This window comes from Eulemur rufifrons, chromosome 2 (assembly GCF_041146395.1).
Source record: "Eulemur rufifrons isolate Redbay chromosome 2, OSU_ERuf_1, whole genome shotgun sequence".
Lineage (NCBI taxonomy): Eukaryota > Metazoa > Chordata > Mammalia > Primates > Lemuridae > Eulemur > Eulemur rufifrons.
In genome coordinates this window covers 47,465,366-47,575,558 of record NC_090984.1, presented here as the reverse complement: position 1 = coordinate 47,575,558, position 110,193 = coordinate 47,465,366, and the positions used below count along the sequence as shown (strand labels likewise).

Here is a 110,193-nt window from a genome sequence, read left to right as displayed (position 1 = left end):
TAGGCAAGTAACTATTTTTGAACTGGACAGGAAGCATACAATAATTATTCAAAGATGCTAAGTCTTCCTGCCTCAAAATCATACTACTCTGATTTGAATACAAATACCGAAGTTTTTCCATTCTTGAGGTTTTATGCTCATTTCCATGAGCCTGAGGTCTGCAAAATAAAACTCCATCCTTTCCTTAACCAGGATAGAGCCAGCAACTTTTTATTTTTCTATGCATGAAAAAAAGAACCATGCAAAGAAAAACAAAAGAGGCGAGGCTTTCTTTGCATCGCTGAAATTAGCACTGAACATATAGCAACAGTTAGCCTGCTATATAATGCAAAGAGCAATGGGTGTTTAGAGTCCAGTGATCTGGATTCAAGCCTAACTCTATTTCAAACAAGATATGGGACTTTGAGAAAGTTTCTGAACACCTTTGTGTCTTGGATTCCTCATCTGTAAAACTGTGCTGTTGAGAGAATGAAACGAGGCGCGCAAAAACAATTTGTAAGGGAGCTATTATTTCTAACCTAGATGTATTCGTAGTCAGTAACAGTGCATTAGTTACCATTCATTGAGGACAGCTTCTGGACTTTCTCTTTAGAAGCCCAGTTGAGGCAAAAGAAACGGTGCGTTTAAAGATAGGAGCCCACTACATTCTAAATTCTTTCGATTGTGAAAGCAGTAACCTTGGAAACCAAGCTGGTATCACCCCTCTCAGTCCTATAGCTTGGTTCCTCCAGCTTTTCTCCGTAATGTTTGGGACATTGATATTTTATAGTCTGTTGTTTTCTTTCCACATCGTTAGCACAAACGAGAAAATCCCCTTCCAATGAAGCAGGTTTCTGGCTGCAGCTCATCTACTGTTTTCCCTATTGCGCCGTCGCAGCCCCAGACGTCCCTCTTAGAGTCCAGCAGGTAATAGTAAATGGGACTGCCAACCCAGGTACAGGAGAAATCCCAAACCGCCAAAATTAACTGCACCCTACTCCACAGAGAAAACCCTCGCGAGATAAGACCGTAAGGGGGCGAGAGGAAGCCCACTTTCTCGCGAGAAGAGGGGGTGTGGGCAGAAACTAGGAAATGGCCCCCTAGGCGACCCGGCCCCAGCCAGTGGGCGGGGCTAGAGTAAATCCGCCCTCTTCCGGCTCCTTTCCCCGCCTCTCAAGCCTGAGGTGTGGGCTCCGGGTGCGGGCAGTTGGGTTTTCCAGGTTCCCTTGGGCCGGCGCAGGGTCAGGTTCAAAGCCTTCGGAACGCGCTTTGGCCTGATTTGAGGAGGGGGGGCGGGGAGGGACCTGCGGCTTGCGGCCCCGCCCCCTTCTCCGGCTCGCCTGCGAGCGGATAAGCCCGCCTCCTTCAGCCAGCCCTAGGGCCGTGTACCCCGGGCAACTCCAGCTGAGGCCTGAGCTTCTGCCTGCAGGTGTCGGCGGCGAGGCCCTAGGGTACAGCTGGTTCGGCCCCATGGTGGGTTTCGGGGCCAACCGGCGGGCTGGCCGCTTGCCCTCCCTTGTGCTGGTGGTCCTGCTGGTGGTGATCGTCATCCTCGCCTTCAACTACTGGAGCATCTCCTCCCGCCACGTCCTGCTTCAGGAGGAGGTGGCCGAGCTACAGGGCCAGGTCCAGCGCACTGAGGTGGCCCGCGGGCGTCTGGAGAAGCGCAATTCGGACCTCTTGCTCTTGGTGGACACGCACAAGAAACAGATCGACCAGAAGGAGGCTGACTACGGCCGTCTGAGCAGCCGGCTGCAGGCCAGGGAGGGCCTGGGGAAGAGATGCGAGGATGACAAGGTAAGAACGAGCTCTTTCTCCTTAACCCCCATATTTTCTTTCATCTCCGGGGTGGGGGTTGTTTGTCCGCCAGCGGTTGCCTTATCCCTTCCAGGATTGCTGCCCCGGAGGCTCCCCTCATCCCCAACAACCCTGTTTCTGTCAGACTTTTCCCGGTTTATCAGTGCCACGTTCTCCGGTCTCTGCCAGACAAAATTGACTGTAAGTTCTTGGTTCTCAAGAGTGGCCTGTGTGTGGATGCCGCCTTTTCTCCAGATCCAGCTGCTGAGCTGGCAGTAGTAGTCGTCTGGCCTATGTGGCCGCCTTACGTTCACAGACACACAAATCTGGAGACTGCCAGGTTTGGTGTGGGTATCGTTGTCTCATCCTTATTCCGTGCACCCTGGTTAATATTAATGTCTTTACTTAAAGAATGGGGCCTCTTCTAGTCACCATATATTTTTTAAGCAGTATGACTTTTAAAATCTCTATAAGACGATGTATTAATTAAAGAATGAGATATTACTGCCTATTTGTGATCAAAATGCTAAGATAGATGGGCTCTGGAACCATACATGAGCCACACTTGTGACTTGGACATAGTTGATCCATAATCATCTACTCAATTTGAATTGTTAATGAAATTAGCCAAAAGGGTAGAATCTAAAAATAAGTTCTAAGCAACAGAGTCTCATGTCAGTGACCTCATTGAAAGAAAATAAAATGAATTTCTGTATGATTAAGTAGCTATTAGGATTGGTGTGGTTTTTTTGTTTTTGTATTTAAAATTTTTTTTTTTTTTTTTTTGAGACAGGGTCTCACTGTGTCCCCCAGGCTAGAGTATAGTGGCGCGATCATAGCTCACTGCAACCTCCAACTCCTGGGCTCAAGCTATCCTCCTGTCTCAGCCTCCTGAGTAGCTAGGACTACAGGCACGTGTCACCATGCCTGGCTAAGAGCTGGTGTTTTATGCAGATAGAAAGCCATACAAAGTTTTGAATCTAAAAAGTTTAATACTGAATTATAACTATACATGCGACTAAATTGTCCTTGTTTTCACCATCTTATTGGTGGCTATATTAATAACTTTATGACTTGTGCAACTTTTGTTGGTATAGTAGAGTTGTAAAATTTCTGGGTGGGACAGTAGATGCCTTTCTTTCTTGACCCTTCTTCGGTAATCTTCATATTTTTGTGTGCAAATTCCCATTATAATGACAGGTTTTTACTTTGCACATCACAATCACTTATAGTGAATCATTATAAATCAAAATCTCTATGAATTCCCAACTTCTCTATTATCATCAGCCTCTACCTTGCTTCTTATTTTGTGAAAACTGAGGCCCTCAGTTAAGTGTTTCTCTGTAACCTATCTTCTTCACTATCATAGCCATTCTCTGAGAGGGGCAAGGGCACCATAAATTTATGCAAATACTACACACTGTACTCTGAAGACTAAAAAACTCTTGGGTGGAGTAGGTAGAAATCCATGAAATTTTGCAATATTACAATGATGTCTTCTTATATAAGCATTACTATTCAAATCCTTCTCTCCAATCTCAAAGGAAAGGTAAGTCTTTTCTAGTAATTAATACTCTGGATTCCATTTCTTCCATCTATTGGACTATCTGTTATTTGTTTTTTCTTTTTGTTTTTGTTTTTTTGAAGAGACAGAGTCTCACTATGTCGTCCAGGTTGGCTGCAAACTCTCGGGCTCAATCAATCCTCCGCCTCAGGCTTCTTAGTAGATGGGACTACAGGGTGCATCCTACCCATGCCTGGGTCCACTGGAGAGTTATTATCAACCTCTTTCAGTTCATTTTCATTTTTTACCTTCAACCAGATGTAGGTGTCCCCTGTTCTAATTTTTTTTTATTCTTCTACATATTCCCTTCACCCAGTCAACCAATTTCTCTTTTTACTTTCACTGCTAAACTTAAATTATTAGTGGTCTGTAAATGTTCTATCTACTTCCTCTTTTTTCATCCCTATCCTTATCTTTTAAAATTCTGTCTGCTGTCCTTCCTTCTTCTTTTCTGAAGCTATTCTCTTGAAGGTCACAAGTGGCAGTCTTCCTAGCCAAATCCAAAGAATATTTTTATTCTCATTGTATTTATGTTGATTGTCTCTAGCTTTTTGGAAACTATCTCCTTTCTTGCTTCTGTAATATTGGATTCTCCAGATTCTCTTCCTACCTACTTTGTATTCTTTGCTTGGATTTTTTTTTTTCTTTCCAACCTCCTAATAATGGACTCTATTCTTGGGCCTTTGCTCTCCCCTTAGAGCAGTATTCCCCAAAGTGGTGTTAAACAGAATACTCTTCTTGACATTGTTCATAGGTGGTCAGGAGTAAAAAGGAAAACATTTTTGGAGGGAAATGTTAAGTGGTATATCTTCCTCTTGGAGTTTATCATGCCTGCTAGCACATAAAGGCTCTGAGAAATCCATTAGTAAAGAAGCGGGTTTAGTTTTGTTTTGTTTAGTTTTGTTTAACTCAGTCTTTTTCAGTTTATTTGATCATAGGTTACTATTTTCATGGCCTACCTGTTATCTATCATAGTTCAGAATAATGTAGCAAAGCACACTAGTTTGGGAAATATTCCTCTAGGTATTGTAACTACTTTTAAGTGTTTGGTCAAGGTTCTATGCAGCTGGCTTACAAATCTCTCTCTTGTACACCAGTTCCATATTTTGAGCTAGCTGTAACATCTTTGTTGGGGTGCTTGTGAAGGTTCTTGGCGTTAATGAGGAGACTCTGAGCTGTTTAATGGAAAGGTAGTCTTGGTCTCTGTCTTTTCTTTATCCCCCACATCCAGTTTCCTCTAACATCTTATATTAGCATGGTGCATTTGTCACATTAATGAACCAGTATTGATATATTATTATTAAAGTCCATATTTTATTCAGATTTTTTCAGTTTTTTCTTAATGTCCCTTTCCCTGTTGTAGGAGCTCATCCAGGGTACCACATTACATTTAGTTATCATGTCTCCTTAAGTTTCTTTTTAGGCTTTCCTTGTTTTCCAGACTTTCCTTGTTTTTCATGACCTTGACAGTTTTGAAGATTACTGAAAAGGTGTTTTGTAGAGTGTGCCTCAGTTGGAATTTGTATGATTCTTTCCTTAGGATTAGATTGAGGTTATGGTTTTTGGGAGAAAGACGACGGAGATAAAGTGCCAATTTCATCACATCATACCAAGGGTACATGTTTCGAAATGACTTATCACTATTGATGTTAACCTTGATCCCTGGCTTGAGGTAGTGCTTGTCAGATTTCTCCGCTGTAAAGTTACCCCCTTTTAAAAAAACCTCCTTCCATACTGTATGCTTTGGAAGAAAGTCATGTACAGCCCCACTTAATGAGTGAGTAGTTATGCTCTTTCTCCTTAAAAGAAGAGTATCTACATAAACTATTTGGAATTCTTCTGCACAGGAAATTTGTCTCTTCTCCCTTGTTTATTAGTTTATTCAAACATTTATTTATTTATTTATTTATTTTTTGAGGCAGTGTCTCACTCTGTTGCCTGGGCTAGAGTGCCGTGGTGTCAGCCTAGCTCACAGCAACCTCAAACGCCTGGGCTCAAGCAATCCTACTGCCTCAGCCTCCCAAGTAGCTGGGACTACAGGCATGCGCCACGATGCCCGGCTAATTATTTCTATATATTTTTAGTTGTCCAGTTAATTTCTTTCTATTTTTAGTAGAAACGGGGTCTCGCTCTTGCTCAGGCTGGTCTTGAACTCCTAACCTCGAGCGATCCTCCCGCCTAGGCCTCCCAGAGTGCTTGGATTACAGGCGTGAGCCACCGCGCCTGGCCTCAATCATTTATTTATATCAGTGTGGACTCATGGATATTTATTTTATATTTTGGATTATAATTCAATGTTGTTTTTTTTATTTTGTTTTGTTTTGTTTTGAGACAGAGTCTCACTCTGTTGCCTGGGCTAGAGTGCCATGGCGTCAGCCTAGCTCACAGCAACCTCAAACTCCTGGGCTCAGGCAATCCTCCTGCCTCAGCCTCCCGAGTAGCTGGGACTACAGGCATGTGCCACCATGCCCGGCTAATTTTTCTATATATGTTTTTAGCTGTCCATATAATTTCTTTCCATTTTTAGTAGAGACGGAGTCTTGCTCTTACTCAGGCTGGTCTCAAACTCCTGAACTCAAACAATCTGCCCGCTTTGTCTTCCCAGAGTGCTAGGATTACAGGCGTGAGCCACCGTGCCCAGCCTCCAATGTTTTATATATATTACTGTTCAAATTGTTCCAGCTCTGGCCAATGGGGAGCTCCCTCAGTTGACTTCTGTATCCCTTACTTACTTTCTTTTTTTTTTTTTTTTGAGACAGAGTCTCACTCTGTTGCCCAGGCTAGAGTGAGTGCCGTGGCGTCAGCCTAGCTCACAGCAACCTCAAACTCCTGAGCTCAAGCGATCCTCCTGTCTCAGCCTCCCGAGTAGCTGGGACTACAGGCATGCGCCACCATGCCCGGCTAATTTTTTCCATATATATTTTTAGCTGTCCATATAATTTCTTTCTATTTTTAGTAGAGATGGGGTCTCGCTCTTGCTCAGGCTGGTCTCGAACTCCTGAGCTCAAACGATCCACCCACCTCGGCCTCCCAGAGTGCTAGGATTACAGGCGTGAGCCACCGCGCCCAGCCCCTTACTTACTTTTATAGTTCCAAAAAGTACAGAGGATTTCCACGTACCTCATACACAGTTTTATTGTGACATGCCCCTTCCTTACTTTTTGGTACTATAAGATGCTCCAGGCTCATCTTGTATATGTTCTGCTCTAGTCCTAGAGTCAGCCATTTCTCCAAGGAGCCCTGGGGTTCCTTTTATTGGAGAATGATATTAGAAACCACGTCTGGATGCTAGAAATGCTGGTTGCTACTGTCAGGCTATCTTTGGAAATTCAGGAATCCCTTTTCCAAAGAAATCAGAAAGGTGATATTTGACATCTTCCAATTTATTATGATATTCTTCCATTTTCAATCTGTTACCTGAAATTCTTTAAGGGAGCTTGAAATTGCCCCTGTCAGTGTCCAGAGAAGTGAGAAACAAGCCTCATTTCTCAGGAATTCCCCCAAATTTATCTTATTTTTTGTCTTCCTTCTAAAGAGTTTTAGCGTGGAGGGGTATATTAGTTTGCTAGGGCTGCCATAACACACTACCACAGACTGGGTGGCTTAAACAACAGAAATTTATTTTCTCACAGTTCTGAAGGTGGAAGTCCAAAATCGATGTGCCAGCAGGATTGGTTTCCCTAGCCTTGGCTTGCAGATAGAAGGCTGCCTTCTTGCTGCTTTATCTTCATCCATCTGTGCATATGCATCCCTAGTATCTTGCCCTCTTATAAGGAGAGCAGTCATGTTGGATTAGGGCCCCACACTAATGGCCTCATTGTAACTTAATCACCTCTTTGAAGAACTCATATCCAATTATGATTGCATTCTGAGGTCCTGGGGGTTAGAACTGCAACATATGAATTGGGGGGAACACAATTCAGCCTATAACAGGGGAGATCTATGACATACACACACACACACACCCCCACCCCCCACATACTGCCTTTTCCTTCCCTCTTTCTATGTGAAAAGTCATTCCTTTTATTTTTGGGGTATAGAGCATTTCTCTTATCCTAACTTGGATTCTTTTTTATTTTAATTTTTTTTAGAGATGAGGTCTTGCTATGTTGCCCGGACTGGAGTGCAATGGCTATTCACAGGTGTGATCATAGTGTACTGCAGCCTGGAACTCCTGGGCTCCAGTGATCTTCTTGGTTCAGCCTCCTGAGTAGCTGGGACTACAGGTGTGAGCTACAGGCACCAGGCTCCTCCTAACTTGGATTCTTGCTACCTGTGGCTTATGCTAAAGCTATGTGGTCCAGGTGGGCCCAGTTAAGCTTGTGATTCATAAAAGGAGCTGTTAGAATGTAGAAAAAGTCCTCCTCAGGCCTGGCATGTTGCGTTGGCCTATGCCTGTAATCCCAGCACTTTGGGAGGCTGAGGAGGGAGGATTGCTTGAGGCCGCTCAAGACCAGCCTGGGCATCATATGGAGACTTTGTTTCTACACAAAAAAATTTAAAAACTGGCTAGGTGTGGTGGTATGTACCTGTAGTCCCAACTACTCAGGGGGCTGAGGCAGGAGGATTGTTTGAGCCCAGGAGTTTGAGGTTGCAGTTAGCTATGATGACGCTACTGCACTCTAGCTCAGGCACAACCCTGTCTCAAAAAAAAGAAAAAGTTCTCTTCAAAATTGTCATACGACCAGCATGCACACACATAATGAGTCAGTTTTGAGTTTTGAAGCTGAACAGTAAATGACCTTTTTTCCCTTTAACAACCCTAATCCTCCCTGAGGCAGTGTATACTTTCATTGAATAGCGAAAAGGTCATGTGCCAGAAAGGAGGATGGGAAAGCATGTTACATATTTTTTTCCCCAAAAAATATCTGTGTGTGTGTATACAACACTCATATACATACCAAATATGTATTTGTAAAAACCCTGGCACATAGTATATGTTCACAGTGGATTCAATTTCTGACTCTGCTATTTAGCATGTATATAACCTTGGGCAAATTACTTCTCCATGCCTCAGTTTCCTCATTTGTAAATCAAGGAGCATTGTAATAATCTCTCTCATTTTTGTGAAGTTTATTCTTTTTTTTTTTTATTTAAAATTTTAATATTAAAGATGGGGGTCTCACTCTTGCTCAGGCTGGTCTGGAACTCCTGAGCTCAAACGATCCGCCCGCCTCGGTCTCCCAGAGTGCTAGGATTACAGGCATGAGCCACTGCACCCGGCCTCATTTTTGTGAAGTTTAAATGAGTAAATTCATTAAAATTCTTAAAACAGCACCTACTATATAGTAAAAAAATTTTGATAAATGTTGTATTAGCTATTATTATTCTACAGCTACTTCCTTATTTCTGTCCTACCTTTTATCCAGGATGGGGCTCTGGTAGTGTTCCTGCCCAAGATCCGGTTCCAGTTCCAGCCTACCTACCTCACCCTTTGCAACTGGATATCTGACTTTTTTTTTTTTTTAATTTCCTGGTCCATTTCCAATTAGGCTTAGTTGACTCCTCCCGTAGTTGTTTTAGCTGACTCTCTAGAGCCTGCCTGTTTCTCTGTAATTTGAGGACGAGCCTTCTACAGTTCTAATATGCAGGACATGATAATTCCTGACTTTGCCTCTGCCTCACCAGCCATAATCTGTCTATTCTATCTGTAATTTAATTGTTACCTCAAATTATTCATATATAATAAAACTGACAACTTCTCTCCAAACTTAATATATCCCTTTCTTATCTTCTTGGTCCCTATAAATCATGCCCATACAACCATTATTAAGACTGAATTTAGAAATTTTGGTGTTATCTTTGGCTCTTTTAGCATCTTATATTGAGTGATTCAACATCCAGAAGAGTTACTTGATCAAATTGAGTTAAAAAAATTACTCTGGCTGCAGAATAGAGAATTTAGTAGCTTCCTAACTAGTCTCCTTGCCATGGTCTCCATTTCTTTTAGTTCTTCCCTTAAGCAAACCTTATCTTCTTCAAACCTTATTTTCAGAGTGGTGGTACCACTTACTCATTCAAGTCAGAATTCTGCTGTCTAATTTTTCAGGTCTTCCTTTGTCTCCTACTATCTCCTAACCCAAATTGTGTTCCAGACTAGTTGTTTTGCTTATGTCTCCCCACTTGCTTTTCTGTGTTAATTCCTGTTTCTATGCCTTTGTTCCTGATGTTTGACTCTTAGCCTCTTGCCTCTTTTTTGTGTCTTTATTCTGTTAATCTTTTATCCAACTTCTGATCAATGTCTACCCTGAAGCCCCGTGGGACTTTTGATCTGGAGACTGCTTTTCCTACCTTATACATAATTTACATTTATTGTTTGAAGCTCACTAACTTATTTTGTTCAGTTTTTACTAATAGCTTCTTATGTGTTAACTTTGTCTTCTCAACAAAATTTTAAGTTCCTTGAGGAAGGAGTATGTTTTACATTTTTTCCTGTGGGTTCATGGTAGTTCTTAGTGCTGATACAAAACATTGTGGGTTGATGTGTATTCCTCGATAAGAAATGTTGAAGTTCTAACCCCCTGTGAATGTTACCTTATTTGGGAATAGGTTCTTAGCAGATGTAATCAAGTTACAATGAAGTCATATTGAATTAGAATAAGGCCTTATAAATGTACTTGTAAGTCCTTATAAGAAGAGAAAACAACCTTCCTTTTGGCTGTAACCAACATCTTCCAGTAATTCGCAAAAATGATGAACACAAAAGGAAAGAGGAGAAGCACCCGATACATTAATGTGTTCCCTAGGTGTTTTAGAAAACATAGAGTTGTTCCTTTGACCACATACATGGAAATCTACAAGAAAGGTGATATTGTAGACATCAAGGGAATGGGTACTGTTCAAAAAGGAATGCCCCACAAGTTACCATGGCAAAACTTGAAGAGTCTATAGTGTTACCTAGCATGTTGGCATTGTTGTAAACAAACAAGGGCAAGATTCTTGCCAAGAGAATTAATGTGGGTATTGAGCATATTAAGCACTTTAAGAGCCAAGATAGGCCGGGCGCGGTGGCTCACGCCTGTAATCCTAGCACTCTGGGAGGCCGAGGCGGGTGGATTGCTCAAGGTCAGGAGTTCGAGACCAGCCTGAGCGAGACCCCGTCTCTACTAAAAATAGAAAGACATTATATGGACACCTAAAAATCTATATAGAAAAAATTAGCCGGGCATAGTGGCGCATGCCTGTAGTCCCAGCTACTCGGGAGGCTGAGGCAGTAGGATCGCTTAAGCCCAGGAGTTTGAGGTTGCTGTGAGCTAAGCTGACGCCACGGCACTCACTCTAGCCTGGGCAATAAAGTGAGACTCTGTCTCAACAAAAAAAAAAAAAAAAAAAAAAAAAGAAGTAAAAGAGCCAAGATAGCTTCCTGAAAGTGTGAAGGAAAATGATCAGAAAAAGAAGGAAGCCAAAGAGAAAGGCCCCTGGGTTCAACTGAAGCACCAGCCTACTCAACCCAGAGCAGCACACTTTGTGAGAACCAATGAAAAGGAGCCTGAGCTGCTAGAATCTATTCCCTATGAATTCATGGCATAACAAGTGTGAAAAAATAAAACATCTCTGGACTGTTAAAAAAAAAAGAGAGAGGAAACAGAGTGGAGAATGCCAGGTGAAGATACAAAGACACGTTGGGAAGACGGAGTGAAAGATGGAGGCAGAAATAGGTTTGTTTTCATAAGCCAAGGAATGCTTGAGGCTGTCAGAAGCTAGAAGGATCCTACCCCTAGAACCTCCAATGGGAGCAAAGCTTTGCTAACACTTTGATTTTGGACTCCTAGCCTATAGAATTGTGAGATAATAAATTTCTGTCATTTTAAGCCTTTCTGTTTGTGGTACTTTGTTACAGCATCCCTAAGTAATGAATATACCTAATGAATACTCGAAAGTTATTTGATATGTTGGTTAGAGAACTTCTTTTATATAATATATACTGTTTGGCAATATAGTTTACTGGAAAGAGCAAGGGCTTTTGGAGTCAAACAGACCTCAGTTTATAATTCTGCCAGTGTCTTACCTCTCTTAAGCCTGTTTCTTTACCCATAAAATGAGTAGGATTAATGATATAAAACATGTAGAGGCCTGTCCAGTACAGAGCTTGACATTTAATAATGCTAGTTTCTTTCTTTCCTGGGTGCATCAGTAGAGAAATCTTGAAGAAATTTGGTCCTGGGCTGGGTGCAATGGCTTATACCTATAATCCTTGCACTTTGGGAGGCTAAGGCGGGGGGATCACTTGAGGCCAGGAGTTTGAGAACAGCCTAGGCAACATAGTGAGACCCTGTCTCTACAAAAAATAAAAATAAAAAACTAGCCAGGTGTGCTGGCACGTGCCTATAGTCCCAGTTACTCAGGAGGCTGAGGCAGGAAGATCGCTTGAGCCCAGGAGTATAATCACAATTTTGCAGTGCGCTATGATGATGCCACTGTACTCTAGCCTGGGCAACAGAACAAGATCATGTCTCTAAAAAAAAAAAAAAAAAAAAAAATTGGTCTTATATTGTTCTCTTGAAACCCAAATATATTAATTCAGTTGACAAAAATATGTTGAGCACATGCTGCATTCTGTACTAAAATGATATTTAAAACTTGTTATCAATTTTCTTTTATTTATTTATTTATTTTTATTTTTTTGAGACAGAGTCTCACTCTGTTGCCCGGGCTAGAATGAGTGCCGTGGTGTCAGCCTAGCTCACAGCAACCTCAAACTCCTGGGCTCAAGTGATCCTCCTGCCTCAGCCTCCCGAATAGCTGGGACTACAGGCATGCGCCACCATGCCCAGCTAATTTTTTTTATATATATTTTTAGGTGACCAGATAATTTCTTTCTATTTTTAGTAGAGACGGGGTCTCGCTCTTGATCAGACTGGTCTTGAACTCCTGACCTCAAGCGATCCTCCGGCCTTGGCCTCCCAGAGTGCTAGGATTGCAGGCGTGAGCCACCGCGCCCAGCCATCTATTTTCTTTTTTATCTCCCTTTCTTATTCTCGTATTTCTCTATTTCCTCATGCTCCCATGATAAGGGACTGACTAATCTCAAGAGGTTCCATGGAGCTCATAAAATAGGCTGCTTCTTGAAAAATGATGACTAGAATTTAGTTATGCTGAGAAAAGGTAAAATGACATTTAAGTAATCCCTTTCATTCACTCTATAGAGGAAAAGAAATAATTCCTATAGTGCGGCATGTGACATCTGTCCCCTGAAGTGATAGGGAGTACCTTTTTTTTTTTTTTTTTTTTTTTTTTGAGATAGAGTATTGCTCTGTGCCCAGGCTAGAGTGCAGTGGTGTCATCATAGCTTACTGCAACCTCCAAAGCTCAGGTTCAAGCAACCCTTCTGCTTCAGCCACCGGAGTAACTGGGACTACAGGTGCATCACCAAACGCAGCTATTTTTAAAATTTTTTTTGTAGAGATGGGCTCTCACTGTTGCCCAGTGTGATCTTGAACTCCTGATCTCAAGCGATCTTTCCATTTCAGGTTCCCAAAGTGCTAGGACTATAGGCATGAGCCTCTGCTCCCAGCCACCGCTTTTTGAACTGTGACTTCATTAAGCAAGAGGAACTATTCCTTATAATTTTTGGTTGAAGACCTAAGATTTCCCCATTGTAGCTTCTTCCTCAATAGATAGCTAAAGTTTCCTTGGACTGAAAGTACAGTTTTCTCTCTAGCAACAGACTGAGCATGTAATAATTTCAGTTTCTCAGAGCGCTTCAAGCCTCTCTTTCTTACTTCTAATTAACTTTTTCTAGCATTCTTGTATTGTTTCTGGCTAGGTAGTTCCTCCTTTGAACAATATTGCCTCAGAGCTTTTGCTCAGGTGTGTTTCATGTCTGAGTCTTCCCTTTTGCTAAACTAGATTTTTCCTCTAAGGATGACTTCAAGACTTATCTCCAGGAAACTTTTTCTATTTGATAGAAATGATTTGTTTTCCCTTTACAATTTGGATTCTATATATCCAATTTAAATTCAACCTGGGGCAAATTTTTTTTCTCATTTGGTAATTAACAAAGGCCTAATAAACTAACATTTTCATTCTTAAACTTTATTCTCTAAAGCATTTTGTACTATTGATTTCTCCTGTCCCTCCTTTTTGAAACTCCTTTTCCGTTAGCTTCAGTAACACCCTTGTATCCTGGTTATCCTATTTTTTTCCCACTCACTTCCATCTTTAACCCCATTTTCATTTCTTTATTCATCAGGCATGTTTGGGTTTCTATTTTGGGTCAGTTTCTATGCTACATGCTGTGGATACACAGTGCACGAGCGAACAAGGTAGATGTGGTATGTGTGATTATGGAACTTATACTTGAGCAGAGGATATAAGAGGAGGACCTAACCTAGTTTAGAGGCTTGGGGAACATGTTCTTGAGAAAGAGAGTTTTAGTTGAGTTCTAAAAAAGATTAAGCTTTAATGAGGTAAAGATTGACTGAGAGGTTTGGGAAGAATAAGAGTCTTGGGAGAGATGAGAAAAGGGTTCCATTGTAGGATGTTGCATATTTCAAAGCCCAGGACAGGGGAAAGCATGAAGAGTTTGAAGATCTAAAAGTTTAGTATGTGGAGTGAGGGAGCTAGAATGAGAATGATAATATTTGATGCTGGACTTCAAAACTGGTCAGATTGTGAAAAGATTTGTGAGCTATGTTAAAGGAAATAGGAAGCCATTGATTGGCTCTCCCCCAACTTTTTTTGCATGTTTTAATTTTAATTTTTTAATATCTTCATTGAAGTATTATTTATATACAATAGACTGCATCTGTTTAAAGAGTGTAATTTGATGAGTTTTGATAGCTTTATACACCTGTATAACTAACATATAATCAAGATATAGCACACATTTTTACTGACCCCTCAAGTTCCCTCTTGTCCCATTGTCTTCCCTCCCTCTACCTCTGGCTTCAGTTGACAACTACTCTGCTTTCTATCATTACAGATCAGCTTGCTTTCTCTAGAATGTTATGTAAATGGAATCATACAGTATGTACTCTTTTGTGTTGGATTCTTTCACTAAGCATAATCATTTGGAGATTTAAATCTATGTTGTTGACTATATCAGTAACTCATTCCTTTTTATTGCTGAGTAGTATTCTATTATATGGATTTATCACATTATGTTTATCAATTCACCTACTGATGGACATTTGGGTTTTTGCAGTTTCTGGCTTCTATGAATATAGCTACTACTATGGATATATGTGTACAAGTTTTGTTGTGTGGTTATTATTATTATTTTTTATTTCTCTTAGGTAAATACCTAGGAGTGGAATGGATGTGTGATATGGTAGGTATGTATTTAACTTTATAAGAAACTGCCAAGCAGTTTTCCAACGTTATTGTATAATTTTATATTGCTGCCAGCAATACATGAGAGTTCTAGTTGCTCCACATCCACACTAACACTTGTTATTATCAATCTTTTTAAATTAATTAATTAATTTAATTTTTGAGACAGAGTGTTGCTCTGTTGCCCTGGCTAGAGTGCAGTGGTATCATCACAGCTCACTGCAACCTCAAACTCCTCGGCTCAGGCGATCCTCCAGCCTTAGCCTCCTGAGTAGCTGGTACTACAGTCCCTGCGACACCATGTCCAGCTAATTTTTTCTATTTTTAGTAGAGATGAGGGTCTCACTTTGCTCAGGCTGGTCTTAAACTCCTAACCTGAAGTGATCCTGCTGCCTCGGCCTTACCAGAGTGCTAGGATTATAGGCATGAGCCACCATGCCTGGCCTGTCAATCTTTTTAATGTTTGCCATTTTAATGGGTATGTAGTAGTGTCTTGTTGTGGTTTTAATTTGCATTTTTATGATGACTAGTGTTGTTGAGCATCTTTTCATGTGCTTATTTGCCATTCCTAAATCTTTGGTGAAATGTTTGTTTATATCTTTTGCTTATTTAAAAAATTGGGTTGTCTTATTATTGAGTTGAATTGAATCTTAATGATATTGAATCATTCAGTCCATGAACATGATATATCTCCATTTTTAGGTCTTTAATTTCTTGCAGTAACATTTTATAATTTTTAGTGCTCAGGACTTGCACATATTTTTTATTACACTTATCCCTAAGTATTTTATGTATCTGATGCCATCATAAATGGAACTATATTTTTTATTACATTGTCCACTAGCTCATTGTAGATATATAGGAATACTATTATTTATTACATATTGATTATTTCCCTGTACTAGAACTCATTAGTTCTAATGGAACTAGTTCTAAGAACTCATGTAGTTCTAATACAGGGTGTCCCCCAAAAATCACCATACAAAGGAAAAACATTTATAAAATTTTGTAATGAATATTTTGTAAATAAATGTACATTTAACTACAATTTCCCATTTTCCCTATGTATGGCAACTTTTGGGACACTCTTTAGAATCTAAGGAATCTAAGGAATTTTAAGGAATCTGTAAGAAAAGCTAGTAGTATTCATTAGTAGTAGCTTTTTTGTAGATTCCTCAGAATTCCCTATGTTACATGATCATGTCATCTATAAATAAAAACAGTTTAATCATTAAGATTCTATTTAGTAGCACCTCGAATGTTCTTAATGGCATCTGGAATGGTATATCCTTTCCAGAAAGTTTTCAGTTTACTTTACCCAGATCCATCAGAGGAATCACTGTCTATGGCAGCTATAGCTTTATGAAACATATTTCTTAAACAAGGAGACTTGAAAGTCAAAACGATTCCTGGATCCATGGGCTGCAGAATGGATGTTGTGTTAGTAGGCATGAAAACATTTATTTCCTTGTACATCCCCATCAGAGCTCCTGGGTCACTATATTTCGAAAGGAATCTTTTTTTTTTTTTGAGTAGTAGGTCTCAAGAGTGAACTTAAAATATTCAGTAAACCATGCTATAAACAGATATGCTGTCATGCCGGCTTTCTTGTTCCATTTATTGAGCACAAGCAGATTGAGCATTATTCTTAAAGGCCCTAGGATTATAGGAATGGTAAATGAGCATTGGCTTCAACTTAAAGTCAACAGCTACGTTAGCCCCTAACAAGAGAGCCAGGCATTGACTTCTCCTCTCTAGCTGTGAAAGCCCTACATGGCATCTTCCCATAGAAGGCTGTTTGGTGTACACTGAAAATCTGTTGTTTAGTGTAGCCACCTTCATCAGTGATCTTAGCTAGATCGTCTGGATAACTTGCTGCAGCTTCACCACCAGCACTTGCTGCTTCACATTACACTTTGAGTTTTTTTTTTAGAGACAGGGTCTTGCTCTTTTGCCCAGGCTAGAGTGCTGTGGCATGATCATAGCTTACTACAACCTTGAATTCCTGGGTTCAAGTGATCCTCCTGCCTCAGCCTCCTGAGTAGCTGAGACACCATGCCCAGCTAATTTTTAATTTTTTTTGTAGAGACAGAGTCTCACTACATTACCTAGGCTGGTCACAAATTCCTGGCCTCAAGTCATCCTCCCACCTCGGCCTCCCAAAGTGCTGGGATTACAGGCATAAGCCACTGCACCCAGCTACCTTGTACCTTTATGTAATGAAGATGGCTTCTTTTCTTAAACCTCACAAACCAACCTCTGCTAGCTTCAGACTTTTCTTGTGCAGCTTCTTCACCTCTCCCAGCTTTCACAGAATTGAACAGAGTTAGGGCTTTGTTCTGGATTAGCCTTTGACTTAAGGGAATATTGTGGCTGGTTTGATCTCTATCCAGACCACTAAAACTTTCTCCATATAAGCAAGATGGCTGTTTTGCTTTCTTATCATTCGTGTGTTCACTGGAGTTGCACTTTGAATTTTCTTCAAGAACTTTTCCTTTGCATTCACAACTTGGCTGTTTGGCGCGAGAGGCCTACCTCTTGGACTGTCTTGACTTTCGACTTGCCTTCTTCACTAAGCTTAATCATTTCTAGCTTTTGATTTGAAGTGAGAGATGTTTGATTCTTCCTTCTCCTCAACACTTAGAGGCTGCTGTAGGGTTATTAATTGGCCTAATTTCAATATTGTTATGTCTCAGGGAATAGGGAAACCTGAGCAGAGGGAGAAAAATTCTGGTCCATGGAGTAATCAGAACAAACATTTCTTGATTAAGTTGGCTGTCTTCTGTGGGTACTGTTTGTGCCATTCCAGAACACTTAAAATAGTAACATCAAAGGTCACCATCACAGATCACCCTAAGAGAGATAAAAATAATGAAAAAGTTTGAAATATTGTGAGAATTACCAAAATGTGACACAAAAACAGAGTAGCCCATACATGCTGTTGAAATAGACTTGCTCAATACAAGGTTACCACAAACCTTCAATTAAACAAAAATGCAGTATCTGTGAAGCACAATAAAGCCAAGTGTAATAAAACAAGATATGCCTGTATCTTGTATATTGCATATCATCAGGGAATTGTCTCATAAACTGGAAACTAACATGAAGTAAATTCGCAAAGTGTAGAATGAAATAAGACCATTACTGATGCAGTGCTTTATGATTTTTCAGAGCTATTTATATGCATAAGTCATTTACCTGGGAAAGTTGAGCACCCTGTGCGAGGTGCTAGGGGTAGAAAGATGGTAAGATTCAATACTTTTCTTTGAGCAACTCCATCTAATGAGGAAGGCGTATATAGAGAAATAATCCACAATGCATGATTAAATGCTACAGTAGAGCTATTTACAAAGGAATTTGAGAGTACAAAGGAACGATTGATTAACTTCTGCAGGAAGTCAAGAAAGGATTCACTAGGACAGGAGGAACATAAATGAAGCCAGGAAAGCTTTAAAGTACGTTGTGCCTTCATAGAAGGTCAAGCAGTAGAACAGGAGAGTGAAAGGTACATGGTGGTAAGAAGTAGGGGAAATTGTGGCTGATTTAAAACTATTTGGGGCCGGACTTTTTATTATTTCATTGTAGTAAAATATACATAATATAAAATTTACTGTTTTAACAATTTTTAAGTGTATAGTTCAGTAACATTAAGTACATTCAGAGTGTCGTATTGCCATCAATCACTACTATCTACTTCTAGAACTTTGTCACTATCCCAACAAAAACTCTACCCATTAAGCAATAACTCTCATTACCCCCTCCCTAGCCCCTGGTAACTTCTATTCAACTTTCTGTTTCTATGAATTTATTTATTCTAAATACCTCATATAATTGGAGTCATGTAATATTTATCCTTTTGGGTCCAGCTTATTTCACTTTAGCATAGTATGTTCAAGGTTCATCCATGTTGTAGCGTGTATCAGAACTTCATTCTTCTTTATGGCTGAATAATATTCCATTGTATACCATGTTTTGTTTGTCCGTTCATCTGTTGATAGACACTTGAGTTGTTTGCACCTGTAAGTTATTGCGAGTAATTTACCTGTGAGTGATGGTGTAAAAATATCTGTTTGAGTCCCTGATTTTAATTCTTTTGCGTCTATGGCTAGGAGGGGTGATGCTGGGTCATATTCTGTATGTATCTTTTTGAAGAATCACCAAACCGTTTCCACAGTGGCTGCACCATTTTACATTCCCACCAGCAATGCACAAAAGTTTCAGTTTTCCACATCCTTGCCAACATGTTAGTTTCCAATTTTTATTTGTTTTTAATATTGGCCATTCTCATGGGTATGAAGTGATATTTCATTTTGGTTTTAATTTGTGTAATAATGATGCTGAATAACTTTTCATCTGCTTCTTGACCATTTTTATCTTCTTTGGAAAAAGGTCTATTTGAGTCCTTTGGCCAATTTTAAATTGGATTATTTTTGAGTTTTTGTGTTGAGTTGTAGGAGTTCTTTATGTATTCTAGATATTAAACTTTTATCATATATATGATTTGCAAATGTTTTCTCTCATTTTGTGGGTTGTCTTTTTACTCTGTTGATAGTGTCCTTTAAATGCACAAAAATTTTAATTTTTAAAAATAGATTTAGGGGGTACAAGTTGGATTCTATTGCATGTACATATTGTAGGCTTTTAGTGTACCCATTATCTGAATAGTGTACACCGTACCCCATAGGTAATATTTTATCTTTTGCCCCCTTCCACCCTTCCTGCTTCTGGATCTCCAATGTCCATTATACCATTCTGTGTTCCACTGTGTAGCTAACTTATAAGTGAGAACATGTGGCATTTATTTTTCTGTTATGTTCCTGAGTTACTTCACATAATGGCCTCCAGTTCTATCCAAGTTGCTGCAAAAGACATTATTTCATTCTTTCTTTTTGCTCAGTAATACTCCATAGTATGTATATACCACATTTTCTTTATCCACTCATCAGTTGATAGGGACTTAGGTTGATTCCATGTCTTTGTGATTGTGAATTGTGCTGCAATAAACATAAAAGTGCTGGTATCTTTTTGATATAATGATCTCTTTTCCTCTGGGTAGATACTCAGTAGTGGGATTTTGTAGGATCTACTTTTGGTTCTTTGAGAAATCTCTATACTCACCTCCATAGAGGTTGTACTAATTTACATTCCCACCAACAGTGTATAGTGCTCCCTTTTCACAGCATCTATGCCACCACTGATTTTCTGATATTTTATTAACGGCCATTCTAATTAGAGTAAGATGGTATCTCATGGTTTTAATTTACACTTTCCTGATTAGGGATGCTGAGCATTTTTTCATATATTTCTTGGCCATTTGCATATCTTCTTTTGAGATATGCCTGTTCATGTCATTTGCCCATTTTTTAATGGGGTTGTTTGTTTTATTCTTGCTGAGTTTGAGTTCCTTGTAGATTCTGGGCATTAGTCCTTTGTGGGACACATAGTTTGCGAATATTTTCTTCCATTCTGTAGGTTGTCTATTCTTTTGATTATTTCTTTTGCTGTGCAGAAGCTTTTTAGTTTAATTAAGTCCCATTTGTCTATTTTTGTTTTTATTGCATTTACTTTTGGGGTCTTAGTCATAAATTTTTTGCCTAGGCCAATGTCTGTAAGAGTTTTTCCTAGATTTCCTTCTAGGATTTTTATGGTTTAGGGTCTCACATTTAAATTTTTAATCCATCTTGAGTTAATTTTTGTATGTGGTGAGAGATAGAGACCCAGTTTCATTCTTCTGCATATGGCTATCCCGTTTTCCTGGCAGCATTTATTGAATAGTGTGTCCTTTCCCATGCGTGTTTTTGTGTGCTTTGTCAAAGATTAGTTGGTTGTAGGTATATGGTTTTATTTCTAGGTTCTCTGTTATGTTCCATTGATCTATGTGTCTACTTTTATGCCAGTACCATGCTGTTTTGATTACTATAGCCTTATAATATAATTTGAAGTCCAGCAGTATTATGCCTCCAGTTTTTTTCATTTTGCTTAGGATTGCTTTGGCTATTTGGGCTCTCTTTTTTGGTTCTATGTGAAGTTTAGAATTTTTTTTTTCTAATTCTGTGAAAAATGATGTTGGTATTTTGATAAGAATCACATTAAATCCATAAATATCTTTGGGCAGTATAGTGATTTTAACAATATTGATTCTTCTGATCTATGAGCATAGGATGTTTTTCAATTTGTTTATGGGTTGTCTATTTCTTTCATCAGGGATTTGTAGTTTTTGTAGAGATCTTTCATCTCCTTCATTAAATTTATTCCTAGGTATTTTAATTTTTTGCAGCTATTATAAATGAGATTGAGTTCTTGATTTGGTTCTCAGCTTGGTTGTTGTTGGTGTATAGAAATGCTATTGATTTTTGTATGTTGATTTTATAACCTGAGACTTTGGTGAATTCATTTATTGAATCTAGGAGTCTTTTGGAGGAGTCCTTAAGGATTTCTAACCATAATAAGCAGGTTTGTATCCTTATAACCTTAAGGATTTCTAACCACAAGCAGACAGAGATAATTTGACTTCCTCTTTTCCAATTTGAATGTCCTTTATTACTTTCTCTTGCCTGATTGCTTTGGCTAGGACTTCCATTACTATGTTGAATAGAAGTAAAAGTGAGCATCCTTGTCTTTTTCCATTTCTCAGGGGGAATGCTTTCAACTTTTCCCCATTCAGTATGATGTTGGCTGTAGGGATATGGCTTTTTATTATTTGAGTATGTTCTTTCTATGCCTAGTTTGTTGAGGGTTTTTATCATGAAGGGATGCTAGATTTTATTGAATGCTTTTTCCTCATCTATTGAGATGATCATATGTTTTTTGTTTTTTTTTTTTGTTTGTTTTTTTTTTTTTGAGACAGAGTCTCACTCTGTTGCCCGGGCTAGAGTGAGTGCCGTGGCATCAGCCTAGCTCACAGCAACCTCAAACTCCTGGGCTTAAGCGATCCTACTGCCTCAGCCTCCCGAGTAGCTGGGACTACAGGCATGTGCCACCATGCCCGGCTAATTTTTTGTGTGTGCATATATATATATATATATATATATATTTTAGTTGTCCATATAATTTCTTTCTATTTTTAGTAGAGACGGGGTCTCTCTCTTGCTCAGGCTGGTCTTGAACTCCTGACCTCGAGCGATCCACCCGCCTCGGCCTCCCAGAGTGCTAGGATTACAGGCGTGAGCCACCGCGCCCGGCCGATCATATGGTTTTTGTTTTTAATTCTGTTCATGTGATAAATCGTGTTTATGAAACCCACTCAATTGTAGTGAATTATGCTTTTGATGTGCTGCTGGCTTCAGTTTGCTAGTATTTTTTTGAGGATTTTCATGTCTATGTTCATCAGAGATGTTGGTCTATAGTTTTCATTTTTTTCTGTTTGTTTGTTTGTTGAAACAGAGTCTTGCTCTGTTTCCTGAGTCTAGAGTGCAGTGGTGTCATCATAGCTCACTGAAACCTCAAAATCCTGGGCTTAAGCGATCTTCCTGCTTAAGCGATCTTCCTGCTTAAGCCTCCTAAGTACTGGGACTACAGGCACATGCCACCATGCCTAGATAATTTTTCTATTTTTTTTTTTGTAGAGACAGGGTCTCACTCTTACTCAGGCTGATCTCAAACTCCTGGCCTCAAGCGATCCTCCCGTGTCAGCCTCCCAAAGCGCTAGAATTACAGGTGTGAGCCATTGTGCCTGGCCAGTTGTTTTTTGTTGTTGTGTCCTTTCCTGGCATTGGTATTAGGATGAAACTGGCTTCGTAGAATGAGTTAGGGAGTATTCTGTTCTTCTTGATCTTTTGGAACAATTTCAGTAGGAGTGGCACCAGTTCTTCTTTGTATGTCTGGTAGAATTTGGCTGTGAATCCATTTGGTCCTGAGCTTTTTTTTTGTTGGGAGATTTTTTATTACTGATTCAGTCTTGCTACTCGTTATTGGTCTATTCTGGAGTTCTGTTTCTTCCTGTTTCAATTATGAGAGAGTGTATGTTTTCAGGAATACATCCATTTCCTCTAGGTTTTCTAGTTTGTGAGTGTAAGTTGCTTATAATAGTCGCTGATCTTTTATATTTCTGTGGTTATCAGTTGTAATGTCTCCTTTTTCATTTCTGATTGTGTTTATTTGGATATTTTCTTGATTAGTCTAGCTAGTGGTTTATCAATTTTGTTTACCTTTTAGAAAAATCAGCTTTTTGTTTTGTCAATCCTTTGTATTGTTTTTTTTTTTTTGGTCTGTATTTCATTTAGTTCCACTCTGATCTTTATTATTTCTTTTTTCTACTAACTTTAGATTTGTTTCTTGTTTTTCTTTTTTGAGACAGAGTCTCACTTTGTTGCCCGGGCTAGAGTGCCGTGGGGTCAGCCTAGCTCACAGCAACCTTAAACTCCCGGGCTCAAGCAATCCTCCTGCCTCAGCCTCCCAAGTAGCTGGGACTACAGGCATGCACCACCATGCCCGGCTAATTGTTTCTATATATATATTTTAGCTGTCCATATAATTTCTTTCTATTTTTAGTAGAGACGGGGTCTCGCTCTTGCTCAGGCTGGTCTCGAACTCCTGAGCTCAAACAACCCGCCCACCTCAGCCTCCCAGAGTGCTAGGATTACAGGCATGAGCCACCACACTGGCCTGTTTCTTGTTTTTCTGGTCCCTTGAGTTGGGATGTTAGGTTGTTAATTTGTGACTGGCTAACAGCTGGGAAAAGTTCCTGGACTTGGGGAAGCAGCAAGAGAGAAGCCCCCAGGGCTCTACTCACCAACATAAGCTTTTACAATTGTGGCCTCAAGAGAACTCCCTGGCCCATGCAGGTCTCAGGCCTAACATAGGGAGCTGCTTAGAGATTGCCCGGAGACATTGCTCCAGAAAGGGAACCCACGTGGAATCCCACAGGCATCCATACACAGAGCAGCTTGAGCAGGGTGTCATACTGACAGTCTCGATACCAGAGAATTGCAGGCATGCCTGTAGCCACAGCACAGCTCTGAGGAAGGATAGGGGAGCCCAGGTGCTCCGACACGACACACGCCTGGGAAGGTCCCTACCACCCTGCTGTGAGCTGCTGTTGAGACTGAGACGTAAGCAGATAGTATCTTCCACAATTTCTCACCCATACTGCTTGCCCTCTACTCCACCTACTATCTACTGAGCAAGCCACCATTCAATGGGACATTACGAAGAATTCTTTTTGATTGGGATCCATTGCTGGACAATTGTTGTGGTCCTTTCGTAGTGTTATAGTTCCTTGCTTTTTCGTATTTCCTGTGTGCTTTTATTGATATGTGCATATCTGACGTAGTAGTCCTTGTTCCTTGGTAGTCCTTGTTCCAATTTTTTGAAAGTGCTTTTGAAGGGGAGAATTTTTCCTGAATATGAATATATGAATATCATGTTGGTTAGTAGGACACTTTTGTTTGATTTTGGGTGCCTGCATTAGTATGATCCTTGTCTGATTTGTTAGGCAGTACACAGGGTCAGTGGTATCTGTGATTTCCTTGGTATCTTAGGAAACAATTATTAGTTGAGGCTGGGGTGAAGTTTTGCTGAGGACTTAAACATCAGCAAAGCCAGTCTTTGGCCCCCAGTGGTGGAAGCAGTGGGCTGAGTATGTCTGATTTTAGGCCCCAGAGCAGCTTATGTTGGCAGCAGTGTTAGTATGCCCTGGTAGGCCAATTCTTGAGTCTTCAGGTGGCCTGAATGGTTTCGGCATCCTTTCCAAAATCAGTTGGGTTTATTTCTTGGCTTTCTAGGGCCGGACTCTTAAAATCCTTAAATGCCACACTAGGAGTTTATTTCACTCTCTAGGTGATGAGGAACAATTTAATAAAATTTATTTTGAAAAGGTAATTATGTATGTTTGTGAATCAAGGATGATTATAAAGAAACAAAATTGTAGTCAACATCAGTTAGGAAATAAGTTACTGCAGTAGTTTAGGAAAGAACTATGGGCCTAAATTTAAAACAGTGGCAGCAAGAATAGAGAAGAATAGTTTTGAAAGACTGGTTAATTTGTATTTATAACTTAACTGTAAGGTATGTAGGACTTGCAATTCCCATTTTATAGATGAGAAAATTAATGCTTTTAAAATCGATTTGCCTCTGGTCTCATGACTAGTACCTGATTTTGGAACTTGAACCTAGGTCTTCTGATTTCTAATCTTATCATTTTCCATATACCATGATTATTTTTTCAGATGGAGAATTATAAACAGTGGGAAACATAGAGACCAATTTTGGGATTGGTCATATTTAATGTTTTTATGAGTGATTTGAAAAAAGTTCACAGTGTACAAATGAGACTCTTGAAGGGGATAAACCACAGGAAAATCATTAGCTGAGCATCGGGGGGAAAAATTGAAGCTTCAGTGAAAGCATTTAAAAGAAAATAATCTCGTATGTACTTACCATATAATAGCTCTGAGCTATCAGAAAAGGATTTGGGACTGAAGAACAGTAAAAAACAAACAAATCTGTTAGAAATAATGAACAAATTCAGTAAAGTTGCTGAATACAAAGAGCAGATACAAAAATCAGTTGTGTTTCTATTCACAAAAAAATGAGCTATTGGAAAAGCAAGTTAAGAAAACATTCCCATTACAATAAACAAAAAGAATAAAATACTTAGGAATAAATGTAACCAAAGAGATGAAAGACATACACTGAAAATTATAAAACATTGATGAATAAAATTAAAGAAGACATAGATAAATGGAAAGATATTAATGGATTGGAAGAATTAATATTGTTAAAATGTCCATACTGCTGATGTGATCTACAGATTCAGTGTATTTTCTTTCAAAATACCAATGCATTCTTTATAGAAATAGAAAAAAAAAAAAATTCTTAAAATTCATTTGGAACCACAAAAAGAACCCCAATAGCCAAAGCAGTCTTCAAAAAGAAGAACAAAGCTGGAGGATTCATATTTCCTGATTTTAAAATTTACTACAAAGCTACAGTAAATGGTACTGGCATAAAGAATATGGTACTGACATAAAAACAGACATATAGACCAATGGAACAGATTAGAGAGCCCAGAAATAAATCCACACATCTCAGCTAAGTGATCTTTGACAAAGGTGCCATAAACACAAAATAAGGAACGGGTAGTCTCTTCGGTAAGTGGTGTTAGGAAAACTGGATATCCATATGTAGAAGAATGATATTTGACCCTTATCTCATGCTATATACAAAAGTCAACTTAAAATACAGTAAAGTCTTAAATAAGACCTGAAATTGTAAAACTACTAGAAGAAAACATGGGGGGAAACTTTGTGATATTGGTCTGGGGCCTGGGCAATGATTTTTTTTTTTTTAGTTATGGCACCAAAAGCACAGGAAACAAAAACCAAAAATCGACAAATGGGATTATATCAAACTGAAAAGCTTCTGCATAGCAAAAAACAAGAAAAAAAAAAAAAACCCAAAACAATCAACAGAGTGAAAAGTCACCCCATAGAGTAGGAGAACATATTTGCAAACCATGTATCTGATAAGGGGTTAATATCCAAAATATGTAAGGAACTTATACAATTTATAGCAAAAAATAACTCATTTAAAAAATGGGCAAAGAACTGGAATAGACATTTCTCAAAAGAATGCATACAGATGGCCAACAGGTTACAGGTATATGAAAAGGTGCTCGGTGTCATTAATCACCAGAAAAATGCAAATCAAAAACCACAATTAGAAATTACCTCACACCTGTTAGAATGGTTACTGTCAGAAAGATGAAAGATAACAAATGTTGGCGAGAATGTGGAAAAAGGGGAAGGAACCCTGTACACTGTTGGCGGGAATGTAGATTGGTATAGCCACTATGGAAAACAGGATGGAGCTTCCTCAGAAAATTAAAAATAGAGCTATTTTATGATCTAGTAATCCTACTTCTGGATATATATCCAAAGGATGGTTACCAGGTGCTGGGGGCAGGGAGAAACAGAGAGATATTGGTCAAGGGGTACAAAGTTTCAGTTATGCAAGAGGAATAAGTTCTAGGGATCTAATATAATATACAATAATGTGGCTATAATTAACAATACTGTGTACTTAAAATTTGCTAAGAGGGTAGATCTCCAGTGTTTACACACACACACATACACATGCACACAAACTAGTTACTCTCTGAGGTGATGGGTATATTAATTAGTTACAGGTGATTATTTCACAATGTATATGTATATCAAATCATCAAATTGTATACCTTAAATATATATAGTCTTTAATTGTCAAGTATACTTCAATTAAAAAAGTAATTGGGAATAAACTAATACATTGGGGAATTCTGTGGTATTCCCAATGTATTATTTTAGCCAAAAAGGCTGAATTTTGGTGACTAGCGTGCTAGGTATTAGAAACAGTAAAGAAGACATTCTATTCTTTTACATAGTAATAGTTGCTAAATATTTATTAAGCCCTTACTGTGTGCCAGTCAGTGTTGTAGATACTTTGTTTATTCCAGGTGTGATCCTTTTGACAACCCTGTAATTAAAAAAATATTCTTGTTTTATAGATAAGGAAACTGAAGCACAGAAGTTAAGTATGTCCAAGGTAATAGAGCTAATAAGTGATAAATTCAGAATTGAGACCCAGACAGTCTGACCTTAGAGCCCCTTTTTTTTAGCACTATGTTATTGGGTCTGTACATGATCACTGTCTTTCCTTACCTGCAACACTTTGTGTGGTATATTATACAATGCAAGTTTAAGAAAGATCCAGAGAACAACTAAAATTATCAAGGGATGAAAAGGCAGTCATAAGAGAACCAACTAAAAAGACCTGGAAAAGTTCTTAAAAGGGCATATGACTAAAGGATATGGGTATAAACTTTCCATACCATATTCTGCAAGGTAGTTTTTATACTCACACATACACTATTTATAAATGACCTGTTCTTATTATAGTTTATGCTGCTGCCCTAATGCCACATGTGGTATCTCTTACCTTAATTGAAGGAAAGGAGAAAATTGTTTTACAGCTTAGTGAGGAAAGTTTCTTAACAGGTTTTACTTTCTTAAATGGTGCCTCCCACAAGAGGAAAAATATTTATACCTCACAAATGTTATGGTGCCTAGAATGCTTCCAATTAGAGATTTATATGAGTTAACAGCATAGTGTCCATATTTTTCCAAATTGAAAATCAGGACATGATGTCTGAAAAAGATTTTTTTAAAAAAATTATGGTAGGTGGGTTTGTGGTTAAAAAAAAAAAAACAAAACCCAAAAAAAACCACATAACTTCAAAGGAATGGGGAGGGGCAATCCTTCTAAGGGTCTGGGATGAGAACTAGAAATACTTCCTAACACTAATGACTATCAAAGGTCTTGATTATTAATTCATTTTGACATCTAATATACATTTTCAAATCCTTGAAATTTAACATTTGTGAACTTCAAGCTTCCATGTTATTGGGAGAATATATTTAAAAATAGATTAGAACTGTTGAAGAAATTATACTTGTTCTTCAACTTCATCTGTACTTCTAATCCATCACTTCTTCCTTTCTAGCAGCACTATTCTTTCTATACTTGACTCCCTATCTAGCTAAGATTCTGTGGTCCATTGTTTCATTTTAGTTTCTTGCCATTATCCTTTCTTTTACAGGCCTATTTCAAGCACAGCTGGAGAAAATCATATAACCAGGCTTGTGGAAATTTATGATCAGCAAACTCAACTGAGTTTTCAGCAGCAAATTACATTTCTCCTGGCAACATACCCTTTCCAACAACTTTCAAATCTCTGCCCTCCTCAGATTTCCCCTGCCCCCACTCATGTAAACTTCTATTCTCCTTCCTCAAGCTCAACAGGTGATCTTGTCTCCTGCTTGACCAAGCATTGGACGAATACAACTTTCACTACCAAATCTCTAGGCATACCTATGTCTGTACCCATCTGTCTTTCCTCTTTGTTAGGATAAAAGAAGGTTCATACTTTCTCCAGGGCCAGGGCCAGCCTCTCTACCTGTTCTCTGGATCCAGTGTTCTCCATCTTTTCAAAGGACCTCGTACTATTAGTAATCCTGTGCCCTTCCATATTCAATCTCTCTATCTATACTTGCTCCTCAGCATTTAAAAAAACAGTTGTCTTCCTTCTCCTTTCCAGTTACATTTTCTGCTATTTCATGTGCATTTTCTCTTCCTATTCTTATATCTCAGTATCTCTTCCCCAGCACTCTGTGTTCTTGGCTTCCATGACATCACACTCATGTTTTTCTCCTCTCAGTTTACTTCTTAGTCTCCTTTGCTGGCTTCACTTCTATTCATTATTAAGTGTTACAGTTTATAGTTTTCTGTGTGAGATCCTCTTCTCATTCTACTCTCTTCCTAAGTAATCATATTCACTCACAAAACTTGTTACATTCCATATGCTTATGACTTCAAAATGTGTATCCTTTAAGCAGACCCTTCTCTTATTTCTTGTATATTGCTGTATCTCTAGGCCTTACATAGTGTCTTTCACTTAGTAGATGTTCAATAAATGTTTCTTTTTGACTGACTGACTGACTGAATAAATAAACAAACTTTATAGTGATTCATTGTGATTCATTTTAACAGACCAAGACCAAATACTTTGTTTCTCCAGGCCTAGCACATAGTGGGTACTCAGTAAACGCTTTAGAAATGACTGATTTAATAAATAAGGAATGAGCACCACAATAAAATAAAATTTCTTAATGTGATGAATGAGTGAATGAAAAAACATTATAGCTAATCAAGACCAAAGACTTCTTTTTTCTCTTTAAAAATGTAACTGAGTATAATTTATACTAAAACTTACCTTAGGAGAGATAGTCATTCTTTAACAGATCAAGTAAAAGTGTGTTTGGAATGTTGCCTGCATACAATATGTGAAATGTAAGAACAGTGGGGAAAAAAAAGGATAATCACTTATCAGATCTAGTATATACACAGTAGTCCTGTGGGCACAGGCTATGGACTGGGACTACTTGGGAGGATATTCAAAATCTATAATAGGTATATGACCTAGGGCACAGTTTCCTCATCTGTGAAATGGAGATAATAGCTGTGACTATCTCATAGGGCTGTTGTGAAGATTAAATGAGATAATACTTGTAAAACACTTAGCACAGGACCCGGCACAAAATAATCATTTAATATCCATTAGTTATTATTAATGATGTTCTATTTTGATCCAGCTGGTATAGGTGCTAGCCAAAGATGTACTATAGATGAGTAATTGCTAAATCTGGCTGCTTATCAGAATCACTTGAGCTGTTTAAGACTACTGAATCACGCTGGGCAGTGGGGAGGGAAGACTACGTACTTTTAAAAGCTCCCCAGGTGATTCTGAGCATCAGCTACGTTGGGCAGTTATAGAAGATAGGATTGTCTCTGGAAATCATCTGACTATGAGATATAATTAAGAGCAATGTTTCTGGGTGTGGAGGGAAAGGCGATAGAAATGACATCTGTGAAAAGCCAATTGTATATAACCTTTGGAATAAATGGTCATACTTGTGCTGATTGGCCAAGATCAGGCCATAATGAAAGTGAAACAGGCACAGCTGAGCCATTTTCAAGATTTCCCCAAATGAAAAGAGAAGCAGAGCAACTGAGCTGGTAACAGCTGCCAAAATTAATTTGGAGAAGCCACGTGGGATGGGAAAAGCATTAAAAGAACTTCAGAAACAGCTGATAGAAAAATAAAGATGAAGTTTTAGGTATTGGAGAAAGAAAGATTAGAGGAAAATAAAGTAGCTGGGGATGAGCAAGAAGTGCTATAGGAAAATATCAGGAGAAGATAATTCTTGCTGAGAAAAAGACATAAAGAACATATACCTCAGAAGAGAAAAGAGAAGAGGTCTTAGAAAGGACAGTAAACACATTTTAAGAAATTAATAACAAAAGGGCCAAAGAAAGCAAAGATAATTGGCCTGTTATAGATGGACTCCAAATGCCAGAGAAACAAGCAGAAATGGAGTGGTAAAATAAAGCCTAAGACAATGAAGGTAATAGAGGAAACAAGGGGGAACAGATGAAGCAGTCCAAAAGAAATCTTGAAGGATAATTAAAAACAAATATGGGCAAAGTATAATGTAAGGTAGGAGAGTTTGTAGTACAGAGAGTGTGGGGCATAAAAGTCTAGATGGTCATTCAGCAAACATTTATTCCGTGTTTGTAGGTGTCAGGCAGTATGCTGGACGTGAGAGACACGGGGATGAACGACAGAGTTCCTGTTCTCATGGAATTCTCATTTCTGATAAATGTGGAGGACAGAAAAGAAATAAGGTTCTATCTCAGGAAGGAGGTGCAATTAAAAAAAAAAAAAGAAACAAGGTGACATTTTTATTGAAAATAGGACTACATGTGATTTTTAAAAAAGTTTTCTTTTTTAGAGGACTGAATATGAGGCTCTTCCTAGTAGACTCTAGAGCCAGGCATGGCGTTTTGAACATTGTGGATTTTTTAAGGATGTACTGAGATCTGGGTTGAAGTCTGACCATACGTGAAAATTAGGCAAGGGATGGGCTGTGTTTGTGATTGTGTTTGTCTGTCTACCTATGTGTCTGTCTATCTGTTAATATCTATACACAACTATCTCTCATCCCAAAAGAAATTTGAAAGAGAAAATAGTTATTTGGTATCTCTCTCTCTCTCTTTTTTTGTTTTTTTTTTTGAGACAGAGTCTCACTCTGTTGCCTGGGCTAGAGTACCCTGGCGTCAGCCTAGCTCACAGCAACCTCAGACTCCTGGGTTCAAGCAATCCTTCTGCCTCAGCCTCCCGAGTAGCTGGGACTACAGGCATGCACCACCATGCCCGGCTAATTTTTTCTATATATTTTTAGCTGTCCAAATCATTTCTTTCTATTTTTAGTAGAGACGGGGTCTCGCTGTTGCTCAGGCTGGTCTTGAACTCCTGACCTTGAGCGATCCTCCAGAGTGCTAGGATTACAGGTGTGAGCCACCGCGCCCGGCCAAGAATCCTTTTATAAAATAAGTTTTAAATAGTATTTCTTAATCATTTATGTGCTGTTACCTTCTGGAATATATTTAGAAAAAAAGTGAAGGTATTCTTATAGCATTGCCAGTTCAACAGAGTGTGTGTGGCAAAATGAAGGTAATCTGTTTTCCAATCATGCAGTAGTAAGAATTCAAATTAATTTCTCAACAGCAAGGAAGTTTTGGCACAGTCATTTGGAAGATAAGTAAATTCCTGTTGGAACACAAGGAAATTGAAACTAGGAAGAGGAATAATTAGAAGTTAAGCTTCCTTTTGAAGGCGACAGGAAGGTGGGCATACTAAAAGAAATGAAGGCTCTCAGAAGAAGGGTTAAATAAAGCCAAAAGAATTAAAGAACTAAAGAGACCTAGCTGTGTGCAGAAATGATTAATGAAAAGGAAATGATAAATAAAAGGAAACAAAAAAACCTCACAAGATTGAAGAAATTGGAACAAATATTAAAAATAAAAAAACAAATGGGAGAAGTCTTTATAAATAGACTCAACCTGGTAGAAAACATAAGATTAAGATTAGATTTTGCAGGGAGAATACAAAGGACTGTCATCATAGGTGAAAACACATTCAGATTTTCTTAAAAGGGCAACGCTGAATGTTGGTGGAATTCTTTGTCAAATTGTTTCAGGAACTATTAATAGATAAGAATTTTGGAAGTGGGCTATTTGTATGGAGGGAAGGGAGATCACGTGGCTCTATTATTGTAGTGTCAAAAAGATGAACAGGCTGGGTGTAGTGGCTCGTGCTTGTAATCTCAGCACTTTGGGAGGCCAAGGCGGGAGGATTGCTCAAGACCAGGAGTTCAAGACCAGCCTGGACAACATGATGAGATCCCGTCTCTACAAAAAAATCAAAAAATTAGCTGGGCATGGTGGTGTACGCCAGTAGTCCTAGTGAATTGGGAGGCTGAGGCAAAAGGATTGCTTGAACCCAGGAGTTCGAGGCTATAGTGAACTATGATCATGCCATTGCACTTGAACCCGGGCAACAACAGAGCAAGACCCTATCTCCAAAAAAAAAGAAAAAAAAAAAAAAGAAAGACAAGTAAATAATTTAGCAGCAGACATCTAGGTTCTAAAAGTGAGCAAAAGGATATTAGTAAAATTGCTGGGCTGGGCGTGGTGGCTCACGCCTGTAATCCTAGCACTCTGGGAGGATCACTCGAGGTTAGGAGTTCCAGACCAGCCTGAGCAAGAGTGAGACCCCATCTCTACTAAAAAAAAAAAAAAAAAAGAAAGAAATTAGCCAGACAACTAAAAATATATAGAAAAAATTAGCCGGGCATGGTGGCGCATGCCTGTAGTTCCAGCTACTCAGGAGGCTGAGGCAGGAGGATCGCTTGAACCCAGGAGTTTGAGGCTGCTGTGAGCTAGGCTGACGCCACGGCACTCTAGCCTGGGCAACAGAGTAAGACTCTGTCTCAAAAAACAAACAAACAAAAAAAATTGCTGAAGAGGAAATGGTTTAATGGCCTGGCAGCAGGGCTCTGTAAAATCATTGAGCAAATCCTTGGCACCTCTGTTCAAAGGCATATGGAAGGTGAGATGACTGGCACAGTGAAACTGGTGTTAATAGGAAGTGAAAGTAATTGGGAACTGGTGTCTACTGATAGTACTAAACACTGAATGTAAAATTTTTGTTGGAATCCTGCTGGAAAGATTGACAGGAGTAATAGAGAACATGAAAATAATAGAGGAACAGGAATAATAAAGAACATGCCAAATGAATGGGGAAGGAAATAAATTTATTATGCTTAGACTAAGAAAAGTCTTTTATTTAGAGAAGCTATGATTTTCTCTTTAGTACCATGTAAAATATATTGTTACAGAGCAGCTTTTGAAATGTGAGAACTTTATATATGAGCCATTGGCATCAACATCTTTATTCTTTATTAAGGAACATTGGAGAGAAAATTAAAGTGATAAGAAGAACAAAGCAATACTGCCCATATAATCCTTTACTATTTTTGTAGTCTGTGAATTGAATTTTTCTTCCTCCATTAAAAAATTTTTTTTAAATGTATAAAGGTATAAAAGAGACAGTCCAGGGAAGCTGAGGCTACTCATAGCCTAGTATTCAAGAATAGCATCCCTCTAGCAATTTCAGAAGTAGATTTAAAATAAAGAATACAGAGAAGATGGGATAGATCATAAAAATGGATAAAAACCTGAAGTAATGCAAACTTATTTAAAAAAAGAATAAAAAGAATGGATATGTTCTTTGGAAGAGCAGAAAATACAAAAAAAAAATTGTACCATGAAAATAAAGGAAGTGGGAAGTAAACATAGACTAATTGGAAGTTATTAGAGAACAGTTCTTAGTGACCAGCTGATCAAATACTGTAGTTGTGGGTATCAGTTTTTTCTGCTACCCCTGTAGCTTTCTGTCAGTGATCTCATTCCCATGGCTTTGATTACCATTTATATGTGAATGGCTCTCAAATCATTGCCTAAGCTCCAGACCCTTATGTCCAAGTGCCTATTTGAAGATCTCTTCTTGGGTATGTCACAAATGCCTCAAATTCAACAGGTCCAAATCTTAAAATATCATTTCTCTGCTTCTTTCCTCTACTCCAAGTCTGTTTTTCTTCCTGTGTTTCCCCGTTACGGAGAATTATATTCTTAATCACCCAGTCACCCTATTTAGAAATCTAAACATCCTCTTTGACGTTTCTTTTTTTTTTTTACCTCTGTATCTACTCAGTCAGCAAGACTATTCATTCTACCCCTTTAATATCTCTCATGTACTAATCATATATTAATATCTCTGTGTTCTTATTCTATTAACTTAGACCAGTAGTTGGCAGACTTTTAGACAATATGTAAATGAATCAGTGTGCCTGTTTTCTCATAAAACCTTATTTATAGATACCAAAATTTAAATTTTGTATAATCCATATGCCACCAAATCTCTTGATTTTTTTCATCCCAACAATTTTAAAAATGTTACAACCATCTGTAGCTTGCCATTTCCACAAAAGCAGGCTCACAAGTCATAGTTTGCCAACCCCTGGTTTAGACCAACATTTTTTCTCACCTATATGATAATATGACAACAGTCTCCTAGCTGGTTTCCCTCCCTCTAATATTTCCCTGTCTGGTCTCCTCTTCACGCTGTGGCCAGATTGACTTCAAAATTGCAAATTGGATTTCAGTACCTTGCTTTAAAGTCCTTTAAAGATTGACCATAGCCTGTGGGATGAATCCACATTCCTTGCTAAGACCCTTCATAATATGGACCTTGCTTACCTTTTTAGCTATACTTCTTACCATTTACCCTAATTCTCTGTTCCAGCTACTTGGAATTCCTAGGATGTTCAGCGTTTTTCACATCTAAGTTTTGAGACATGCCTTGAATGTCTTTCCTCCTTACCTTCTCCCTACTTCCACCTGGCTAAACATTACTTTTCCTGTAGGACTCATTCTAGCCATCACCATCATCTCTAGAAGCTTCCCCTCACTTCCCCAGGGCTGGATTTAAGTGCTTCTATTAAGTTCTTCCATCATTTCTGTAGAACCCAATGATAGCATTTATTTTACTATATTGTACTTGTCTGTTTACTTGACTCTGTCTCCTAAATAGTAAATTCCTTGAGTACAAAGTGTTTGTCCATTGTTTTATCCCCAGTTTCCTGTATGGCACCCCCTAGTACCCTTAGCATTAAAAAATTTTTTTCTTTTACATTTTAAAAATTGAGACAATTCATATGCCATAAAATTCACCCGTTTAAAGTGTAGAATTTTGGGGGTTTTGGTGTATTCACACTGTTGTGCAACCATCACCAGTCTCTAATTCCAGAACATTTTTATATCCCAAAAAGAAAAGGAAACACTATGCCCAGTAAGAATTCACTCCTCATTCCTTCCTCCCAGCTCCTAGAAACCACCAATCTTTATGGATTTGCCTATTCTGTACATTCAAATATTAACAAATGGAATCACATACTTTTTGGCCTTTTGAGACTGGTTTCTTTCATGTAGCATGTATAATATTTTCAAAGCTCTTCCATATTGTATTATGTAGTAGTATATCATTCCTTTTTTGTCACTGAATATCAGCATTATATTTTAAACTTTATTCTTCAAAGCTCCCAGACCTCTAGGGGAAAAGAAAGAGGGACCTCTAGACTCCTGTTCCTGCTTCAACTAGAACAGTTCTGCTTTCATCTGTTATTTGTTTATTGCTAGGCTTTCTTTTTAAATTTGAAAGTCACTGGCTGTCAGATTGAAAAATAGATCTACCTGGGGCTAAAGAATCCATCATAGTCTTTTTATTCCATCCTTTCCCATTCTTTCTCGTGTATCATGTGTTTTGGTCAAATATAATAGTGCCTTGGTGGAGTCTTGATGTATATCTCATGCATTCTTGCTACCGTACCTTTTCTTATGTCATCTCCTCTATCTGAAATGCCCTTTTCCCGCCTGTTTAAAGTTTTACTAGCCTTCAATGCCTAATTCAGATAATCCCTTCCATGAAGCTTTCCCTGATCTATGAATTATACTGCTTTAGGTGGTACCTTTAAATGTTTTCTTAATTGTTTTCAATTTATGCTCTCCCATCAGTCTCTTGGCACTAGGATGGTGAGGGGAGATGGATGGGTGTAACTATAAAGGATAGCACGAAGGAGATTTTTGTGATGATAGGATAGTTCTGTATCTTGATTGTGATGGGGTTATGGGAATCTATACATAATGATAAAAATGTCAGTTTTCTGGTTTTTTTTTTTTTTTTTTTTGAGACAGAGTCTCACTCTGTTGCCCAGGCTAGAGCGCCGTGGTGTCAGCCTAGCTTACAGCAACCTCAAACTCCTGGGCTCAAGCAATCCTCTGCCTCAGCCTCCCGAGTAGCTGGTACTACAGGCATGTGCCACCATGCCCGGCTAATTTTTTCTATATATTTTTAGCTGTCCAGATAATTTCTTTCTATTTTTAGTAGAGACGGGGTCTCACTCTTGCTCAGAGCTGGTCTTGAACTCCTGAGCTCAAACGATCCACCTGCCTCGGCCTCCCAGAGTGGTAGGATTACAGGCATGAGTCACTGTGCCCGGCCAGTTTTCTGGTTTTGATGTTGTACTACAGTTATGTAAGATATACCCATTGGGAGAAATTGTGTGAAGGGTGCATGGGACCACTCTGCAATTTTTGCAATTCCCTATGAATCTATAATTATTACAAAATAAAGTTTTAAAAATGTTCTTTAGAGTTTGAGGTGGTATTTATCATCATCATTTTGCCACTCATGGTGCTGCTTCTGATCAGTATGAATCTGTCTGTGCCTTTCAAAGTAAAATTACCTTGAGGTAAGCAAGAGAACCCATTTGTAGTAGTATTTTATTAATAGTTACATTGTACAATTAGGTGAAACTTGTCTAAACTAACAACTAAGATACAGTGGTTCTTTATGTTTGATGTTCTGGCTTATCCAAGGCCTTGTTTTAATTTTTAAATTGAGTGATGAGCTTTAATATCAGTTATGTTTTGGTACACTTTTGAGTTGTGTTCTTGTATACAGTCTCCTAGAGGACAGTGACCACAGCTTTGAGTTTTGGAAAAAAAATCATTATGTGATGTTCAAGTCATACTTTTGAAAGTTGTTACACTGTATATCAAGTAAAAGGAATATTCTTGTGCAAATTTAAAATAAACATTACAAAATCAGAATTTATCTCTGATTTTTTTTTTTGGGAAGAAGTGGGGTATAAATAATCAGAGTTTTTCATTTGCATTTATGATGAAGCTCAAAGTGAATGTGAGCAAAAAAAAGTAAATATGAGCAAAACTGCATTTTCTTTAGTAAAATGAAAACTTAATTTTTTTTTTCAGGTTAAACTACAGAACAACATATCATATCAGATGGCAGACATACATCATTTAAAGGGTAAGAAACTTAATTACAGATGAAAGATAAACCAGGGTCACTAAATTAGAATTAAGAAATAGTAAGTTAGCTTAATGAAATAAAATTTTCTGAACAAAGATCCTCTGATGCCAAAACATTTATCTTTTTGTCTTTAGTTATAAAATTATTTAGTATTGCTTTATATAAAATAAATACAAGTTAAAATTTGAGGTCTATATCTTAATCTTGTGCTATAGAAAGATTCCATGCAATAAAATTTTCTTCAAAGAATCCTCAAGGACAATTGAGCTGTAGCTTCAGAGGCCATCAAATTTCCAGGGAAAAGGTGAGAAGTGTTCCATCTATACTGTGTCGTCTGCTAAAATAATCCATTCAGGTCTAGGGATGCTTTGGACAGGTCTTCTAAACATAACGTTTTAGACACCTTGGGAACAGAAAGAAACCTGGAAGATAGATAAATATATAATAAATAAATAACAAATATACACACACAGTTTTATTTGGATGAAGTGTTAGGAGGTGTTACTACAGCTTTTATGGAAAAAAATAGTTTTACACTCTGCATTGCTGGCTTTTGGAATTTGGGGTCTGAGGATCAACCCTATTCTCCCTCATACCCTTTAGTTATAACACTCTATACTTTAAAACTTTGTGTGCATTGGCTATAAATTTATGTGGGTAATACATGCTCTCTAATTTCATAAATATCCCCTTATTCTGTTATCATTTTGAGCCTCTCTAGATAGAATTAGATAATCCTTTTTTGTCATTGACTTAAAATAGCCAACCTTAGCTGGCTTTTAATGTAGTGCAGTTTTACTCCTTACCTAGCTAAAACATTCAGAATTATTTGTGTGTTGTAACCCTAAAATAAAAGTTGTTAATTTTTTACTATCTATGATTTAGAACAACTTAGGCTTTCTTTTAGAAATGCCTTGTAGGTGGTGACACTGGTTTTTATTGCTTTTGTGTCCGTGTTTCACTCTTTTTGTCTCACAGGAATACATTAGGATGACACAGAAGATGCCACAGTCAATACTGCTTCCAGCTTGCAGTATTTACAAATGATTCCACTTGTCATCAAAGTATATTTATTATTAAATAATAATACATCAGTTGAATAAGCAGTGTGTGGCTTCTCTTACTATATGTCAATGAAAATGACAAAAAAATATTACTAAGAATCTTTATTGTACTGTGTATGTTGAATTGAAATTTTGTATGATACTCTTCAGCAGAGAAAAAGGCTTTGATTTGTATATATAGCTGTACAACTTTTAGTTTTAGCTCACTTACTGAAGCTTGGGCTCTTAAGATTGAATTTCTTTAATGTGACTTTTGCACCTTGGGAACAATTTCTACTGAAACAAACTTCTTGACAGGCCAGGCGTGGTGGCTCACGCCTGTAATCCCAGCACTTTGGGAGGCCAAGGCGGGTGGATCGTTTGAGCTTAGGAGTTTGAGACCAGCCTGAGCAAGAGCGAGACCCCATCTCTACTAAAAATAGAAAGAAATTATATGGACAGCTAAAAATATATAGAGAAAAAATCAGCCGGGCATGGTGGTGCATGCCTGTAGTCCCACGTACTCGGGAGGCTGAGGCAGGAGGATCGCTTGAGCCCAGGAGTTTGAGGTTGCTGTGAGCTAGGCTGATGCCACGGCACTCTAGCCCGGGCAACAGAGAGACTCTGTCTCAAAAAAAAACAAAAAACAAGCAAACAAACAAACGAAACAACTTCTTGACAATTCAACTGTAAAATCCGGATTTGACTGTTTTCTTTGAAATATATCTGATATGAAATTAATATTTATGGTGGTTAATATTTTCTTAGAAATAAAAGGAATGAGAGTTGTTTTTTTAGTCCCTGAGATAATAAATTAACATTCTACTATACATAGATTTATTTTGAAAAGCTCACGTTCTTTTTATGCCTGTCACTGAAAGAAGATTTGAAGTCAAAATTTCCTAGAAGTAAATCACTTTTGGCTTTAAAAGCTGGCCCTAAGCAATCCCTTTCTTACCTATTTCTAATCTTTTGACGTTAAATTGAGGGAGTACAGTCATACCTTTCTGTAACATACCCTGGTGTTACTTTCAGAGATGGAGCATCCTGCACAATCAACCTGACTCTGTTAAGTTACTGTGAGAATTCTGCTATGGTGACCTGGAGCAACCACTCTAGGCACAGAGTGTCTCTGGGTTCATATAAAGAAAGCACATGTCAATCAGTTGAAAGTAAAATTGCCATATAGGAAAATTTTGTCTTTATTTTGCTTTCTGGTCTACTTACTTTTCCCCTTGCAAGTGTTTGTTTTGACCCACTGAAAGCACCATTATTACTTCTCTGCTTTATAATCCTTTCCCTGTATTCCAACAGGAAAGAATCTGACATTTTACATGAACTAAAATCATTCATACTGATGTTTTATTTTTCTTTGGCAATTGTATTTTAAGTCTTTTATCTTCAATTATAAATGAAACATTTATTTCCCAATACAGGAATTTCAAATATTAGTGGGAAGCTTTGTGTGGAGGCAGAGAAGCCATCCTAAATCTTGAAATCATACTAGGCCTCAGGTTAATTCTGAAGCTACTTCACATATTTTACAGTGTAGGAAAAAGAAGCCTGTGTTAGAAGGGATTATAATCTTTCTCTTCCCTTCTTCCTGATAAGAATGAGCCCTAGAGATCACTGATTGGAGTCTATTCCAATTGCTGATTATTTGTTTATTTATTTATATCAGTATATATATTGCAGTAGCTTTCAGTTCTAGAACCTATCTAACCTGGGACCAGATTTAAGGAACTGGCTATTCCCACCCCTTAGCTTCAAGGCTTCTTGTCATTGCTTCTTGCTGGGCTCTCATTGTCTCTATAGAATCAACATTCATAGCTGGGGCCAGGGTTTCTACTACCCATAGCCTGTTATATCTTAGGAGATGGGGACAGGGATCAGTTAATAAGATAACTTTTATTACCTGAAAGGATTATAAACCAGGGAAGTGGTTATGGCTACATGGCCACAGATTCATCACTTTTATCTGAGGTCTGGGTGATTGATGGTAAATCAACCATGTTCACATATTGGAAAATTAATAGAATAAAAAGAGAAATTTAAAATGTGACTTGAATATGTAAACATAATTATTAACTACAAACATTTTACATGAATTACTGCATTTTCAAACCTGATTATTATATAATAGCCATTATTATGCATATTGTTAAACTTTATTTATATGCCTCAGCAGATGTTCATGTGATTTAAATTTTTGTGTGTTATAATTCCACAGTAAAATGTAGAAAGTAGAGAAAAAAAGAATATGCTCAAAATTCTACCATCAAACATAATCACTGATAGCGCTTTGATATATTTTTATTCTAGTTTTTTTACATGGATATAATTATATTATAAGTATATGTTTATATCTGCTTTTGAAAAATGTATATCCTCAGCCTGGCATGGTGGGTCATGCCTGTAATCCCAGTAGGAGGCCAAGGTGGGCCTCTAAAAAAAATAAAAATAAGAACATATATCCTAAGCATTTTTGGAGTACCTTTAGAATAAGACTAATTCTATAAGCCTTCCATGAAAAATAGATGTTATATTTTAATTATAGTATTGGTATATTATGGTTTGATATTATATTTTAATCTTAATAGCTGTTGCTTATACAGTACAGACCCCTGTTCCCATTTATAAAAATTAGAACTTTCTTAATATGACTTCTGCTTAACTACTAAGGTTGTCAGCTAATTTTTTTTTTCTTTTTTTTTGAGGCAGGATCTCGCTCTCTCACCCAGGCTGGATACAGTGGTACAATCTTAGCTCACTGCAACCTTGAACTCCTAGGCTCAAGTGATCCTCCTGCCTCAGCCTCCTGAGTATCTAGGGCTACAGCCCTGCATCACCACTCCTGGCTAGTTATTTTTTATTTGCAGAGATGGAGTCTTGCTATGTTGCCCAGGCTGGTCTCAAACTGTTAGTCTCAAGGGATCCTCCCACCTTGGCATCCCAAAGTGCTGGGATTATAAGCGTGAGCCACTGTACCAGGCCCCTGTTAGCTACTTTTTAAATCATCTATTTGAGAAATTGATGCTTACTCTTTTCTGCCTGCATTTCTTTCATCTGTAGTCTCAGATGATAAGAGAATAAAATCTAGAAAATGTGTGGCCAGTGATTAATGAATTAAATGTTTACAAAAGAACGTCTAGCCCAGGTTTTAATTTACTATCCAGCTTGGAATTTCACGTTATTCATTTCCACTAAAAACTTTCAACCCTAGTCTAGAAATGATGAAGTTTGAAAATGGAATTTTGGGATATGTGGAGCTAGCATCAGAAGCAGAACTAGAAGTGAGATCTAAATTGATTGGCACCTAACTCGGTAGCCAAACAGGATTTAAAATGAAAAAGAAACCTTGAATTTGGTACCTATAATGAGCATATCTAAAAAGTATGATTTTTTTCTATTGCTATAAAGTAGAAAGGTTAAAGAGATAGGTAGTTTTTTTGTACTGTCCCCAGAGCTTATGTATGTCTGCATAATGTGGAAAGATTTGTAATTTAAAAAATATTTCAGATTGATATGAAAGCCATGGAGGCTATATTATTTTAAAAATAAATTTTATTGACCATGAATGTGTTATAAAAGGCAATTAAACGTGATATTAATTATATAATTTAATTTACTTAGAGTATGAGAAGATAATTGGAAAGTGTGTATAATTAAAAAGACATCCCATAGCTTCTCGATAGGAAGCATTACAATGAGTAAACTTGATGCTTTGGTTCTTACCTTGTGTGGATAGAGCAACTTGCTGAGCTTCGTCAGGAGTTTCTTCGACAAGAAGACCAGCTTCAGGACTATAGGAAGAATAATACTTACCTTGTGAAGAGATTAGAATATGAAAGGTAAGATGCTACATGCAACAAATATTTATGAATCTAAAATATTTGTCCAACTTTTGGACCTAATTCATTTCTACCTTTCTGACTTTTGTTTTTCTTCTCTTCTTTCATTTTCTTAGGTCTTTTAAATTTCTTTTATCTTTCTATGGCTCTTTGAAAGCCACACTCTTATTTTGATATGTTAAACACCATGAAAATATCTCTTACAGGGCGTGTTGAGTTTGTCTTACGCTGTAGGGTTCATCGTAAGACAGAAAATCTTACAAGCTTTGAGTTTTATTGAATTAGATGTGGCAAAGACCAAAAGAAGATTCTGTGATTCTTTTTGAAGGGGCATCCAGAAGATGAAGCCAGCACTGGGAGACGTTCCCAGAATAGCTGAGGGACTGAGTGATAGCTGCTTCTCCTGCTCTGCACTTCACACATCTCTACCCTACCTCGTAGGGCCCTTTATAGCAATCACTCTTTAAAATTTTTTATTACATTTTTAATCAATTTTACTGTAAAAGGTGTTTTTTAGAACTGCACACCCAAAATTAGGATTTGCCATATTTTAAAGCATTGTTTATCCATTTCTTACTTCTTACTGGTATAGTTTATCATTATATGTATCTACTAACGTATATGTATTTTAACAATATTCAGTACTTTTCCATGTGTCTGTACAATTAAAGATTTAACATATTTAGAGGTAATATATTATTCTAGTATATTAATGTACCAAAACTTCTTTACTCTCCCCCGATTGTGGGACCACTGTAGGAGTTTTCCTTTTTTTTACTATTAAGACTATTACAGCTATAAAAATTTTTATGTAAAAAAGATTTCCCCCCTTATGTTATTTCATTAGTGTTTATTTTCTTTTTTTTTTTTTTTTTTGAGACAGAGTCTCACTCTGTTGCCCAGGCTAGAGTGAGTGCCGTGGCATCAGCCTAGCTCACAGCAACCTCAAACTCCTGAGCTCAAGCGATCCTTCTGTCTCAGCCTCCCGAGTAGCTGGGACTACAGGCATGCGCCACCATGCCCGGCTAATTTTTTCTATATATATTTTTAGCTGTCCATATAATTTCTTTCTATTTTTAGTAGAGGTGGGGTCTCGCTCTTGCTCAGGCTGGTCTCGAACTCCTGAGCTCAAACGATCCGCCCACCTCGGCCTCCCAGAGTGCTAGGATTACAGGCGTGAGCCACCGCGCCCGGCCAGTGTTTATTTTCAAATGTAGAATTCCTCAGAAAGAATGTTTTACCAATTTTGTTGCTCTTATAGCGTAGATAAAATATTGCTTTCTAAAATGATTGTACTAATTTGTTATATAGATGTTACCCCATAGCCATACCAACTTTGGTTATAATTCTAATTTAATTTTACTAATATGGGAATAAGGTACTACCATATATACATATAAGAAGTTTGACTTGCATTTTATAATGGTGAAATTTAACATTTTCTATGTATTTATCTACTGAATGTTTCTTCTTGTATGAATGATCTATTTGTATCCTTTGACTAGTTGCCCAGCAGAAAGTCACCATCTTTATGTGTTTTGCTCCTATTCATTTTCTCTTGATGGCACCACTCTATCTTCTGTATTAGTTTCTTCCATTCCTATTATTCTCTGGTTCAGCCTTTTATTATAGTGTTTAAAGTGCTAACTATTGAGTGAATCATCCTCTGTCACTCCTTATCAACTCTCATAATTCTAGCTTTTCTCATCTATTGCTATAAATTGGTCTCATGGTTTTCTATAGTATTTTTCTCTTCTGTAATTGAAGTTGGTTTTGACAATTGTTTCTTTATAAATGCAATTTGTAAAAATAATAAAAATGCAATTTATAAAAAGATTGTTTTCAGCTAATTTCTGTTTTCTCAATTAGCTTTATCAGTCATCAGTATTCTTTGTATCCTATTAGAGGTTCAAATATTTAAAAAATTTTGACTGAGAGCTATTTGTCTGCTCTTTGTTCTTCCTTGTCTACTCTCCTCTATTGACTGAATGTTTTATCTTTCTAAATGTATGTGTCAACTTCTAGACAGCTTTGAGAATCCAATCCAAGATAATATAATCTAAAAGAATGACTTTAATTTAGTTTTCAGTGTGGACAACAGATCAAGGAATTAAGAGCACAGCATGAAGAAAATATTAAGAAGTTAGCAGACCAGTTTTTACAGGAACAAAAGGTAAATTTTAAAAAATATACTGAAATCCAAATATATTTTTATTATAAATCATGGTAATTAGAAATTAAAATTTCACTTTTGTCATAAAGCATTATATTTTTAAGTTTTCTAGCCTGTGTAATTCCAAAAATGATTTGCAATAGCTTTATTGCTGAGTAAATTAGACATTTGCAAAAATATAATCTTAATTTGTTAAAATTAATTTTGAATTGAAATTTTTATAATAAAAATTATTTTTATTGTTAATATAGTTCTCAGGTTGTAAAGTAGATAACATTTTACAGAAAATCAATTACTTCCTATCTTATGCATTTGAGAAATAGAAAAAATTTGAGAAACTTTTTACTTTATTATTAATCTCTGTTATCTGACGCCCTTTCTTAAAACGTAGAAATGACACATTAGCCACCATAACTAATTTTGATTCATAATTAGTTATGAATGGCAAATTCTTTTATTCATGTAATTTGTCTCTTTTAAGTTAATATATATTTTGAAGGTTCTTTTAGAAATAGAAGGAATTTGTCTTGAGATTACTAGTTATTAAGTACACGATTCATTTTTTATACCCTGTAATCTTACCTGACTAGGCATGATTTGTATAGAGTCTTGTGATTTAATGTAAAGAGAGATTTAATAGACAAAAGTATTTAGTTTGCTCTCTGGTAGCATCTCACCTAAAGGACTAGAAGTTAAGGACATTGGGTTTTCATTCATAGCTTTTTTATGATTTTATAGTGGGCTATTCAGGGTTTCATTTTTTTCTATTTCATTTTTTGAATCTATAAAGTGGAATAGCTGCTGCCTATCTGCAGTCTACTTTGAAGGCGATATGAGAATAGATTGGTGGAAAATGGCAGGCCTGAGCGAGCTACCATAGTAGAGGCATTGAAGGCAACCAGAAGGTAGTATTGAGACACTGGAGGGTTAAATGAACATTGTAGGACACAAAAGGAAGGGGAAGAGAGGATTCCTGTTGCAGTTGTCTTTAAGCCTAGTATATAAATAATGGCGTAAATTTACTCTCTTCTCTTCTCTCAAGTAGGGCAGAGGAGTGCTTTCCTTTTTTTCTCAGCCAGTGTAGTTCTCTCTGCTCTTCTATACTGTTTTTATATTATTTTTATATTATATTTTATGTTATTCTAGGCTGTTTGTATATTATTAACTAATGCCTCTCCAGTTCTTCCTTGCTTTTTTCCTGCCCTACATGAACAAGGCAGGGCAGGGCAGGGATTGAGGTGCCTAAAGAACTCCTTTCTAGGGTAGCACAAGAGCCCTTGCCCTCTAGTCCAGTTGCCTAATTCTACTCCCCACCCTTTATTTTCTGTTCTTCAACTACTATAACAAATTGATTCTGTGAAATGAATTACTTTTTTCATAGGGACAAATCCAATGTTAGCTTTATGAAACAAACGGGGTATTATATGATATTCAGGGATTTATTTTTCTATTTGTCAATTAATTAATTAATCAAGCAAATGTCTGTCATAGAAATTTTTCTAGAAAATGGGTCAGCAAACTATAGCCTAGCTGTCAGAAAATGTGGGATTTGGAGTCAAAAGGACTCAGTTTTATTTTGTTTTTCTCAAAACCATCCATTTATATCTACTGGGGAGTAGAGATGAAAGAAATTTGTAAACTATGAAGCATGGCACAAATGTTTGTTGTTTTTTTTGTCTGCCAGGATACTGGAATACCTACACCAGATTATCAAAGCACCCTTTCGTCTTTATTGTGACACATGCTTAAGATTTGTCTCTTGTTTTTCTAAATTTCATATAGATTTTTTTGGTACTATTTTTATAACCTTATTAGTAATTACATTGCTTAGTGCTTTACAAAGCACTTGCATACAACCTATATATGGCAACCCGAGCATGTGTACTTGACTCCTTGCCTCTCCCAATTTTCCACTGAGGTGACTCATAACTGGCCCATCAATAGAATTGAGTTAGGCCTAACCATATACCTGAAGATTTAAGTTTCCAAGCAGATGATAGGGTTAGGAATAAGTTGGAGGGAGCGCTGACCTGCGTATTGTCCTGTCATTACTTGTTATGCTTGGGTGGCCAGTACACCTAGGAAAAAGATTGCATGTTTTTCACCCTTGCTATTTCCACCTGGGGGAAAAGCCTGACAATCTCAGTAGTCATCTATCATACTTGAAGGAGCACCCATGTGCCAGCCTCCTCTTGTGTGCTATCCTGCTTGATTCCAACATATGCCTACAGAGAACCCACCCTGCTCAAAGCACCCAGGACAGTGCTCAACTCTGTAGGCCACCACAGCAACCCACGGTGTTCAGCAGGCTGTCTTGCGGAATCACTCCCTCAGCATAGCCAAAGAGAATTAACTGCCTAACATTTTAGGCTATTTAACTCTAATTAGAAACTTTCAAGTGTTAGTTAATTCCTTGACTTTATATCAAGTATAAAAACTGAACAGACAGTATTATTATATCTCACATCTCTAAATGTTCAGAATTTGACAGAACTGGGGTATAGAAGGAACCAAGTGTTCCGAATGTGAATCTATGGTATGTGTTTTAAAAGATGAACTATTTCAGAACATTAATAGTTGTGTCAATGGTTTAACAATTTGAACTGAAAAATATATACTGTTCCTAAATCTTTATCTGACAGCAAGAGGCCCACAAGATTCAATCAAATGATGGAAAAGACTTGGGTGTAAATGATCAAGTAGTACCTAAAAATATTCCAAAAGTAGCTGAGAGTGATAAGAATGAAGAACCCTCAAGCAATCATATTCCACATGGCAAAGGTATTGTTATTATTTTGTTTTGTGTTAATAGAATATTGACTTTTTCTTCCCATTTTGAAGTGAACATTTTTAATCATAAAGAAAATTATTTGGATTGTAGTTCAGATATGACTAGGTATCTGCATTGTTTCAAATTTCAAGATATAAATATGTTCAGTTAATGTAGCCTATTGCTTTAGAAACTGATTGTTTCTAAACATTTTCAGTTTATGTAGGAAAAAATACAGAATTACATCTTTTTGTTAATTGGTCAGAACAAGTCAAACGAGGTGGTGATGCAGGGATGCCCGGAATAGAAGAGAATGACCTAGCAAAAATGGATGATCCTCCCAATGGTAAGTGAAAATTATTAGAGAATTCAACTAACGTGATCACATTTTTCATGTGACCTCATTCTCTTTTTGGGTAACACTTGGAAGAGCCGCAAATATCTAGATGATTGATATTTCTAGTTAATTATAACTGCTAAAACTTTTTTTGAATACAACTTTTATGAAAATTTTTTGCTAAAACATATAAAATGCTTCTTTTCTGCCTTGATAAGAGTCAGTCATATTTGAATCTTGATGACTGAGAGTTATTGCTCATGGCAGTTGTGCTATGTTAGAGTCATTTATGTTTACGAAAAGTATACATGGCTCTTTTCTTTCATACTAAATGTGCCCAGATTGCTGTGTTGAATGTGGCATAGTAATATCCATACAGGAGTTATTTAGATTTTAGGGCTTGGCTTATCCCTTCAGTGAATTACCCCACGCCTTTGGATAGTTTATTCACTATTTTTTCTTTTTCTTCTTTTATGGCCACTTCTGTTCATAGTATATCTCTTTCTTCATTAATGTGTCTGCTTCTACCCATTTTCACTTGAAGTCCTGATCCCACTTGCAGCTATCTTAATCCCATTCATTTTTTTTCTTCACATCTTTTGTTTTTCTTGGCCATTATGGTACCCCTCCCTGCTGCCTCCAATTTATTATTGTGGAAAAATCAGAAGTTAAGAGCACATCTTTGCTGTTCTTGGTTGCTTTTATTCCTTTTCAATCTCTGTAATTACTTCTGTGATTATAGCTAGTTGTTCATGACTGAAATTGCTGTTGAGGTTCAAACCAGTGAAGTATTAGTCCTTTCATTTGCATAATTTTGTTATCTTCTCAAGTTCTTTTATGTCTATATTCTTGTAGGTTTCAATTTCATAGCACATTCCCCTAAAATAAAGATAAGAGCAAAAGCAATAACATGAATTTGAAAATAATAGAGTTAGAATGAGCAAGATTTGTTAGTAAGGCAATAAAGTAATCCAGTGATTCTTAAAGTGTGATTTCTGGACCAGCAGTTATCACCATTACCCAGGAACTTGTTAGAAATGCAAATTCTTAGGTCCTATTCCAGGCCTCCTAAATCAGAAATTTTGGGGGATGAAGCCCAGCAGTCTCTGTGTTAATAAGCTCTCCTAATGATTTTGATTTATACTACAGTTTAATAACCACTGACTTAGACATTAAAGAAATGTTCAGAACAGGGACTATGTATTATTCTTCTGAATTTTTGTAGCACTTACTCTAGTCCTAAACTTACTGAATTTTAGGCTCATTAATCTCTTTACATTGGCCCTATTTACTTTTTAAACTATCCTGAAAGTTTTGCCAAGGATAGTTCTGCAGGTTTCTGGTATATACAAGCACTCCATTCAGATACATGAACAAGGGTTGGTTACCTGCTTGTATGCATTTATTTTCATGTGATATGTCTACAAAAATATGTTGTTTACATTTAAATACATAATTTTTAACCTTTGTTACTCATTTCCACATACTTTTCAAGTTAGTATTTTATCATCACTATTCTAATAGTGTAGAAGTAGACATTAGTGTGTAATGTCTCAGCTTATTTTCTCATTGGTCATAATTTATTATTTGGCCACCAGAAAATTCCAGAGTTAGGATAAAATGAAATGGGAATACAAGAGATCTTGTCTTGACCATTATTAGGAATATTGTCCTTATCAGACAGAGGTTTTCAAATGTCTTTCATACATGCATCACCCCAGCAGGAAAAAATCCTGTCTTGACTCTTCTGCTTCATTAATTTCAAAAAAAGTACACAACCATTTTATTAGAATTACAAAGCATGAATAATGCTGCTTTTGATGAGATGCCAAAAAATTGATATCTGATTTTACCATATGAACTCGCCATATTAACTCACATAATGATTGCATCACTATAGTTTGGAAGTGGTAAAAACACTAAAAATGTGTATACGGTTCATGTAAATTTAAACATCCGTATCTGTAGACTTTGTCTACATTGTCATGGCATATTAGAGGCCTTCCTGTGGATTGATTTTTGAGCCTCTTTAAACTATTGGTGCTTTGCTTTTATTTTTCATAATAGTTATCCTTAATTTGGAAAAGTATTTTGGATATAAAGATTATTTTGATATAGTAACTGGTGAAAGGAAACTTTGAGGTGTGATCAGTCAGATGCAAACACAAAGGAAAGCCATGTCCTATCTTTGTACCTTGAGCTTCTATATGCTGTCTTGTGTATAGCAGGAGCCCAGGAAATGTGTGTGGTTGAATTACCAGGCTATCATTGGTGGTGGGCAATGGTCTCTGGAGTCAAATTGCCTAGATTCAAACCGTTGGCTCTGTCTTTTAACAAGCATGTAACCATTTATTTGCCTTTATCCTTATTTATAAAATAGGATAATAATAATTCCATCCACATAGGGTTGTGACATTTAAATATAAAGCACTTAAAACAGTGCCTGGCACATAGCAAGCACTGTATAAATCTTAGTTGCTGTTGTTACTGTTATGGTTATTTCATATCATTATAACCTTATTTGTTATCTCCTTGCTATTCCATTTCCTGAGTATTGTCTTTTCTCCCTGAAGTAGTCTATGCCAAAATTCTTTTTTTTTTTTTTTTTTTTTTTTTGTTGAGACAGAGTCTCACTTTGTTGCCCAGGCTAGAGTGAGTGCCGTGGCGTCAGCTTAGCTCACAGCAACCTCAGACTCCTCAGCTTAAGCGATCCTACTGCCTCAGCCTCCCGAGTAGCTGGGACTACAGGCATGCGCCACTATGCCCGGCTAATTTTTTCTATATAGATTTTTAGTTGTCCATATAATGTCGTTCTATTTTTAGTAGAGACGGGGTCTCGCTCAGGCTGGTCTCGAACTCCTGACCTTGAGCAATCCACCCACCTCGGCCTCCCAGAGTGCTAGGATTACAGGCGTGAGCCACCGCGCCCGGCCCCAAAATTCTTAATGTCAGTGCAAGTTCTAGTGCACTGTTGGCTATAGAGGCAGTAATCCTAAAGAGGATGCAGAGAAAAGAACACATTCTTACAATGTTAAAGTAGACTCATATGTTATTGACACTTTTGTTTAAGATAGCTGGGACTATGTTAGAAATTACAGCAAAGCAGTGCTGAACTGTCTTAAAATATAGTTCCGCAATAGTTAAGGGGTAGAGCATGTACCTAGGATTAGCATTATGTTTCACCTTCTCAGTTTCCAAAGACATAGAACCTTACTAGGTTTTGTTTGTTTGTTTTTTAATACTGATTTGGAGCCAGTAATCAAGATTTTACAGGAGCCCTATAATTTAACCAGTTACGTTCTTAGCTTGGATACTTACCTTATATGCTGATTTAGACAACTGTGATGTTATATCACTAGTTTTTACACTTGTTTAGATTAAGAATTTTTCTAAACGTATAGAAACATGGAGAATAGTATAATAAATAGCCAAGTACCCACTGCCCTAAAAAAATATTTTGCCACATTTGTTTCAGATATTTGTTATTGATATTATTGTTAAACAAAACATTATAGATTAGTTGAAGCCTCCCTGTGTAACCTCCAGATACCATTCCTGTCTTTTCTTTTCCAAAGGTAACACTACTATGCTGAGGTTGGTGTGTATCAGTTTCCATACATGTTTTTAGACTTTGACTACATTTGTATGTTGCCTTAAGCTTTAAATAAATGGTATCTTTTTGTGTATATCATTCTGCAACTTGTTTTTTCCCCTTCACTCTTATCTTTTGAGATTTATCCGTGTTATACCTGTGGCTTTTTAGCAGCATAATTATTTCATTGTTTAAATATGCCATAATTTATTTATTCGCATATGATAAACATTTAGGCCACTTACAATTCTTTCTTTCTTTCTTTCTTTTTTTTTTTTTTTTGAGACAAAGTCTCACTCTGTCACCCTGGGTAGAGTGCAGTGATGTCATGGTAGCTCACTACAACCTCAAACTCCTGGGTTTAAGTGATCCTCCTGCCTCAGCCTCCTGAGTAGCTGGGACTACAGGCGTGCACCATGATGCCCTGTTAATTTTTTCTATTTTTAGTAGAGATGGGGTCTCACCATTGCTCAGACTGGTCTTGAACTCCTGAACTCAAGCAGTCCTCCTGCCTTGGCCTCCCAGAGTGCTAAGATTACAGGCGTGAGCTACCACGCCAGCCTCACTTACAATTCTTTATTTCAAAGAGTACTACAGTGAACATTCTTCTGTATATCTTCTTGTGCACATGAGAGTCTCTGGATGCTTCTGAAACTTGATTAGTATGTTGAAATAAAAAGGTGAGGCTGTCGTGGGTTAGAGGACAGGCCTAGGGATCTCCTGTCTCAGGCCCTACCCAGTCACTGAGGGTTGAGGAGATCAATAGCTTAGCACACTGGTAACCCATAAACAATTCCCAGCACAATGGTTACAAAGCTGTATATAAGGATATTAAAAATAGAATTCTTCAGCTTTACTATATTTGTATCAGTTTGTACTTCTACTAGTGATATATCACAGCTTCTGGGTATCCACATCCTCACCAACATTTGTTAGACTTTTAACCTTGTGCCAATCTGATGGTTATGAACTAGTATCTCATTTTAACTTAAATTCCCTTTAGTACTAGTGACATTAAGCATCTATTCATGTTTCTTGGCCATTTTCGTTAACCTCTGTGAATTGCCTGATAATAATTTTTGCCCATTTTTCTACTAGACTGTTGTCATTTTTTTGTATTGACATTTAGGAGTTCCTTAATATTATGTAATACAAATATTTTCTCTGTGCCATGCCTATAAACAAAGAGGAAAATCTTATTTTTTACTTGGAAACTCCTTCTAGTTTTAAAGACCAGTCTATCTCATAGTAAAAATTGCCCCTGATGGTTTACTGTGGGGGAAACTCGTATATAAGTATAAAGATTTTTATGTACTTGAGCAATTGAAAGTTCTTTTCTAATTAATAACTTAGGGAAAGAGAAAATTACTCCTTTTTTAAACATTAGGTACAGCTACTCTATCTATAAGATAATTAATTTCTAGAACAGAGGCTTTTAACCTTGATTGCATATTGGAATTGTTGGAATGCTTTAAAAAAAATATTGTTCCCTGGGTCCCTTTCCAGAGATTTTGGTACATTTTGTCTAGGGTGTGACTTGGGCATTGAATGTTTAAATGTTCCCTAGGTGATTGTATTAATATTATATAACCAAGGTAGAAAACTATTGCTCTCGGAGGATTCTCTAGATCTGCGCTGTTTAATATTAGCCACTGGTCACGTGTGACTAATTTAAACTCATTAAATTTAAATAAAAGTAAAAATTCCGTTTCTTAGGAAAACTGGCCACACTGCAGGTGCTTAATAGTCACCTGTAGCTAAAGGTTGCTGTATTGGATAGCACAGATACAGAACATTTCCATCATTGCAGAAAGTTCTTTTGGATAGTGCTGCTCTTGATTGAAACTGGTAATACTGGTTTTTCTGGGGAAGAAGACTAGGGACAGGGATGAAAACATGACTTACTTTTTAGTATACAACCTTCTAAATTTTGTACATTGTTCATAAGTAACCTATTCAAAAATGAATGATTTTTCTTAAAAAATTAAAGAAATGTAATTACTATTAATTAACTGAATGTAATTGACACCTATTAACTACTTTATCCAACAGCAGCAGAATACACATTCTTCTCAAGGACACAGGGAAAGTCACCAAGACAGACTTCAGGCCGGGCGCGGTGGCTCACGCCTGTAATCCTAGCACTCTGGGAGGCCGAGGTGGGCGGATCGTTTGAGCTCAGGAGTTCGAGACCAGCCTGAGCAAGAGCGAGACCCCATCTCTACTAAAAATAGAAAGAAATTATATGGACAGCTAAAAATATATATAGAAAAAAATTAGCCGGGCATGGTGGTGCATGCCTGTAGTCCCAGCTACTCGGGAGGCTGAGACAGGAGGATTGCTTGAGCCCAGGAGTTTGAGGTTGCTGTGAGCTAGGCTGACGCCACGGCACTCACTCTAGCCTGGGCAACAGAGTGAGACTCTGTCTCAAAAAAAAAAAATAAATAAAAAAAAAAAAAAAAAAAAGACAGACTTCATTTCAGGCCATAAAATGCACTTTAACAAATTTGAAAGAATAGAAATCATATAATGTCTGCTCTCAGACTTCAGTGAAATTAAAGTAGAAATCAATAAAAGAAAGATAACTAGAAAATCCTGAAATATGTGGAGATTAAACAACAACTTCTGAATAATACCTGGGTAAAAGAAGAAATCTGAAGAGAAATTAAAAAATATTTTGAACTAAATGAAAGGAAAAATACAACTTATCAAAATTTGTAGGATGCAGTAAAAGCTGTGCTTAGAGGGAAATTTATAGCATTGAATACATATATTAGAAAAGGGGGAAGGTCTAAAATCAGTAATTGAAGTTTCTACCTTAGGAAACTGAAAAAGAAGAGTGAATGAAATCCAAAGAAGTCAGAAGAAAAGACATAATAAAAATTAGAGCAGAAATCAATGAAATTGAAAACAGGAAATCAATAGAGAAAATCAGTGAAACCAAAAGATGGTTCTTTTGGTTTATCCAAGAAAATGGATAAGCTTCTAGCAAAGTTAAGGGAAAAAAAGAGAGTATACAAATTACTGCTATCAGAAATGAAAGAAGAGTATCACTACAGATTCCATGGACATTAAAGGGAAAATAAAGGAATACTGTGAACAACTTTATGCGCACAAATTTGATAACTTAGATGAACTAGATCAATTCCTTGAAAAACACAATCTGTCAGAACTCCACAAGAAGAAATAGACAATATGAATAGGTTCATATGTACTGAAGAAATTGAATCAATAACAAATAATCTTGCAAATCAAGAAGCACCAGGCCCAGATGGGTTTACTGGTAAATTCTACCAAACATTTAAGGAAGAAATTATACCAATTCTCTGCAATTTCTTTCAGAAGATAGAAGCAGAGGGAATACTTCCTAACTTATTCTGTGATGCCATCATTACTTTAATACCAAACCAGACAAAGACATTATAAGAAAACTACATACCAGTATCTCTCATGAACACAGATGCTAAAATTCTCAACAAAATATTAGTGAATCAAATCCAACAATGTATAAAAAATTATGCACCATGACCAAATGGGATTTATCCCAGATATGTAAGGCTGGTTCAACATTCAAAAATCAATTAATGTAATCCATCACATCAGTAGGCTAAAAAGAAAAATCACATGATTATTTCAACAAATGGAGAAAAAGCATTTGAAAAAATCCAACGCCAATTTATGAAAACTCTCAGTAAATTAGGAATAGAGGGAAACTTCCTTAACTGTATACAGAATATCTACAAAAAGCCTACCACTAACATCATACTTACTGGTGATAAATTAGAAACTTTCCCACTAAGATCATGAATAATGCTAAGATGTGCCTTTTTACCACTCCTTTTCAACATTGTACTGGATGTCTTAGCTAATGCAATAAGACAAGACAAGGACATAGAAGAAACACATTGGGAAGCAAGAATTAAAACTGTCTTTGTTCTTAGATGTCATTCATCTTGTAGAAAATCCAAAAGAATCAACAAAAAAACTCCTGGAACTAATAAACAATTATAGAAAGGCTGCAGGATATAAAGTTAATATACAAAGTTAGTCACTTTCCTGTATATCAGCAATGAACAAGTGCAATTTGAAATTGAAAACACAATGCAATTTATATTAGCATCCACAAAATTGAAATACAATAGGTATAAATTTAACAAAATATGCACAAGATCTATATAAGGAAAACTACAAAACTCTGATGAAAGAAATCAAAGAAGAACTAAATAAATGGAGAGGTATGCCAGGTTCAAGGATAGGAAGACTCAATATTGTCAAGATGATAGTTCTTCATAGGATGATATAAATTCAATGAGATCCCAATCAGAATTCCAGCAAGTTATTTTGTGGATATTCACAAAATGATTCCAAAGTTTATATGGAGAGGCAAAAGATCCAGAATAGCCAACACGATATTGGAGGAGAAAAACATAGTTGGAAGACTGACACTACTCAACTTCAAGACTTAATAAAGCTACAGTAATCAAGACAGTGTGGTATTGATGAAAGAATAGACAAATAGATCATGGAACAGAAAAGAGAGCCCAGGTATAGACCCACATAAATATAGTTAAATGATCTTTGACAAAGGAGCAAAGGCAATACAATGGAGCAAAGATAGGCTTTTCAACAAGTGATGCTGGAACAACTGGACATCTACATACCAAAAAAAAAAAAAAAAAAGAATGAATCTAGACACATACCTTTTATGTATCACAAAAATTAACTCAAAAATGGATCATAGGGCCGGGCGCGGTGGCTCCCGCCTGTGATCCTAGCACTCTGGGAGGCCGAGGCAGGTGGATGGTTTGAGCTCAGGAGTTCGAGACCAGCCGAAGCAAGAGCAAGACCCTGTCTCTACTAAAAATAGAAAGAAATTATATGGACAGCTAAAAATATATATAGAAAAAATTAGCCGGGCATGGTGGTGGATGTCTGTAGTCCCAGCTACTCGGGAGGCTGAGGCAGGAGGATCACTTGAGCCCAGGAATTTGAGGTTGCTGTGAGCTAGGCAGATGCCACAGTACTCAGTCTAGCCCGGGCAACAGTGAGACTCTGTCTCAAAAAAAAAAAAAAAAAAAAAAGGATCATAGACCTGAGTATGAAATGCAAAAATATAAAACTAGAAGATAACAGGACAAAGCTTAGATGATCTTGGGTATGGCAATGACTTTTTAGATACAACAACAAAGTCATGATCCATGAAAGAAATAATTGATAAACTAGAGTTCATTAAAATTTAGAAACTTCTGGCTGGGTGCAGGGGCTCACGCCTGTAATCCTAACACTCTGGGAGGCCGAGGCAGGAGGATCGCTTGAGCTCATGAGTTTGAGACCAGCCTGAGCAAGAATAAGACCCCATCTCTACCAAAATGGAAAAAGTTAGCCAGGCATAGTGGCATGTGCCTGTAGTCCCAGCTACTTGGGAGGTTGAGGCAGGAGGATTGCTTGAGCCTAGGAGTTTGAGGTTGCTGTGAGCTGGGCTGATGCCACAGCACTCTAGCCCAGGCAACAGAGTGAGACTCTGTCTCAAAAAAAAAAAAAAAAAAAAAAAAAAAAAAATTAAAAACTTCTGTGAGTGACAAAGTCAAGAAAATGAGAAGACAAATCACAGACTTGAAGTATTTATAAAAGACATATCTGATAAAAGGACTGTTTTCCAAAATATATAAATAACTCTTAAGATACAACAATAAGAAAGCAAACAGCCTGATTAAAAAATGAGCCAAAGACATTAACAAACACTTCACCAATGAAGATATACAGATAGCAGATAAACATATGAGAAGATGCTCCTTATCGTGTCATCAGGGAAATGCAAATTAAAACAACAATGATACAGTACTACGTACCCATTAGAATGGCCAAGATCCAGAACACTGTAAACACCAAATGCTAGCAAGGATGTGGAGCAAAAGGAACTCTCATTGATTGCTGGGGAAAATGCAAATTGGTACAGCCACATTGGAGGATAGTTTGGCAGTTTCTTACATAACTATTATAATCATACTCTTACTATGTGATCCAGCAATCACACCTCTTGGTATTTACCCAAATTAGTTGAAAACTTATGTCTACACAGTAGCCTGCACATGGATGTTTATAGCAGCATTATTCACAATTGCCAAAATTTGGAAGCAAGTCAAATGTCCTTCAGTAAGTGAATGGATAAATAAACTATGGTACATCCAGACAATTGGATACTATTTAGCACAAAAAGAAAATGAGATATTAAGTCATGAAAAAATTTGGAGGAACCTTAAATGGGTATTACTAAGTGAAAGAAGCCAATCTGAAAAGGCTACATACTGTGTAATTCCAACTACAGGCATTCTGGAAAAGGCAAAACTATGATGACACTAAAAGACAATAAAGAAATTAGTGGTTGCTACGGGCTGGTAGTAGGGGTAGGGAGGGATGAATAGGCAGAGCTCAAAATATGTTCAGGGCAGTGAAAATACTCTGTATGATATTATAATGATGTATACATTTGTCATTATACATTTATCCAAACTCATAGCATGTACAACACCAAAAATGAACCCTAATGTAAACTATGGACCTTAGGTGATTATGATTTGTCAGTGGAGGTTTTCGACTGTAACAAATATACTACCTGGTAGGGAATGTTGATAGTGGGGGAGGCTATCCATGTGTGAGGGGAGGAGGTACATGAAGTATCTCTCTACCTTCCTCTCAATTCTCTTGTGAACTTAATACTGCTCTAACAAAATAAAGTCTTAAAAAAATTAAAGAGAAGTAATTACAGTGGGATTTGAGAGGAGATATAGCAAGGTTATGTTTTAAAGAAGCATTGTAGTTAATCATCTACATTGTTTTGTGAAGATTCTTTTTCTGAAAGCACTCTAAGGAAAAATTATCTAAATTTACAAAAATACATTAAAATTTTTTTATTTTTTTGAGACAGAGTCTCACTCTGTTGCCCAGGCTAGAGTGCCGTGGCATCAGCCTAGCTCACAGCAACCTCAAACTCCTGGGCTCAAGCGATCCTCCTGCCCAGCCTCCCGAATAGCTGGGACTACAGGCATGCACCACCATGCCCGGCTAATTTTTTCTATATATATTTTTAGTTGTCCATATAATTTCATTCTATTTTTAGTAGAGACGGGGTCTCACTCTTGCTCAGGCTGGTCTCGAACTCCTGAGCTCAAATGATCCACCTACCTTGGCCTTCCAGAATGCTAGGTTTACAAGTGTGAGCTACCGTGCCCGGGCCAAAAATACATTAAAAGTTTTAGACAAATAAGTTTTTTTTATTTTTTTGAGACAGAGTCTGGCTCTGTTGCCCTGGGCTAGAGTGCTGTGGTGTCAGTCTAGCTCACAGCAACCTCAAGCGCCTGGGCTCAAGTGATCCTTCTGCCTCAGCCTCCCGAGTAGCTGGGACTACAGGCATGCGCCACCATGCCTGGCTAATTTTTTTTCTATATATATTTTTAGCTGTCCATATAATTTCTTTCTATTTTTAGTAGAGACGGGGTCTCACTCTTGCTCAGCCTGGTCTCAAACTCCTGAGCTCAAGGGATTCTCTTGCCTCGGCCTCCCAGAGTGCTAGGATTATAGGCGTGAGCCACTGTGCCCAGCCACAAATAAGTCTTAATATACTTAATTAAAGTTTTTTCTTAGCTATCTTGTAAAACAGTAGCTGGCAAACTACAGCTTGGCCATCTGTTTTAATAAATAAAATTATATTGAAACATAGCCCTACTTATTTGTTTATGTATGCCTATGGCTGCTTTTGTGCTAGAACAACAGAGTTGAGTTTTGCCCACAAGCCTAAAAGATTCACTATCTGGGCCTAGCATGGTGGCTTATGCCTGTAATCCTAGCACTTTAGGAGGACATAGGAGGATCACTTGAGACTGGGAGTTCCAGACCAGCTTGGGCAATGGAAAGACCCCTTCTTTACAAAAAACAAGAAAAATTAGCTGGGCATGGTGGTGTACACCTCTAGTCCCAGCTACTCAGGAGGAGAGGCAGGAGGATGGCTTTAGCCCAGGAGTTTGAGGTTTCAGTGAGCTATGATAACATCACTGCACTCTAGCTGGGGCAAAAGATAAAGACCCCATCTCAAAAAAAAAAAAAAAAAAAAAGATTTAAAAAAGGATTATTAAAAAAGATTCACTATCTGCCCTTTTAAGAAAAAGTTTTCAGATCTCTGTTACAGAAGAAAAAAATTTTAATTCTTCCTGTGGATTCAAATTTCTATATTGATTATTATTTCCCCTTAGCCTGAAGAACTTCTTTTAGCATTTCTTGAAGTGCAGATCTACTAGCAACAAATGTTTCCAACTTTTGTTTATTTGAAAATATCTTTATATCTTTATTTCATCCAACTTTTGAAGGATATTTTTGTTGGATAGATAGATCTAGGTTGATAGGTTTTTTTCTTTTAGCACATAACAATGCAATTCTACTATCTTCTGGCCTCCCTTGTTTCTGATAAGGCAGCTATCTTTCTTTTCTTTTGTTCCCTTCTATTAGTGTGTATTTTTTCTCTAACTTCTTTTAAGATTTTCTCTTATCTTAATATTCATCAGTTTGACTATGATGTGCCTTTGTATGGTTTTCTTTTTATTTATCCTGGTTGGGGTTCACTGAGGTTCTTCAATCTAGTTGATGTCTTTCACCAGATTTGGGAAGTTTTAAGCCTTTATTCAAATCGAATATTATTCAAAAAATTTTCTACCCTATTCTCTCTTTTTTCTCCTTTTGGGGTTCAAGTTACATACATTTGAGACTGCTTGATATTATCTCAAAGGTCACTGAAGTTCTGTTTAGTTTTTTGTAATAGTTTTTCTCTTTCAGTTTGTTTAATGTCTTTGATCTGTCTTCAAGTTCATTGACCCTTTTTTTCCTTTCTTTTTCTTTTTTTTTTTTTTGCAACGTTTGGACTGCTGTTAAGCCCATCCAGTGTATTTTTCATTTTTGGTTCTAGAATTTCCATTGGGTTCTTTTTTAGTACCCATTGTTTTACTAGGTATTCTCATCTTTTCCATTAAATCCTTGAACATACACACACACACACACACACACACACACACACAACAGTTTATAAGTTCTTCTAATTTTAACAAGTAGGTCATCTCTGAGTTTGTTTTTGTTGATAACTTTTTTTCTTGATTATGGGTCATATTCCCTGCTTTGTATGTCTAGTAATTTTATTGTAAGCTGTCTGAGTGAAACACTGAGGAGTTTAGATTTTGTTGTCTTCTCTTAAAGGGCATTGAATTTTGTTCTGGCAGACAATTAAATTACTGGAGGGTCCACTTGATTCTGTCAGGCTTGTTTATGCTTTGGTTTTATGCTTTGTTAGGGCAAGTCAGTTTTTATTTTGTTTTTACTGATAGGGTGTGGCCCTTAACTCTGGAATGTGGGTTTGTAAATTTGCTGCGTGCATACCATGTGCATGTAGTTCCAGCTATTTGTGAGGCTGAGACAGGAGGATCACTTGATCCCAGGAGTTTGAGGTTGCATTGAGCTATGGTGATGCCACTGTGTCCTAACCCAGAAGGACAAGAGTGAGACTCTGTCTCAAAAAAAAAAAAAAAAGTAAATAAACAAATGGGCTTGTAACAGCTCTTCTGAATACCTGGGATGCCTGTGAAGATTTTCTGCTGTGGCTAGATAGAGATCCATTATCTCTAAGTGCTGCATGACCTTTGTTTTTTCTGTTCCACTCTCAGCCCAGTAGCAGGTGCTATCTGTTAGGCCCCATCAAGTCTCACCCTGTACATGTACAACCTGGGCCTTGGCCAAGACCCAAGGGGAAATCCCAATGCAGATTTCTGCTTCTTGTTTCATCCCAAACAGCTCCTTACTCTGTAATGTAATATTCTGTCCTACAAATTCAGCCACCTCAGCAGGCTAAACTCTGATGATCTCTCCCTCCTCTGCTCATGAAGACTGCCCATTCATGTATATCCCTTCTTTCAAAGGCCATAATCTTGTGTTGCTGTTTTTCCAATGCTTGCAAACAGTTGCCTCATTTATTTTGTCTATATTTTCAGTTGTTTAGGGGTGGAATAAGTCCAATTGTTGGTTATTACATCATTGCTCAATTTATAGACCAGGTCTCAGGAGCTATATGAGAACATCATTTTAATAGTTTCTGTAGATATGTACCTATATTTCTTGGAGGGCTGAGATGTCCCACAGACTAAGATTCCATCAATTATAAGCATATTATATCTGTTCATATACATAGAACAAGGAAGAATATTATATCGTTTTGTATTTAATATTCGGGTTTCAGGATGATTAATAGTATTCATCTTTTTCTGGGAGTTTTTTATGGTCAGTTGTGGATCTGAGTTACATGAACTTCCCAAAGCGTTACTATAGGTAAATATTCATCAGGACTCTTAAGTTTGAGTGAACTATGTAATCAGGAGGCTCAATAAATTGATTAGGGCCAATACTTTTACATCTAAAACTTATATTACTTCACTTTGACAATTCTACATATTTCAGTATATATTGAGCACCTACTCTTTGCTAGCCTTGTATCTTAATCCATAGGCAAATATTCTCATTTAGTCCCTACATTGATCATGCAAGGTAAATGGGATTGTCTCTATTTTATAGATGAGGACCGAGGCTTAGAAAAATTAGAAACTAACCCAAAGTCATACAGTTAATAAATTCCAGAGCCATGATTTGACTCTCTAAAAGAGAGAGTCTGGTCTGTCAAACTCCAAAGCTCACACTTTTTTTTTTTTGAGACAGATTCTCGCTCTGTTGCCCAGGCTAGAGTGCTGTGGTGTCTTAGATCATAGCAACCTCAAACTCCTGGGCTCAAGCAATCCTCCTGCCTCAGCCTCCCGAGTAGCTGGGACTACAGATGGGCACCGCCATGCCTGGCTCATTTTTTCTATTTTTAGTAGAGGTGGTGTCTCGCTCTTGCTCAGGCTGGTCTCGAACTCCTGACCTCAAGCTATCCTTCCACCTCAGCCTCCCAGACTGCTAGGATTATAGGTGTGAGCTACCATGCCTGGCCTTCATGTTTTTATTCTTTTATTCTCTTACCTGTGCAATAGAACTACCTTAGGAGCTTTTAATAAGTACAGATACCCATGCCCCATCCCCATATTCAATATTTCTGGTTAGTTATAGTATATTGCAATGGTGTAACAGCACAGTGCAGGCAGAATTGAGGACCACTGCTTATTAGTGCCATACTCCTCTATAGCACTGGGTCATAAAACCCAGTTGGACAGGAAACTGGAAATGTGAACAATTTTTGAGACTATGGCTCTGTCACTGGAATAAGAAAATGAGAGTGAAAGGCAAGGTCAGTTCTTTTTTGGCTCTCAGAGAAGAGGCTGCAACTGAGGGCTAACAGAGAAGTAGAGGAGGGTTAACCCTAAACCTCCTGTCATCTTTTAAAAGTATCTTTCCAGTTTCTCTAGAAATGACTAGTTTGAAGTTTTAAGTTAAGTGAGAGGTATGTCTTATCTTCACTGTCATGAACTTCAGTTTCTTCATCTGTGAAAAAGAGATACCTATCTCAGATAGATGTAAGGGTGACAGATGAGTGCCTGGTTGTTGCCTCTCTACGAACTACCAGTTGTAGTCCCAGCCCCTAGTACCTCTGCTATCTACCCACCTATTTATAAAGTTTTTGCCATTGTGTCTCTAATATGGCCCCTTCTTTCCCCTCTAACCTCATTTCTAATGCTTTCCTCTCATTTATTCCTTTGCTATTCCTCATTTACACTGTGCATGCTCCTGTCTCAAGGCCTTTGTACTTACTGGTGTCTCTTTGTATTTGAATGTCCTTCGCCCAGAAGATGGCCTCCCCTGACTAAACCATCTGTAATAGAACCTCCCACCGTTCTCTCTCACATCTTCCTGTTTTAATTTATACATAGCACTTGTCATTCTGACATTTATATTGTATTCTATACCTTTTTTGTTTATTCATTGGTATCTAACCAACAATAATGTAAGCTTCAGAGAGCAATAACTTGATCCTAGTTTGTTCACTACTGAATCGCCAGCTTTTTAGGATAGTGCTTGGTATATAGTAGATGTTTAATAAATATTGTTGAATGGTTGAATTTCTATACTGATAGCTCTCCTATACAAAGAATAGGAGAAGAATACAAAAATATATGATAGGATAAAAACTATATGTTCTAATGGCTTTGGTATTCTGTATTTTGTCTTTGTCATAAATAGGTTTTATTTTATCTTGAGTACTTTTCCTTAATAATGATTTTATCAATAATATTAATATATATTTTAGCAGCCTAGTTATTAATGATATTTTCTGATAGCAGCATGATATTTTCTATTGATTTGTATATTTTTCCCCTGGGTCTCAGTGGTCTTTAATGAAAGATGCAGGTAAAATATAAAGAGTTAGCACTGCTTTAATATCATGAATCACTTTTATGATATTGTTTGTCATCTTCTCCACGTCTTATTTCCCCCACAGTTTTGTTGTCTTTGAGCTCACATTTGTTATTGGCTTTTTCTTAATTAGGTTGAGAAGTATACATAGCATTGACTTAGTGCTTTCCTATCTGAGAATTTACTCTATCATGTAGGTACAAGACTGTTCATCATAATATTATTTATAATGACAAGTTGAAAACCACATGAATGTATAGGGAGTGTTCATTAAATTTATTAAGTCCATAAAAAGGGATGTATAGTCATTAAAAATGATGATGTTGAGCTATATTTATGGGTATATAAAGACATCTATGATTTTTTTAAGTAAAATATCTCATTTTTGTGGAGGAAAAATTAGATACTTGTATAGAAAAAAATTCTGAAGAACTTTATCGAAAATTAGAGGGTGACTCCAGTTTTGAGGTACTAACTCCTCATTGTCTCCAAGTCCACTAGCATTTTTCTAGTTCTTCATTTGTTTGAGTATCATTAACTATAACCATTACTTCTGGCCTCTGGGAAATCCTCTAACTCTCTTATCCTACATATAAATAAATCACCTTTCTCCTTAGTTCAACAAAACAAGGCTGTAGTTTGTTAAAAGGAATTTTTCAAGGAAACCAAAATGGAAAGTAAACAAAATGGAAAGTAAAAGCATAGAAACAAAAGTATTTATACATTACATTTAAAAGTATATTTCTCAACATATAAGGACTCCATTGTGCTACTCTATTGCTGCTATATCAGTTCCAAACTTTTATTAAGGCCGTTTTTAATCCAGCTTTGTTCTATCTAAAATCATACTTTTGCCTCAGGTAGTAACCTTGTTCTTGAGCAAGAGGCTCAGGTTATTATTATATTATAAATCTAAGACCATGAATGATCACTTTTTTGTAATGATCACTGTTTTGTAATGGAGGCACCTCTCTTTGTTGTCTTGTTTGTTTAGTGCAAGGGCCTGCTGAAGTCCAATAGTGATCAACAAATTTGTGGATTGTGACTGACTTCTCTTTCCAGCTATATCTACCAGCTGCTTAGTATCCTCAGAGTCTCTTAGCAAGTCAAAATTGTATTGTTAAATTTGGCAAAGTGCTCCTCTTTTAACATGTTAGTTGATTATTGTTATTTAGCTGTTCTACGTGCAAAAATGGGTGTTGGATATTGCAGATGGCAATAGGGACAAAGCAGTGGTAACATAGTAAGATTTCTGTAAGTTTGAGTGATGTCCTTAGGGTGAATTTTTAAATTCTTGGGTCCTTAAGTTTAGAAAACTGTGTAATAATAAATGAAATATTGAAATAAACTCTAAGGATTATAAAAATAACCCAAGTGTGTATATTAGTTAGGATTAACTATTCTGTGATGTATTAACAGACAACTCTCAAATTGCAGTGGCTTAAAACAATAAAGGTTTATTTATTGTTCATCTTATTGTCTGATGCAGGTTGGGTGGCTCTCTTTGCAGCTCTTCTCCAAGCAGTGACCACTTTTATCATGTGTTGCCACCATCTTCGTATGTAGCCTCCTAAGTAGGTGATTTGCATAGATTTTATTGCCAGACTTAGAAATGGCACATTCAGTTTCACCTACATCCTCAAGGTCAAAAGCAAGGGCCCTTGGCCCCTAACCACAGAAGAAGGTTGATCTTTTCCTGTGCCCAGGAAAAAATATAATGAAATGGGAACACATAGCATTGTCTCTTCCACACCAAAGTCTTTTTAAAATTTTATTTATTTATTTATTTACTTACACCAAAGTCTTAGAGGACTAAAGTGTGACACTAACCATATCTTATAGCTGGGGCTTTCTATTTTTTTTTCTTTTTATCAGTTTTTCTTTTCTCTAGTTTCCTTCTTTGCTGTCTGCCTTTCTGTCATGTTAAGCTGCCCAGGATAGAGTGGAGTAAGTAGTAGTAGGTGAAAAATCATCTTTTTCCCTGTTCCCTGTATTTGTTAAGAGAAAAGAAAACCTCTATACTACTATAAGTATGTACATCTTTGTTAGTAAAGCCCTTTGCACACAACTTAAATTTTCCATCTTCAAAATAAAATCTCAACTTGTTGACTTAGTCATATTTAGGTTTTATTTAAAACCTAAGCAACTAATAATAGCATATTCTTAAGGCTTTACCTGATCTGTAAATGTCAATTTTTATTTGTACTATCTAAAGAGGTCTCACTATTGGAAATCACTGTATCTGAAGAGATTCATTTATTTATTCATTCAGTAAATCTTCATCGAGCTCCTCTTATGTGTCAGGCACTATTCTAGATGTTAGGGATACAGTGGTGAACAAGACAAGAGTTTTTACTGTCATGGAGTTTACATTCTTGTGAGATTTATTGGTTAGTAAAACCTGTAATGGATAGTACAATGTATCACTTTGTCAATATACCAACTATAAGGATTATAAAATAGAATAAACATCATAGAATTAATTAACGCAAAGTAAATAGATTCATTGCAGTTGGTTTTTAGAAATCATAATATCAGTAAGATGATGAGAATAATATGGGTTTATTTTTTTTCTTATAGCTTTAAAGAAGCCCCCTATTTCAGTTTCTCAACATGAAAGTCATCAAGCAATCTCCTATCTTCCAACTGGACAACCTATCTCCCCAAATATGGCTCCAGGTAGGAAGTCTTATTTTAGAATTTCATGGGAAAACCAATTTACTGGTCATGTACTATTATACAGTGAATAAAACATGTCATTTAGCAGCATAGTGACGTAGCATTCATTCTTTGAGTTAATGTTACACATTTTTTAATTACTGGTAAAAGCTCAGGGAGAAATAATCATCTAAAATTGTACTTTGTCTAATGGATTGTTAACAGTCTTTTTCTTAAAAGCAGAAAAATTATTTGTTGTGTCACTCTGGACTAGATTTCTTTTCATCTTCACTAGGCTATATAGATGTACCTTCTTCAAAATGTGTTCAAATTTATTTCATGGAGGCCTTCTATAAATTACTTTGCCCACCTATATTAAACTCCTTACTTCATATTTATGAATGTATTTGTTTCCTTCTGAACACCTATTTGATTTTATAGAAATGTTCCTTTAAACTGAGAATCGATATAATTTAAGGGTGCTGCTTAAGGGAGATGATGGAAAGGAAAGATACAGGAGTCAGAGTGGCATAGGAGTTTCTGAATCCAAAATTAATTGTAATAAGGATCTACATCAAGACTTTGATGAGGAAAGAAAGGGAGGTGGGAGAAAGAGAGGTTATATACAGGAGATACTGCTCTGAAAGAATCAAGAGTCAACAATTGAGGCCGGGCGCGGTGGCTCACGCCTATAATCCTAGCACTCTGGGAGGCCGAGGCGGGTGGATTGCTCGAGGTCAGGAGTTCGAGACGAGCCTGAGCAAGAGTGAGATCCCATCTCTACTAAAAATAGAAAGACATTATATGGAAAACTAAAAATCTATATAGAAAAAATTAGCCGGGCATAGTGGCGCATGCCTGTAGTCCCAGCTACTCGGGAGGCTGAGGCAGTAGGATCGCTTAAGCCGAGGAGTCTGAGGTTGCTGTGAGCTAAGCTGACACCACGGCATTCACTCTAGCCTGGGCAACAAAGTGAGACTCTGTCTCAACAAAAAAAAAAAAAAAAGAGTCAACAATTGTGAGCCACTATATAGATGAAGATGACTTAGAGATTAGAAATTTCAAAGCCTTACTGGATTTTGGAGATTTCTGACAGCAGTATGGAATTTGGAGGGAGGAAAAGATATGGGTATCATTGAAATATTAATCTTTGGGTTTCTACCATATATTTTTGGTGAATAAGTTTATAATCATTAGTAGGGATACTTACCTGGGAATGATTAGTAAACTTCCCACAGCCAAAATCACATTGGTTATAAGATTTGATTAAAGAAATTAGAATAAAGCTTAAACGAAAAAAGCTGTGTGACTGGCCCAATGTTAGACAACAGTGTGTCTTAGCTTTTCTAAAGCAGGTCTTGTGAAATTCCTCTGTAGAAGAATTAACATTCTTTTAATTTGATGTTTTTATGCCACAGATTCACACATAAACCACAATGGAAACCCGGGTACTTCAAAACAGAACCCTTCCAATCCTCTTCAGCGTTTAATTCCAGACTCAAACTTGGAGAGTGAACCCAGAATTCAAACAGATACACTAAAGCAGGCTACCAAGGATAGAGTCAGTGATTTCCATAAATTGAAGCAAAGTAAGAATCAATTGATGAATATTATGCTAAAAAGATTTCGTTAAGTAAAATATGAATTAAGGTCTTCATTATTATAATCTCTACCTAATGAATGTGTAGTGAAGTTATACGTATGTAAAAAGAAGATATGAAAGTGTTAGAATTTAAAAGAAAAGCATGTTTTAAATGGATAGATACTATTTTAAAGAAAACTTGAAAAGCTTCTCATGCTCTCAATGTTAACTAATAAATTTCAGGTGAGTTGATTTTTTTAAAAAATGTTATTCCTATGACTAAACTTCCTTGGAGAAATGAGAAAAGATATATTTTAGTAGGCTAATGAATGAAAACTTTGATTGGAAGGGAGGGAAGATAAATAGTTTTGAAAAACGGAGCATACTAGGAGAAACATACCCTGGAGAAACTGCCATAGTGGAAGGTTCAATACTGCTTCCTCCTCTACGCGCTCCAATTGCAGTTTGCCTCATTTAGGTCTTAGAAAGTATAAGAAAAAATTTTGGTAGTAGAGAGAATTTGGAGAGCGTTCCTTAGATCAGCTCCCTTAAACTGTGTTTTTCACTGATTCTGCTTTTCATGGCTTCTTTCCACCTTCACCTCTGAATAGATAGGATCTCTAAAAAGCTCCAGTTTGTCTTTGTTTGGTTTTTATGATGGCTTCTGTGGTAGCAACTGCTCAGAGTAGTGTTTAGGTAGTTATTTGTACACAAGTTGTTTGTAGGCGAAGAACTGGACAATGTCACATTTGTCAATTTATTCAAGGTATTTTTGTTGGTCCTTACAACAGTTATTCACATTTCTACATATTTGTGAATATATAGTTTATATACATTTAATTGGCTTTCCTTCCTTGATATTTTTTCTTTTTTTTATTGCTTTATTCTAAGAACACAGATATTTTTATTTTATTTTATTTTATTTTATTTTATTTTTTGAGACAGAGTCTTGCTCTGTTGCCCAGGCTAGAGTGCCGTGGCATCAGTCTAGCTCACAGCAACCTCAAACTCCTGGGCTTAAGCAATCCCTCTGCCTCAGCTTCCCAAGTAGCTGGAACTGCAGGCGTGCGCCACCATGCCCAGCTAATTTTTTCCTATATATATTTTTAGCTGTCCAGATAATTTCTTTCTATTTTTAGTAGAGACGGGGTCCCACTCTTGCTCAGGCTGGTCTCAAACTCCTGACTTTGAGCGATCCTCCTGCCTTGGCCTCCCAGAGTGCTAGGATTACAGGCGTGAGCCACCACACACAGCCCCTTCCTTGATATTTTAAAGCATATCTTGACCAAGGCATTGTATGAAAAACATTTTTATTTCCAAGAATGTAGCTAACATTTTAAATATAGTGAAAAAATGTTTCCTCAATTAAATTGGGAGATTGGCCTGACAACTTATATCTCAATAAGAAAAGGTGTACAATAAGAACATAACAAATAAAATATCTTAGGCTGGGTGTGGTGGCTTATACCTGTAATCCAGGCACTTTGGGAGGCTGAGGCAGGAGAATTGCTTGAGGCCAGGAGTTTGAGACCAATTTGGGCAACATAGTAAGACCCTATTTCTACAAAAAATAAAAATTAAAAAAATTAGCTGGGCATGGTGGCATACACCTGTAGTCCCAGCTACTTAGGAGGCTGAGGCAGGAGGATTGCTTGAGCCCAGGAGTTCAAGGTTACAGTGAACTATGATCATGCCACTGCTCTCCAGCCTGGGCAACAGAGCAAGACCTTGTCTCAAAAATAAAAAAATAAATGAACATATTTATCCCATAATTTTTTTATTGTTGCCTTACCCTGTATTTTTTAAACTGATCTTTGAGTAAAGAAAGTGATTAGAAATAATTACCGGGAAATTGTTACTCTCTACAATTTATTTTGAAAAGAGCCTATTGAGTTTTAATATATACATCTATACATATATTCCATTGCGCTAGGCAATAATAATAATTCACTTAGGACTACTCTCTTATTGATTGTTTAGATTATTTTGTATTTTCTCATTGTAGATGTCATGACTGTGACCATCTTTTTTTTAATTGCTTCCTATTCCTCCTACTTTGGGTGTTCCTTTAAAAGTATAGCCCTCAGAATGAAATTATTGGGTCAAAGCAGTTGACTAGCTTCATAGCTCTTGTTACATATTGTGAGGTTGTTCTCTAGAACAGTTTTATAGTGTCACTGGAGATATTTAAGTTTATTATTTCCCTGTAGCCTGGCCACATTGATTTTTATCTCTTTTATAAGATATTTAGAATACAGTGTTTTCTTAGATAGGTTTTAATAAGCATTTACTTTGTGGTAACCTATTTTTATGTGAGGAATTTTATTATTTCTTGGTATATAATCTGTGCATCAGTTTTGATCAGTTAACCTGAGAACTTTGTAGATTTGTTTCTGTATATTTGTATCAAGTCTTTGTAAATAATTCAGATGCTAACCTTTTATAAGTTACTCTAATCACAGTTTTCCTCATCAATTGTCTTTCCTGATAGGAGACTTTATTATGTTTTATCATATAAAAGTTTTTTAAATTAAAAATAATTTTTTGTTGTGGTAAAATACATATAAAATTCACCAAAGTAGCATTTAGTGCATTCACAATATAGTATAACCATCACTCCTATCTAGGTCTAGAACATTTTTATGGCTCCAAAAGAAAACTCTGTACCCATTAAACAGTTACTCCCTTTGCTGCTCACAGCACCTGGCAACCACTAATCTGCTTTTTCTCCATGTCTATGGAATCGCCTATTCTGTGTATTTCTTTTTTTTTTTTTTTTTTTTTTTTTTTTTTTTTTTTTTTTTTTTTTTTTTTTTGTTGAGACAGAGTCTCACTTTGTTGCCCAGGCTAGAGTGAGTGCCGTGGCGTCAGCTTAGCTCACAGCAACCTCAGACTCCTCGGCTTAAGCGATCCTACTGCCTCAGCCTCCCGAGTAGCTGGGACTACAGGCATGCGCCACTATGCCCGGCTAATTTTTTTTTCTATATAGATTTTTAGTTGTCCATATAATGTCTTTCTATTTTTAGTAGAGACGGGGTCTCGCTCAGGCTGGTCTCGAACTCCTGACCTTGAGCAATCCACCCGCCTCGGCCTCCCAGAGTGCTAGGATTACAGGCGTGAGCCACCGCGCCCGGCCTATTCTGTGTATTTCATATAAATGGAATCATACAATATGTGGCCTTTTGTGTCTAGCTTCTTTTTTAGTATAATTTTTTCAAAGTTCAGCCATGGTATAGCATGTATCAATACTTTATTTCTTTTTATGGTGGGTAATACTCAGTTGTGTGGGTATGTTTTGTATGGGTACACTATTCATCTGTTGATGCACATGTGGGTTTTGTCTACATTTTGGCTATTGTGAATAGTGCTGCTGTGAACATCATGTACAAGTTTTTGTTGAACACCTGTTTTCAGTTCTTTTGGTTATATACCTTGATGTGGAATTGCTGAATCATATGGTAATTCTACGTTTTACTTTTTGAGGAACTGCCAAACTGTTTTCCACAACAGCTGCACCATTTTACGTTCCCACCAGCAATGCATGAGATTCCAGTTTCTCCACATCCTTTTCAACACTTATTATCTTCCTTCTTCCTTCTAACATTGCCATCCTAGTGGATATGAGTTGGTATTGGTTTGCATTGTGGTTTTGGTTTGCATTTCCCTAATGACAAATGACATTGAGCTTCTTTTTGTGTACTTTTTGGTCATTTGTGTATTTTTTTTATTATTATTAAGAGATAGAGTGCCGTTGTGCTATGATAGCTCACTGCAACCTCAAACTTGTGGGCTCAAGCAATCCTCCTGCGTTAGCTTCCCCTGTAGTTAGGACTACAGGCATGCACCACCACATAGCTAATTTTAAAAAAATTTTTTATAGAGACAGGGTCTCACTGTATTGCCCAGGCTGGTCTCAAACTCCTGGCCTCAAGCAATCTTCCTGTATTGGCCTCCCAAAATGTTTACAGGCTCAAGCCACTGCACCCAGCCATTTGCACATTTTTTTTTTTTTTTTTTTTTTTTTTTTTTGAGACAGAGTCTCACTCTGTTGCCCAGGCTAGAGTGCCATGGCATCAGCCTCGCTCACAGCAACCTCAAACTCCCGGGCTCAAGCGATCCTCTTGCCTCAGCCTCTTGAGTAGGTGGGACTACACGCATGTGCCACCATGCCCAGCTAATTTTTTCTATATATATTTTTAGTTGTCCAGATAATTTCTTTCTACTTTTAGTAGAGACCGGGTCTCGCTCTTGCTCAGGCTGGTCTCGAACTCCTGACCTCAAGCGATACTCCCGCCTCAGCCTCCCAGAGTGCTAGGATTACAGGTGTGAGCCACCTCCCCTGGCCCCATTTGCACATTTTTTAACTGAGTTATTTGTTGTTGTTCAGTTATGAGAGTTCTTTGTATATTCTCAATACTAGACCCTTATCAGATATATGATTCGCAAATATTTTTGCCCATTCTGTGAGTCGTCTTATCATTCTCTTTATAGTGTCCTTTGGTGCACGAAAGTTTGTAATTTTGAATAAGTCCAGATTATCTATTTTTTTGTTGTTGCTCATGGTTTGTGCCATATCTAAGAAACCATCCCTAAAATCATGGTGATGAAGATTTTCGCCTGATTTCTTCTAAGAGTTTTATAGGTTAGGCTGTTACAGTTAAGGCTTTGATCCATTTTAAGTTAATTTTTGTATATGGTATGACGTAAGGTCTAACTTCATCTTTTTGTGTGTGGATATCCAGTTGTCCCAGCACGATTTGTTGAAAAGTCTCTTCTTTTCCTATTGAATAGTCTTGGTATTTTTGTCAAAAATATATTGACCACAGACGTATGGGTTTATTTCTGGATTATCAATTCTGTTCCATTGGTCTATATGTCTATCCTTATTCCAGTATCATACTGTTTTGATTATAGTAAGTTTTGAAACAGGAAGTATGAGTTCTCCAACTTTGTTTTTCTTTAAGATTATTTTAGCTATTCACGATCCTTTGTGATTTTATGTGAATTTCAAGATCTGCTTTTTCTTTTCTTTTTTTTTTTTTTTTTTGAGACAGAGTCTTGCTCTGTTGCCTGCGCTAGAGTGCTGTGGCGTCATCCTAGCTCACAGCAACCTCAAATTCCTGGGCTCAAGCAATCCTACTGCCTCAGCCTCCTGAGTAGCTGGGACTACAGGCATGCGCCACCATGCCCGGCTAATTTTTTTTTCTATATATATTTTTAGTTGGCCATATAATTTCTTTCTATTTTTAGTACAGACAGGGTCTCGCTCTTGCTCAGGCTGGTCTCGAACTCCTGAGCTCCAGCAATCCATCTGCCTCGGCCTCCCAGAGTGCTAGGCTTACAGGTGTGAGCCACCGCGCCCGGCCAAGATCTGCTTTTTCATTTCTACTAAAAGGTCGGTTGGGATTTTAAAAGGAATTGCATTGAATCTGGAGATCAATTTGGAAAGTATTACCATCTTAACAATATTAAGTCTGTCAATCTATGAATATGGGATGTCTTTCCATTTACTTAGGTCATTTTTAATTTCTTTCAGCAATGTTTCAAAGTTTTCAGTGTACAGGTCTCACACCGCCTTGATTAAATTTATTCCTAAGCAATTTCTTATTTTGATTTTATTGTAAATGAAATTATTTTCTTAATTTTGTTTTCACATCTTTATTGCTGGTGCATAGAAGAAACATGACTGATTTTTGTATGCTTATCTCATATCCTGTAATTTTGCTGAATTTGATACAAAAGGCTTTTATTTGTATATATTTCAAGCGTATCTATCTTGACTTTTATGACAGTCTCCATGCATTTTTTTTTTTTTTTTTTTTGATACAGAGTCTCGCTCTGTTGCCCAGGCTAGAGTGCTGTGGCATCAGCCTGGCTCACAGCAACCTCAAAGTCCTGGGCTCAAGGGATCCTCCTGCCTCAGCCTCCCGAGTAGCTAGGACTACAGGCACGTGCCACCATGTCCGGCTAATTTTTTTTTCTATATATATTTTTTTAGCTGTCCAGATCATTTCTTTCTATTTTCAGTAGAGACGGGGGTCTCACTCTTGCTCAGGCTGGTCTCGAACTCCTGACCTCGAGCAATCCTCCCACCTTAGCCTCCCAGAGTGCTAGGATTACAGGCGTCAGCCACCTCGCCCAGACTCCAGGCATTTTTTTAATAGAAAATCATCTATCCTCCATCTGGTCATAAATACACTATTCAAGTTTCTTTGATGCTTTTTTCTAATTGGTTATTTCACCTGTCTGGAATTTATAGTGATCCAAATTAATTTTTCTCTATATTGATATTCTTTGTCCTAGAATTCTTATTAATTTTTTTATTTTTCCTTTGGTGATATTACTTCTGGTTTGTTGCACATACATTAAATTATTTCACTATTTTTAGCTTATCTCCAGAATTTCCATTTTTGCCAATTCTTATCTTTATCCCTAGCATATTGGTTTAAAAACTACTGCTTTATAATAATTTGAACCTACCTTAAAGTTTTAAAAAACTTTTTTTCTTTGTTCTTCCAAGCAAATTTTACTTTCAGTTTATTATATTCTATGACTAGTTTTCAGAAACTTTAATTTGTTTTGAATTAAATCTACATATTAAATTGAGTATTATATTATTTACTATCATTAGTCTTTTCATCTAAGTCTCCATTTATTCATGGTTATTTGGTTCATTGCAGTCTTATACTTTTCTCTGAATAAATATCTGATTTTCCAAATTCAATTGATGTCCAAGTACTTTTTTCTCATTATTTAAAAATGGAGTGTTTTTTTTCATTGTATTTTCAAGTTTCATGTCACTGTTATTTAAAATATAATTCACATTTTGGTATTTCTCATTTCTTGCAAACTTTGTACTACTTGTTTATGTCCATGAAATCCTTTTTACAAGGATTTTAAAAGCTATACTATCTTGTCAATTGTAGAAGTGATTTTATGTAATTTTTAAAACAATATTTGACTCAAATTACTCTCACCAGCATTTCTAGAACTGTTTAAAATTTTAAATTATAGTGCTTGTTCATTAAGCATAACATTGGCTCTTGGGGTTAAATTTTTTTTTTTAACTTTTACATACCAAAATGTTTTAAGGTTTTAAATTTTAAAAAAGTTGAATTTTGTTAAATGACCTCTTAGAATCTATACATTTATGGTTTTTACCATCATTCCTATTTATGTGCAGAAATACATCATTATTAATAGTATTCTTGTGTTTATACAGCCTTGTTTTCCAGAGGGTAAACACTATTTTGTCAAAATGAAAATTTATTTTTAAGTGCAGTTTTGCCTTATAATTTTCTTCTTTTTTTTTTGCCTTAAAACTTTCTTTTTTGGTTTTATCTTTGTCAAATTTTTATATGACAATCATTTGTCTCATTAATTTCAATATAGTGGAAGAATTATTTGAAATAAACTTTTGAGATACAAGGAACCTTTAGAGACAGTCTAATGTCCTGCCTTAGACCTTATATATATGTGTGTTAAAGATTGAGACTCTGCTCTAATATGATCTCTCATTTCACAGATGAAAAAAATTAGATCCAGAGAGATTTAATTTTCTTGAGGTAAATAGTGGAACAACCAGGACTGTTACTTTGCAGTTTACTGCTCTTTTTAGCTGTATCACAGCAAAGTATAGAGGAGGTATATAACAGTTCCTCTATACTTTGAAGTTTTGGAAAAATTCTTTAATATTTCCTTGTTCTATTTCTAGCAAACTCCTAGTCGTTCTTTAAAACCCTGCTTTGCTGCTGCCTGTTTGATAAAGTCCTTCCTCATATCCATACTATCTTGACCAAGTCAATCACCCTCTTATATTACTTCAGTCTATCGATCATACTTTCATTAGTGTATATGCCACATTATTCTGTAATTAACTAGTTATGTATCTGTCTTCTGTATTACAGTGGTAACAGCATGAGGGCAGGATATGTGTCTTACTCTTTTTTGTTTTCCCAGCCTCACATGGACATAGTAAGCATTTATTATTCCATCAATTTTGGAATTTTGTATTTCTGTATGTAGTCATATAATCAAATTATTTACTTGGTCATTAATTATATTAATATATAATTATGAGAATTTTCCCATTTTTGATTTTTTTATCCTAGAATTCTTAGTGCTGAAATTTTTATAGTATCTCCTTTTTTTAAAATTGTAGTTTATCAATTGTTTACTTTGTGTTTCAAAAACTCAACTACTAACTTTGCTAGTTTTCAGTCTGTTTTATACTTTATATGCAAATTGCTACTTGCAAGTTGTCATTTTATTCCTTTTTTAAGTTTTTAGGTAGATACTTAATTGTTTTTTTTGTTTGTTTGTTTTTTTTTTTTTGAGACAGAGTCTCACTTTGTTGCCCAGGCTAGAGTGAGTGCCGTGGCGTCAGCCTAGCTCACAGCAACCTCAAACTCCTGGGCTTAAGCGATCCTACTGCCTCAGCCTCCCGAGTGGCTGGGACTACAGACATGCACCACCATGCCCGGCTAATTTTTTCTCTATATATTTTTAGTTGGCCATATAATTTCTTTCTATTTTTAGTAGAGACGGGGTCTCGCTCTTGCTCAGGCTGGTCTCGAACTCCTGACCTCGAGCGATCCACCCGCCTCGGCCTCCCAGAGTGCTAGGATTACAGGCGTGAGCCACCGCGCCCGGCCGATACTTAATTGTTAACACTTTTTTCCTTACTAATATATTCACTTAAACTTTTATTGAAAGACTGCTGTGCAAAACATTGTGCATTTATAACTATAATTTTTCCTCTGTTGTTTGGCAGTGTACTTTAAGTTTTTATGTATTTCCATATCTTTTGTCTTTTAAGAATATTTTGCCATTTTTTTCTGATTTTGTTCTTCATAAAGAATCATTAAGGGCCAGGAGCGGTGGCTCACACCGGTAATCCTAGCACTCTGGGAGGCTGAGGCAGGTGGATCGTTTGAGCTCAGGAGTTTGAGACCAGCCTAAGCATGAGCGAGACCCCATCTCTACTAAAAAATAGAGAGAAATTATCTGGACAACTAAAAATATATAGAAAAAATTAGCGGGGCATGGTGGCACATGCCTGTAGTCCCAGCTACTCGGGAGGCTGAGGCAGGAGGATTGCTTGAGCCTAGGAGTTTGAGGTTGCTGTGAGCTAGGCTGATGCCATGGCACTCTCATCTGGGCAACAGAGTGAGACTCTGTCTCAAAAAAAAAGAATCATTAAGGACATTTTTTTCCTCTATGATTTTAATTGTTAATTTTATATCTCTATCTGTTATGGTTTGAATGTGTCCCCCAAAGTTCATGTGTTGGGAACTTAATCCCTAATTCAACAGTGTTGAGAAGTGGGACCTTTAGGAGGTGATTAGCTCATGAAGACTCTGCCCTCATGAACGAATTAATGCTGTTTTGAAGGAAGTAGGTTTGTGTGCAGTAGCAGTGTCCTTATAAAAGATGAGTTTGGCCCTCTTTCCTCCCTTTTTCTTTCCTTCTCCCTCCCCCTCCCCCTCTCTGTCCCCTTCCCTGCCCCCTTTCCCTCTTCTTCCCCTCTCCTTCCCCCATCCCTCTTTCCCTTCCTATCTCCCCACCCTAATCCGTACCCCTGCATCCCATGTGCACTCTCTTTTACCATATGATGCCTTCCACCGTGTTATGACTCACCAAGATGGCCCTCATTAGATGTGGCCCCTTGATCTTGGACTGCCTGCCCAGCCTCCAGAACTGTGAGCCAAGTAAATCTCTATTGTTTATAAATTACCCAGTCTAAGGTATTTTGTTATAGCAGCACAAAACAGACACTATCAGCATTCAAAATAGGTAAAGGAGAACATTTGGAATAGCAGATGAGGGATAAGCCTTTTTTTTTTTTTCCCCGGGAGATTAAGATTTATAGAAATGTCCAGGCTTTCACTGAATTTGAAAAATGTGATTTTAATGTTAGGATAGATCTCTGTGTTTCCAAAACTTTGTTAAATAACAAAAGTAATCTTTTATAGAAATTGGAAACTGATGACCCATGGCCATATCCAGCCAACATATGAGTTTTGTCCACACAGTGAGTTTTAAAAATTGGAAACAGGCCAGGTATGATGGCTCACACCTGTAATCGCAGCACTTTGGGAGACTGAAGCTGGAGGATGGCTTGAGGCCAGGAGTTTGAGGTTATAGTGAGCTGTGATCACACCACTGCACTCCAGCCTGAGTGACAGAGCAAGACTCTGTCTCTATTAAAAAAAGGAAATATTTTAAAATAAAGAGATTTCACATTCTCAGTATCTGGGTTCTATTAAATCAGAATGTTTGACAAAATCACTGGAACTAATCATGATTGTTCCCTTTAGAATAAGACTTGTTCTGTCCAGTGTCTTATAAACCCATTCTAACATAGTACATGCATTTATGTTGCTTGTCTCATGCCCATAGGCATTAGAGTTTGTGACCTCTTTTCTGTAGTGTGAAAATATGGATGTGATTGTTTAATGACAGGGACTTAACCTATTTAGAACATGAGGTTAGGATGAGCTTGAGAGGGAGATATTAACTATGAAATTTAGCAACTAGGGAGTATCAGAATGAGAAGTGATATTGAAAAGTGGTAAGTGAAGAGATTGTGGTCTTGAGAGAAAAGATCCTACATTGATAATGTCAGAGGCAGAGCAATATTGTCATAATGAGGCTTTGTTGATACTTGGAAAATATAAAGTAGGACTAGGAAGGAAGAATTTGATTTTGTGAAGGAATCTTTTTTTCTATCCTGTTTGACTGCTTTTGCATCATGGAGACAGGACAGATATAATCTTAGTCCATATCTTCATCTGATTTTTACTTCATCTAGAGACCAGAGGTATATAGAAAGAGATCAGCAGTGCAAGTGACAGTAGATGTTTAAACAGATAATAAAGTATAAAAGCACTTGATTTTGTAGCTACAAAATGACATACAGTTAGAAACAAGTTGAAAATTTTGTTGAAAACACTATTAGATGGGGGGGACTCCTCAGACTTTATATAATGAACACCACAACTTTTTGATAAATTTAATTTAGTATTTTTTCCTTATAGCTTAATATGTCACATTTATATTGATGTAGTTATAAAAATGTGCATGCTTTTGTGAATTTATTTTTGTATTACCACATCATGCAAAAATGGCTAGAACATTTTGGGGCATGTTTTGGCATATTTGGGTTAATTAAAACTGTAGAATGTAGCCTACATGGTGACACAAAATACAGTTTAGGGGATACTTCAAAGAAATAGACATCCTCTAAAATAGTTGGAACTGAGAATCCATGGGAGGCCCAGCTGTTTGCCAGTTAGAGCGATATAACATATATGTTTAGATGCTTTGAATAGAGAAAACAGTTCACTTCAAATGTCAGCCCCCACACGGAAAGTCACAAGGGCAGTTACTCCAAACTGTAGGAAGTGATTGTTGATCAAACTGCTTCTCATATTGGCTTTTCTGAATAGCAACAGGAATTCACTTATTTGATAGTGGTTATTAATGATTCTACTGAACAATGTTGGAGAAGCAAGCTAGTATATAACAAGGTACCTGAGTTTCCTTTATATATTGAATTTTATTTTATTTTTTCATATGTGAGGTCTTGCTTGGTCACCCAGGCTGGAGTGTGGCAGGACATTATAGCTTACTGCAAGCTCAAACTCCTGGGCTCAAGTGATCTTCCCTCCTCAGCCTCCTGAGTAGCTGGGACTGCAAGTGTGTGTCTCCATACCCAGCTAAGTTTTCTCATTTTCTTAGAGATGGGGGGGTTCCACTGTGTTTCCCAGGCTGGTCTTGAACTCCTGGCCTTAAGCGATCCTCTTGCCTCAGCCTCCCGAATTGCTGGGATTACAGGCATGAGCCATTATGACTGGCTATGTATGGAATTTTTAAAAGTATTTTTCAACCTCTGGTCCAGATGCCTTAGTGAGTTCACCTTTGAAATATCCATTCTGCTCACACACAACAGCTATAGACAAAATATAAAAAAGAAAGAGCTAAAACTACATTGATAAGCTTAAAAACATGGCAAATATTTCTGTCGTCAAAAAACAAAACAAGCTGGGCATGGTAGTATGCTCCTATAGTTCTAGCTGCTTGGGAGGCTGAGGCAGAAGATCACTTGAGGCCCAGGAGTTTGAGACCAACCTGGGTCATAGTGAGACCCTGTCTCTATAAAAAAGTAGCTGGGTGTGGTGATATGCTCCTGTAGTCCCAGCTACTTGGGAGGCTGAGGCAGAAGGATCGCTTGAGTCCAGGGGTTTGAGGTTGCTGTGAGCTATGATCAGCATCACTGCACTCTAGCCCAGGTGACAGAGCAAGACCCTGTCTCAAAAAAAAAAAAAAAAGGTGCTCAAATTGACCAAAGCTGTTGGGAAATTTAATTAGCTTTTGATGTAACAAAACTATTTTTGTGTTAAGACAGTGAAAACAATAACAAATTACTGGGCTGGGCGCAGTAGCTCATACCTGTAATTCAAGCACTCTGGGAGGCTGAGGTGGGAGATCACTTGAGATCAGGAGTTTGAGACCATCATGAGCAAGAGGGAAACCCCATCTCTACTCAAAATAGAAAAAATGAGCTGAGTGTGGTGGCACATGCCTGTAGTCTCTGCTACTCAGGAGGCTGAAGGAGGAGGATTGCTTGGGTCCAGGAGTTCCAGGTTGGGGTGAGCTATGATGACACCAATGCATTCTAGCTGGGGTGATAGAGCAAGACTATCTCTCAAAAAAAAAAAAAAAAGGAAAAAATGATTGCTGGGCATGATGGCACATGCCTGTAATGAGCAATTTGGGAACCTGATGCAGGAGGATCACTTGAAGCCGGGAGTTTGAGACGAGCCTGGGCAACATCGTGAGATACCATCTCTTTAAATAAAAAAATTAAAAAAAAAAAAGAAAAAGGTAATAAAAGAAGATGTTCAAGAGTACAGTCCTGACCATTGCAGTGGCTCATGCCTGTAATCCTAACACTCTGGTAGACCAGGGTGGGAGGATCTCTTGAGCTCAGGAGTTTAGGCCAGCCTGAGCAAGAACAAGACCCGTATCTACTAAAAACAGAAAAAAATTAGCCGGATGTGGTGGTGCTACCTGTAGTCCCAGCTACTCTGGAGCCTGAGGCAGGAGGATTGCTTGAGCCCAGGAGTTTGAGGTTGCTGTGAGCTATGCTGATGCCACGGCACTCTAGCCAGGATACAGAGCAAGACTCTGTCTCAAAAAAAAAAGTTCAGAAAAAGGACAGAAATGCTGAATACTTTCAAATTTTGTTAGAAAATATTTAAAATGTGTTTGTTTAGAAATTAAGTGTAAAAGAATAGAAATGCAGTGTACAGCTTTTATCCAATAGTGGGGAGAGGAGGAAAAGAAGGTAAAATTGAAAGAAATGAAGAAGAAAACCCAAAGAAGAGAATATAAACTTTAAAAGCAAAGAAATAAGTTTACATACTATACTAACCACAATAAATATAAACAGATTATAATTATCTGCTAAAAGAGGATAAAAGGATACAAAAAGAAAATCCAGGTGTGTGAGGTGAAAAAGAAATCCAGCTGTATAGGGTTTATATCTAAATCTTACACACACACACACACACACAGAAAGTGTGAAAATAAAATGACTACGTAAGATATTCCTCACTTCTGGATATATACCCAAAAGAATTGAAAGCAGAAACTTGGACTGATATTTGTATACCCACATTCCTAGCAGCATTATTCACAATACTCAAAATGTGAATATGACCTAAGTGTTAATTGACAGATAAATGGATAAAATTTGCTGTAAACATATAATAGAATGCTATTCAGCCTTAAAAAGGAAGGAAATTTCGACAAATGTTACAACATGGATGAACTTTGAAGACATTATGCTAAGTGAAATAAACTATTCACAAAGGACAAATCCTGTAGGATTCTATTTATGTGAAGTAACTAGAGTAGTCAAATTCATAGAGACAGGAAGTAGATTGGTTGTTGCTATGGTTCAGTTGAGGGGAGAGGGAGTTAGAGTTTAATGGATACAGAGTGTCAGTTTGGAAGATGATACTGACCTGTATGGTGATGATGATCACACAATAATGGGAATGTACTTAATGCCACTAAACTGTATACTTAACAAATGGTTAAGACATTCAGGTTAATATCTGCAAAAAAAAAAAAAAAAGCTCCCCCAAAATGGTTAAGATGGTAAATTTTATGTAATGTACATTTTACCACAAATTAAAATAAAGATACTCCTTGGTGAAAACTAATTAAAGGAAAGGTGATGTAAAGTATTAACAAATGAAAAGATAGATTTTAAGGAAAAAAGAAAACATTAAAAACAATGACCTACTAAAAGGAGAAATCATTTAAAAACATAACCAGTAAATAGGAAGGCAAAAAACTGATACAATTTCAAGTAATAATAAACAACTATATAATGTGAAAGATTTTAATATATTTCTATCTAACTAAAAATCACAAGACTATAGAAATTTTGGAGCAAAAATGTTGTTTATTCATATATATACATAAATGCATATAATTCCCTATACCTTATAAAGAGAAAATAAACATTTTTCAAGTACACATGCAATAATTACAGAAATAGGCTAGATACTAGATCACAGGGATTCTTAAAAAATTTCAAGAAATTTATATTATGAATAGTATTTTAAAACCCCTATGTTTAGAAAATTTAAAATCAATTCTAAATGACTTATGAGAGAGATTTACGAAATGGGAGGCATTTCAAAATTTATAGAATTGAACAGTAGTATAAATACTATACATACCAAAATATGAAGGATACATCTGAATTAGTATTTATAGCTAAATTTATTGCCTCAAAAGCATTAAGAAAAAAATTTTAAAAACTTAATTGAATTCAACTCAAAAATACTAGCAGTAATAATAGTGGTGATAATAGTTGTACTACTATTAATGATAGTACCAATAATAGCTAACATTTGAGTGGTTACTATGTGCCACTTGCTGTTCTAAGGCATTTTAAATTCATAGCAGACCCATGTTTACATACTATAGTTATTCCCATGTTTTAGACCTGAAACAGACACCAAGAAGTTAAATAACACTTCCAGGATTACTTAGCTAATCAATAGCTGAGTAACAGTTTGAACTCAGGCATTCTGACTTCAGAGAAAGAGGGAGAATAAGAACAACAAAGAAAACCTAAAGACTGTAGAAGGGAGGGAAAAATAAAGACAAGAACAGTCATGAATGAAATGGAAAATAAAGAATAATTAGGAGCAAAAAGAAAAATATAAGCCTCTAGTAATGTGAATGAAGAAAAAATAGAAAAAGAAAATATTTAGAGCAAGAAGGAGGGTATAACTACTAATGCAGTAAAGATTTTAAAATCACAAGAAAATATGAAAAAATAAATTTGAAAACTTAGATCATATAGGTAATATTCTAGAAAATTATTACCTTGGCCAGGCGCGGTGGCTCACACCTGTAATCCTAGCACTCTGGGAGGCCGAGGTGGGCGGATTGTTTGAGCTCAGGAGTTCGAGACCAGCCTGAGCAAGAAAGAGCGAGACCCCGTCTCTACTAAAAATAGAAAGAAATTATATGGACAGCTAAAAGTATATATAGAAAAATTATCCAGGCATGGTGGTGCTGCCTGTAGTCCTAGCTACTCAGGAGGCTGAGGCAGGAGGATTGCATGAGGCCAGGTGTTTGAGGTTGCCGTGAGCTAGGCTGATGCCACGGTACTCTAGCCTGGGCAGCAGAGTGAGACTCTGTCTCAAAAAAAAAAAAAAACAAAAAACAAACAAACAAAAAGAAACATGTATTCATGATAAAAAAAAAACCAAACAAACAAACTTTAAGTAAAATAGGATTAGAAAATAATTTCTTTAACCTGATAAAGAATGTATACAAAAGTCCTATAACTAACATCATACTTAATGGTAACAAACATACTTAATGGTCAATTATCAAAAAATTTCCCCGAGTTCTAGAGGAAGACAGGATACCCACCATCGTCCCTTCTATTTGACTTTTCACTGTAGGTTGTAATTAGTGTAATAAAGCAGAAGAAAAGAAAATAAAGAGTATAGAGATTGGAAAGAAAGAAATAAAACTGAAAAGCTGATATTTGTAGACAATTTGATTTTGTATGTAGAAAACTCTAAACAATCTACAAAGTATTAATAAATGCATTTAGCAAAGTTATTAGATACAAGGTTAATATAAAAAGTAATTGTAATTCTACATGGCAGCAATAAACATAGAAAGTGAAATTTTAAAGAAATGTTTTAATAGTATAAAAAGACATGAGATACCTTAAAAAAATCTAACAAAAGATTTACAAGAACCTCTATAAACTACAAAATATTGACAAAAATTAGGTAATATATGAATAAATCCATGTTCATGGATTAGAATGTTCAATGTTTTAAAGATGTCAGTTCTTCACAGATTAATTTAGACTTTCAGTATAATCTCAATCATAATCCCAGAAGGGTTTTGTTTGTTTTGGTGCAAATAAACTGACCCTAAAATTTATATGGCAAATGCAAAGGAGGAAGAATATCCAAGACAACCTATAAGAAAAAGAAAACTTAAGACTTCTACTATCAGATATCAATATTTGTTTTAATGCTGTTACTGATAGAGTAATTAAGACAGTGTGGTATTGGCACAGGAATAGCCAGATGGACCAGTGGAACAAAATACAGAATCCAGAACCTGACCACACATATATGGTCACCTGATTCATCTATGAATCAAGTTGATACTGCAATGCAATGAGATAAAGGATAGTCTTTTTGTTTTGTTTTGTTTTTTGAGACAGAGCCTCACTCTGTCGCCCAGGCTAGAGTGCCCTGGCATCAGCCTAGCTCACAGCAACCTCAAACTCCTGAACTCAAGCAATCCTCCTGCCTCAGCCTCCTGAGTAGCTGGGACTACAGGCATGCGCCACCATGCCCGGCTAATTTTTTGTGTATATTTTTAGCTGTCCAGATTGTTTCTTTCTAATTTTAGTAGAGACGGAGTCTCTCTCTCTTGCTCAGGCTGGTCTCGAACTCCTGACCTCAAGCAATCCTCCCACCTTGGCCTCCCAGAGTGCTAGGATTACAAGCGTGAGCCACCGTGCCCGGCCTAGGATAGTCTTTTTAATAAACAGTACTGAGTCAACTGGATAACCAGAAACTATTAATCTTGATCCCCCTACCTTATACAATACAGAAAATTTAGTTCAAGATGCGTTACAGATTTAAGTTTGAAATTAATAAAACTACTAGAAGAAAACACAGAATATTTTCATGATGTGGGATAGACAAAGATTTTTTTTTTTTTTTTTTAGATTTTTAAAAACCAAAACATTTATTGTGCCTCCTATGATAGATATATGGGCATTGTTACCATCGCACCAGAGAAATTTCACACTGAAACCTAATTGTTGAAATTCTTAAGATGAACTGGATGCTGCAACAGCTGCCATCTTGGGTTTAGGTGTTGTTCCTTCACGGAATCCATGCCTGAATCTGCGGTATACAATTTTTAGGTGCCTCATCTGACCAGTCCCGGTGGTATTTCGTCTTTTAGCCTTGGCACTCCAGTTATACTTTCTTTTGCGCTTGGCAGGGTAGCCACATTTGCCACAGGTCGACTTCTGAAGGTGGTAGGCCTTAGAGCCACAGCGGCGGCACAACGTTTGCGTCTCATTGCGACGCTTACCAAATGATGACGTCCCCTTTGTCATCTCGCTTCTGTGGCCGAGACCAAAGAGCCAAAGATTTCTTAAATTAGATTCCAAGAAAAGCTAAGTTTAAAGGATATGATAAATGATAAATTGGACTTTATTCAAATTAAGAACGATTCAGATTAATTAATTGATCTGACTTAAAATTCAGACCAAAAAGAGTGAGAAAATACACACACCCTACAACTTAGCACTTAATATGTATCTATAAACACCCTCATCTGACAGTAGATAAATCATGGTATATATACTATGCATACAATGGAATCATACGTAGGGGTTAAAAAAATGAACAAAACCACATTGATCAACATGGTTAAATCTGAAAAATAGTGGGGAGAGAATAAAATAAGTTGCAGGATAGATGAATTATGATACTGTGTTAGAAGTCCCAAGACCAACCTAAGGCCTGATGATTTACTACAAGTACTCAGAGGAGCTGTTATGGTTATAGTTTAATACCGAGACAGGAAACAGATTAAAAACAGCAAAGGGAGATGCCCAGGATAAAGAGAAACTTGTTCAAGCTTCCAGTAAGAAAACAATGAGTTATTTACTTATAAGTTATATACTGCTTATTTATAATAGATAGGCAGATAGTCCCCCAAAGATATCCATATCGTAATCTCTGTAACCCGTCAATATGTTACCATAGATGGCAAAGAGACTTTGAAGGTATAATTAAGGTCACAGACATTAAATTAAGGAGATTATCTTGGATTATCCAGGTGAGTTTAAATCTAAAGTTGCACGATCCCTTAACAGAAGAAAACTCTGGGGCTGGAGTCAGATAGGTGTACCATGAGAAGAGATGAGGCAGAAGGGAAAGTCAGAAGGAAGAGATGAGGCAGAAGGGAAAGTCAGAGGGATCTGAAGTATGAGAAGGACCTGACTGGCTATTTCCAGCTTTGACGCTGAAGGAGACCACAAACCAAGGAAGGTAGGAGGCAAGGAGAAACTGAAATTGACTCCTGGCCAAAAGCCAGGAAGGAAACAGGACCTTAGTCCAACAATCACAAGGAACTGAACTGCCCACAACCTGAATGAGCTTGAAAGCAGACTCTCCCAGAGCCTCTAGTTGTGAGCTTTGGCTAATCAACACCTTGATTTCTGCCTTGGAGAAACTTGTAGCTGAGAAACCAGCTGAGCCCAGCTGGACTTCTGACCTTCAGAACTGTGAGCAAATAAATTTGCCTTATTTAAAAAAAATAAATCAGCAAAGGGAAAGGGCGCATGGGATGAGGTCTGGGCACACACTTCCAGGTGCACCATCCCAGTGGAGTTCCATGGTGATGTGCTTAATTCTCCCAGCAATGATTCGTCACATGTGTGAAGTGTTACCAAACAGGGAAGCTCACTTTCTTCTTGGTGTCCAGTGTTTTTATTGGGGAGAGTCAGTCATGTAAGCATGTAGCACCTGCATGACTGAGCTCAGCTACTCAGACTTCAGCCTTCCCCCTTAGTCCGTCGCAAAAAAGCAAGTACATTTGGCCCTCAGTATCTGCAGGTTCCATCTCTATGGAATCAACCAACCACAGATCGAAAATGTAGTTAGGCCTATGGTGGTTGTACTTGTACTAAACACGTAGACTTTTTTCTTTGTCATTCTCAAAACAATACAGTATAACAACTATTTTCATAGTATTTACATTGTGTTAAGTATTACAGGTAATCTGGAGATTATTTGAAATATACAGGAGGGTGTCTATAGGTTATGTGCAAATACTACACTTTTTTATATAAGGGACTTGAGTAGTGGGGGAAAGGATAGTCTTCAATAAATAGTATTGGGTCAACTGGATAACCAAATGGAAAACTATTTTTTTCTTTTCTTTCTTTCTTTTTTTTTACACAGCCATTGTTAATATAATGGAAAACTATTAATCTTCATTTTGGTATCCACAGGGGGTCCTGCAGCCAGTCCCCAGCAGATACCAAGGAACAACTGTATCTACCATAAATCACTTTGTTAGGATAAATTCATTAATCAGCCTGGTACATCATGGCCCAAGACTTCAGGCATACAAAAACACTTACCAAGGAGAATATTCCAGTGGCTCAGAGGTTATCTCCTAGGATCCAGCCAAGGGCCAGTCCTGAAGACAAACCTTTCTTTGGAATGTACAGAGCTTGAGCAACCCAGGCATGCCGAGTTAACCAACCCTTTCTTGCCTAGATGCTATATATAGTCATGTATTGGTTACAGATGGGGGATACATACTGAGAAATGCATCTTTAGGTGATTTTGTCATTGTGTGAACATCATAGAGTGCACTTACACAAACCTAGGTGGTATAGCCTACTACAGGCCTAAGCTATATGCTATAGCCTATTGCTCCTAGGCTACAAACCCGTACAGCATGTTACTGTACTGAATACTGTAGGCAGTTGTAACACAATAGTTAAGTATTTGTGTGTCTAAACATACCTAAACATAGGATCGGTATAGTAAAAAAATACAGTATTATAATCTTACGGGACCATAAGAATCAGTCTTAAGGAAAAAATAGCAAAAGGGCAGCCTGTGGATTATGTAAAGAAGGGGAAAGAGCAACTGAACCTCTTTGCCTTGAAAACTGGGCTATGGTAAGGTTGTTCAGATGCTTTTAGCCATAAATTCTAGCTACCATGCTTCTTTCATTTCTTTGATTTCTTTTTACCTTTCATAAGTCTAGTCAATCAATAGATTCCTTCCTGTGCCTACTACATGCAGGGCCGATACATTGAGGTACAAAATAATTATGGCCTTTTTGCCCCAATATGTTCCTGATAATGAAATCAAAGTAAACAATTCAAAAACAGTCAGTGTTTTCCTATATATTGTTTTATGAGGAAAGCTTGCAGTAACATTTTTGTCACAATTTGCTTACCGTACCTTCCCAGCACTCATAACTCTGGTTCATGTCTCAACAGATTATAAGTTATCATATGTCATTTACTTTCAAGGATACTTGAAATAGTCAAAACTCTAGGTCTTAAATTGAATAATGTAAGAGTTAGTTGAACGTGTTAACTACCAAATGAGTAAATGAAATTGTATACAGCCAATAGATGAAGGCTGGAAAAAGAGGTTGCCTCCTTTGAACTTTTCTTTCTTTCTAGGTTTATTATAACCAACTCAGATTGTTTCATTTTGTTTATAATAGTAATAATATATTGAAATAATGACAAAAATATAAACCTTTTTAAATAAAATAGTTGAAAAATTGAAACCCATAAATGAACCTTGAGCTAATGAAGCAAAAGTGATTGATCTTGGTGTTTCATTTGGTTTACAGTACAGAATTAAAATATACAGCCTAGTTTCACTTGATTGAAATGCCCTTTTGTGATTGAGAAATGTTTTTGTCTTTATTATCTTTTTATTTTCTACTGGTTTTTTAAAGTTTTTAATCTGATATTTGAAATGTTTTACAGAATGTTTAGCATTCTATATGAAGTTCTATTGTATTGTTTAAAGTGAACTGAAACTATATCAAAGCTTGATACTTTAGGTGATGTAGAGCATATGAACTTTGACCATATGGTGTATAAATTGAAGGAAGGAAGATGTATGAAAAATTACTTCATACATGCTTATGTATTTAGTAGACTTCTTTATTTATCTTTAGCTCATTTGGATCAGGAAAGGAATTTAAATATTGAAACCAATCTCTTACAGTTTGTTTTCCAAACTGATACTGTTCAAAGACTTTCAATAGCTAGTGGGTGTGGTGTTTCTGTGTGTTCTCATGTTTAAACGGTTGGGATGAAGCTATCTTGTTGCTAATAGACTCTAAGTTAATCATTTTCAGACAGTCATCAGGGTGAAAATGATATTTAAGTGCATAGTTGAATGTTGCTACAAAATAAGAAATTCTATAGATCCAAACTAAATATAATTATCATATTAGTCCCCTAGCTGGGCACAGCTTTAACATTGTGGTAACTGAGGGACAGAACTGAATTAAAGGTTGTCAAAAAGGTGAAATACTTCAGAGATGAAGTCTAGTACTTAATTCCTGTCATAACACATCACAGATTTATACCATCATGTGATAACTTTGCCCTTATTCCTTTTTCCCTTCTTAAATATAGTCATTCCCTAAGACCATTCCTTTGACTTATAGCTGTTTTCTGTAAATATTTATTTCCTAAGAGAAATTATCTTCTTATAGTTTAACCTATCATCTTGAAATTTATGAGGCTTAAATCTACATGTCTATCCTTCACTTTCCTCCTAGAGTCTAGATTCATATATCCATTTATCTCTAAAGTATTCTCATTTGGATATCTTACTGTGGACCCAAGCTCAGTTTATCTAAAGCAACATTTGCTCTTTCATACCTTCCCAATTGTACCATTTTGGGTATAGGTACCATTATTTTTAGTTTCCAGGCTAAGATTATGGAATCATTCTTTGACTCTTTATGCTCCAATATGCTATATATTCATTTTGTCATTTTCAAATGTATTTGATACACCTGTTTCTAACATTTTCTCTGTCTTCCTAGTCTAAGTCCTTATAGCTTCTTACCTGAATAGATTCTGGAGATACTACAGGGCACAAAGCAGATTAGATTACTATTCTCCGGGAGTTTAAAAGCAATCATGACAACTGCTTATTGCCTCCAACATAAAGTTCAAACTCACTTTATGAAATGGAAACCAACTGAAGCAACTGTCTCCATGTTCAGATGTTACTTGCTAGATCACTGTGCTATAGCCCACATAGCATCATTCCCTAATTATGTTTTTACTTGTCTTTCTCCCTTACTACACTAAATTATAGGAGTTGGAGATAGTAAGTTTATTTTTGTATCACATTGCCTAGCACAATACCTATCACATCAGTGAATCTTTGTTCAATAGATGGATGAAAGAACGTTGTAGATACTTTCACATACTTTGTCATTTAATTCAATGACCTTGTAAACTGGAGGGAAATCTCTAACTTTAAAAATATCCCATTATTATCCTTAATTTGCTTGTCCAAACTTCCCCTTTCTACTTTTTTATGTAAATCTAGTCAGATCTCTTTACTTTTTCCTGAATACCCTATGTATGTTCTTACCTGTTCTTTGAATGTTTCTTTCCTTCCCTCTGTCATAGTCTAGTATGTTTGCTTTCTTTCTGAAACCCTCCCTTCTAACTCGTATTGAAATGTTGCTTGACAACTGTATAATTTACAGTATGTTACATTGATCAGCATTATTCATTTTTATCTATACCATCATATTCATTCACTGTTTAATGTGAAGATTGTCTGATCTCCCCAACTCGACTGGGAACTTTGTGTAGTTGGCTCTATTTTTTTCCTTTTGTCGTCCATGAGAGTGTTGGAACTCCAATATTAAGGGTTAGCACTTTCTCCAAACATAACAATTCTGTATATATAATAGCACAGATTACTATTTAACATGAGGCAGTTGTGTGGTCATCCATCCTTGTTATTGATATTTTTATTATCTTTAAGTATCACTGTAAATATAGTATCAAAATTACATGACTGACCTGGTGTGGTGGTGGCTCATGCCTGTAATCCTGGCACTTTTGGAGGCTGAGGATCATCCTCTGAGGATCACCAGAGGCCAGGAGTTCCAGACCAGCCTGAGCAACATAGCAAGACCCCATCTCTACAAAAAGTAGAAAACTTAGCTGGGTGTGGTGGCCTGTAATCCCAGCTTCTTGGGAGGCTGAGGTGGGTGTATTGCTTGAGCCCAGGAGTTTGAGGTTGCGTGAGCTATGATGGCACCACTGCCTTCTAACCTTGGCAACAGAGCAGCAAGACCTTGTCTCCCAAAAAAAAAAAAAAATTATATGACTGAATTCAGGCTAGTCAGATAATCAGTCAAACACCTAAAAACAAGAAATTTCAAATTGTTCTGTTGGAATTTTATAAAAAATATAGGTGGGCCATTTCTTTAATCCATGTCTGACAATATTAGTAAATTAACTATGTATATTTTGCAATAATTTCTCGTAGGCTAATTGTTTTAGTCTTCTGTATTTCATAATGGATAAAAAATGAAAAAGTTTCCTTGGAAGAAATAGTGTACTTTGAAAAACGCACTAGTTTTTCATATTTAAGTGTTTATATGTTTTTTTGTTTTTTTTGAGACAGAGTCTCACTTTGTTGCCTGGGCTAGAGTGCCGTGGCGTCAGCCTAGCTCACAGCATCCTCAAACTCCTGGGCTCAAGCAATCCTTCTGCCTCAGCCTCCTAAGTAGCTGGGACTACAGGCATGTGTCACCATGCCCGGCTAATTTTTTCTATATATTTTTAGCTGGGCTGCTAATTTCTTTCTATTTTTAGTAGAGACGATGGGGTCTCGCTCTTGCTCAGGCTGGTCTCTAACTCCTGACCTCGAGCGATCCACCCGCCTTGGCCTCCCTGAGTGCTAGGATTACAGGCGTGAGCCACTGCGCCCAGCCCTAAGTGTTTATATGTTTAAAACAGCAGTTTCACATTGGATAAAGATGATTTATCTAGACTAGTTGTTTGCATGTTAAGGAGAAGAAAATAGATATTTCTATAAATTTCCCTTTTTCCTGCTTACGTTGATATCATTTATTTTATCATTAGAAAAAGAGACAATAAAAGCCACCAAAGTGTTTTTTTTATATTACTATAATTAGGCGACAGGGTATTTTTCTCACAAACAGCCTACCAATTCTTCCCTTGTTACTGTCTTCCTTTGTAACTCTTGTATATTCATTTCTTTTCTCTAACTCTATTTGATCAACTTTTCCATTTATTTATTTATTGTACATACTATAAGCATATTCTAGGATAGTTTTAAGATGAATTCATGCTTTTTTTATTGGTCCCAATTACTTTAGTCTCCTATTGTCCCCACATCCTACCCGCCTATATAAGTGTGATTTGTTACTTATTTTCCTAAATGACTCTTCCCTCAGCAATTAGAAATATATTGGCTTAGTTGAGTGTGGCGACACACACCTGTAGTCCCAACTACTCAGGAAGCTGAGGCAGGAGGATCACTTGAGCCCAGAAGTTCTGGGCTGTAGTGCATGCCAATTGGGTGTCCACACTAAGTTCAGCATCAATATGGTGACCTCCTGGGAGCAGGGTACCACCAGGTTGCCTAGTAAGGGTGAACTGGCCCAGGTCAGAAACAGAGCAGGTCAAAATTCCCCTGCCAGGCAGTAGTGGGATTGTGCATGTGAATAGCCACTGCACTCCATTCTGAGCAACATAGCAAGACCACCCAGTCTTTTATGAAAAAGAAAAGAAATATGTTGGCTTGATGATGTGGTGAACCATCTGTAGAATTGACCAGTACTTCCATAATTCTTTCCACTTGTAACTTAACTTTTCTTTCCAAGCAAAGGAAGCTGTTAATTTTTTTCTTAAGTGTCTCATTGCAAGTTTTTAAAATATATTCCAAAAATTTAGACCTATCACAGAAAGTTGTTAAATTTCTAAGTCTTAAATGCTTATGTCACCAGCAAATTACTTTTGTTCATATTTTAGGGATTAAAATAAAATTTACTCTCATTTAAATTTAATGTCAAAAGTAGAGTTTTATTTGCATTTATGAGTCAGATCTCAATGTACCTTTTTATTTTCAATGTCTAGTCGTTGAATAGCTTTCTATGTTAGGTGTTATGTCCATTGCTCTTCTTGATTTCTAATGATAATGAATGTGTACAATATAACAGCCTCATGCAGGTTAACTTTCTTATACTTCTATTGGCTTTTTAAAAAATCTGGCTTAGGAAATGGGAAGAGATAAACGAGAATTACTCAGAATGTTTTTTTCAAAACTGCTAGGGATTCTATTAATAATAGCTTGTTCTCTTTGCCATCCCTTCTTGGAAATCCATGGCTATAGTGAATCAGTATTACTGAAGGAATTTGAGATAGCCTCAGGTGTGTTAGTTTGTCTTAGTATTCAAAAGGAAATTAGCTTGTATAGTACTCATTTTTTTTTTCAAGTTTTCAAAACTATTCATGGAAAAATTATTCAAAACTATTCATTTGTCTAATTTAACACTTTAGGAGGATAAATCATTTTATTACTAGACACAGTACTTATTTAAAATTTGAAAATCTAGTAACAGTTTATTAATAGACAAAGTACACATTTGAAACTGCAAATTTCAAGTGTGTATTTTGTCTAGTAATAAAATTATTTATTCTTCTCCTAGACGGTTAAATTGGACATACTTATATTAAAGAAGTCATTGGTCATTAGAAAAACAATCCTGAAAATGGTGTCCATTTCTTTAAGAAAACATTCAAATCTTAAGAAGCGCATCTTAAAATTAACACAAAAGAGAAATTCTTAAATAAACATGTATTTTCAGAGTCTTCAATCTTATGTACTTTTGTCTTAGATAACCTTCACAAAATGTATCCTTTTTATAACCAGAACCCTGAAAGTTGCCAGGTTTCACTTGTCTACTTTCTGGTCTGCCTTCAGTGTAGGTCCCTTCTTTTCTTCTCTTTACTCTTGAATTAATCCTCTACCTACTTCACAGGCCGATTCTTTGATGAGAATGAATCCCCTGTTGATCCGCAGCATGGCTCTAAACTGGCGGATTATAATGGGGATGATGGTAACGTAGGTGAGTATGAGGCAGACAAGCAGGCTGAGCTGGCTTACAATGAGGAAGAAGATGGTGATGGTGGAGAGGAAGACGTCCAAGGTGAGCGTGGGCCTGGCCTCCATGCTGTGACCGTGAAACCCACCTCTTAAGTTTTTTGGTTGAATTTGTGTAGAATTTCCCCACTTATTAGTAGCAGTAAAATCTTACTGTCAATACAAAGAAGTTCTGTGTAGTTTTTCAGTTTTATTTTCAAAAGTAGTTTATGATAGTAGTATTTATAGATCTGTAAGTAAATTATTTTAAGTTTTAAAATTTTTGGTTATCATCTTATGTGTATTATTGATGCAGTTACAATTTGAAACTCAAAATCCTCAGAAATTTTAGAATTAAATTGTTTTAAGATAGTTCTAGACTTTTCTTAAGGCAATTGCTCCCAGAAAATAATTATTTTCTAATTTCTCATCTGAAAATATTTCATTATTCTAGATACAGATATTACCCAGGCAGCTTTTTTGTTATAAAGAAAGCCACAAGGTCTCTTCCACATAGATTATTTCACCACTGATATAGTAGGAGGACTGTTTTTGAAATTTTTTCTGAGAGTCTTAAAATTTATATTTAACAATCAGTTTGTGAAGATTTATTTGTTTTATGTTTAATACACAGATTCAACATATTTTTCTTAACTGTTACTTCTGAGCTTTTAACTTAGTGAAAGTTGAAAATCTACCTGTGTGCATGCAGCCCTACCCATGCATGCATATCAGAGTGTATTTCTTTACTGCAAGCTTTTAGGCCTGTTTTCTGCCTGCTTGTATTGTTTAGTAGTATTTGTGGAGCCTTTTTTTCTATAAAAATTGATTATGACCTTAGTGTGTGATATGTTACATTTTTGTAATACGATGCATGAAAGTTTTTTCAGTATAACCTGTTTTGATTTCTTTCTTAGCTTTTTCTTCAATTAAATTTTTATTTAGGTTCATGATGATAATTGTTTTTATAAAACTCAGAAGAAAATATAGTTATTCTAGAGTACTATATAGTTAGTAGAAAAAAGGAAATTAGAGACTCTGACTTCTACCTAGGCATTCTTTTAATAGTACATTGTAGTTTTGGGAAAACTATGGTTATTGGGGATAGAAAAGAGATTAATAACCACTGGGAGTTATATAAGGATGATATAGTAATGAGAAGTCTCAAATTTTTTTGTAATACTGAGTAAATTATATTCACTTTTTATATAATTTCATCCCTTTTTCATAAATTTTACCATTGTTTCTCATTGCTTTTGTGATTTGTTTGGATTATATTTATTTACAATTATTTATAGCATTTTAAGGCTTTTTCATGCATACATATCATATCACCAAGTATATTGTAAGCTATTGGAGGGCATGAATTTTCATTTATTTTGCCTTCTATTTTGTTTGTATCCTTTTCTGCTTTCATACCCACTTGCTACAGTACTTAGCACATAGGGTCCTCAATAAATGTCATTAACTGATAATTTTACGTTTTTCTCATTGAGCTTTTATTCTTATAACTATGAGTAAGGTAATAACCCCTTAACTTCTGGTCTTATGAGCTTGCTTGGTTTGCACTTTAAATATTCTCTATTTTTTTTTCTTAAGGGCTTCTATCATCTCACTAGATAATTTTGAGGTTTTATAGCAATTTACTTCAACCATTATTGTCAGTGATTTCTTATATTTTTGGCTATCTTAAAGTTGATGATTTTTATCACAAAATTTCAGTTAAATATTTTTATGTTTTTTTATCCACAGTAGGTACATTTATTTCATTGCCTTCTCTCTTTCTTGTACCCTTCCCCTTTCTTCACCCCGTTCTCATTGCCACCTTCTACTTCAGGTCCCCAGTACCCTCATGCTGCTCTGCTTTCCCTTTCACAACACAATAAATTCACTGATTCTAGGCATACAAGTAAATGACCAAAGATGATATCCTCAGTGATTTAGGGAGAGAGTTGTTAAATTTTTAGGCTTCCTTATTTGCAAGTGAATCTTACTTGACTGAGAGTTGCCGTGTAACATTTCTTATCCCATTCTGGGGTTCACCAGATGATAGTGGCAGGAGGATAGGGCAAGCTACAAAGGTGACAGAGAACAGAAAGATGCAAGAACATTATCACCTCTAGCAAATAAAGAGGGATAAGTTTGGGTGAACTGACTAAAAAGGAATACTGAAGAGACCTCAATAATTTTAAACATGTTTTCAGGGATTCTTTAAGTATAGTATTAACTGTCCAAAAAGTGGGGAGGGATAATTATGGCTGTTCTCTAATTTATCAACAAGTTGGATTCCAAATGTTTATTAATAAGTCAGAATATGTGGAATTGAAAAGCATTTCATTGCACCAATGTAGAAATAATGGTTGGGTTCCCAGTACAATTTGTTCTTGTAGCTAAAACAGGCAGTAAAATAGAGTAGAAAAAAATGTATAAAGCTGAGAATCAAAAGACAGGCTGTGTATTGCTTTTCAAATCACTTAAACTCTCTGGGCCACAGTTTCTTCATCTATATGTAAGAATATGATGGTCCTTCTCAGTTCTAAAATTTTGTGGCCACATCATAGTGGAATCTCAATATATAACACAAGTAGTATGGGGAAAATGTGTTTCAGGATGTCTGAAACACATCTATTCCCAAACTCAAGAAAGAAAGTGGAAACTTCACTGCTATCATTGAGACTCTGTAACCAAAAATAGCAAAAATTAAAGCATGCACTTCAGAAGCACTATTAAGGTTCTTTTGAAAGCTCTTCTCTGCTTTCTCTAGTAAGATTATTTTCTCAAAGTGTGAGGTCCCAAGGATTAGAGATTCCAGCTGCAGGACAAGGTTGTAGCTTCAGCTAACTACACTCTGACTTTGGTCTCCAAAATTCTGAATTGTGAAATGGAGTCTTTGGCAGCATCTCTGCCAATGGGAAGCTGAAGGATTCTAGCCTTATCTCTGATACCTATTCATGCATATTGATCATTGTGGTCAGCACTAGTTACAGAGTGTTTTCTTGTAGAATTAGGTGAGGCCAGTTTTTCCTATGTTTACAATCATGGTTTATTTGGATTTCTCCGATTCCTAGTTTTCTGAAGCATCCTAAAGGAGGTATTAATTTATTTATGTTGATATATAATTTTTTTTTCCTAACTCCTTTTAGTGACCCAATGAAAAGATTAACTCTGGAAACACTACACAGCTGATAGATACTATATCTTTTAATTCATTCTTTATTGTACTAAGGAAATAGATATTTGCAAATTTCCTTTTATCTTTAGTCACATAGGAGTTCCAAATTTAATAGGATTTGAAATGCATAAGTATTCTTAAGTGTATACCAATGGAAGGAAGCTTAGCATAGTGCTTCAGTGAATATATTCTGGAGCCAGACTGCCTGGGTTTGAATACTAGCTCTACCACTAACTAGTTCTGTGAGATTTTGAGTTACCTAACCTCTATGCCTTAATTTCTTCAACTATAAAATAGAAATATAGTTACTCTAACTCAACAGTCATTATGTAGATTAAGTGATTTAATATTTGTTCACTTACAACAAAGTCTTTCACACTGTAAGCACTATACAAGTGTTTTCTGAATAAAGTAATTTTTAAAAAGTAAAAGCAAATCTAGAACTTTTTCTTAGGTTGCCTGCTTTAGAGGGTCATTGTACTTTGGCCTGTGGATTAACTTGTACTTTTTAGTGGAGCCTCTCTGGCTTATTGCCCCAAGAAGTTCTTGCTTGGTAGAGCTCTCTTTAATAGAGGTAGTCCTTTCTTGACTTCAGAGGGAATTTAGGAATTATTTAATAAATTATGAATGTCTTTATAATTATATTTCCTTTGATAGTCATTTTACCTTAATGAGCTATTTAAAGATTTTGCTTTCTAAAATGAAATAAAATATCAGTACATGTAATTATATTTAGGGGTTATCTGTTACTCTACATTAGATTTGGAGGTGATTTAATAAAACTTTACAGATAAATGCTAAGAAGTTGTTGGTAGAAACTTGAATTCTAGGTAGAATAGCTATACCGAAAATGGACTCTAGTTAATGTAAATGATAGCTCAGTGCAGTATTCCAAAGTCCTGTGAAATTCTGAAAAACAACGTGAAGGTACAATATTAAAACTTTAAATAAAACCAAAAAATCCCTCCTTGTGTTTATAGAGGACATTGTAACTATAAGACTGCCTTCATATATATTATTAATATTTTGAGGTAGGAAAAAACAGTTATCTCTGTTTTACTGAGAAGATAATTAGAGGTTCAAAGAAGTTTAGGAACTAGATCATGTTTGTTAAGTATCTAACCTAAGAGATTTCAGTTTTTCTATTCCTAGACTTTTTTCTTATTTTGTCTTTACATCTATTCATTTAAAAATCTCAAAAGGTAAAAACATTTTTTCCAATAACATTCCTATTAAATTTCTAGAATTTTCCACTACTCCATGGTGATTAAGTCTTCATTTCACTATTAAAGTCCTAAAAGATGTTTATAGCCATCAGGCGAGGTTCCATAGATGAATCCTAAGGAGAGTTTTCCAGAGAAGTACTGGTGATCATTTTTCCTTTTAAAACCAAAGATCGTTTTTTTTTGAAGTACAGAGAGTTCTTTGATAAGAGGTTGATTAGCATTTTATAAAATAAGAGTGTGAATATGACTACAATTTAAGCCTTTACACATAATAGATTTGGGGATCATCAATCCTAGTGGATTAGACTATTAAAGATATGAGATCAGTTTGTTGAGAATATGGTGCAAAATGGTTGCCTATGATTCTAAATGAGAAATTCTATAAATTTAATAGAAAAGTTGTTGAAAAAGAAAGTTGATTGGTTTGGCATTTTTGAAAGAATAAAATTTTAGAGTGAAACTTAAAATAATAGATTTTTAAAAAGCTATAGTATACATATGAATTTGGATTCTAATGTATAACTTTTCTTTAAATTATATAAAATTATATTTTCAGACAATTATGATAGTAACACCTCAATCTATCAAAAATAAACTATTGGGTAATTGTCACTGTGAACCAGAAAGTGAGAAAAATACTTTTTTAAAGCTGTAGTGGAGCCAAAAGATATCATAAAAAGTCATTTACTCAAAAGGGGCCCTTTTAGGCTTTGATTAAAATAGTTTCCATTCTTGTCCTAATATAATTTTAATACTCTTTAGCAGTTTTATTTCAAAACTTGTAGTTTGCAGCAAAATTAAAAAAGAGGGATTGCTACTGGCAGATAAACTGACAACAATGCAAAGTAACAGCAGATAGCCAAGGAGTCAAAAAAGCAAAATAAATCAAACTCCAACACTGTTTGGAGTCATTTAATATAACTACTCAAAGAGGCTTTGAGGATTTTACTGTCTAACATTATTATGTAACCTTTTTATTTTTGATAAAGAAAAGGTTAAATTTTGATTGGTATACTCCATTTAGGAAGTCCAAGGGTAAACTATTTGCAGAGAAGCAAAGAAATTTACTAAATTGTTAAATGTTGGAATTATGAGTGACTTTTATTTTCCTATGTTTTATTTTATAATTTTTAAAATTCCAGTGTGAATTACTTTTATAATTAGAAAAAATTTTGGTTTTTAAAGGCATGAAAATGTATACAGAAAGGTCTCTACCAAAACTTTAAAGGACTAAACCTTCTTCTAAATATAAATAATATATTTATATAAAAAGATTAACTCTTCAATGTTTGTGTGTTCCTAAAGTTTTGCTAGTTATATCATCTATCTCTATTTCTGCCTGCCTATCTATCCATCCATCTATCTCTATTTCTGCCTATTTATCTATCATCAAAAGATTTGTTAAAATTAAGTACTCTTCCAAAATAGTTATACACTTTTCACTCTTTAGCCAAGGAACTAAGAAATAGAACACTATTTGCAGTAGGTGTAAAATAACAAGCAGAAAATTATTTTAAGGCTGAGAAAAATTGAGACATCATTTAAATGAATTTCTGCTGTGATTTTAAAAATAATATTCTTGATACAGAATTATTTCACTTACAGATGATGAAGAAAGAGAGCTTCAAATGGATCCTGCAGACTATGGAAAGCAACGTTTCAATGATGTCCTTTAAGTCCTAAAGGAAAACTTCAGAAAACCTAAAGTGCTGTAAAATGGAATCATTTCTACTTTGTCATTTTGACTTCTGTTGTAAAGATCAATTGTATCAGTTGTAAAGATACATTGAGATAGATTTAAGGAAAAACTTTAATGAAGGAATGTACCCATGTACATATGTGAACTTTTTCATATTGTATTAGCAAAGCAGAGACTTTTTTGGTTATGATACAGTTGAGCCAAAAACAGTAATCCTTGCATTCAAAGCAAACTAATGTATATTTCACATTTTATTGAGCCTAATCATTTCCAGAAATAGATAAACAGGAGAAAGTGGTTGTACAGGTTTATGTTTCACGTGGTAACCACCGTGAGAACAGGTATTCAGCTGGAAACTTTTTTTACACTAATATATTCTTGTTAGCCCAACAGGTGTTCTGTTCTAGCTACCCCTCATTTCATGCTTTTCAAGGAGTTATAACTAGAATAGTTACATAAAAGAGGGGCTCATCTAGCTCTAATATCTCAGGATTACAAATTGATTAAGTGTTTCAGTGAAAAAAAAAAAAAAAAAAGAGGAGAAACTGGAAGCCAAGGGACAGCATGTGTACAAAATCACCTCCATACTCCTTTTATTTTATGTGAGTGCTGATATGTTTTGGCAGATAAACTTTCAGCTGAGGCCTGATGGAAGCTGAGATAACCTGCAAAGACATACCAATATTTATAAGTTATACCTTACTTAGTTCTTGAAATTGTGGAATGCATGATTGACAATATATTTTCAATTTTTATTTTTTCAAGTAATACCAGTACTGTTTAACTATAGCCAGCACTGGCAAAACTTTTTATATTTTCAGAGTTGAAGTTGGTGAAGATATTCATGATTTAAATACTAGATCCTGAAAGTGGCTAAATATACTTTGAACTGAATCTGCAATTGGTATTTCAAAGCTTTTCTGGTAGTTTTAGTGATATTTGACTAGATTTTTTTCACAAGTACTAAATAAGGAATTTTAACAGGTTTTTATTAATGCACAGATAAATAGAAGTACAGTGGGATCTATAGCCGTTTTATTAAAATAGCTTAGAAGTTTGTAATAAAAACGAATCTTTGTAATTAAGAACCCATCAGGCTCATATTTGCTGGACTTAAAACATTCTTTAAATGCATTTCTTTTTGAGACTATTGAGTAGAGTAAGCTAGCTAATCCTTGTTTTCTGATTTAAAGTACTTTTAAATCTTATCCTGTTCCCCTAAAACAAAAGGTTTTGACCTTAAGGGGAAATTTAAGGTTGTTAACCCTGTTTTTCAGAAGGGCTACTGTTAATTGCACATAAACATAAAATGCTTCCCCCACCATACTAACAAGTTCTAGTAAAAATTCAAACTTACAGAGGTTGTCCACTTGTTGAGGTGCAAAAATTTTTAAGACTTCAGTTTGAAATTATTTAATGATTAGGAAAAGATGCAATAATTTACTAAAATTGTTTTTCTGCCATATCAAAGCAAACAATTCATGCTTTTGTTATTAGTAGGGTCAGGCCTACAATGAATAGGTATGGTGGTTCACAGAATTTTTAAAATGGAGTTAAAGGGAAGTGATGTACATCTTTTGGGCATTAGGGTGGGGAAATAAATCTAAAAATACTCCTAGTAATACTTCATATTTAATACTGTAAAATCTTTACAAATGAAAACCATGAAATTACCTGACTTTAGTTCCTTTATCATAAAAACAATCACTTGGTTATATTATAGTTATTACTTACACAGCAAAATTTCTTTAGTTATCAGCCTAGACACTTTATAAAGTGAGAAATCTTGGACCAATTGATAATATTTCTGACTGTATTAATATTATAGTGCTATAAAATAATATGTGAGTCTCAAAGTTCTGACATTATACAGTCTGTATTAGACATGCTGTTTTTATAATGTTTTACTTCTGCCTTAAGATTTAGGTTTTTAAAATGTATTTTTGCCCTGAATTAAGTGTTAATTTAATGAAAACTCTGCTTTTGAAATCATCACTTACTGGGTTCTAATAAATTAAAAATTAAACTTATTTTACTGTTTTGCTGATTCTGATACATATACAAACGTCACACTCGTGTGATGTAAATAGTTACATTTTAACTAAAATCTGAGTAAATTTAGCACTCATTTTAAATTAAGCTTAACTAGAATACCAGAAATTTTTACAATAAGGCTCTTTACTGTAGGGCTAGTTTATTCAACAATATTGAATGCCTATTGTGTGCTCAGCATTGTTCTATGTAGTAGATAACTGGATAAGATAGACAAGGTCTCTGTTCTCTTGGAGCATACATTCAAGTGGGGGCAAACAATACACATGTAAATAAATGAGCCAGATAATTTTAAATAGTGTTAAAGAGCTATTAAAAATAAGACAAAGTTCCAAGGTTTCAAATAATTAGATTTTCACTCACCTAAAACATTATAGTCCTGTGGCTGGAGTGTAATAAGCAAGGGGAAGAGAAAGTGGCTGAAGAGGTATGGAGGGGACAAGATAGTGAGAGTTTTGTAAGTTCAGGTCACTGTTACTGACCTATAAAGTGAAAATACAGAACATAAAATATACATGGAAGGATGATTCCAGAGGAAATGCGAATATGACTTCAAAATCATTTTTTAAAATCTCACACTATTTTGTTTTGTTTTGTTTTTTTTGAGACAGAGTCTTGCTCTGTTGCCCGGGCTAGAGTGCCGTGGCGTCAGCCTAGCTCACAGCAACCTCAGACTCCTGGGCTCAAACAATCCTCCTGCCTTAGCCTCCCAAGTAGCTGGGACTACAGGCATGCACCACCATGCCCAGCTAATTTTTTCTATATATATTTTTAGCTGTCTGTATAATTTCTTTCTATTTTTAGTAGAGACGGTCTTGCTCTTGCTCAGGCTGGTCTCGAACTCCTGAGCTCAAACAATCCGCCCGCCTCAGCCTCCCAGAGTGCTAGGATTACAGGCGTGAGCCACCGTGCCCGGCCAAAAATGTCACACTATTTTTAAAAATCTTAAGACTGTGTCTTTTTAACTTCTCATTTGTGTAATCATGTAACAACAAAATTTGCTAGAATATGAGGAAAGAGAATCTATAAAAAACATGATTATAGGCCAGGCGTGGTGGCTCACGCCTGTAATCCTAGCTTTTGGGAGGCCGAGGCGGGCGGATCTTTTCAGCTCAGGAGTTCGAGACCAGCCTGAGCAACAGCGAGACCCCGTCTCTACTAAAAATAGAAAGAAATTAGCTGGACAACTAAAAATATATACATATAAAAAATTAGCCGGGCATGGTGGTGCATGCCTGTAGTCCCAGCTACTTGGGAGGCTGAGGCAGGAGGATTGCTTGAGCCCAGGAGTTTGAGGTTGCTGTGAGCTAGGCTGATGCCACGGCACTCTAGCCCGGGCAACAGAGTGAGACTCTGTCTCAAACAAACAAACAAACAAACAAACAAAAAAACATGATTATGAAGGAGGCAGTCACTTTCCATGATGGCTGACCTTGGAAACTTGTGTTCCCCCATGTTTGGCTGTATGTCTCCAATGAGACAAACTGTGTGACATTAATACATTTCCAAGTCTAGGATATTGAGTCTTCACATCACATGTGGGCAATCAATATTCAGTTCTAATTGGGCTACATCAAGCCAAATCAATTTCTTTTTACGCTACTCACTAAGGATTCTAAATGAAAATTCAACCAGCTAACCCAGAAAAGAGGGGAAATGTAATGGTCCATGTACAAAACTGCATAAAGGGCAGCGGTCCCCTGGGCTTACAGACAACTGAAACAAGGACTTGAATGCAAACTCCCATTTCTGCTTCTCTCTGCTTGTTACCTTCAGTGTCTCAAACCTGCTCCCCACTCAAAGTTCTAACCATGGCTTCCAACAAATCATATTTTCTTAGTGTTTCTATCTAAGAGGGATTGTTCCTCTTCCCTTAGTTTAACTTTTTAAAAATTTAGGGAAGGGCTCTGTGTGGTGGCTCATGCCTGCAATCCCAGCACTTTGGAAGACTGATGGGGAAGGATTGCTTGAGGCCAGTTCAAGACCAGTCTGGGCAACTTAGTAAGACCCGCCCCCCCATCTCTAAAGAAAAAAATTTTTTTTAATTAGCCAAGCTTGATGGCATGCACTTATAGTCCTCGGAGGCTAAGGCAGGAAGATTGCTTGACCCCAGGTGTTGGAGGCTGCTGCGAGCTATGGTCTCCCCATTGCACTTTAGCCTGGGCGACAGAGCAAGACTCTTCCCCCAACTCCTCCCCATTCCCCATGCTTCACAACCCGCTCCTCCATAGTGCAACTTGACTAGCACTCTTGGATTAGTAGCAACCATAATATAAAACTAGACAAGATATATTAGGCAACTATTTTCAGCCAGCACAAGAGAGAAGGGAAACTTAATAATGAGGCCCCCCAGTGACCCAGCTTCCTGTGGTGTAAACAGGCTGAAATCAGAGAAGACCATAGTGGTTTTACCTAGCTGAGAAGACAGAGATCATAGTGAGGACCAACTGAAACATTTGGAATCTATGGGATGGGGCACGAGAGAAGAGGGAGCTGTTCATAGAAGTGGCCCCAAAAGAGTCCATGGCTGAGGGCTGGGCCGTCCATCCTCAGAGCAAGACCACGATGCTTACCAGATAGTAGTTGCTATAGGGTTGAGAACAGAATAGAGATATCAGAGGTCAAGAAGTGTTGGTGCAAAAGGGCATTGGATTTCTGGGATTGCCAAAGTGGAGATCTCTTTAATAATTGTGGCAGCAGCTGGAACACTCAAAAGGCTGCACCTTAGGAGTAAAGACCATGACATATGGTAAAACCTACTCTAGACTTCCCCAACAAAGCCTAAAATCAATTCTTGCCATGATTGGCAGGGCAGGCTGGGGGGTGTAGCTCACACCTTTAATTACCTAGCACTGTGGGAGGCCGAGGTCAGAAGTTTGCTTGAATTGCACAGTTCAAAGCCAGCCTGAGCAAGATAAGACCCGTCTCTACTAAAAATAGAAAAATGAGTCGGCATTGTGGCGAACGCCTGTAGTCCCAGCTACTAGGGAGGCTGAGGCAAGAGGATCACTTGAGCCCAGGAGTTTCAGGTTGCAGTGAGCTATGATGGTGCCACTGCACTCTACCCAGGCAACAGAGGTAGGCTTTGTCTTTTTTTGTTGTTGTTGAATTGTGCCTTTCACCAGTATATAGTAACCATCTTTGTCTTTTATTACTTTTGTTGGTTTAAAAACTAAGTTATTGGAAATTAAGACTGCCACACCAGCGGCTTTGTCTTTAAAAAAAAGTCTTAAAAGAAAAAAAGATTGGCATGGGAAACATTATGGAGATTAAGGATTGAGTCTTGTCAAATTAGGACTTGCAAAACTTTTTTTTTGGATAGAAGTTGGAGATAAGGGTGTGAAACCGGAAGAGTCACTTCCCCTGCCCAGCCTCAGTTTCCCCACCCAGGAACATTAGAAAGTGGAACCAAAAATATGGTACACTTCATGAATTTTCGTGTCATCCTTGTGCAAGGGCCATGCTAATCTTCTCTGTATCGTTCCTATGTTCTTTTTTTCTATGAGACAGAATCTCATTTTGTTGCCTGGGCTAGAGTGCCATGGCATCATCCTAGCTCACAGCAACCTCAAACTCCTGGGCTCAAGCAATCCTCCTGCCTCAGCCTCCTCGGTAGCTGGGACTACAGGCATGCGCCACCATGCCCAGCTAATTTTTTTTTTTTTTCTATTTTTAGTTGTTTCGCAATTTCTTTCTATTTTTAGTAGAGTAGTCTCGCCCTTGCTCAGGCTGGTCTTGAACTCCTGAGCTCAAGCAATCCTCCCACCTCGGCCTCCCACAGTGCTAGGATTACAGGCGTGAGCCACCACGCCCGGCCCCTATTTTCGCATATGTGCTGCCAAAGTGAGCATGTTGCAAAACTCTAGGCCTTCTCCAGCTATGAACTAACAAAGTACAACACAAAGCATATGTAAGTTTAGGTGACCACTCAGTGACTGAAATGCCACTAAAAAAAGAATCATCAGTTTTCAGAGAAGATAACAGATTCCAGAATCTCTACAACATATGATTTACAATTTCCAGTGTTCAGTTAAAAATAACTAGACATATAAACAGTAAAATGTGATCCATAGTTTTAAGAAATTGAGATGGACCTTTTTATTGTTTGTTTCTTATGGCAGCTATTATAAAATGTTCAAAGAATTAAATGAAAATATGTTAATGAGTGAACAGATAGGGAATCTTGGGACATGGAAATTATAAAAAACTTAATGGAATTTGAGAACTGCAAAGTACAATAACTCAAATGAAAAATTCATCAGATGAGTTTAATAACAGATTGGAGATGGCAGAAAAATGAACTTGAAAACGTACAAATGGAGTCATTGTATAAGTATTTGGAAATACAGGGTTGAAATGTTGAGAGACCCAGAAACATGGATTTGGGATTCCATTTGTCAAAATTAATGAACAGCCCCTTAAGATGCTGTCCATCCCACTCCCCACCACAAGATTCCATCATGGCAGAACAATGATTATTCTTTCAGCTACTTTTTTTTTTTTTTAAATCACTGTCTTGCTTTGCTACCCAGGCTGGAGTGCAGTGGCATGATCATAGCTCACTGCAAACTCAAACTTCTGGGCTCAAGTGATTCTCCTGCCTTAGCCTCCTGAGTAGCTGGGACTTTAGGTGTGTGCCACCACACTGGCCAAATTTTCCTATTTTTGGTAGAGATGGAGTGTTGCTCTTGCTCAGGCTGGTCTCCAACTCCTGGCCTCAAGCAGTCCTTCCACCTCAGCCTCCCAATGTGCTAGGATTACAGGTATAAGCCACCACACGTGGCCTCAATAGACTACTTTTTAGGGCAGTTTTCCATTCAAAGTAAAATTGAGCACAAAATACAGAGTTCCCACATAACCCCTTCCGACACACATATACACAGCCTCACTCACCATCAACATTCTGCACTAATGTAGAATGTTACAGTTGATGAACCAACACTGAGACATCACAACCAAAGTCCATAGTTCATGTGAAGATTTATTATTTGTGTTACATTCTATGGCATTGGACAAATGTGTAATGACATGTATCTACCATTATAGTACCATGTAGAATAGTTTCACAGTCCTAAAAATCCCGTGTTCCACCTATTCCTCCTTCCTTACCCCTAAATCCCTGGTCACCACTGATGTTTTTACTGTCTCTATATCTAGAATGTCATACAGTTGGAATCATACAGTATATAGCCTTTTCAGGTTGGCTTCTTTCACTTAGTAATATGCATTTAACATTCCCCCATGACTTTTCATGACTTGATAGCTCATATCTTTTTAGTTGAATAATACTCCATTGTATGACTCTATCACAGTTTATCCATTCCAAAGGACATTTTCGTTGTTGTAAGTTATGGTAATTATGAATAAAGCTGCTATAAACATTCATGTGCAGGTTTTTGTGTGAACATGTTTTCAGCTCATTTGGATAAATTCCAAGGTGCAATTTTTTTTACTGTAGTAAGATATACATAAAATTCACGATTGTACCTATAAATATATATAAAGCATACAATTGAGTGGCATTAAGTACATTCACAATGTTGTACAACTATCATCACTATCTAGTTCCAAAACTTTTTTAACACCCCAAAGGGGAACTTTGTACCCATTAGGCAGTCACTGAAGTATTAAATTTTAAATTTAATTAAAATTAAGTAAAATTAAAGTTAAGTTCCTCAGTCACACTGGCCACCTTTCAAGTGCTCAGAGGCCATATGTGGCTAGTGGCTACTGGCTATTGAATGCACAGGTCTAAGGGAAGAGAATTAGAGGCAGAGGAAACAACACATACAAAGTCTTTGCTGCAGCAATGCATTTTCTCAAACAACAGTTAGTTGGCCAGTATGACTAGAGTACAAAAAGAAAGAGGTAGGCAAGAGTCAGCTAATGAAGAGCTTTCCATGTCTTAGTGAAGACTTTAGATTTATGGGGGTGATGGAAAATTTTAAAAATTTTAAATCATCACTGGCTGCTATGTTGAAAAGACTAAAAGGGTTCAAGAGTGAAGCAAGAAGACTATACAAGTTGTTATAGTATAGTGAAAGATGACGGTTCTTGAACTAGGGATGTAGTTGAGGTAATGAGAAGTGGTTAGACGGACAATATATTTTGAAAGTTTAGTTTATTATACTTTCCAACTGGACCTTGGGGTATGAGAAGGAAAAATTGCATTCAGTAAGGTGAAGAACACTAAGGGAGAAGAAGCAGGTCTGAGAGAAAATTAAGAGTTTAGTTTTGACTATATAAATTTTCAGATGACCATTGCCATCAATAAGTGCAATATTGGAGCAAAATGACAGTTTTGATATATTTTTGAAAATATATGATTTTACAATATTTAATATGAATTTTGCTGCCTTAGTGAGTTGCCATAAGAGAGTGATAAAAACATATACATCCTAGAGAGACAATATTAACATAAGAATAGATTGAGAAGTACATATATCTTATATTTCAGATAAATGGTAAATATATTCCATATACTCTGGAATTAGGGACCTACTGAAAGACTATTGGAGATCTGAGATACTATTACATTATTTAATGAACATCCTATTTCATTAGTGTTTTCATACAGCAGATAGTTTAAATTGAACATGCAAGATAGGTGCAGTGGTGTGTACATGTAGTCCCAGCTACTTGGGAGGCTGAGGTGAGAGGATTGCTTGGGCCCAGGAGAGTAAGTCTAGCCTGGGCAACAAAGTGAGGCTTCAACTCTCAAAAAAAGAAGAAAAGAAAAGAAAAATGAAAAAAAAAGCATGCAAAAATACCTGCTACTAGGTGTTTTTTTTTTTTTTTTCATTATATTTTTCCCATGGCCACTGATTTGCATCTAAATGTACTTCCCAGTTTTTAAAAGTTCATATTTTTAGGTCTTTATTTTATTCTAAAATTTTGGATAAGGTTGAAAGGTGGTCTTACTAATGACCTATGTAAAAGAGGAAAATACACTATCAAACAGAAAGTAAGAAAAATAAACTCACAGCACATAATTGCCCCTTTGGGGAAAAACAAACAAACAAACAAAAAAAAAAAAACCTCACAACTACCCCCTTTGTTTTGTTTAATTAAAACACTTGTGGTCTAACTTATTATCTCTAAGACTTCATTTTCTCAGGCTTGAAAAGCCTTAAGCAGACAGTTGGGGTGTGAATTCCCTGCTCCAACTCTCTGCCTCAGTTCCTGCAAGAAACACATTTCAAGGACTCAGATAAACTGGCTTCACAGAAAAAAGGAAAAAAAAAATAGCAAAAGCAAACACCACTGCTCTGCAGCTGTTCCTGTTATCAGTCTGCTAAAGCAGAGAAAAAAGCCATCTTTACAAAACACCAGCAACTTTTCCTCAAAGGCCAGGCATTTTTACTCCATTCTCTGTGTGCCATGGCCACTCCTTCCTTCTCTCTCTTTCTCTTTCTTTCTCAGGGAAATAAATAAACTTTATACTTCTATTCTAAACTGTGTGAGAATTCTTTCTCCAACCCTCCATGAACACCTAGTAAGTTTCTGCCCTAACAAAGGTTACTGAAACTTAAAGACACTAACAACCACCATTTAAGGAGCAAGGGAAGCACCTTGCTAAGTGCTTTCATAATCTAATTTGAGCTTCACAACAATTCACTTAGATACTGCAGAAAAGAGACTAGTAGAAAAAGATCATGGGCTGTAAATGATAGCTAAGGTGAAAACCAGAATGCAATAATTATCCTTTGTGAAAAAATGGTGTTAAAATGTTAAATAAATTGCACAAGGATTTAGTCTTACCAGCAACATTTCTAAACATAACAAAGCTAACAATGATAACAACATTGCCAGAGGAGGTGGTGTAATGATCAGATGGAGGCTTGAGACCTGATTGTATATACTAGCTGATTGTGTCCTCCAATAAGGCATGTTTTTCTTTTATCTTTTTTTAAATTTCAGTGTCTTCAAGGGTATGCAT

At 36.6% G+C, this 110,193-nt stretch overlaps 1 protein-coding gene, 1 non-coding gene and 1 pseudogene across 5 annotated transcripts; 1 reads left to right on the top strand and 2 right to left on the bottom strand.

The window, feature by feature from the left end:
* Window positions 1-1,179: 1,179 nt before the first annotated feature.
* On the top strand, window positions 1,180-102,142 carry GOLM2 (golgi membrane protein 2). Of its 4 annotated transcripts, none has more exons than XM_069460724.1 (10): window positions 1,180-1,776; window positions 37,385-37,439; window positions 42,234-42,336; window positions 44,419-44,509; window positions 47,152-47,290; window positions 47,545-47,625; window positions 66,161-66,259; window positions 67,657-67,827; window positions 94,005-94,172; window positions 100,109-102,142. In XM_069460724.1, exons 1-10 carry the CDS (start codon window positions 1,450-1,452, stop codon window positions 100,177-100,179), a joined length of 1,305 nt encoding a protein of 434 aa, XP_069316825.1. In that variant the 5' UTR covers window positions 1,180-1,449; the 3' UTR covers window positions 100,180-102,142. The 4 variants fall into 4 exon arrangements, with proteins under 4 accessions (XP_069316825.1, XP_069316816.1, XP_069316840.1 ...); XM_069460715.1 differs by having other exon boundaries at window positions 47,497-47,625; XM_069460739.1 differs by lacking the exon at window positions 94,005-94,172.
* LOC138376411 (large ribosomal subunit protein eL37 pseudogene) lies at window positions 85,221-85,528 on the bottom strand (annotated as a pseudogene).
* A 3,522-nt stretch (window positions 102,143-105,664) lies between the features above and the next one.
* Window positions 105,665-105,766, bottom strand: LOC138381021 (U6 spliceosomal RNA). The gene has a single exon (XR_011232976.1). It is a non-coding gene; the product is annotated as a U6 spliceosomal RNA (small nuclear RNA).
* Window positions 105,767-110,193: the final 4,427 nt, after the last annotated feature.

Excerpts from the sequence above, each read along its gene's own strand:
- GOLM2 (XM_069460715.1), top strand. The coding sequence starts at position 1,450 with ATGGTGGGTTTCGGGGCCAACCGGCGGGCTGGCCGCTTGCCCTCCCTT. Across the intron at positions 37,440-42,233 it reads AGACATACATCATTTAAAGG|AGCAACTTGCTGAGCTTCGT; the intron begins GTAAGAAACTTA and ends TTGTGTGGATAG. Across the intron at positions 47,626-66,160 it reads AATGGATGATCCTCCCAATG|CTTTAAAGAAGCCCCCTATT; the intron begins GTAAGTGAAAAT and ends TTTTTCTTATAG.